General features: G+C 48.8%; 6 protein-coding genes and 1 pseudogene across 8 annotated transcripts in view; 4 read left to right on the top strand and 3 right to left on the bottom strand.

Moving 5' to 3' along the window:
- Positions 1–11553: 11553 nt before the first annotated feature.
- Positions 11554–65653, top strand: USP49 (ubiquitin specific peptidase 49). Of its 2 annotated transcripts, none has more exons than XM_054722352.1 (6): positions 11554–11628; positions 56441–57806; positions 59511–59715; positions 63588–63696; positions 64247–64452; positions 65431–65653. In XM_054722352.1, the coding sequence occupies exons 2-6, from the start codon at positions 56469–56471 to the stop codon at positions 65616–65618; spliced, it is 2046 nt and encodes a 681-aa protein (XP_054578327.1). In that variant the 5' UTR covers positions 11554–11628; positions 56441–56468; the 3' UTR covers positions 65619–65653. The 2 variants fall into 2 exon arrangements, with proteins under 2 accessions (XP_054578327.1, XP_054578328.1); XM_054722353.1 differs by lacking the exon at positions 11554–11628 and adding an exon at positions 31815–31899.
- On the bottom strand, positions 19753–21238 carry LOC103301936 (eIF5-mimic protein 2-like; annotated as a pseudogene).
- Positions 58392–73753, bottom strand: TOMM6 (translocase of outer mitochondrial membrane 6). Of its 2 annotated transcripts, XR_008557267.1 has the most exons (5): positions 73559–73753; positions 72974–73078; positions 67862–68011; positions 67678–67715; positions 58392–58731 (listed from the first exon to the last, which is right to left on the bottom strand). XR_008557267.1 is itself a non-coding variant. In XM_008158917.3 (3 exons), exons 1-2 carry the CDS (start codon positions 73684–73686, stop codon positions 72982–72984), a joined length of 225 nt encoding a protein of 74 aa, XP_008157139.1. In that variant the 5' UTR covers positions 73687–73753; the 3' UTR covers positions 72444–72760; positions 72974–72981. The 2 variants fall into 2 exon arrangements, 1 of the variants encoding a protein (XP_008157139.1); XM_008158917.3 differs by lacking the exons at positions 58392–58731; positions 67678–67715; positions 67862–68011 and adding an exon at positions 72444–72760.
- A 596-nt stretch (positions 73754–74349) lies between these two features.
- Positions 74350–78962, bottom strand: PRICKLE4 (prickle planar cell polarity protein 4). The gene is given in 10 exon segments (XM_054722316.1): positions 74350–74430; positions 74433–74618; positions 75075–75161; positions 75164–75279; positions 75822–75882; positions 75885–76020; positions 76262–76399; positions 77091–77198; positions 78282–78399; positions 78937–78962. Coding segments are annotated over 10 exon segments (1056 nt in total). The 3' UTR covers position 74350.
- A 3895-nt stretch (positions 78963–82857) lies between these two features.
- FRS3 (fibroblast growth factor receptor substrate 3) lies at positions 82858–88597 on the top strand. The gene is made up of 5 exons (XM_054722176.1): positions 82858–82948; positions 83891–84077; positions 85957–86118; positions 86929–87086; positions 87371–88597. The coding sequence occupies exons 1-5, from the start codon at positions 82883–82885 to the stop codon at positions 88283–88285; spliced, it is 1488 nt and encodes a 495-aa protein (XP_054578151.1). The 5' UTR covers positions 82858–82882; the 3' UTR covers positions 88286–88597.
- A 19533-nt stretch (positions 88598–108130) lies between these two features.
- On the top strand, positions 108131–115873 carry PGC (progastricsin). Its single transcript, XM_008158919.3, has 9 exons — positions 108131–108189; positions 109752–109902; positions 110305–110422; positions 111165–111283; positions 111712–111911; positions 113036–113155; positions 113736–113883; positions 114894–114992; positions 115678–115873. Exons 1-9 carry the CDS (start codon positions 108131–108133, stop codon positions 115828–115830), a joined length of 1167 nt encoding a protein of 388 aa, XP_008157141.2. The 3' UTR covers positions 115831–115873.
- Positions 115874–117420: 1547 nt separating this feature from the next.
- The window catches only part of TFEB (transcription factor EB), a 47115-nt gene continuing 42639 nt past the window's right edge, over positions 117421–121896 (top strand). The window contains exon 1 of the mRNA XM_054722290.1: positions 117421–117684. The gene's annotated coding sequence lies outside the window, so the exon portion shown is untranslated. The remainder of the gene's footprint in view (positions 117685–121896) is intronic.

The raw sequence follows: 121896 nt of genomic DNA, 5'->3' as shown, positions 1-121896 counted from the left end.
TTTGTTTTCTTATCCAGTCTGTTACCCTGTGTCTTTTGATTGGGGCATTCAATCCATTTACATTTAAAGTTATTATTGATAGGTACTTATTTGACGCCATTTTTATTCTATACCCCTGTGTACCTTCTTTGCTTCCTATTTCTTTCTTTCTTTTTTTTTTTTACAGCAGACCCTTTAGCATTTCTTTCATTGCTGGTTTGGTGGTGATAAACTCCCTTAGTCCTTTTTTGTCTCTGAAGCTCCTGATTTCACCTTCAATTTTGATTGATAGCCTTGCTGGGTACAGTATTCTTGGATTTAGACCCTTCCTTTGCATGACTTGGTATATTTCATTCCATTCCCTTCTGGCCTGATGAGTTTCTGTTGAGAAATCAGTTGCTAGTCTTATGGGGGTTCCTTTGTATGTAACTGTCTGTCTCTCTCTGGCCGCTTGTAAGATTCTTACTTTGTCGTTGGTGTTTGCCAACTTAACTATAATGTGCCTTGGCGTCGGTCTTTTGGGGTTCATTTTGCTTGGAACTCTGTGAGCTTCTTGGATTTGTGTGGGTTTTTTCTTCCCTATATCAGGGAAGTTTTCTGTTATTATTTCTTCAAACAGGTTTTCTATTCCTTGCTCAGTTTCCTTTCCTTCTGGCACCCCTATTATCCTGATGTTGTTTTGTTTTGTATTGTCCCGAAGTTCCCTTACGCTCTCCTCCATCTTTCTAATTTTTGTTTCTAGAAGCTGTTGTAATTGGGTATTTTTTTCCATCTTGTCTTCTAGCTCACTTATGCGGTCCTCTGCTTCATCTAGTCTACTCTTGATGCTTTCTATTGAGTTCTTTACAGCAGCGATGTCATTTTTCATTTCTTCTTGGTTCTTCTTCATTTCTTCTTGGTTCTTACTCATATTGTCGAATTTGTCTTCCATCCTTTTCAGCCACTTTATGACCATTTCTCTGAATTCTTTCTCTGATAGGTTGTTTGCCTCTAAATCGTTTACTTCCTTTTCTGGTGATGCCTGCTTCTCTTTCCTGTTTGGGCTGTTTCTTTGTCTCCCCATGGTCTCTCTTCTCCGGATGTCTGGTTATATAGATTTCTCTCTCTGGCGTTGATTTAAAGGTATAAAATACAACACAACCAGGCACAACAGACAAGGCACTGAACAGAATTGTATTCACAATATTAATAACCTCCAATAAAGGTAACCACCAGAGAAAGACAAATTAGGGAATAGGAGTGGAAGAGGGAGAGTAAAAAGAAAGAACAACAACGAAGAAAAAAAAAAACAACAACAAAGAGTGTGAATCTGAACTTGGGAAAAGAGCAGAAAGAAAGAAAAGAAAAAACAGAAAAGAAAAAAAAAGTAAGAGAGACAAGAATGATACTAAGAGAGAAAAGGGGAACAAACTATATATATGGGGAGTAAACTCCACTAGAACAACCACTATTCCCAGCAAATTCCAGCAACACGAGCCTGGAGATTAATACAAACTGCAACAGCAGCTAATATCAAGTGAGGCAAGGGAAAACAAAAGTAAAAAACAAACAAAAACAAAGCAAACAAAAGAACCAACCAAACCAACAAAAAGAATAATCAAAACAATCTCATAAAAAAGCATAAAAATTCAATCTAATCAACATTCAAGCAAACAACAACAAAAGGCCCGAGAGAAAAATAATTTTTTAAAGGTAGCGTAGAGAGAGGTTTGTATGGATTTGGAGCAGGGGGTTGGGAATTAGATATATAAGTAGGGTGAAGTTTTAGCAGGGAGTAAACTGAAAAAGTAGGGAAAATCTAAAGCCAGAAAGGGTTAAGATAAACTGGGGACCAAAAGGGGAAAGGTTAGGAGGAGAGTGATGGCATAATTTTAGCTTTGAGATAGGGTAAAGCGATTGTAAGGGAAAGATGCAAATCGAATGTAGGACACTAATCCAAAAATAAAAGAGATGGAAAATCAAATGACATTAAAAAAAAAAAAAGTAAAATAATAGTAATAATAGTGCTGATTGAAAATAAAAATGTAATAATTAAAAAGGTGAAAATCAAGTGAGGAAAAAGAAAAAATATTAGTTTCTTAAGTAAAAGATGCAAAAAATGAAAATAAAAAAATATGAGAATAAAAAAATTAAAAAATTGAAAAAAGAATTGAAAATTAAAAAATAGGAAGACTAAAATGTGCAGTAGCGGCTGTCATTCACTTCCTCTATTATTCTGTTTGGTACGCCTTTTTCCCAGTCTGGGCGGTATTTCAGTTCAGCTTCATTCCAGGGCTCCTCAGTGTTGGAAGCCAGTCCTGCTTTTTAAGCCAGCCCTGTCTTAATTTCTCGTATTTATTTTTGATTACACCAGAGACAATTAGCGTTTCAGCCCCTGGGTGGCGGTGTTTCTGAATTGACTTCCGGGCCTCTCTAGCTCTTTTTTCTTTTTTTTTTTTCCCCCTTCTATGGCACTCACTACCAGTTTGTGGAGGCGTGCGCCTCAGAGCTGCCTCTCTGATGGTCACACGCAGCTCTGGCCCCAGGTTCCGAAAAAACACCTTCCCCCTGCAGTCTTTCAGGGTTTCCACCTGGGTTTACCTCTGTATTGGGCTTAGCAATCAGAGTCGGAAAGAGCCCAGGTGTGCGGACCGTGGGTCTGTGCGCCAGACTAAGGAGCCTGCACTCCTTTGAAAATTCTTAGTCTGACCCTCCTCGTCAGATTAAAATGAGTTGCTTTCAAGAGGTCACTTCTGTTAGCAGCTCAGAAGACCCCCCTCCTCATTCACGGATCACGGCAGTTCCAACTGCCGCCGATTTTTCTAGGCACAGACCTCCCGGCTCCTGCCGGTCCTGCGGCTGCCACGCTTCCCTCACCCAGCGCTTCCCTCACCCACCTCGGGGATTAGAAACCGCAGCTTATTTCAGACAAAATCTGACCTTTCCGTGGTGCAGTGAAGAGTTTCTTTGAATCCGAATGTTTGCGCTGATAGGGGACCGGTGGTCTGGTGCTCCCAGCAGTTCAGTGTTTGCAGTTGCCGCGGAAAGTCAGGTTTCCACTAAAATCCTCCTTTCCTTGCAAGATGGCGAGGCGCCCGGCGAGCCCGCAGCTCCGGGAGGGGACACAGCCCCTGTGGCTGCTGCGCGGTCAGAGGAACACTGCCCAGCACTCCCCCGCCTTCTCCTGGAGTTTAGCTGTCCCTTGGCTTGCCCACATACACTCCCTCTGCGAGCCTCTGCTGCTCCGACTCTCCGCCCCAGGAACAGACTCCAAACCCGACTCTATTCCGTCGCCATTTTTCCCCGAGATCATGCCATTTGGTATTTTAATGGGGATTGCATTGAATCTATAACTTGCTTTGGGTAGTGTGGACATTTTAATGATGTTGATTCTACCAATCCATGAATATGGTATATTCTTCCATTTATTTTAACATCTTCTCTATCTCTTTTTTTCAATATCTTGGAGTTTTCTGAGTATAGGTCTTTTACCTCCTTAGTTAAGTTTATTCCTAGGTATCTTAATTTTTTTGGTGCAATGGTAAACAGGATTGTATTTTTAGTTTCTCTTTCTATGAGTTAATTATTGTTGTATAAAAAAGCCATAGATTTCTGGGTGTTAATTTTGTATACTGCTGCATTGCCGAATTTACTTATTAAGCCTAGTAGTTTTTTGATGGAGTCTTTGGGATTTTTCTCTGTGCAGTATCATGTCATCTGCGAATAATGACAGTTTTACTTCTTCTTTTCCAATTTGGATGCCTTTTATTTCTTCTTCTTGTCTGATCCCTATGCCTAGCACGTCCAGTGTATGTGGAATAGAAGCGGTGAAAGTGGGCATCCTTGTCTTGCTCCTGTTCTTAGGGGAAATGAATTTAGTTTTTGCCCATTGAGTATGATGTTGGCTGTAGGTTTGTCATATAAGGCTTTTATTATGTTGAAGTATGATCCCTCTTTTCCCACTTTGCTGAGAGTTTTTATCAAGAAAGGGTGTTGGATTTTGTCAAATGCTTTTTCTGCATCGATTGATATGATTATGTTATTTTTGTCTCTCCATTTATGTGATGTATCACATTTATTGATTTGCAGATATTGTACCATCCTTGCATCCTCGGAATAAATCCTACTTGGTCATGGTGTATGATCTTTCTAATGTAATGTTGGATCCGATTTGCCAGAATTTTGTTGAGGATTTTAGCATCTATGTTCATCAAGGACAATTGCCTGTAGTTCTCTTTCTTTGTGATATCTTTATCTGGTTTTGGAATTAAGGTAATGCTGGCTTCATAATAAGAGCATGGAAGTGTGCCTTCCTCTTGGATTTTTTGGAATAGTCTGAGGAGGATAGGTTTTAGTTCTTCTTTGAATGCTTGGTAGAACTCCCCTGTAAAGCTGTCTGGACCAGAGCTTTTGTTTGCTGGAAGATTTTTGATTACTGCTTCAATTTCTTTGGTAGTTATAGTCTATTCAGGTTTTTTTTTTATTCTTCCTGATTGAGTTTTTGGATCGTGTATTTTCTAATAATATGTCCATTTCACCTAGGTTGTCCAGTTTGTTGGAATAGAGTTGTTCATAGTATTTTTTCATAATCCTTTGTATTTTGGTGGGGTCTGTTGTTATTTCACCTCTTTCATTTCTGATTTTGTTTATTTGGGTCCTCTCTCTCTGCTTCTTGATGAGCCTGGCTAGAGGTTCATCAATCTTGTTTATCCTTTCAAAGAACCAGCTCTTGGTTTTATTGATATTTATTTATTTGGTCTCTATGTCATTTATTTCATCTCTATGTCATTTATTTCCACTCTGATCTTTATTATTTCCTTCCTTCTGATAACTCTGGGCTTTTCATGTTTCTCTCTTTCTAATTCTTTGAGTTGTAGGGTTAGATAATTTATTACCATTTTTTCTTGTTTTTTGAGGTAGGCCTGTATAGCTATTATGAACTTTCCTCACAAGACTGCTTTCACTGTGTCCCATAGACTTTGGATTGTTGTGTTTTTTTTTTGTTATTTGTTACCAGGATGCTTTTTATTTCTTCTTCAATCTCTTTGGTTACCCAATCATTGTTTAATACTGTGGTTGCCAACTTTTTGGACCTCATGGGCCACAAGTGGTCTGCGGACCAGCAGTTGGCAACTACTACTCCAAAGGTTTCCTTAAACCAGCGGTCACCAACCTTTTGGACCTCACAGACCACCAATGGTCTGCAGCCACTGGTTTAATAGCATGCTATTTAGCCTCCAAGTATATGATTTTTTTCATTGTTTTTATTGTAGTTGATTTCTAATTTTATGCCATTGTGGTCCGAGAAGATGCTTGATATGATTTCTATCTTCTTGAATTTGAAGAGACCTTTCCTATGTTCCAGTATGTGATCTATCTTTGAAAATGACCTGTGTGCACTTGAGAAGAATGTATATTCTGTAGCTTTGGGGTGAAATGTTCTGAAGATGTCAATTAAGTCCATCTGATCTAGTCATTTAGGATTTATGTTTCTTTGCTGATTTTTTGTATAGAGGATTTATCCAGTGTCAGTAGGGTATTAAGGTCCCTTACTAAGACTGTGTTGCTGTAGATCTCTTCCTTGACATCTTCTAGAAGTTTTTTTTATGTATTTGGGTGCTCCTATATTGGGTGCTTATATGTTTACCAGAGTTATACCCTCTTGTTGAATTGCTCTCTTTAGTGTTATGAAGTGGCCTCCCTTAGCTCTTGTTATGGCTTCACTTTGAGGTCTAATTTATCAGATAGAAGTACTGCTACCCCAGCTTTTTTTTTTTTCATTTCCATTTGCCTGAAAAATTTTTTCCATCCCTTCACTATCAGTCTGTGTGAGTCCTTTGTTCTGAGGTGGGTCTCTTGTAGACAACAGATATATGGGTCATGTTTTCTTATCCATTTAGCTACCCTATGTCTTTTGATTGGAGCAGTTAATACATTTACATTTAAGGTTATTATTGATAGGTACTTGTTTGTCGCCATTTTTGTTCTTTAGGCCTGTGTTCCTCCTTCCCTTTCTATTTCTTCTTTTTACAGCAGTCCCTTTAGCATTTCTTGCATTGCTGGTTTGGTGGTAATAAACTCCCTTAGCCCTTTTTTGTCTGTGAAGCTCCTGATTTCACCTTTAATTTTGAATGATAGCCTTGCTGGGTATAGTATTCTTGGATTCAGTCCCTTGCTTTGCATCACTTTTGTATACACCATTCCATTCCCTTCTGGCCTGATGTGTTTCTGTTGAGAAATCAGTTGATAGTCTAATGGGAGATCCCTGTAGGTAACTTTCTATCTCTCTCTGGCAGCCTTTAAGATTCTTTGTCATTGGTGTTTGCCAATTTAATTATGATGTGTCTTGGTGTCAGTCTTTTTGGGTTCATCTTGATTGGGACTCTGTGAGCTTCTTGGACTTGTGTGTGGTTTTTTTCCCCAATATCAGGGAAGTTTTCTTTCATTATTTCTTCAAATAGATTTTCTATTCCTTGCTCAGTTTCCTCTCCTTCTGGCAGATGTTGTTTCATTTCGTGTTGTCCCAAAGCTCCCTTAAGCTCTCCTCCTGTTTTTTAAGTTTTTTTTTCCAGTTGCTGCTCTGTTTGGGTGTTTTTTCCTACCTTGTCTTCTAGCTCACTGATGCAGTTCTCAGCTTCTTCTAGCCTACTGTTGATGCTTCCTATTGTGTTCTTTATTGCAGCTATGTCGTTCTTCATTTCTCTTGGTTTTTATTCATTTTCTTTTGATTCTTACACATGTTGTTGAATTTGTCTTCCATCCTTTTCAGCTTCCTTATGACCATTGCTCTGAATTCTTTCTCTGACAAATTGCTTGCCCCCATTTCGTTAACTTCCTTTGCCGGTGATTCCTCCTTTTCTTTTGTATGAGGGCTGTTTCTTTGTCTTCCCATGTTCACTCCTCTCAGGGTGTCTGGTTATGTGGCTCACTCTCTACCACATTGAATAAAAGGCACAAAATACAACCTGACAAGACACGACACAGAGGGAACAAAACACAAGTGTATTCATGACGCTGATAACCCCAAATAAAGGTGACCACCAGAGAAAAAAGACTTAGGGGAGAGAACAGAGCACAAAAATGATATTGAGAATGGGAAAAAAGGTAAGAGAGAAAAGAAAAAAGAAGGGGAAGAAATATATCTATATGGGCGGGGGCGGGGGGACACTTAAAAAAACCAACAACTAAACCAAAAATTCCAAACAACAAACACCCGGAAAAAAAGGAGGGGAGCTGAATCTGAAGAGGCAGAGCTTATTTCCAGAGGTAAGGTAAAGGAATTGAATGAATGGGGAAATGGCCACGATTCAGTATAGAGGAGGTAGAAAGAGAATGCGTGTGTAAGAAGAAAAGTAAAAAACAAAATAGTCAATAAAAACATAATTTCCCTTTTCTTTAATCTATCTATGTATTCATCTATTTTTAGAAAAGGAGAATAGGGTAGGGCACAGATAGGCCTGAGTTTGGTGAGTGAAACTAAGCTATTAGTAGAAGAGAACAAGCGAGGAGAGGAAAACAAAAGCATAAAATAAAAAACAAAAACAAAAAAAACAACAACAAGAAAAAAAATTGGCTAGCAGAGAAAGAGAAAAGAGAAGGGTGCATGGACTTGGAGCAGGGGAAAGGAAATTAGATATATGAGTAAGCCAACAGAGACTACTAAAATAGTAATGCATTAATAGAGCAGATAAAGAAGATCAATTTTTATCAAGGAGTAAAAAGAAAGAAGAAACAAAAACTAAAGCAGGAACAGGAGAAGAGAAACAGGATGGAAAAGGGGGAAGTGAGGAAGAAAGTGTTGGCATAAAGGAAAAAATGAGATAGAGTAAAATGTTAAAAATAATAATAAAATAAATAAAAATCGAATGTAGAACACTAATAAAAAAATAAAAATCTATAATAATAAAAGTAATATGCTAATTAGACCAAACGTCCTTCCCGATGAGCCGGGGCTGCGAGGGCTGAGGCAGCCGGCAGTGGCTGCGAGGGCCAATCCCCTTTCACGAATTTCATGCATCAGGTCTCTAGTAATCTATATAAAAGCCTAAGCGACCAGCCAACTGGCCAGTAGCTATGATGCTCATCGACCACCAGGGGGCAGATGGTCAATCGAGGAGCTGCTGAGCAACAGCAACTTTGCAGAGTACCCTCTCGCACTCTGGGACTCCTTGAGGGATGTCAGGCTGCCAGTCTCTGCCCGATACCTGCAGGCCAGGCTGAGGGATCCCACTGGTGCACAAGTCCATGCACCCGGCCTCTAGTAATAATAATAATCCTATCTAATAAAGCGGGAATATGCAAATTGACCATCACACTGTCACAAAGATGGTGGTGCCCACAGTGGAGGCGGAGTTTCCGTAACACAAGATGGCTGTGCCCACAGCAGAGGCAGGGTTTCTGTAACACAAGATGGCTGCACCCACAGCGGAGGCCGAGTTCCTGTAACGAGCCTTAAGGAGCAATCAGCAAGGACCTGAGGCTGCGTGATGCTGGGCCGGGGCAGGGGACTGAGCCTGCGTCCCCCGCCTGGTGGGGCTTGACAGGAGACCTCAGGCCGCACCCCCCACCCCGACATCAGGCTGGGGGACCTCAGGCCGCGCCCCTCACAAACCTGGCAGGGCTTGACAGGGGACCTCAGGTGTACACCCCTGCCCGGCGGGGCTTGATGGGGGACCTCAGGCCATACCCCCCGCCCGGCGGGGCTTGATGGGGGACCTCAAGGTGCCCCTGCTGCCCGGTGCTGGGCTGGGGGACCTGAGGCTGCACCCCCTGCCCAGCAGGGCTTGACCACAGGGGACCTTAGGCTGTGCCCCCCACCCGATAAGGCTTGATGGGGGACCTGAGGCTGCACCCCCCGCCCAGCGGGGCTTGACAGGGGACCTCAGGCCACGCCCCCTGCCCAGCAGGGCTTGACGGGGAACCTCAAGATGCACCCCCCCCCCACCCCGGTGCTGGGCCAGGGGACCTAGGCTGCGCCCCCCACCCAGTGGGGCTTGATGGCTGATCTCAGGCCATGCCCCCCACCTGGCGGGGCTTGATGGGGGACCTGAGGCTGCACCCCCCGCCCAGCGGGGCTTGACAGGGGACCTCAGGCCATGCCCCCTGCCCAGCAGGGCTTGACGGGGAACCTCAAGATGCACCCCCTCCACCCCGGTGCTGGGCCAGGGGACCTAGGCTGCGCCCCCCACCCAGTGGGGCTTGATGGCTGATCTCAGGCCATGCCCCCCACCTGGCGGGGCTTGACGGGGGACCTCAGGCTGTGACCCCCACCCTGTGGGACTTGATGGGCCGGGGGACCTGAGGCTGTGCCCCCTGCCGGCGCCGGGTCAGGGGACCTGAGGCTGTGCCTCCTGCCCAGTGGGGCTTGATGGGGGTGGGGCTGGTTGGGTCTGGATCTTGTCCAATGGGGGTGGGGCTGGCTGGGTCTGGGTCTCACTTGATTTTGAGGCACTGCGGGTCGGTGGGGACTTGACTCTGGGTCCCATGGCATGCCCAGACTCTTGACAGGAGAAAGATTTTACTAATTTACTTTCATCTCTTACACTTCTATTTATAGAGAAAGGACAAATAGCAATATTAAAACATTTCCTCCTGCCGAAACCGGACTCAAGGGTCCCAGGTTCGATTCTGGTCGGGGGCATGTACCTTGGTTGCGGGCACATCCCCGGTGGGGGGTGTGCAGGAGGCAGCTGGTCAATGTTTCTCTCTCATCAATGTTTCTAGCTCTCTATCCCTCTCCCTTCCTCTCTGTAAAAAAATCAATAAAAATATATTTTAAAAGTATATATATATATATTTCCTCTAATTAATCCCCTTTTAATGTGCATGAATTTCGTGCACCGGGCCACTAGTAATAATAATAATAAATTAAAATAATTTAAAAATATATAAAATGAAAAATATTTTAGTTTTTTAAGTAAAAGATTTTCTTAAAAAAAGCAAAGTGAAGTTCGTTCACTTCAGCTGAGTATTTAATGTTCTGTGCGGGCTGGTCTAAGACACCTCTCCACTGTTCTGTCTGCCATGTCTCAGCTTCCTGCTAGTCAGTGCCATGTTAAAGCTCCCAGCAATCCACCTCTCCTCTGTGTCAGATGCCACAGCCTTGGTTTCAGGCCAGAGGGATCAATTTGCCAGCTTTGTTTTTCTGCCTGTTTTCAGTCGTATTTATACAAGCATCTATTTCTGACACGGCCTCTAGGTGGTGGTGTTTCTGTATTAGTTTCAGGGACCAAATGACCCCTCATCCCAGTCCCTGAGGGCTCCCTTAGGGTATTTTGAATCTTTATTTCCCTGCTGGGCTTAAGGCTGGTGCAGCTGCACTGCTAGGAGGGGCCTGGTCTCCAGGAGAAAAATGTCCAGGTTTGGAGGGAATGGACTATCCCAGAGCTGGCTTCCTGGTTGCCTCTCCCTATTTTGTTCCCCAGCTTCCACAAAACCACCTTCCCCTGCACCGAAGCCATGGTGTTTGTGATTGAAAGATCCTGGGTTTAGCAGGTAAAAGCAAGAAAAGTATAAAGACAGAGCAACCGCACCACCGCACGTCTCTCTCTCCCCCCAGCACTGCACAGCCAGTGCAGAACTTCAGGCTGCTTTTCTGGGCACAGCCTCCCATGGCTGTGGGTTTAGATTTAGAGTCCCCCGCTGCCAGCAGCCCTGTGGACACCCTTCCATAGTTGAGCGCTACATGTGTCCCCAATGTATGGGGACGTGGTGTAGCGCAGTCTCCCTCTGACACTCTGTTCCCAGCTGCGCACATTTCTCCCTCCATCCCAGATCCCCAATCCCACCAGTCTCCCAGCTACTTCTGAACTCTCTATCTGTTCCGTGAGAAGGCGCCATTTTGTCTCACCTTGACAAACTTTTGAGGAGCCCACGGCCAGGGAGGCTGGAGTCTAGGTGTTCATGGGTTCACAGCCGAGGCAGCTGTTTCCTGGCGGATGTGGCTGTAGCATCCTGGGTGGTGTTGGAGGTCTCCCCAGGTGGAGGTGAAGCTGGACTCTTGGTCACAGCTGCTGTCCCCTTCAAGATTGTGCATTCTCTGCAGCAGAGCCAGCCACCCCGGGAGAGATTTCAGCGGTAGGAGAGGCTGCCTTGCTAGGGGAACCTAATCCGCCAGTCCCCAACAGTCCTGCGGAATATAACTGTCTCTCTCTCTCTCTCTCTCTCTCTCTCTCACTCACACACACACACACACACACACACACACACACACACGCCCACATGTCCATGCACTCCCCTTTCACGCTCTCACTCTATTTCTCACTGCCGTCCTGTCTGCCGCCATCTTGGATCTCTGACCATGTATAATCTTTAAAATCTAAAGCAAATGCAGAAGTGTTCTTTTTAAGACATAAACCTTTCATACTTTCATTTATGGATCAGTTTGTTCATAAGTAACTGAATCTTTGATTGTTCTTAGCTGAAAAACGACTACAGCTTTTTTTACTCTTTTGCTTTAATGTTGAGTACTTAAAAGTTCATTAAGCTGCATTGTAATATACTGATCCTTTTTTTAAAATTTATAAATAAAATTCATGAAATTGCTTTTCTCTTGCCATGTATTAGCCCAACCTTACCGATTGTTTTCCTCCGTAGGTAATAGAGAAGAGGAAACCTAATCAATGACTGGGGAATAATATGGAAGAAGATGGAAAAGAACTTGTTTGATGGGTAAGAAATAAAATAATAATAATAAGTTATTAATAGCATATGTATGGCCAATCTGTAATAGGTTGCCAAGGTTGGCATACCATTAGTGTGAGTAATCAGTTTCTATCTTTGTCTTATCTTCATTCTGAACTTTCACCACTTCCTTCTCACGGTTGAGAAATTTTCAGTACTATGGATTAACTTAAGCTAAGAAAGGACACAACCATATTTGAAGATAAAGATGGGATCTGGGAACCAGCGACCATACAAAAACAAGTCTAGGGTAGGTCTTGAAGTTTACTGGTGGTTGTATAGAGAATATGTCTGTCATGACCTGTCACCTTTTTTTGCTCTCCAAATACTGCCAGCTGCTGTGATGTCAGACTCACCATGGGGAGGGATCCCATTCATTAGGCAAGTGCAGATTTTATGTCAGGTGGCAAATAGAATTCCATAGAAAGCCCAGTAAAAGATGTGACTAAATTGATGAGATTATAACATTTTTCAATTACCTACATCCGTACATTCTTATTGTGAATCATTTAAACAGAGGTGCCCAAAGCTTGCATCTTAGCCCCCTCCCAGAGAGTATACAGAGTATGATACATATTTGTGCAACCTTCTCCTTTGCCTAGTATTTAAAAACTTGGGCTTAGGAGCCAAACTGGTTTTGACTAGCCACTGTTAACTTTACATTTGGGTAAGTTAATTTCTCTGTGCCTCAATTCCTTGGGTATAAAGAGGGAACAATAAAATGTCTATCTCATACCATGTTGAAGATTAATTAGTTAATCCATATAAAAAACTTGGAATAATGCCTGGAAGATAGTAAGTGCTCAGTAAATGTTAGCTATAATTCCCATATGCCTTCCAGTTAACATGTTTATGTACCAACCCTCCACAGATTAATCTTTGTCTGATATACCCCAAGAGTTACACCTTCTTGGGTAAGGTTAAACCCTGGCAAGGATTTTTAAGTTTTTTCATGAAAGTTTTCTTTTTGGTTTCAAGCTTCATTTCTCTCAGATTATGCTGCTAGACTAAGTGAAGATAGAGTTGTACACCTTCAACTCTTACTTTATCTCTTATGATGTGTATGATGCTTATAGGTATGTATGAATAAACACCTATTTTGGGGCTATGATAGTTTTACCCTGTTCATAAAAGTATCTGTGTCAAAGCTGGACTCAGGATTCTCTTGTTTCTGAAAAGGTATGTCAAATTTTCTAAGATTCCCTCCGTCTATTTTGAAGGACAGGTCATTTGAGTTTCTTTTTTTGTTTCACAGAATTCTAATAGTTTTGAAAGTGTCTTTGATATATTTTTCATGGCTTGTCAGCAAGAAGCAAGGACACTGAAAGTCACCTCTTTTTAATATTTTTTCCTCCTGTATTATTTTAGGGTTCTCTTAGATTATTATGTACTACTCTTTCTGCTCTATTTTAGAAGATTTATATGTGAAAACAAATTGACATTTACTGAGTATTTATTATGTGTCAGACCGTTTTTTGGTACTTATTTTCTCATTTAATCCTGTCATCCACTTATGAAGCAGATACTATTATTATCTTCATTTTAAAAGCTGAGGAAAGTGAGACACAAACTGAGTAATTTGTCCAAAGTCACAGAACCTGTCCTGTTGAGTAGAGGGGTGCTGGTCTAGTTAATGAACTCTTTTAAGGTTTCCTAAGATGAATATGGATTTAAATAAAACAGAAAAGCCAAATGTCTCCTAAAAAAGTCACCATAACAAATCTGGTTTTGCTTGCTTGTGAGAAGGAAAATTTGAAATTATGTAGCTTCTGAAGTATGGGGGAAATGATGTAGATGATTATTTTTCTTGACCATACTTAAATGAATATAGTTGTTTTGCTTCATTAGGAATTGAGTGGATAGAAATCACTACCTAGCTAAGAACCAAGTACATGTTTAATATGGATTAGAGTGAGCTGATTTGTAGATTACCATTTAGCTGCTATTCATAGAAACATGCAGACAGAAAGATTTAACTGTGCAGCAGTTTGGAACTGATTGGTAATTGGAAATTGTTCTTTTGTTCTATTAAATAATATTTTGAATGACAGCAGAAAGTTGTGCAAGAGATGAAAAGGCAGGAGAAAGGTGACTTATGGGTCTTATAATTAGAATGTCACTGATAAGTGATGGTTTACAATGTAAATTTTCATTAACAATCAACATTTATATAGGGACTGGAAGGACTTATAGTATGTGGTGGTTTTTGTTCTGGGGTCTGTCTTGTCAGAGAAAAACATTGGCTTTTCTTCAAATAGCAATTCATTTTCTGTTGAAATACGGTAAAGTACGAAGAGTCAGTGACATTTAAAATAACAAGTATGCTGATAAAAGTTCTGGCTTTCCTGTGAAGTGTGCCTACAAATAGTAATGTTTTCCTCTTCCATCTTTTTTATTTTTTAATTTAAAAAAATTTTTAAATTGATTTTAGAGAGAGAGAAGAAGGTAGAGAGAGGAAAAAATCATCAATTTGTCGTTCCACTTATTTATTCATTCACTGGTTACTTCTTGTATGTGCCCTAACTGGAGATCAAACCCACAACCTTGGCTATCGGGAGGACGCTCTAACCACCTGAGCTACCCAGCCAGGGCTTTTTCTCCTTTTTTTAGATTTATGTAATTTTATGTTTTGTGTGTTTTGTTTTTTTATCTTTTTTTAAAAAAAATATATTTTATTGATTTTTTACAGAGAGGAAGAGAGAGGGATAGAGAGTTCGAAACATCGATGAGGGAGAAACATCGATCAGCTGCCTCTTGCACACCCCCCACTGGGGATGTGCCCGCAACCAAGGTACATGCCCTTGACCGGAATCGAACCTGGGACCCTTGAGTCCGCAGGCGGACGCTCTATCCACTGAGCCAAACCGGTTTCGGCTGTTTTTTTTATCTTTATTGTTGAGAGTATTATATATCCTCCCCCCATTTTTTAAACTCTCTTCATCTTTTTTAACTCCATTCTCTTATTTGAAAATTGCTTCTAAATGTTCATCAAAGTTATGATTCTTGGTGTACGGATCTTTTACAGCAGTGTCTTGAAGGGTGGTCCAGAGGCCCCCCGAGACTCTTTTAGGATTCAAAACTACTTCCATAACAATACTAATACATTACTTGCTTACAGGTATACAGAGGAGTTTTCCAAAGGCCACATGATGTTCAACCAACTGAATGCAGAAATAAGATAGGAGAATCCAGCTGTCTTCCTTAATCTAGACATTAAAAAGATTTGCAAAAGATATAAAATAAGGCCACTCTTCTCACTAGATTTGCAGTGAGAAGCACTGGGGTTTATTTCTACATTAGAATATTACAGTGACCCCAGTGTTGGTCAGAATGTCCCTGCCCTCTCTAGTGATTGGGTAAACTGAGTGGTCACAGGCAGTGCCCACCACACAACACCTCCATGTAGCTTCTAGTAACATTCTGATAGATTGGGGCTGTCTCTCCCAGTCTAGAGAAGTGAAAATTCTGTTCCTTTTTCACAAATTGTGCTAACGGGCAAGTTCTAAATTATAAGGAGCCGTTGGAAATCTGGCCTTAAAGGAGAAAGCAGGGTTTGTTGTTAAGTGGAACACCACCAACCTTGCCAATTGTTCTTTGTATTGATTGTTCTCAACTTTGGGAGGACCATAAGGACCTTTTAGGACAGCCTTTTATTTTTCAGTGTTTATTAAGCACTGAGTCTGTTCTAGGGGCTGGAAATAAGTCAGTGAACAAAATAAAAGCAAAAAACCTCTACTGTCATGGCACTTCCATTCCAGCCTTTGAGTCCTTTGCCCTTGGCTGTGCTTCCCTTGCAGAGAAATTGATGGTAGTGGAGCTTGAACACTGACTGGTGTTCCTTATTGTCTGAATATTGAAGATAGAGTGAAACTGCTTGAATATATATATTTTTTAAAGGCACCAAATTATTTGGGATTTTTCATATCTTACATGGAACCCCATTATAGCAATAAAGGTGGTTCTATCCAATCACCCTTGTTGTGGTTGTTCTAATCTTTTGTTTTCAAAGTTAGTGCTACATTTGTTAAGAAATTTAACTTAAAAAATTAAATACCAGTTGATGTTAAATTTATTCTAATTGTTTTCTATTATTTGAAGAAAAATGTACATACATGTGTGAGATGTTCCTTGCCTGGTGAGTTGCTCCCAAGACCCTGTAATTTGTTTAATACACTTTTATACAGAAAGAGATTACTTGGCTCATTAGATTCTGTCACTGAATAATGGCTTGAAGGTTAACTAATTCGGCCATCAAACTCCTGCTCACCGACTAGATGTCTGTCATATCACTCACTAACTTCAGCCATTTCCAAATGCAGAGGATGGGGAATACCATTAGAATATTAATGGAAAAAGAAACTGACATTCAAAATGTGAATGACCAAAAATTGTCTCTAAAGATTATTTTAATTTAAAATACACTTTAATAAAAGTTCCTTTTTAAGAAAAAAAGGGAGGGTGGCATTTGTTCTTCCCTTCATTGAAGGTGTGAAAGGAGCTTTTTAATCCGAACTCACTAAATGGCTGTTGTCTTCCCGCATTGCTACCGGCCAGGCGCCCTAGTCTCAGCTGTGCCTGGAATACCAAAGACCAGACATCCGAGGTTCAAATAAAACCCATCTTCTGCCAAAGTGGGAACTACATCGTCATTGGGCTGCTTGGGGTGAGGAGGGGGAAACAGTGAGGGATCCTTTTAAAGGTGTGCAACCAAATTTTTTTTTTTAATTCCACACCTTACATCCACCCTTATATGTTTTCGGGAGCCTCTAATTCCTGAGCCTTTCCAAGGTTCTGAAGTTCTAACCAGCTTGCTTGTTTATTTCACCCACATCAGCATTTAAGTGTTAGCATGCCTTATCTGTTACATTTTCCATTCTTCCATTTACTTTCTAGATTCTAAAATTTTGATTATACTTCTCATCTGCTGTTGTGTCATTTTCTCCCATTCTTTCTATTCTTATGAATTTATGCCCTTTTTTACTCCTTTTTAAAAAATTGATTTCAAGAGAGGAAGGAAGAGGGAGAGAGAGATAGAAACATCAATGATGAGAGAGAATCGTTGATCAGCTTCTTCCTGCACACCCCCTACTGGGGATCAAACCCTGACGGGAATCAAACCCTGACTTCCTGGTTCATAGTTTCTGTTGAGAAATCAGCTGACAGTTGTATGGGTGTTCCCTTGTAGGTAATTAACTGTTTTTCTCTTGCTGCTTTTAAGATTCTCTCTTTGTCTTTTGCCCTTGGCATTTTAATTATGACGTGCCTTGGTGTGGTCCTCTTTGAATTCCTCTTGGTTGGTGTTCTCTGCGCTTCCTGGACTTGTAAGTGTATTTCTTTCACCAGGTAGGGGAAGTTTTCTGTCATTATTTCTTCAAATAGGTTTTCAATATCTTTCTCTCTCTCTTCTTCTGGCACCCCCATAATTCAGATGTTGGTACGCTTGAAGTTGTCCCAGAGGCTCCTTACACTATCTTCATATTTTTGGGTTCTTTTTCTTTTTGCTTTTCCGGTTGGGTGTTTTTTGCTTCTTTGTATTTCAAATCTTTGACTTTATTCTTGGGATCCTCTAGTCTGCTGTTGGATCTCTGTATATTATTCTTTATTTCAGTCAGTGTATGCGTAATTTCTGATTGGTCCTTTTTCATATCCTTGAGGGTCTCACTAAATTTCTTGGAGGTTTCTAGAAGATTCTTGAGTAACCTTATAACCGTGGTTCTGAACTCTATATCCAGTATTTTGCTTTCATCCTTTTCTTTCATTTGTGACTTGTTTCTTTGTCTCCACATTTTGGCTGTTTCCCTGTGTTTGTTTCTATGTACTGGGTAGCTGCTAAGTCTCCTTAGTTGATAGAGTGGCCTTGTGTGGTAGGTGTCCTATAGGGCCCAGTGGCTCAGCCTCCCCAGTCACCTGAGGTGGATGCTCTTGGTGCACCCCTTTTGTGGGCTGTGTGCACAGTCTTGTTGTAGTTAACCCTTGATTGCTGTTGGTATCACTGGGAGGAATTGACCTCCAGGCCAATTGTCTGTGATGACCAGCTGTGTTTACACTGGAAGATCTGTTGTGCAGGAGACACCCTTATGGGGCAGGACTTGCTTCAGTGGGGCTTTGGTGCTCGCTGAGTCTGCCCCTTGAGTGTGTCTCTTATGGATGTGAAGAGTTGTAATCCAGTATGGTCTCACTCTGACCACTGGATACACTGGCTCTTGGATCTCCAGGAGGTGCAAGGTCAGCCACTGTCTGGGGCTGCCCAGCAGGAGCTACAGAGACATCTGCAGATTCCTCCTCTTTGTATGGGGTTTGGAAGTGCCCAGAGGAGGCCCAGCTGTGAAGCAAGGCAGACTGCTGCTGCCGGGCCTTGGGCCTTCTTTTGGAAGCTCTGCGGCTCTCTGACCCAGCTGCAGTTTGACAGGTTTTAGGTGGAGAAAGGACAGGCCATTCATATGCAAAATCCGATGCACACAGCTTGGGTGGGGTTATAAATTGGGTGGGGCAGGGTCTCTGGGAATCACCAGGGCAGAGCAAACAGCAATGGCTGCCAGTCAGCCCTGCACCTGAGAGGTCCCCGGGTCTCCACGTCCAGCACCCTGGTGCAGGAACAATGATTGCTGCGAGCACCTGTGAGAGAAAGCCACCCTCGCATTCCTGTCCTGATGCCAGACAGTCCAGTTTCTCCCCGTATGTGTCTGGGTCCCCCAGAGTCTCACCCAGAACTGGAGTTCAGAGCAAGCAGGAGCTTGTATCTCCCTTCCGATTAAGAGCAGCACATCCAGGTGCCAGCACTTTACGCGCCTCCACACCTCTTACCATTCTCATTGTGCTTTCTTTACCTCTCTAGTGGTGAAACTTCCACTCAGCCAGCTTTCCCACGGTTCTGGGAGGTAGTTGTTCTGACTTTCAGTTGTAATTTTGATATGGTTGTGAGAGGCAGCAAGTATAGGTGTTTACCTATGCTGCCATCTTGGTTCTCCCTAAATATTATATTTCTAAATGCATAAAATATTCCTGGATATGTCCTTCAGAAGTACACTCAGTTAACTCTATAAGAGGCAACTGGAGATGGAAAGCAGAGGGAAAGTTTTACTCTTGAAAGTTTTATATTCTGTGAAAGATTTGTTTTATTATTTTAAGTATATAAAATGAATATGAAAAAAACAGGACTCCAGTTGTCCTTTGCTAAACTTATAATGAACATTGCTTTCCATATTTGTTTATTTTATTTTTTCCATCACCATACATAATTTTTAAATGCATTTTATTATGGAAAATTTTAAACTTTATACCCCTTTCCTCTTTCTTACCCTACTCCTGAATTATTTGAAACAAATCCTAGACATTATATTATTTCCATCCATAAATATTAAATTATGTGCCTCCCAAATATAAGAATTCTTTTTAAAAACATAACCACAGTAATTTTCACACATAAAATTTGACAGTAATTCCTTAATAGCTCCAAAAGCTAGTAGTCAATGTTCAAATTTTCCCAATTACCTAATTTTTAAAAAAGTTTCATTGTTTGGCTCTGGACAGTGTGGCTTAATTGGTTGGAGCATCATCCCATACACCAGAGGTGGCTGGTTTGATTTCCAATCATGGCACATACCCAGGTTGTAGGTTTGATCTCCAGTCTAGGCACATCCAGGAGTCGACTGACCTGTGTTTCTCTCTCACATGGGTGTTCTTTTTATTTTTGCGACTTTGGATACTTTTACTGTTTAATTTGCAAACAATTTTTATAACAAATTATTTTTAACCAAATCATATCTTAAGAACTGTTTATATAGAAAACCCAGGGAAAAAGTGAACTGTTCATTGTGGAAGGCCTTAAATTACATTATTACAGTAGAAAATACAGGAGGTAGAACGTAACTGAAAAGACTAATGCACCATTAGATTCAATTCTATAGCTCCTGTAGCTACTTCAAATATGGTTTTAGAAACTAAACCCAACATTTCCAGTAACCATAGAAACAGTTAAAATAAAATTTGCCATGAAAGCCCTTATATCATGCTTGATATAGGGAGGTAGGAAGATGTAAGAATCAGGACACATGAGACATGACATTTTATCTACAACCCCTGTTTACTTTACTGAGGGGGTAGTTTCAAAATTTAATCACCTTCTTCAGCTTCAGACTCAAGATTCTTCTTCAGCATTTTTAAGCCACTCCACAAACTTTCCTTTGCTCAAGGAAGACACTTTTCCCCTTTGCAACATGTGCATCTTTGTACCATTTCAGAATGGGCTCCTCACTCAGGACTTCAGCTTTATAAAAAAGCACCACTATTTTCTGGAAGGCTTTCATGAAATGAATGTTATCGTAACAATACTCCTGAATCTTCAGTAACAGTCAGCTCAGACTGACCTTGAGTAGTAAAGGCAGTGAGGAGAGGGCTGTATTGCTTCATGTGTTGATGGTTTGCTCTGCTATAAGCTCCTCTTTTTTGTTCCATTCCACGGTGCTCATTACACTGTACCAGATTAATCCAATGACAATGGGTTCTGGAATGTTCGGACTTTTTTTTTTCATCTCCTCCTTGACATACAAAATTATATCCTTAAATGGATCACCACGGGACATCTGTTCTTGATGCTCTTTCTGGAGTTCTTTACGAACTCCTATGGTTTGCTGATTCTGAACATATTCTGAAAGCTCTTTTAAGCCTGCCTCAGTGAAATACTTTGTGAAATGTTCAACGCTTTGTTTATTGGCAGGAAAAAATTCCATCAGTCTGTTATCCATGCTGACTTTCCGAAGACTTGAAGCTACTGCATTGATGTCTTTTTGATTTATCCATGATTTAAAGAGCTTTACAGCCAAAACCGGTTTGGCTCAGTGGATAGAGCGTCGGTCTGCGGACTGAAGGGTCCCAGGTTCGATTCCGGTCAAGGGCATGTACATTGGTTTCGGGCACATCCCCAGTGGCGGGTGTGCAGTAGGCAGCTGGTCGATGTTTCTCTCTCATCGATGTTTCTAGCTCTCTATCCCTTTCCCTTCCTCTCTGTAAAAAATCAATAAAATATATTTTTAAAAAATAAAGAGCTTTACAGCAAAAGCTGCTGAAACCCCTTCTTTAACCAGATTCTCATTATAAAGACTGTTAAGAATGGGTGCATTAATTATTCCATTAGCTAGGAAAACACCAGTCAACATAGCCAGCTTGTTCCTCTCCGACTCCGAAAAACCCTTTAAGAACAGCAGCAGCTCTTTCACTTCATCTTCAAAACCTTTCTCCAGGTATTTGTAGCGCCTGATTAACTTGTTAAAAACCTGTGCAAATGCTTACATGGTCTTCTTGTGCTGCAAACACACAGACACCTGTACGCATCATGTCATCTGCCAGTGTGCCACCTGGGGCCAGCGTTCCCCCGGCCACCGGAATGTCAGAGTGTTTCTGCATATTGGCGGTAATCAAGTTTTGCTCCAGAAGCATCAAGAAACTTTGCTACTATTTCCAAATCAGCACTAGTTTCACTTAAGCCTTGAATAATACAGTCTTGAAACTGAGTAGGGTCAAACCTCTCTTTTTCATATCTTTTTCTGGTTTTAAAACCCTAGCCTGATAGCGTTGACTTTTGCTGCTTTAGATTATTCATAAAAGACACCCAAATTTAAGGCGAAGAGAAAAGGGCCAGAAATTCCAGATGTCTCTCTTTCTTTTCAATTTTTTATTGATTTCAGAGAGGATGTGAGAGGGAGAGAGAGAGAGAGAGATACATCAATGATGAGAGAGAATCATTGATTGCCTGTCTCCTGTATGTCTCCCACTAGGGATAGAGCCTGCACCTGGGCAGGTGCTCTGATCAGGAATTGAACTGTGACCTCCTCATAGGTTGATGCTCAACTGCTGAGCCACACCAGCCAGGCTCTCTCATCAGTTTTTTAAAAAAAGTTTCCTTGTTTGAATTAGGATCCAAATAAAGTTTAATCATTGCAATTGTTATTATCTTTCTCTTGCCTCCCCTACTCTTTTTTCTTTCTTTTTAATCTATTTATTAAAGAAACTATCATTTGTCCTAGAGTTTCCTTTAGTCTGAATATTGGTGACTGTATCCCAGTGGTGTTCAGTTAACATTTATTATGTCCTTTACTATGTTATCTGTAAATCTGTAGTTAAGTCTAGAGGCTAATTAGATTTAGTTTTTTAATTTGTTTGTTGAAGAAATAGTAAGTGTTGGTGTATATTTCCATTTGGGGCTACCACCCTGTCTGGTTATCTTTTTGTGTGTGTGATGTTAGTATCCATTGGTGATCATTGCCCAGGTCCATCTATAATAATCTATAATAATAAAAGCGTAATATGCTAATTAGACCGGACAACCTTCCGGACGAAGCTGGGGCTGCAAGGGAAGCCCGAGTCCCTGGTGTCTGCCGGCAGCTGGAGGGAAGCCCAGGTCCTGGGTGCCAGAGGGAAGCAGATGCTGGCAGCCGGGGGAAGGAAGGCCTCCTCTTGCACGAATTTTGTGCATTGGGCCTCTAATTAATTCATAAGAGTCTTCCATAAATGGAACTCTTAGCTAGTGGCTTTGGCTAATGTATTAAGGTATACGACATTTAGGTACAGATTATTGTAAACATTTCTAACTTTTTATATTTTCTGCAACTATTCCCATTGGTGTGCTAGTTTATCGTTGGACCCTTTCATCATGGTTTAAAGTCCTCTATTTGATTAGAAAGACCATTTTGTTTTTCAAACCCCAATTAAAAAATTACTTTTGGCCCTGACTGGTTTGGCTCAGTGGATAGAGTGTCAGCCTGCGGACTGAAGGGTCCCGGGTTCGATTCCAGTCAAGGGCATGTACCTTGGTTGCAGGCACATCCCTAGTAGGGGGTGTGCAGGAGGCAGCTGATCAATGTTTCTCTCTCATCGATGTTTCTAACTCTCCCTCTCCCTTCCTCTCTGTAAAAAATCAATAAAATATATTTAAAAAAAACACACATTACTTTTGCTTCTTTAGCTTTCATCAGGATATTTATCCTTCTGAAGGTATGTAAAAGGAATCTTAGATGTAACTGTTAATTTGTCAAAGAAGACACTAAAGTAAAAAGTTATTTGTTTATTCATGTAATCTTTCATTCAACAAAGTTAATTGGTACCTACTATGTTCTTGGCACCATGCCTACCTCAGGTTGGTGATAGTTGTGACATCATCAGACAAGCAATTAGAGTGCAACATGGCAGATGCTGAGTAAGGGAAAGTACATGTATGTACTCTGAGAGTACATAGAAGGTACACTTAACCCAGTCCTGGGGAGCAGGTTTCCTGGGTGAAGGAGCGCTGTACTGATGTGAAGGATAAGCAGAGTGAGGCTAAGGAAGAAGTGGGTGGCCAAGGTAATGATGAAAACGTCCTGGCGGGGGGCGGTGAGAGAGCAGCTTGTGGAAAGGTCTAGAAGTGAGAGAGCTGTTCCTTAGGGGAACTAAAAATAATTTAGAACAGCTGGAAGGTAACTGTGGTTTGAGGAAAGTGGGGTCAGGGGGTGTGCAGAATCAGACCACACAAAAGACTTGACAAACAATGAGTGTGGGCTTTATTCCCAAGGCAGTGAGAAGGACATATTTGGGAATTAGGATGAATTCAGAAAAACCTTTAAAAGATGGTTACAGTAATGTGGACTAGAACTGATGGTGATCTAACTGCCCTCCGATGCTGGCCTGATGCAGTGAAGATGGAAGTAGGTTTTTTTGTTTGTTTGTTGTGTGTGTGTGGGTGGGTGTGTGTGTGTGTGTTTGTTTTAATCCTCACCCGAGGATATTTTTCCATTGACTTTTAGAGTGGAAGGGAGGATATTTTTCCATTGACTTTTAGAGTGGGAGAGACAGAGAGAGACACACACATCAATTGGTTGCCTCCCACACGTGCCCCAACCAGGGCCCGGGATTGAGCCTGAAACTGAGGTACGTGCCCTTGACTGAAATTGAATCCAAGACCCTAAGTCTGCCGGTTGATGCTCTCCACTGAGCCAAACTGGCTAGAGCTGGAAGTATAGTAGTTTTGTTCATTCCTGCAGAAAATAATTACTGAGCACCTCTTATTTTGAAATACTAGAGGCCCAGTGCACAAAATTCGTGCATATGGGTGTGTCCCTCAGCCCGGCCTGCACCCTCTCCAGTCTGGGACCCCTCGGGGGGTGTCCAACTGCCCTCAGGGATCGGGCCTAAAAGGGCAGTCGGACATCCCTCTCACAATCTGGGACTGCTGGCTCCTAACTGCCTCTGCCTGCCTGCCTGATCGCCCCTAACCAGCTCTGCCTGCCGGACTTATCGCCCCCTAACCTCTCCCCTGCCGGCCTGACCACCCCCAACTGCCCTCCCCTGCTGGCCTGACCACCCCCAGCTTCCCTCCCCTGCCAGCCCAACTGCCTTCCCCTGCCGGCCTGATCGCCCCCAACTGCTCTCCCCTGTTGGCCAGGCGATCGCCCCTAACTGCCCTCCCCTGCTGGCCTGATCGCCCCCTAACTGCTTGTTCCCCCGCGCCGGCCTGATCGTGCCCCTAACTAACTACCTCTGCCTTGGCCCACACCACTGTGGCTTTGTCCAGAAGGAAGTCGGACGTCCGGAAGATGTCTGGTTCACCCGGTCTAATTAACATACTACCCTTTTATTAGTATACACTGAGTGGCCAGATTATTATGATCTCTGAACGCATAATAATCTGGCCACTCAGTGTATATCCTATATAATAAAAGGCTAATATGCAAATTGTCCCCTCTACCAGGAGTTTGACCAGCAGGCAGGCCAGCCAACCGCCCATGTCCCCTCCCCCTGACCAGGCTGGCCGGACTCCACCCATGCATGAATTCATGCACCGGGCCTCTAAAATACACACACACACACACACACACACACACACACACACACACACACACACACTGAGTGGCCAGATTATTATGCGTTCAGAGATCATAATAATCTGGCCACTCAGTGTACATGTTTTCATTGATTTCAGAGAGAGGGAGAGATAGAAACATAAATGCTAAGAGAGAATCATTGATAGGCTGCCTCCTACACACCCCACACTGGGGACTGAGCCTGAAATCCAGGCATGTGCCCTGATTGGGAATGGGACCATGACCTCCTAATTCATGGTTGATGTTCAACCATTGGGCCACACCAGCCAGGCCTGAGCACCTGTTTTTTGGTATGTGCTGTTCTAGGCATTTGGGATTCAGCAGTGACAAAAATAAATAGAACTTCTTTCCCTCATGGAGCTTCTAGTCTAGTGGGGAGGAAGACAACAAATAAGTAAATACATAACTATATTTAGGTAGTAATTGCCAGGAAGGAAATAAATCAGGAAGGGGGATGAGTAGAAGGGAACATTAAGCGGGGAACAATTTTATGTAGCATGACCAGCAAAGGCTTCATTCAGAAGTGTGAGAAGCTTCATTTGAGCACACATTGAAATAAATTGAGGAAGCAAGCCATATGTATATCTGAAGGAAGAGCATTCGAGGCAGAAAGATTGCATAGCACTGAGATCAGAGAGTACCTGTGTGTGGAATGAAAAGTAAGGATGCCACTGCTGAAGAGGAGTATTTTAGGGGGAGAATAATGGGAGATGAGGTCAGATTATATATGCTTTATTGGTCATTGTAAAATGTGATGGAGAGAAATAGAGTCTTGATTCATAAGGAAGAATCAATAGGATTTAGCGAACATCTGGATATGGGAGGTGGTGAAGAGGAAGGAGTCTTGGTCACTGAGATAGGGAACACAGTGAACTCATAACATGAACATTGTAGTTTTAAGAGAATAAAGCAGCTGGAGCAGACAAGCTAAGATATCTAATACCATGCAACTCTTTTTTTATTACAACACTAGAGACCCAATGCACGAAATCGTGCATGGGTGGGGTCCCTCTGTGGGTCCCCACAGGCTTCCTGTACATGGGGTTGTATCTGTAGCCCTTGCCATAGCCCAGGTCCTTCATGAGCAGCGGGACAGGGGCAGAGGCCGCTGGTGTTTCTGCAGGCAGGCTTTGATGTGCCGTACACCTCAATAGACTTTGGGGCTCTGGCAAAATAGACTACACACTGGGCAGAAGCACCTCACATACGGGCATGCCTATGAAGTGACAGCCTTGGTAGGCGGCCACTGCTTGTGGTAATGTGGATGGGTCTGCCAGACCTATGTCTTCACTGGCAAACCTCACCAGCCTCCTTGCCACAGCAGGTCCTCTCCTCCTTCGAGTATGCGTGCCAGCCAGTAGAGGGAGGTGCTTGGGTCTGAGCCGGCATGGACTTAAGAAGAGCAGAGATGCAGCTGTAGTGCTCTTCTGCTCGGTCCTCTAACATGTGAGACTTCTGGAGGCCTCCCTTCCATCATTCTCAGTGATCAGAACTCTACTGGGAGAATAGGCTTGCCCACTCTTCTTACAAAACATCTTCCTGGAGCTTAACCTGGCCAGCACCGCCAGCTGCGGTCCATTCAGTCCAATTCGGACTCCCCAGCAAAGTTAACCTGCATCGCTACACTGGCTCAGCGTGAACCTCTCCACCCCCACAGGGCCTGGGGCTGTGACCCACACCCAGCCGAGCCACTCCGCCCCGGGCTCCGTGTGGGGTGGGGGTGGGGGCAGGGCAGCCAGTGCCGGGAGGCACCTTGGAGCGCCAGCAGGTCTTTATTTTTAAAAGACTGAGCTGCACGCGCAGGGCCCCCAGCGCCTCCCCGGCCTGGCCTGGCCTAGCCTAGGGACTGCCTGCAGTTTGAAGGTCAGCCACACCCTCGATTGCGGTGGGGGTCCCCTCTGGGGCACTGGGCCAGCCTGGGCTAGGGGCCGCCAGTGGTTTGATGGCCGGCCACACCCTCGATCCAGGCAGGGGTCCCCTCATGGCGACCCGTCTTTTGGTCATTTTGGTCGTGAATGCCTCTTGGCCTTTTTTATTATTATGCTTTTAAGGGACTTTTCTATAATAAGGTTCAAAGAAGGTTGAAAGGAAATAACCTATTATATGGCTCAATACAAATTTTATTTAAATAATTTTTTACTTTTTAATTGCAGTTGACGTACACTATTGTTAGTTTCAGGTATACAAACCCATGATTAGACATTTATATAACTTATGATCACCCCAGTAAATCCAGTACCCATCTGACACCCTGTATAATTATTACAGTATGATTGACTATATTCCCTATGCTGTATTTCACATCCCTGTGACTATTGTGTAACTACAAGTTTGCACTTCCTAATTCTTCACTTGTTTCACCCCTCCCCCTATCCCTTCCCCATCTGGTAATCATCAAAATGTTTCTGTACTTTTGAGACTGCTTCTGTTCTGCTTGTTTGTTTGCTTTGCTTTCTAGATTCCACCTATAAGTAAAATCACATGGCATTTATCTTTCTTTGTCTGACTTATTTCACTCAGCATAATACCCTCTAGGTCCACTCATGTTGTTGCAGATGGTAAGATTTCATTCTTTTTTATGGCTCAGTCATAGTCCATTAATGCAAATTTTATTGAGCCCTTTGTGTGTTTTGCTTTTGTGTATGATTCTTCTATTTTTATTTTTTGGGCAGATGGGTAAATATGCTTGGAGGCCAACTTTAATGGCTAAATGTCACTTTAGCGCTGAGATAAATAACCAGTTGAAAAAATGCAGATATAGAGCCACACCTCAGCCTTTGTAGCTGAAGATGATAACCATTAACCAGTGATTGCTATCTAGCCAGCAGGTCCCCACCAGCTGCCCACGCTAGTCCATGATTTGTAGCTGCAGACTCCATGTGCTAAGTTTGGCACAGTCTGCACCTGCCATCCTCTTCAGAAAGAAATATTCTAGGTGCTCATTGATACTCCCTAGATTATCCGCCACTGTGATTTCTCTGAGTCTCCAGTGGTGCCGTATCATTTGAAGTTTTGCTTTAGTGTATCTTCAAAGTGTTTCTTTTTCCTGTTCTGCTTGAGTTATCTCTATTCAGCCCATCACACAGCAGCTACTTGGGAATGCAAAGCAGAGAATTTTAGAAAGCAAGCTTGAGAGAGAGGCTACTGAAAGTAATGGAGTTTGTTAATATAAATTCTTAATGCTTTAAGTGTGTCAAGTTTCAAGTTGTGCAAGCAATACAGGGGTCTAAAAGAAGGTAGTTTTATTTTTTATTGAGGGTATGTGTATTAAAGCTGGGGACAGTGAAACAAAGGAAGGGCTTAAGATAGAAGAGGCAACAGGAGTGAGCCTAGGCAGAGCTGCCTTGCCCTTTGGAAATGTGAGGAAGAGGAGACTGGGCATGGCTGCTTTGGCCCTTTAGAAAGCAAGTCACAGTGGGCCTGCTGGGCTGTGTAGACTTAGGAAACAAGCTACTGAGGCAAAAGAAGTGCCTTTGGAGGAAGAAAGCAAAGATAAGGTGCCTTAGGAAAGAAGGGAGGTGGCGGGTGTGGGCATGATTAAGGAGAGAGAGTGTGCCTAGAACAGTGGTCGGCAAACTGCGGCTCATGAGCCGCGGTTTGCCGCTCTGTTGACTAATGAGTTTGCTGACCACTGACCTAGACTCTCGATTCCAATAATTACAGGCTGTTGTTGTTCCTTGTGATTAAGCCCCTATCCCAGTGGTTGGCAAACTCATTAGTCAACAGAGCGGCAAACCACGGCTCTCGAGCCGCATGTGGCTCATGAGCCGCAGTTTGCTGACCACTGACCTAGAAGAAGGTAGTTTTAAATTGTAAACAAACTTACAGCATTAAAGTGGCAGGGTCAGATTGTGAGGGACTAAACAGTTGAAGAGGTGACTAAGAACCAAGAGTAATAACTTGCCCCCAAATATCTGTACATAACCTATATAATATTTTACCAATGGGAAGCAGAGTTTTGTGGGTCAAGTGGAAGGATCTTAGCAGAGAGCAAGCTAGTCATAGTCCCAGCAGTGTCAGCTTGTGACCTGGAGCAAGTCACAGGATCACTCTATATAATGACTATCATTTCTTGAGCTCTAGCTACAGTATAATGTGCTAGGCATTGCTGTAATCATTTTATATATGACTAGAGACCCGGTGCATGAAATTCGTGCACTGGAGTGGGGGGGGGGGTGTCCCTCAGCCCGGCCTGCACCCTCTTGCAGTCCAAGAGCCCTCAGGGAATGTCCGACTGACAGCTTAGCGCTGCTGTGGAGGCGGAGGCAGGAGAAGCTCTCGCCACCACCACTGCGCTCACCAGCCGTGAGCCCAGCTCCTGCGTTGAGCATCTGCCCCCTGGTAGTCAGTGTGCATCATAGTTCCGCCATTTGGTCGATTTGCCTATTAGCCTTTTGTTATATAGGATAACTCATTTAATTATCACAACACACCGTGAGGTAGAAACTATTATTGTTCCCATATTACAGATGAGGAAACTGAGGCCTAAAAGATTATTTGTCCAAGGTCATATACAACTAATAAGGGCAAACTAGAATTCCAACCCAGGTAGCTTGGCTTGACCTTTTTACCACTATGCTATATTGCCTCTCAGTTTATTTATAAATGGCATGTTAAAAATATCTATGATAACTATTTTACAGAGTTGTAGAAAGCAGAAAATGAAATGATAAAAGTACTTTTAATAAGGCAATAATACTATGCAAAAGAAAGCTATCGCATAGGAGTCCAACACCATTGCTGGCAGTTACCATGAGAGCCCTTCTTAAAGAATTAATACTTTTGTATGTGTATGTATGTATTTATTTACATGTATGTATGTATGTTGGATGGGTCTCTAGCCCAAAACATCCTAGCTTTTGTAGGAAGGTGGCATGTGTAACATTAAATGTAGTACATATGTTAACTTATGAAACATCCTACCTAATAAAATGGTAATATGTAAATTACCATCACTCCGCTACGCCCACGATTGGGCCAGAGGGAGGTGCAGGGGGCGGGACTTGGGGTGGCCGTGGTAGCTGATTGGGCTGACAGGACACTGAGCTCGCATCACCAGTGGTGGCGTGAGCTCAGCGTCTGCGCCATGGCTGTGCTGCGGAACAGAAGGGGCCTCTGGGGCAGCGAGCTCACGTCCAGCTGCGGACCATCAAAAGCGGGGGAGCTGGATGCCTGTCTGCTCCAGACGAGCCGGAGGCTTCTGAAAGGCCTGGTGCACCAGCGGACAGGCACCCAGCTCCCCCGCGATCAAAAGCGAAAGCGTGTAGGGGACCCTACACGTGCATGATTCAATCATGCACTGGGCCTCTAGTAAAAATATAATAACCACCTGTGAATTTGCCACCAGAACATTATCAATGCCTGCATTCTGTTCTTTTATCCCATACCCCATCTTGCTGTCCAAAGCTAACTACTATCTCATTTTATGTTTAAACAGTTTTACAAGAGCCTATGGAGGCCATGTAGTCCCACATGCCTCAGGGTCTAAAAAACTAGCTCATAGCAGCTCAGTGACTGGTGAGATTTATTTATTCACCTACTCCCATCCCCTTTGGCAATCACCAGGTTGTTCTTTGTACCTATGGGTCTGTTTCTGTTTTGTTAGATACAATATGTAAGTGAAATTATGTGGTATTTATTTGTCTTTCTCTGACTTATTTCATTTCACATTATACCCTCTAGATCCATTTATGTTGTCGCAATGACAATATTTCATTCTTTTTTATGGCTGAGTAATATTCCATCATGTGTGTTAGTGTATGCCACATTTCTTTTATACATTCATTTATTGATGGACACCTAAGTTGCTTCTATATCTTGACTATTGTAATAATGCTACAATGAACATAAGGGAGCATATCTCTTTTTGAGTTAGTGCTTTTGTTTTATTTTAATAAATACCTGGAAGTGGTATTGCAGAATCATGTAGCAGCTCAATTTTTAATTTTTTTAGGGATCTCCATAGTTTTTGCCATAATGGTTGCACCAATTTACAATGCTACCATTGTGTCCAGGGCTTCCCTTTTTTCCATCCTTGCCAACACTTAATTGTTGATTTTTTTTATGATACCCCTTACAGGGTGAGATGGTGTCTCATTGTGGATTTGATTTGCATTTAGTTATGTTGAGCATCTTTCCATGTCTGCTGGCCATCTGTATGTCCTCTTTGGAGAAATATCTATTCTGTTCCTCTGTACATTTTTTTAAAAAATATTTTTTATTGATTTCAGAGAGGATGGGAGAGGGAGAGAAAGATAGAAACATCAATGATGAGAGAGAATCATTGATTGGCTGCCTTCTGTACACCCCCTACTGGGGATCAAGTCCCCAAGCCGGGCATGTGCCCTTGACCAGAATTGAACCTGGGACCCTTCAGTTCCCAGGCTGAACCAGCTAGAGCCTCTGTACATTTTTTAATTAGATTGATTTTTTTATGTTAAGTTACATGAGTTCCTTATATACTTTGGATGTTAACCCCTTATTGCATATATCATTTGCAAATATATTCTTCCATTCTGTGGATTGTCTTTTCATTGATGGTTTTCTTCACTGTGAAAAAACATTTTAGTTTGATGGTGTCCCATTTGTTTATTTTTTCTTTTGTTGATCTTGCCCAAGGGGACATATCCAAGAAGATATTGCTAATACTGATGTCAAAGAGTTTACTGGCTATGTTAGTGATGGGCAACCTTTTGAGCTTGGTGTGTCAAACTTCGCCAAAAAACTGAGCATAACTCGGGTAGTGTGTCACTTTGAGGAGAAAACATTATTTCACTATATTTATAGTTTAAATAACATAAATGTATAATTGTTATATATAATTGTATTTAATAAACCAAAAACTAAATATTTAACTTACCTGCTTAGTGGCTTCTTTGTTCATCCGTCAGTCAGTTTCTTTTGTTGGTCTTGATATTATTTAGCTTGTGTGGGGTGCTGTGAACTAAGATAAGTGAGGGGGAGGGGGAATTCTTTAACTAACCTGCCTATTAGTGACCTTTTTGTTGCTGAATTTCATTGGCTAAATCTTCAATTGAAGGTTGGTATTTTGTACAGTTCATCTGTCAATCTGTTTCTTTTGTTGGTTTTGATATTATTTAATACTGAGAATAAGGGAAAAATTGTGAGTAAAGCCATTGCTATATCTTTCAGGGTGCTAAAAGTGTCTGGTAGTCGGTTCCAGGCACTCCAAATTTCCTGTTCGTAGTGGCACTCCTCTCGATTCTCCAAGCGGCACCTTTCCAGATTCTCAAGCTTTGACCTCAAGTCAACAAACACCTGAGCCCAGATACTGTCTTGAAATTCTGCAAGTTGCATCTCCAAATCATCAATTTGCATCCATTGGAAACCATTTAATTCCAAACTACTGTAGACTACTACATCAGGATACTTAATTATTTTCATGGTCTGTTCTAGACTTCTAAATTGACTAAATCTATCACTAAACTGGTCAAGTAACGAGTCTAAAACATGCTGATACTTCATATGCAAGAGTTCCATTTCATTTGGTACAGCTGCACTGGCCTTCTCAAAATACTTTGTTACTCGAGGAAAATACTTATAAGTTTTAGTTTCTACACCTCGCTTGAAAATTTTAACTTTACTTTCAAAAGCTTTTATGTATCCAAACATAACGTCAGTACTTTTGCCAAAACCTTATAACTTTAAGTTCAGTTCATTAATATGAACAGAGAGATCTGTAAAAAACATCAGGGTATTGACCCACTTATCATCAGTAAGCTGAGGAAAGTTTCCCAGATCCTTATTGTCAAGAAATACCTTAATTTCTTCAAAGCACTCCACAAAGCGCTCAAGAACTTTGCCTCAGCTCAGCCATCTTACATTATTGTACATCAGCAGTCCACTGTAGGTGGAATCAACCTCCAGTAAAAGTGCCAAAAATTCTCGCTTGTGAAGGGGGCAAGCAGCTATTAAATTAACTATTTTTGTAACAACTGACATTAAGTCGTTTAAGTCAGTGAATCCTGCCTTGGCACATAAAGCCTCCTGATGGATAATACAATGAAAAGGCACAATCAGATGTCCAATAGCTTCTGTAAACAATTTGACAAATCCGACTTTTTTCCCCACCATATTTGGTGCCCCATCTGTCGTCACTGACACAACTTTAGAGATATCAATGCTTAGGTCACGAAATGTTTGTATAACAACCTTACATATTTCGCTTCCTGATTTACTTGTTGACACTGATACTAACTTTATCAACTCTTCTCTCATTGTGAGACCATCAGAATATCAACCAATAATGGCCAACTGAGCATGTGATGTGACATCACTAGTTTCATCAAGTGAGATCGAAAAATATTTACACTTCCTTATGTCTCTCTTTAATTGATGTATGTTTGTGTTCAGTCTCATTATTCGGTCTTTTATGATATTTCTACTGAGTGGTAACTCAGATATTCTCTTAATAATTGCATCTTTATTCTGCATATCGTGAAATAGAACTGGTGCACATCTTAGGAGAGTTTCTTTAATAAATTCTCCCTCACTGAGCGCTTTTCCATGCTGAGCTATAGAGTGAGCAATGCTCAAACTTGCAGATGTTAAATTTGTAGAGCCTTTCATAAATTTAAGGATGGAATTAGATTGGCTCTTATAAGAGTGTAGCTGCCTGGAAATGTATTCCTTCCTTTCATCCTCACTTTTTTCCAAGAGCTGGGAATGATTAGTTTCAAAATGTCTATTCATATTTCATGTTCTGCCTACTACCGTTTCAGTACATAGAATGCAAAATGATCTGCCATTTTTTTCTATAAAGCTATACATCTCGGTCCATGTCTCTTGAAAGGGTCAGCCACTGCTACTACCACTTCCTTTACTTAACCTTAGTTTTTTATTTTTTGGGTTCTCCATCAGGGGGGCAGTGACAGAAGATAGAATTATAGATAGCTTGTTAGGCCTGCAGGCAATTAGGGGTTAACTAGCCTAACTAACCACAAAATGGTGCATATAACTGTCTTTTAGGAAAGGGCAGGGTTAATAAGCAGAAATAGGGGTTAATAAGGATGCACAACAGTAATAGTGGTGAAATGGAGTGTGCACTACGGAGCAAGATGGTGTTCCTTATGTGAATTAAAAAGGCTGCCTCTATTTCTAATGGCGGGAAACGGCACCCATAGCATGCCACGAACCCTCGCCTCTCCCAGCCTCCCCCTCACTTATCTCAGTAATGATGGATTAGAAATCCATGACACCCCAGAACAGTAGATAAAGGTTGCTGTGGCTAACTGTTATTTGGTTACTGGTAATGGCAGGGCCCCCAGAGATGCGTCCCCCCTGCTGCGTTCCGCTGCTCCCTGCTCTGCAGGCGGAAGTGAGGGCAAAGATCCCGGCTTAACCGGAAGTCCCAGAACTAGACGCTCTATGCCGGACTTCTGTTGTTTTGGCCTACACACCTCCGGCACAGAGTGTCTAACTCCAAGAATCTAGTCGCAAATGTTTCATCCTCAGGAGCAGCAAATGTTTCATCCTCGGCATGCGGCCGCCTTAGCGGCCGCGTGTCATCAGAAATGGCTACGCGTGTCAGTGCTGACATGCGTGTCATAGGTTCGCCATCACTGGGCTATGTTTTCTTCTAGGAGTTTTATGGCTTCAGATTTGCATTTAAGTCCTTAATCCATTTTGAGTTTATTTTTGTATAAGGTATAAGAAAGTGGTCCCATTTCATTGTTTTTGCATGTATCTGTCCAGTTTTCCCAGCATCACTTATTGGAGAGACTGTCTTTAACCTGTTGTATATTCTTGCCTTTTTTGTTGTAGATTAATTGACCACATAAGTAAGAATTTATTTCTGGGTTCTTATTCTATTTCATTGATCTATGTGTCTGTTTTTGTTGAGAACTGTGACATTTAGAATCATAGAATCATGAGGTTAAAAGTCTCTCCAAGGCTTTGTTCTAAGAGGACTCTATCTAAAACAATGATTTCCAATTTTTTTTTTTTACTTCATGGATCTATAAAATAGATACTTGTGCACACATTCTCTCCCCTCCCCCCTCTCTCTTTCTCACTCACTGGAGAGATATCACTTAATAAAGCACATTGTTTTCCAAGAATAAAACAGATAAGAATGCTACCTTGGCCAGTGAAATTACTGGTTTGAAGTGTGGTTGGGGAATTCATTAATCTGGAGTGGTGGGTTAGATTCTGATTTGGGTTGAAGTTACTTTGGGATAGAATGAACTCCCAAATGATAGCATTATCAGATCAGTTGGAAGCACATTCAGGGAAATACTGGTTGAAATACAGTTTACCTTGCTTCTTAGTAAAGATTTTAATGTTTGCTGTGTCAACCTGAGATGCCTTTACTTATCTAGATTTTCTGTGCTTCCCATCTTTATATGAGATTGTAAACTCTGAGGTCACAGATCTTGTTTGTGTTGAACAAATGTTATAATGCTTTTTCTTTTTTAAATGTGGTTTAAAAATGACAAAACTTCCATTTTAATCATTTTTAGTGTACAATTCAGTAGTAAGTATATGCACATTGTTGTGAAACACATTTCCCGTATTTTTTTATCTTGCAAACTTAAAACTCTATACCCATGCAACAACAGCTTTCCTTTTCCTCCTCTAACCAGCCCCTAGTAACCACCATTGTACTTTTTGTTTCTATGAATTTTGACTACTTTAGATACTTCATATAAGTGGAATACAGTATTTGTCTTTTTTTGTGACTGGCTTGTTTCACTTAGCATAATGTCCTCAAGGTTCATCCATGTTATAGAATGTGTAAGAATTACTTTTTTTTTAGGCTGAATAATCCATTGTATATATATACCACAATTTATTAATCCATCCATGGACATTTCTCTAATGATTAGTGATTTTGAGCATCTTTTTATATACTTGCTGGCTATTCATATATCATCTTTGCTGAAATGTCTATGTTATGTGCATATATGCATAAGCCATGGACGACAAGACAGTAGCTGAGTGGAGGGGGTCTATGGTGGGAGGAGAAGGGGACATCTGTAATACTTTCAACAATAAAGATACTTTTTTTTTTGCCCTAACTGGTTTGGCTCAGTGGATAGAGTGTTGGCCAGTGGACTGAAAGGTCCCAGGTTCGATTCCGGTCAAGGGCATGTATCTGGGTTGCGGGCATATCCTCAGTAGGAGGTGTGCAGGAGGCAGCTGATCAATGTTTCTCTCTCATCAATGTTTCTAACTCTCTATCCCTCTCCCTTCCTCTCTGTAAAAAATCAATAAAGTATATTTTTAAAAAAATAAAAAATAAAGATACATTTTTTTAAAAAAAGCTTTGCCCATTTTAAATTGGATTATTTACTTTTTGTTATTGCGTTGTAATAGTTCTTTATATGTTCTGGGTATTAACCCTTTATCAGAGATGATTTGCAAATATCTTTTCACATTCTGTAGATTGTCTTTTTACTGTTGATTATGTCCTTTGATGTACAAAAACTTTTAAGTTTAATGTAGTCTTATTTGTCTGTTTTTACTTTTGTTACCTGTGCTTTTAGTGTCATGTCCAATGTCATGAAGCTTTTTCCCTATGTTTTCTTCTAGGAGTTGCATAGCTTTATATCTTTTGTTGAGGTCTTTAATCCAGTTAACTTTTCTATGTGGTTTAAGATACGGGTCCAACTGCATTTCTTTGCATGTGGATATCCAGTTTGATATCCACATATAATTCGTTGAAGAGACTGTCCTTTTTCCATTGGGTGGTCTTGACACTCTTGTCAAAACAAAGTTTTATTTCTAGGTTCTCTGTTCTATTCCACTGGTTGATTTGTCTGTCTTTATGCTAGTACCACACTGTTTTGATTACCTTAGCTTTCTAATAGATTTTGAAATCAGAAAGTATGAGTCTTCCAAATGTGTTTTTCTTTTTCAAGAGAGTGGAAGGGAGGGGAAGTGACACAGAGAAAGAAACATTGATGTGAGAGAAACACATTGATTGGTTGTCTCTCACATGAGCCCCAACCAGGGGCTGGGGATCAAGCCTACAACTGAGGTACATGCCCTTGACTGGAATCAAATCCAGGACCATTCAGTCCGCGGGCTGCACTCTAAACTGAGCCAAACCAGCTAGGGCATACTCTCTCTCCTCTTAATTCCCTCCTACCTATTTAATCTATATCATTGCATAAACTTTTTCTTTGCTCACCCTTTATTAGCTTCTCTGGTTCTTAAAACAATAGTTGTCTATACATTTCAATGCCTTCCATTTTCCACACTTGAGTAACCTATCAAAACCAAATTGCAATCAAGTTGGCTGTTATTATTGCATTTCAGAATCTTGTAATGGAGGTGCTAATGGCATGACATTTCTTAGAGCTGGCTAAAACCTCCCCTGCATGCTAAATGTGTATTTGTCATCCTTCCATCTACTCATCTACCCATTTTAAAGACATTATTAAGCCTTTGCTACTTGGGGAAGTACCAAATAAGTATAAGACATAGCAACCCATAAAGCTGTGCTCTCTAACCTAAGGAGTGTCCTTTTGATGGTGGGTGAAGACTCGGATTGAAGACTGTACTGGTGGTTTCATTTCAGAATGGTGCCATCTTCCCAAGAATCACCACCACTTCTTTTTCCCTTGCCAACATTTCCCCATCACTACTGTTACATTACTTTTCTCCTTCCTATCTCTTGGATATAGTCAAGTATTACAGAAGTTGAAGATAGGGTTAGGCAGTACTACATTTGAATCTTGGCTCAGCTATTTTCTAGCTGTGTGTTCTTGAGAAAGTTATTTAACACTGCTGAACCTCAGGATCCTCATATATTCAGTGAGAATAATAGTACCTGGCTGTTTTAGGACTAGAGAAGTTGTGAAAAATACTTGCTATTTTGTGTACCTTACTAAATACTACTGCTGTAATTATGTACGAGAAGCCCGGTGCACAAAATTCGTGCATGGGTAGGGTCTCTAGGCCTGGCCGGTAATCAGGGCTGATCTGTGGGGCGACTGGCAGGACAATCGGGGACCCCCGCTGGCACCTGCCTTGGCTGGCCTGGGGCCTGTGGGCTGGGGGCAGCTCCTGCATTGAGCATCTGCCCCCTGGTGGTCAGTGTGTGCCATAGCAACTGGTCATTCCACCGGTCATTCTGCCGTTCGGTCGATTTGCATATTAGGCTTTTATTATATAGGATAGCCATTGTTTACATTTCTCAATAGCATGGGAGCTTTCTTAGACAGTATTCGCTGTTATAGAGTGAAGTAAAGTATGAAAATCATATGAATGAAGTGGATAGTTCTAAACTTGAGAATCATGGGGTCAGACATCTCAAGAACATGGAAAACCTAAGAATGTGCCATACTACAGAGGAGCTCATGAAAACTTATGATGGAACAAATTCTGTTAGTTGCCCACTTTGATTTCTTCCTAGTGATGGGCATGCATGTTTTAACATATTTAAAAATATATATTTTTATTGATTTCAGAGAGGAAGGGAGAGAGGAAGAGAGATAGAAACAATGATGAGAAAGAATCATTGATCGGCTGCCTCTTGCATGCCCCCTACTGGGATCGAGCCCGAAACCCAGGCATGTGCGCTTGACCTGAATCAAACCCTTGACCCTTCAGTCCACAGGCCAACACTCTATCCACTGAGCCAAACCAGCTAGGGTCGTTTTAATGTCTTTAGCTATTGAAATATGTGAGCATTTGACTTTAAAGCCCTGTTTGTCAATATGCCTGAGCACCTGCTAACATAATCAACACATTTTTCTAATTCTGTGATCATTTTAGCATTATTGGCAGTGTTTTATCAAAGGGGCAGAATTCTACAACAGTTATTTACTTATTTATTTATTTAATCCTCATCCGAGGATATGTTTTTTATTGATTTTAGGGAGGGAGAGAGAGAGAGAGAGAGAGAGAGAGAGAGAGAGAGAAACATCGATGTGAGAAAAACATCAGTTGCCTCTACTGGGGATTAAACCACAACCTGGGTAGTGCCATGACCGGGAATTGAATCCACGACCCTTCAGTGCATGAGATGACACTCCAACTAACTGAGCTACAACAGCCAGGGCTACAACAGCTTTTTAGGAGACAGCTAAGTTAGTTTTGAAATCAGACACTAATTGCCCCGGGTAGGTTATTAATAAACTAGAGGCCCGATGCACGAAATTTGTACAAGAGGCCTTCACAGCCGCGGTGGCTGCCTAGGTTCCTCCCTCGCTGCCGTGGTGACTGCAGCCCCCGGCTTCGTCAGGAAGGATGTCTGGTCTAATTAGCATATTATGCTTTTATTGTTGTAGACTACAGGCTCAGCACATGAAATTCGTGCGCGGGTACGGTCTCTAGGTCTGGCCTGTGATCAGGGCCATCTTCCCCAGCTGCCTGCAGCCGGCCCTACCCCCCACTGCCACCCACCCTGTTCGCCACCGGGTGATCAGTGCTTGACAGCTGGGGAAAGGGACAAAGAGGTGGCCAGTGCGCCTCATAGTGACTGGTCCAGTGGTCATTCTGCCGTTAGGGTCAATTTGTATATTATTCTCTTATTATATATGATTATATAGGATAGAGGCCTGGTGCACAGGTGGGGGCCAGCTGACCTGCCCTGAAGGGGACCCCCTCTTGGGGGTGGGGTCCCCCCTGGGGGGCAGAGCCAGCCTGGGTGAGGGGCTGCAGGGGGTTTGTAGTCTGGCCACACCCCCATCAAGGTGGGGGTCCCCGCTGGAGGGCGGGGCCGGCCTGGGCGAGGGGCTGCAGGCAGTTTGCAGGCTGACCACACCCCTGATCAGGGTGGGGAGTCCCCATTGGGGGTGGGGCTGGCCTGGGTGAGGGGGCCGTGGGCCGTTTGCAGGCCGGCCACGCCCCCAATCAGGGTGGGGGTCCCTGCTGGAGGGCAGGGCTGGCCTTGGTGAGGGGCAGGGAGCGGTTTGCAGGCCGGCCACGCCCCCAGCTTTGTCAGGAAGGATGTCCAGAATGACATCTGGTCTATCCAGTCTAATTAGCATATTACCCTTTTATTAGTATAGATGGGTTTTTTCCAAACGAACTGTCAGCCTACTCTTTGTCACTTGGCTCCTTTTGGGATATAGAAGTCTTGCTATTGTTTCTTACATTTCCCCCATACCCATCATCATACCTAATAAAATGGTAATATGCAAATTACCATCACTCCGCTACGCCCACGATTGGGCCGACTGGAGGTGCGGGGGGCGGGACTCAGGGTGGCCGATTGGCTGGCGGTAGGAGCAGGAGGCGGGGACTCGTGAGTCCCCGACCCCCGCTCCTCCCTCCGGCTTAAATGGCCGGCGCTGCTTAGGCCAGCGCTGCGGAAGACGCTGGTGGCGGAACTCGGGGTGGCCGATTGCGTGGCTGCTGGCACCAGTTTTCCGCCAGCAGCAGTTTTCCTCTGGCCACCCGCCCGATCGGAGCGCCTCCCGATCGGAGTTCCTCTCGGGGTGGCCGATCATGCTGGCGGGTGGCCAGAGGAAAACTGCTGCTGGCGGATAACTGGTGCCGGCAGCCAGGTGAAGGAAAAGTCTATTGCACGAAACTTCGTGCAACGGGCTCCTAGTAGTATGATAATCTTGTTCACTTCTGTCTTATTTGAGCCCAGATTCTCACCCATGATGAATGGCAGGTATGAGGAAAATATCTCTCATACCAATGAGAACTAGTAAGAGAGAAGTCTCAGTAGGTTCCGCATGTGGAATTTTTGCAATTGTTTTTGAATTTCAAACAAGTCACTTTCCAAAATCTTATATTGTTAGAGTATGGGAGAACCTCTGAAACAGTGTTGCATGTCAGTGCTTAAACATTTTATCACCTGTTATAATTCTTAAATTATTATTACCATTTGTTGTTGTTGTTGTTGTTGTTGTTAATCCTCACCCAAGGATATTTTTTCCATTGATATTTATGTTTTTTAGAGAGAGTGGAAGGTAGGAAGGGGAGAGAGAGAGAGAGAGAGATTGATGTGAGAGATTCACACATTGGTTGCCTCGTGCACGTGCCCGGACCAGGGCCGGGGATTGAACCTGCAACCCAAGTATGTGCCCTTGACCAGGAATCAAACCCGCAACTCTCAGTGCAGTCTGATGCTCTAACCATTGAGAACACCAGCCAGTGCTCTTAAATTATTCATCATTTATTTCAACTATGAGAATCAATGAGGAAGCATTTTATATTCAATAACAAACAACAAAAATTTACTTCCCGAAACATAAGTCTAAATTTTTCATAAACTAGAATTCAAGTAAAAGGCAATTTCCCTCCCTCCACCTCTCTCCCTCCCCCCCCCGCAAAAAAAGGGGGCAGAAAAGGTAGCTGCAAGTAACATAGGATCTTTAGTCACAAAAGGATAAAATACATATTTAATTATATTTATTCTAGTATTTTAGGACATCAAAGTAGTTGATACTTTTCTTCAAAAGTTTTTAATTCAATGCAATACCAATCAAAATTTCAAAAGGATTTATTTTTACAATTTTACAAGTTCATCCTCAATTTCATACAATAAAGAGACAAAAATGACCAAGACTAATTTGAAGTGTAGGTTGGCCAGATTTGTAGAATTTGTCTCTATAGTAATCAGAACAGTATAATCCAGGCTATTTAAATAGACCAACTAAACAGAATAGGGGGGAAAATCCAGATATATTGATAACCTAATTGTAAAACTTTTAAACTTTTAGAAGAAACTATAAAAGACTATCTCTATTACCTTGAGGAAAGAAAGGATTTCATAAAATATAAAATAAATAAATTACATCATATGATTATATTAACTACATCTTATCCATGACAAAATATACCTTACACCAAAGACAAGCCATAGACTGAGAGAGGATATTTATGACACATCTAACCGGCAAAGTCATTGAATCAGAATATATAAAGAACTCTAATCATTTAATAAGGAAAAGACAACCCAGTACAAAATAGGCAAAGGTTCGTTGATCTCTTGGAATATGTAATGGCCTATTATTTTATTTCTGCCAATATTAGATATATTTCTATTGAGAGCATCTTTAAAGCACTTTAGTTCATATTGATTCTGGTAAATTCTCATTTGAGTGGTAGGTATAGAGAAAACAAAGATGACCAATAGATGTATGAAGAGATGTTCAGCCTTAGTCTAATAATCAAGAAGATGAAAACAAGATCTTACAGCTCAGCCATGTACCAGCAATGTGACCTTGGATAAGTTTCTTTACATCTCTGAGCTTCTTTTTCTGTTTTAAATGGGGTTAAAAAGTACTACTTCATCAAGTTGTCATGAAAGATAAGTGATAATATGTTTTAGAACAGCACCTGGATGTAGTAAGTGTTCAATAAATAATGGTTGACTTAATTATCTAGAATGCAAGTTCATTATAAAAATACTGAAAAATCTAGCCTCAGCCAAATTTTGTCCATCTGTATTCTACTTGGAGAGATCCTAAGTAGAGCGCTACCCCTGAAATTGCCAGCTAGTTCGCTTTTTACTTCAAGCCCTCTCAGGTGGCATTAGCTTGAAGTCATAACCAGGGTACTACGCCTTATCTCTAAAGGTTCAGAATGTCAATTTTGTGAGAACAAAATATGGTGACCAATTTTTTAGGGACTGACTTATATCGTCAAAATATTCAGAATGAAGCTTCATTTCCAGTGAAAAATATAACCTTTAAGCGTATTCATACTTGAGTCTTTTGGTGGTTATTGCATTCTCTCCCTGAAGGCAAGCAACATGGAAAATGAATTTTGGTTTTCTGAGTAACGGATCAGTGCAAAGGGAGGCTGCTGACTGGTTTTAGTGACTAATGGTAGCATCAGACCCCTATATGATATCACCAGGCTCAAGTGGTTATATCTACGAATTGGGGGACCTGCTCCCTTCAGCGGTGTAGGAAGGGGACTACCTAATTATTGCTCTGAGGATGCCCCCCCTTACTGCTGGCTTTCAGTCGGTAGTCAGGCATACGCTGACAGTCCTCAGTGGTCATGCTCTCCTGGCTCTCTGAGGTTACACCTTGGCTACATTGATTGAGTTTAGGGGTCCTAGAATTCTGCAGTCACTCAGACTTCAGATTTTTGTTATTTTTAACAGATGGATCATTGCGTCCACTATATTTTTTTCTTTCAAACTGCAATCTCAGAAGATAAGCCTTATCTCCTATTTTAGAGACTTTTTATATCATTGGCATATACGAACATGAGGTGATGATTCCTTATTTCTTGAACCTGCTCAATGACAACAACGCCTTGATGGTTTTACCCCCTTTCCAAAGCAAATTAAGGTCCAGATTGTATCTGGAAAAATTCTGTAAGATATTTTCTTTACTGTCAGACTCATAAGCTGGCCTCTTAGAATTAGTAATGAATTCAGTGGTCCCTTAGAGGTCTGTTGGTTAGTCTCTTTGAATATGTAATGTATATTATTTTGCTTCTGCCAATATTGATATGATGTTTTTAATTGATAGTTTCTTCAAAGTGGTTTAGTTCTTATTTTGTGTGAGTGGTAGTTACAGTAATAGTGTATATACTTTGTTCAATTGGCTGTAGCTCAGTTAGGTGGTTTGATGGGGAATTTATTTGCCCTTGGCCATAAGCTGTTAGTGACATTAACTTACAAATAATAAACTGAAATTTACTGAGATGTCAGGGTCAGAGAGTACATGTTTATAAATGAAAGGTTTAACTTTAGAATAATTACTGTTCTAGTTATTCATATGTATTACTTAGTGAATTACATGTATAACTTGTTTCATTATGCCTCACTGATATTATAATTTGCTGAGTATGTGCAACATTCAGCACAGTTACTACAGGCAACGTGGGAGGGATGCTGGAAAAAATTAGGAAGTCACTGAGGCTTTTTTATATGTGTGCTCCTATTTTTTAATGGACCTCTCTTTTTTGTGTCCATTACCCCTTGACACTCAAGTCTTGCTTCTATGGTGTCTCAGGCAGATATTCATACTTTTCTCTGCCTCTAGTTTCTTCCTCGCCGCATGTACCTGTGCAGTATCCTGTCCTTCAGAGCTCTGCTTTCCACTTCCTGCTGCGGTAAATTCATCTGCACTGAGTTACTAGTGGTTTGGTTGATGGGCTTTGTGTGTTTACCATATAAGATTCTATATTAGTCCTGGCCAGTGTTCTCAGTGGTTAGAGCATCAGCTCACACACTGGAGGGTCTCAGATTTTATTCCTGGTAAAGGGCACATATCTGGGTTATAGGTTCAATCCCTGGCCCTGGTCGGGGCACATGTGGGAGGCAACCAATCTATGTGTCTCTCTCACGTTGATGTTTTTCTCTCTCCACCCTCCTCCCTTCCACTCTCTCTAAAACTCAAAAGAAAAAAATATCCTCGGGTGAGGATTAGCCAAGAAAACAATTCTGTATTTGCCTTTAGTGGGGAATTCAGTGCCTTAATCCAAATGGTGGGACTGACTGGCAAGCCAGGAGGGTTGATATCATTAAAATAGCAGAGGTGTCTGGGATTTATGGGATTTGAACTACATGAAGTTCATTGCCTGGATGTGCACTGGCCCTTTTGTGCCTGCTCACTATAGTTGAGTTCCCAGAAGTACTTCTGCTTTATTCTTATAGGAGAGATGAGGGTTCATGCACAGTTCACGTCTTTGCAATGCTTTCTATGCCTTATTGAAAGAAGGCCTCTTTTATGTTTTTGCCATGCAGCACATTCTGTTGGACCTGTAAGTATTCAATGGGCATCCCCCCACTGGAGGGTGAGCTGACTCTGCTTCCTTAATTCAGCTGATTTTATGGTTTGCTTTTAACATCTTAATTGGACTTTTACTATCCTTGCACTGTGTTTATAGAAAAAAATACTAGAAAAACCCTTTAATTTGCTTTGGAAAGATAATGATTTTTCTCATTTTTAATATAAAAGAATCCTCTAATTTCTTGTTTACTATTATTTTATCATGAATGTTTTATTAAGTGAAACTATATAGATAAAATCAAGACCATATAGTCACTGTAAGCTGCTCAATTAGCCAGCCTGACATTAGGCCCTTTGGAAGAAAAATAACTGTTTTCAGGGATGGATGACAAGGTGGCCAAGTTAGCCAATACTTTGGTAAAGTTGGTCATTTCAGAGTGCAGTTACACAGCCATCTCATTTGGGCCTCCCTCAGAACAACTCTTTGAAGTAGGTATTATTGCTCCCCAATTTTATAGACTGAGAAACTGAGGCATATAATGTATCTTTTATACTTGGAATGATATCAAGGAGGGGTCCTTCACATTCAGCTGATTGCCTTCCCCATCCTCCAAGATATACACTGTCACACTCATCCTCCATCAGAGAGATTGGTTGGGTGTTGAGAGAGAGATTTTGCTGAAATTGGAATAATGTTAGGAATTGTTCCATGAAGGAAGCTAAGATCCCTTGAGAGTTGGGAAAAGAAAGAGTCGGCCCACAGAATTCACTTCTATGGACAGTTTTCAGTAGTGGCCCTTGGGGAAGTAGAATAGAAACTATTATCTTGGTACTTTGGCTGATAATAAATTTCAGATGATTGACACTTGACTGACTGAGGCTCTGCTATATTGCCCCTCTGCAATAAGCCAAAGAGGTCTGCACTTTGTCGGTCATAAGCTTATGAAAAAGGTGTTAGGGGGGGTTCCTTTTCCAATGATTAGTGCTTGTAGAATATAATTCCTTAGGTTCTCCCTAAATGGTAAATATCATCAGATTGCCTCTCTATATCTTATTTTCTACTGAAAACATAAAAAAACCATATATGCTGTGTTTATCTGCAGTCATCTTGCTGATGCCTGAATTTTCAGATTGTTGAAACAGTCTCCTTAGTGTTGTGATTTTTTAAAAATAGGTAACAGCCCTAGCCAGTTTGGCTCAGTGGATAGAGCGTCGACCTGCGGACTAAAGGGTCCCAGATTTGATTCTGGTCAAGGGCACATGCCCAGGTTGCGGGCTCGATCCCCAGTGGGGAGCGTGCAGGAGGCAGCCAATTAATGATTCTCTCTCATCATGGATGTTTTTTTTTTTTAATATATATATTTTATTGACTTTTTACAGAGAGGAAGGGAGAGGGATAGAGAGTTAGAAACATCGATGAGAGAGAAACATCGATCAGCTGCCTCCTGCACACTCCCCACTGGGTATGTACCCGCAACCAAGGTACATGCCCTTGACCGGAATCGAACCTGGGACCCTTGAGTCTATAGGCCGACGCTCTATCCACTGAGCCAAACCGGTTAGGGCTCATCATTGATGTTTCTATCTCTCTCTCCCTCTTCCTTCCTCTCTGAAATTAATAAAAATATATTTAAAAAATAAAAAATAGATAACATGATTTCTTCCTCCCGCCCCCAAAGGTACAAAGGTTGAATCTCCCTTTTGTCCATCTCCACCCTGTTTGCTACCACAGGACATGTGGTGTTACCAGTTTCTTGTTTATCCTCTTAGTTGCATGAGAAAGAGAGAGAGAGAGATTGTGTATGTGTAGTATTGTTAGTCATATGGCATAGTTTATACCCCATTCGGCCCCTTTGCTTTTTTCACATACTGTATTTTGAATTGTTTAACACATAGCCCTGCCTCTCTAAAAAACAAAACAGAAAACTACTGGTAGTTTCCGTTGCATGGCCAATTTATAATTTACTTAACCTGTTCTCTATTGAAGTGCCTCAGTGTCTCTTTGTAGCTTCCAGTTTTCTCCTTTTTTATGTATCTAACAAATACCCCTTTGTATTTGGTCCCTTTTTTTTTGGACATTTGTCTTCTTTGCTCTTGAAATAAAGTGCTCAAAAGTTGTGTCTCCATTCATGCAAAATACGATGGAAATCCATCCTCTCAGATGCACTTTGGTTTATTATTGGGGAGGACACAGGACTAAATATACTGCTATCATTTTAAGAAACAGGCCATCAGGAAAATGAGTTCCCATTCTTTAGCCACTGAAATAACCAACACTGCATCTAATCCTGACGATCCATTAGTGAATTCTAGTCAGATTTATTTTCTGTTCACAGAAATTGTTCCTTTTTCCTCACTGCAGGCAGTTCCTAACATATATATGTGTCTTCCATACAAATGGCCATGTGTGGAAAGCCCTCTGCTGCCATATGGGGAAAGTGGGAGGAGGGAGATTCCCAATTTCACTGCAGCTGGGAAAACAATTCTTGGCATTTCAAGTTGAAACTTTGAATTAATCTTCTCAGAGTAATACAGTTGGTAGTTGGCTTCCATAGTAGTAGCACTGGTGTTCTAGTACTGCACTATAGATACATGGGCTCAAAAGGCTTTTCAACTGGGCCAGGTGCTACTCATAATATTTCTGTAGGAAACATGTTCCAGAGTCTCAACTGGAAAGCAGCCTGTTGGTCGATGTTTGTGAGTATTATATTGGACATATTTGGCCAAATTTTCTTCACTAAACATCATGTGGACTGAGAGTAACCTTCATCTGACTGGGGTGAGAGAAACAAAAATATTTGGATTGTTTGAAGTATAATTTTTGTGCTACCATTTGTTGTGATCAGTTAGACTTAGAAAAGTATAGGATAAGCCCTGGCTGGGTGGCACAGTTGGTTGGAACATCGTCCCGTACACTAAAAGATTGTGGGTTCGATTTCCAATCTGGGCACATACCTAAACTGTAAGTATGAACCCCAGTCGGTTCACTTACGGAGGCAGCTGGTTGATGTTTCTCTCTCTCTCTCCCTCTCTCTCTCTCTCTCTCTTTTTCTCCCTCTCTCTTCCCTCCCTCCTCCCTCCCTTCCTCATTCCCTCTCCCCATTCCTCTTTCTCTAAAAATAAATAAACATACCCTTGAGTGAGGATTTTTAAAAATTAAATACAAAAAGTATAGGATGAGCTCTTTATCACCTGGATGATCAGAGTTAGTGAGGAAGAAGCAGAATGGTGAAAAAATTAGAGATTTTTCTTTCCCAATACAGGACAAAGTTTCAGAGAGAGAAATCATTATACTAAGCAAGAACCTTTCAACAGATTGACTAAATTGGCTTTGTGTCCCCAAAAGACAAAGACACTCAGAAGATTTTTGTGGGCAAAAATCTGGTGAAGTTATTGAAAGAAATTTTGGGAGGCTGCAAAGAAGTTGCCATCTGAGTCCAAAGGATATATTTGAGGCTCAGACCAAAAAGACTACTTTAGCAATCTCTGCGACTAACACTGTTGAGAAAAACTGCATTGCTTTGAATTTTTGGGTGTCTATGGGGAGTGGGGAAAGTGCATTTCAAAGTAAAGCTAGAAGTGATGGTGAATGATAGAGATGAAAGATGTCTTATAACTTGTCTGATTTGTGAATGGTTGGTTTCTTTTGCTATCAGAGAGTATATTGTTTGTTTGTTTTTTCATCTTAAAAAATTGTTTGGAACTTTATAAGCAAACTAGAGGCCTGGTGCACAAAATTTGTGTGTGTCAGGGGTCCTCAGACTGGCCTGCACCCTCTCCAATATGGGACCCCTTGGGGGATGTCCAACTGCCGGTTTAGGCCCGATCCCAATCAAGGGCACATGCCTGGGTTGCAGGCTCCATCCCCAGTAGGGGGCATGCAGGAGGCAGCCAATCAATGATTCTCTCTCATCATTGATGTTTCTAGCTCTCTCTCCTTCCTTCCTTCCTTTCTGAAATCAATAAAAAATATTTTTAAAAATAATAATAAAGTAAAATTATTTCAAAAAATCGATCAGTGGAATCAGGTATTGTCAGCCTTATCCATCCATTATAAAATTTCCTGTCAGCTTTTACCTTGTAGTCTAAGGAACTGCTGCCTAGATTTATTATTTCATTAAGGGTAGATTATTCACATGTGTATGTCTGTGTGCATATCTATCTATACTAATAAAAGGGTAATATGCTAATTAGAACAGGAGACCGGACATCTTCCTACCATCCAACTTCCTTCTGGACAAAGCCACGGTGGTAGGGGCCAAGGCAGAGGCGGTTAGGGGTGATCAGGCCAGCAGGGGAGGGCAGTTGGGGGCCATGAGGCCATCCAGGGAGGGCAGTTGGGGGCCATGAGGCCAGCAGGGGAGGGCAGTTGGGGGCCATGAGGCCGGCAGGGGAGGGCAGTTGGGGGCCATGAGGCCAGCAGGGGAGGGCAGTTGGGGCCATGAAGCTGGCAGGGGAGGGCATTTGGGGGCCATCAGGACGGCAGGGGAGCGGTTAGGCAGCAATCAAGCCGGTAGGCAGGCAAGTGGTTAGGAGCCAGTGGTCCTGGATTGTGAGAGGGATGTTCAACTGCCAGTTCGACAGGGATGGGGCCTAAACTGGCAGTTGGACATCCCCCGAAGGGTCCCGGATTGGAGAGGGTGCAGGCCAGGCTGAGGGACCCCGCCCCCTTGTGCACGAATTTCGTGCAGCCTAAGCCACTGTTATGACTGAACAAACAGGAACAGCCAGTTGACCAATAGCTATGACGCGCACTGACCACCAGGGGGCGGATGCTCAATGCAGAAGCTGCCCCCTGGTGGTCAGTGTGCTCCCACAGCCAACCTCCTATGACCCCTTCCCTCTACCCCCCTTCCCCCAGCCAGCCAACCTCCCATGGTCCCTCCCCCTGGCCAGCGGCCACTGATGGGCCTCGATCACCAGCCAGGCTGAGGGACCCCCCACCCATGCACAAATTCATGCACCAGGCCTCTAGTGTGTATATAATTTTTAACAGCTGTGTTTGGGTGTAATTTACATATAAATTACATATTTAAAGGGTGCAATTCAAGAATTTTTGACATATACACATACATATGCATACATACTTTGATGTATGTATACATACATGTCTACATTTTATATGACTGTCTCGCTGTTATAGAAAACAAAATGCGGGTGAGGCCACGTGCCCCTGGGTCTGGGAGAGGCCAAGCGTCCCTGGGTCCAGGTGAGACCATGCGTCCCTGGATCCGGATGAGGCCTCGTGCACCTAGGCCCGGGTGAACCCAAGTGGCCCTGGGTCTGGGAGAGGCCAAGCGTCCCTGGGTCCGGGTGAAGCCAGATCCTGGGTCCGGGTGAGGCCGTGCGCCCCTGGATCCATCTGGGTGAGGCTGGGTCCCAGGCCCGGGTGAGACCACGCGCCCCTTGGGTATGGGTGAGGCCACGTGCCCCTTAGTCCGGGTGACGCCGTGCCCCTGGGTTCGGCCGAGACCAAACCAGAGGGAGTCGGACCTCCATTACCACCATTTGTCCACCATCCAGAGCTGAGGGGTCAGTGCTGACATGTACACATAAGGAACTACTGGACATTGAAATTGGGTCTCAAAAGAACTGTTGGTCCAGGGGGAAGCTCACTACAGATTGATTCATTTGCCTGTCAGCATAACTATTATTGCTCGTCTCACATTCAGTTCTTATTAGTATATATCTAGTGACATATGATCTCGCTCATCTAGGGGAAATGATGAACAACATAGATTGAGGAACAAGAACAGAACCAGAAGCAAGGAGGCATCGATCGGACTATCGGGCCTCAGAGGGAGGATAGGGGAGGGGAGGGGGAGGGTGTGGGGAGGGGGAGAGTTCAACCAAAGGACCTGTATGCATGCATATAAGCCTATCCAACGGTTAAGTTCAACAGTGGATTGGGGGCATGCGTGGGGAGAGGGGTGGGATGGGAATGGGGGGATGAGGACAAATATGTGACACCTTAATCAATAAAGAAATTTAAAAAAAAAAAAGAAAAGAAAACAAAATGTTTTGGAGGCATACTACAGGGACAAACCATGTTCAGTAGTAGTGATAGAATTTTTCCATGTGGCAATGGAGTAGAAGAGGGAGCCTTTAGTTTGGACCTTTCTTTAACACGGGCTTGTCAGGGAGGTCCTGCTAAAACAACAGGTTGCAGCTAGTAGGCTCCTTTGGCCTGGAAGCAACATAAACTAATAAGCTCTGAAGCAGACTGTTTAATCCTTATACAGCCAACCCGTTGTCCTTCACTGTTGGCTGCCACTTCTCTGCATAGACTGAGCCACAGGTAACATTTTTAAGGGGAGGCACGGAGACAGGGAGAGCGAGAGAGTTCTTCCAGTTTTTTCAGAATTTCTCTGAATTTAATATGAGCACTCTTCTTTGGCCACCTTGCTCTAGTCTACTATCCTCGAGAAGGGGTTAAGTTTCAGGCATAGACTTCTCTGGCAAGAATATTAGGTTAGTGAATTAAAAAGTCTGATCCCTTGCCCTGGTCAGAGTGGCTCTGTTGGTTGAGCGTTGTCCCATGCACTGAAGGGTCGTAGGTTCGATTCTCAGTCAGGGCACATAATCAGGTTGTGGGTTTGGTCCCCTGTTGCAGCACATACAGGAGGCAACCAATTGATGTTTTCTCTCTCTCTCTCTCTCTCTCTCTCTCTCTCTCTCTCTCCCTCTCTCTCTCTAAAAAAAAGTCTGATTCCTTGAAGGCCAACTAGCTTAGCTTTGTTCTGAAGATGGTATCTTCTTAGCTCCTTATCAGTCATCTTTCATATCTTGATCACCAGGAGACCTGGATGAGACAGTGTATATAGCTCAGTGCATGAACATCACTGCTACCAAACAAAAAAGCACAAAACATGTTCAATAGCTTCATCTTGCAAATATCATTAATAGTAGGACACCATAATGCAGATATCAGAATCAAAAGATTCAACTGAGACTGAGTCTTTGCAATGAATGGAAATATATATTTTTTATTCAGAGGTATTTATATGACTCGGTGAATATACTAAAAATTATTTTGCTTTAAATGAGTAAATTTTATGGTATGTAAGCAATATCACAATAAAGTGGTTTTAAAGAAAAGTATTTGTGAGATTTAAAGTACATTATCTAATAAAAACGATACTTGACATTCTAGGAATAGATGAAATCACTGAGAAGAGAGCCGAGGACAGTACCTTAAGGAAAGCCTAAGTTTCAAGGAAGAGAGGCACGTATGGAAACAGAAGGTGTGATTACAGACATAGGAAGAAAACCAGAAGAGAACAGTAGCCTGAAATGCAGGGGTGAATGTGTTCAGTGTCTAGTGCCAAGTAGATGCGGACGGGGACTGAGAAAAGGCTAATCATGAACTTAGCTGTAAGGAAATTGCTAATGACCTTTTGAGAAAACAGTTTCCATGAATTGAAGGTGTTAAGGAGTGAGTTGTGAGGAACATGAAGCTGCACATTCTACTTGCCAGAAATAAGTAGGCAGACGGAGAGCTAGAGCGTCAAGGATAGTCTGCAGGCGTCCTCAAACTACGGCCCGCGGGCCACATGCGGGTGTTTTTGCCGTTTTGTTTTTTTACTTCAAAATAAGATATGTGCAGTGTGCATAGGAATTTGTTCATAGTTTTTTTTTTAAACTATAGTCCGGCCCTCCAACGGTCTGAGGGACAGTGAACTGGCCCCCCGTTTAAAAAGTTTGAGGACCCCTGGAGAGGCAGGGGGGGTCTGTCTGTGTCTCCGGACAGAAGAGGCTTGAGTGTACCCATACCTGGAGGGGAAGGAGGCAAACAAAAGAACAGAGACCGAAGGTATAGAGAGGCCCAGCTCTGGCTCTTGCATGGTTACCGAAGTTGGTTTCCATACAGAGCAAAGCATTTGTTAGAGAAGTTGGTATTGGGTACAGAGCAAAAGCATTGCTGGTTGTTCTGTTTGTCATTTCCCTGCTCTGCAGCAGGCATCCCCCCCGCTTCCCCAGGGTGTTGTGTGCAGCCCTGCTCCCTAGATGAGCTCTACTCTTTTTTCATTTAAGAAAGTGCCTTAATGCAAGTGAGAGACATTATCACAGGGCATAACCTTAAATTTGTTGCTTAGACAAACTCATTCTTGAACATCAGCACTTGATTATTGACGCCAAAGGAGTGACAGCACGGCTCTCCAGGCTCTGGCACACCCAGCACATCAGCATACCATCACCTGTGGCCAACAGCCGATGTTCAAGTGGCCATTCCAGTTCTCAGGTCAGAAAACTCAGCCTCTCCAGGGGTCTGTGAGCTGCCCTCTGACCTATAGATTATCTCTTATCCACACACCCACACCCACACCCAGGGAGAATGGTAATGAGGGAAGGGAAGTGCAGCAGCCTGGGAGGACACTGCACCCCATTCGCCATCCCCAACCCCACACTGCCCCTACTTTTTATTTTTTATTTTTTTAAAATATATTTTATTGATTTTTTACAGAGAGGAAGAGAGAGGGATAGACAGCCAGAAACATCGATGAGAGAGAAACATCGATCAGCTGTCTCCTGCACACCCCCCACTGGGGATGTGCCTGCAGCCAAGGTACATGCCCTTGACCGGAATCGAACCTGGGACCCTTGAGTCCGAAGACCGACGCTCTATCCACTGAGCCAAACCGGTTTCGGCCCTACTTTTTATTTTTTACTGGTAGCCCGTTTGCACGAAGATTCGTGCAATAGACCTTCATTCACCTGGCTGCCTGCACCAGTTTTCTGCCGGCACCGGGGACCCAGGCCTTGGCTATGGCCACCGCCTTCTGCCTTCTTTCAGGGTCGGGGCTTGGCCCCGGGCAGTGGCCTTGGGCTCGGCCGCACCCAACATCCCTGCTAAGGATCGCAGGGGCCGACCCCCAGTGGTTTCCTGCGATCCGTGCAGGCTCCCTGCCTTTCCCGGCCTTGGGCTCCGCCACACCCCAACATCCCTGCAACGGTTTCCTGGTGGGCGTGGCTTGGTTGGTGGGCATGGCTTGGGCGTAGCGAAGGTGCGGTCAATTTGCATATTTGTCTATTATAAAGTAAGATAAGTTTGTGTTTTTTTAATTTTAGCCATAATATAAAAATTCAAAAGGCTAGTTTCATTGTCCTTATAAGACAGCCTTTTAAAGCCCTACAGAGTATTCTAAAATGTAGCATTCTTCCCTTTAGGGTTATTAATTGCATCTTAATATGATTTCTATGTCATTTAAAAAAACTTTTTCTTAATTGTTTATTAATGTTACGTTATATTTTCTCATATCTCTTGGAAATAAATGTTGTCCAAAATAAAATTCATTTTTTAGCACTTGTTATTTGTAAAAATATATTCACTGTGTCTCCTCGAGTAGTCTTTGCAGTTTTTGTGGTATGCGTAATTTAGGGTACATTTAGTAAGTTGAAGGGTTAAAATATCCTGCGCTGTCGCATATGGCAGTGAGCAGAATCGCAGATGTTGATGATACCACATAATTAGTATTCTTTTATGTAAATGAAGGCTGTCAGCATGTTACCATAGTGTCTGCTCTCTCTGAAGCTGGAATTTATGCCACTTGGTCTCACCAAGACCAGGCAGGATTATTCCACTGTCCTTAGTTAAGAACTGAAAAGAAATTAATACAATGAGAGAGAAGATATGGACATCTCCTTAAAGTAGATAGATTCTCTTTATTTTTTTTCCTACTTTGGTTTTATTTCTCCCTCCAAAAATTTTATTTCTGGTGATGCAGAAATGCATTTAGGATGAGCTAAGAAATTTCCTATTTGAGAATAATTGGAATAGTTGAATTAAAAGATGTATCATATTTTCAAGCTATAGATTTTTGAATGATTATAGTGTTCAGTCATCTCATACAGAATTTTATTAATAATGTAAATCTAGAAGTTTCTCATCAGAACAGAAAGGAAGAATTGAAAAGATTTCATTATCTTCTTTTAATTTATTATCTTAGAGATAACCATAGTATGATACTTTTATTTTTTAAAATACATTTTATTGATTTTTTACAGAGAGGAAGGGAGAGGGATAGAGAGAAACATCGATGAGAGAGAAACATCAATCAGCTCTCTCCTGCACACCCCGCACTGGGGATGTGCCCACAACCACGGTACATGCCCTTGACCGGAATCAAACCTGGGACCTTTCAGTCCTCAGGCCGATGCTCTATCCACTGAGCCAAACCGGTTAGGGCTGATACTTTAAATGATCATAGTTCTTAGCTCCAGTTGATTCCAGTTTTTAAAATAAAACTGTGGTAATTAAGGGAGCAAAAATTCATATTTTATCAGGTTTACTTTCTCTATATGCAGACAGATCCAAGGTGTGCAAGACATTTATTTAAAGTTTCTGATCTACCTAATGACTGAGAACAGTTAAAAGCACATCATGTTCTTTCCCAGTTACACTGCAAGTTTATCTCCTTTGGGTTTTGGGTGCCTGTCACACTGGAAAAGGTGTACATTTCAGAAAAATGTGAAATAGAATTCCTTTATGCCTGTGGGTGTTAGGCCTTGTTCTTAAATAAAGTGGAACATATTGTCTTTCTTGGACTGAGTATACCTGAGATATTGTGTTCTGTTTATTCTTTATTTTGTGTGTTAAGGTGGCTTCTTTTTTGTGTGTCACTTTTGGGTGATTTCCATTTCATGATCAGATGTTTTCCTCTAGAGAAGCTAGTCTGCCCTACTGAAATCAGTGTGGTGAGGTGCAAAGTACCCTTGTGTTCTCCTGAACGGATTTACTCTGCCATATGGCAGGTTAGTAAGTCCCCACGACAGATTTGTAATGGGAAAAGGGCTGTGCAGGAAAGGATGTGCGTGATCAGCAGATTTATAGATCAGAAAATGAAATCAGAAGAAAGAGCTTCCAGAGTGCCCTTTTCATTTGATGGCTCTCCATGGAGAGAGTATGGAATGGTCTTTTTAGTGTTTTTCTACTTTGCCTTTTAGTTATTCCAGCATATTTTTTCTAACACAGGAGTTGATTTCATAAGGCCTCTGTGTTCTGGTGTTGTGTTGCTGTATTCCCATTCACAGAAGTATTCTCTATAGGATTTGAAGTTGTGCTGTGTTTCATGTGATTTCAGTGGCAATTAAATTCCTAAAGACACGTCAACCGTCCTATTGGCTAAAATGGGGACTTGCCAAGTTTTGAGTTACAAGAAGCTATTCAGCTATGATTCAGTGCGTAATGAATCTTTCACAGGAAAGAAAACAGAAAGGGAAGCTGAATGAGCTAAACATAGTATGTCCTGGTATATTTAAGTCTGTGCTATCTAATATTGCACTTATTAGCTACATGTGGCTTTTTAAATTTAAATTAATTAAAAGTAAATAAAGTTAAAAGTTCAATCCCTCAGTCTCACTAGCCACATTTCAAGTGCTCAGTTGGCTGATTAGTATAGTATTGAACAGTGCAAATAAAGAACATTTCCACCTTGCAACAAATTCTTTTGGGCAGTGCTGGTCTAACTGGAAGATTTTGAGAAAAACAATTCTTTGACTTCTATGAGGAGTTCTTCATTCCTATATAATTTACTAGATTTAGTGCAGCTGTTGTAAGGTTTTAATGTACAAATGAATAATCTGTAGACCCTGTTTAAAATGCAGATTTTAGACCCCTCCCCAGACTCTTGATTCATCAGATTTGGAGTCATGACCAGAAATCTGTACATATGAGTACCCTAGGGAATTCTGATGCTCATAGGTGGTTTAGGAACTTACATCGATTGGTTGCCTCCTGCACGCCCAGACCAGGGCCCCAGCAGGGGAGGAGCCTGCAACCAAAGTTGGGAATCCAACCGGGGACCCTTTGGTCCGCAGGCCGATGCTCCATCCATCCACTGAGACAAAACTACTAGAGCTGTCCCTTTCTTCATACAACCAGGATCTTGATTAGTATTCCCTCCAGGACATCATCATTTTAGAAATGGTTTAGAATACAAGTTTCTTTCCCTTGTTGACCAGTTGGGTGCAATGTGAAGTAAGGTAATGACTTTCCTAAGGAACACAAAATCAGCCTCACATAAAAATTAGTTGATACCCAAGAATTAAAACAGGCTTAGAAAATTTAAAGTTTCAAATGGGTGCTAGGCCCTTCCCCCCATATTTTATAATTCTTCGTTTTCAGGGGACTTAACTGTCTTTCTGTAATTCTCATTCCATACTAAATTTGCTTTACTTTTTTAAAAACTTACTTCCAAAGGAACCAATTTTGAATCGAAAACTAATAAGCATTGAGTTGAAAATGTCAGTTGCAAGCCTTTTTCTAGGAAAATATTTTGCTGAAAGCTTTTGTTTCTCTCTCTCTTTTGGGGGGCCCTGTTGTGCCAGGTTGAAAGAGTGGAGCCTTCTGTAAGACATGGATAGATGCAAACATGTAGGGCGGTTGCGGCTGGCCCAGGACCACTCCATCCTGAACCCTCAGAAGTGGTGCTGTAGGGAGTGCACCACCACTGAGTCCGTGTGGGCTTGTCTCAAGTGCTCGCACGTGGCCTGCGGTCGCTACATTGAGGACCACGCCCTTAAACACTTTGAAGAGACTGGACACCCACTAGCCATGGAGGTCCGGGATCTCTATGTGTTCTGTTACCTGTGCAAGGACTACGTGCTCAATGATAACCCAGAGGGGGACCTGAAGCTGCTGAGAAGCGCTCTCCTGGCGGTCAGGGGCCAGAAGCAGGACCTGCTGGGGAGGCGAGGTCGGACTCTGCGGTCCATGGCCTCGGGCGAGGACATGTCCCCGCCGCCGCGCACTCCTCAGGGACAGCCGCAGATGCTCACGGCTCTTTGGTACCGGCGCCAGCGCCTGCTGGCTAAGACGCTGCGGCTCTGGTTTGAGAAGAGTTCCCGCGGCCAGGCAAGATTGGAGGAGCAGCGGCGGGAGGAGGCCCTGGAGCGCAAGAAGGAGGCAGCGAGGCAGCGGAGGCTGGAGGTCAAGCGGCGGCTGCTGGAGGAGCTGGCCAGCGCCCCTCCGCGCAAGAGCGCACGCCTGCTGCTGCACGCACCCCGCGCCTCTGCCCAGCGCCCAGCCGCCCGGAGGCGCACACCCACCGGGGGCCGCCTCCCACGCCGGACACCAGCGGTGGCTCCGGGCGTCACTGGCCTGCGCAACCTGGGCAACACGTGCTACATGAACTCCATCCTGCAGGTGCTCAGCCACCTCCAAAAGTTCCGAGAGTGTTTCCTGAACCTCGACCCTTCCAAAACGGAACAACTCTTTAACAGAGCCACCAACAGGAAGGACCCACTCTTGGGCAGACTGGCCAGCAGCTCAGCCACTGAGCTGTCGCCCAGGAGCCACAGGGCTGAGTCTTGCGAGCAGGATGATCTCTTCTGGAATGGCAGCGCCTCCATCACCAAGAGCCTAGAACTCATCCAGAACAAGGAGCCCGGCTCAAAGCACATCTCCCTCTGCCATGAACTGCACACTCTTTTCCGAGTCATGTGGTCCGGGAAGTGGGCCCTGGTGTCACCCTTCGCTATGCTTCACTCCGTATGGAGTCTGATCCCTGCCTTCCGAGGCTACGACCAGCAGGACGCTCAGGAGTTTCTCTGTGAGCTGTTGCACAAAGTGCAGCAGGAACTCGAGTCGGAGGGCACAACGCGCCGGATCCTCATCCCCTTCTCCCAGAGGAAGCTCACCAAACAGGTCTTAAAGGTGGTGAACACCATATTCCACGGGCAGCTACTCAGTCAGGTAGGTGTGTGTCCATCCTAACCCCAACTCTACCCACCCATCACATTGGAGGGGAGCTTGTATGTTAGCACTTGGGCTTCCCATTAGTGCCTCCTGCAGGTTGTTGGGTTAATGGGGTAACTAACAATGGCTATAATTATTCCTAATGGAGGGTGGCCATCTTACCTTTCATTGTACTATACACTGTGATGGCCTTGTTGGTGAACTTCCCTCCAGTCTCTTTCTGGGCAGATTTTCAGTGTAACTTGCTATATCGCTTCATTTTCAATGAATGTCTTTACCCTTTAATGATGATATGGATAACGTAATATTCTCTTTATAATTAAGTACCCATGGTTGGCATGACATCTTTAATCAGTTTTAGGAAACTGAACCGTTTGCCTGTAACCCTGGTTCTATGATATTTTGAAAGAGTATGTATTCTTACTAACTTGACATTCTTTACACACATGGAAGGGGAGTAGCTAGGAGGATGCCAAAGGCCTAAACCAGCCTCCTTCCTGTTCCTCATTACCTTTCAATTACTGGGTCTTTAGCCATGTACAGACAGAAGCAGTGACTCATAGATAAGGCTTTGTGAGGATATGCAGAAAGAGAATTTTTATTGTGAGAATATGCAGAAAGAATTTTTAAAGTTAAAAAGGTGGGCAACTGAAGAGATTCAAGTAAAACCTCTATACTATGCTACTGAGGTATGTGTCTTGGCATTTAGGGTTTTAAAAGAATGATGTGTACGATGGGAAGAGAAAGTTTATTTAAGCTTTTAACATTTGAAAGGGGAGTACTTACGGGCATTTACTTTATCCCTTGAGGGTCAAAGAATCAGGACAAAGGTACATCTGGGGAGGTTATAAAGATGCATCTGAGGAGGTCTAATCACAAAGTACTTTGAGGCTCTGTAGTCACAGGGATCAGTGTAGGGGTGCTACAAGAGCCAGGGGCAAAGAGAGAGGCAAGTTAGGATTGCATGGAAGGAGCAAAGTCTGGAAGAGGAAGGAGTGTGAGGATAAGAAAAGCAGACAGGAATCCGCAAATTCTCCATCTCAGACCGATTCCCCGATAACTTGCAGTTTGTACCACAGCATTGAGTCTGGTAGAGCCTGCTTTGGGTGAGAAGAAAGGTGTAGGTAATAACCTCTGTGCCGGATGGCTTTCCAGTTCCAGCTAGCATCACACAGTTAGAAATATATACAGAAGTAACATGCTCTAACTCTCTTAAAGTTATATTTATTATTTAATATTACAAATAAAATATTTTTAAAGACTGTATACAGGCATCCTTGGGTTACGTAGGACTCGACGTACGTCGTTTCGTGGTTACATCGCCATCTCCTATTTATTTATTTAAAAAAAAAGTTCCATCATTTCGACGTATGTACATATGTGCTTTATGTTTATTATTATTTATTTACCACAAGTTAAGGCCAGGAATTGTTATCTTTCTTTTAAGTTTTTTTTTTTACTGTCTCACTTCATTACTGCTGTGTTATGTGCTCCACGTGAGTGACGTAGGTGCTTATGTAGGTGGGTTCTGACTTACAGCGAAAATTGCATTACATCGCGCTGTAGGAACGGGTCTCTGACATAACCCGAGGGCCTACTGTACTTAGTTTTGATCAAGTTATGTGTCTTGTATAAAGCAAGCAAAAATGTATGTGGGAAGAATGGAGTTATATAACCTGTAAGTCATTTTTTTCATTCTAGGTCACATGTATATCATGCAGTTACAAATCCAACACCATTGAGCCCTTTTGGGATCTGTCCCTGGAATTCCCTGAACGCTATCACTGCATAGAAAAGGGCTTTGTCCCTTTGAATCAGACAGAGTGCCTGCTCACTGAGATGCTGGCCAAGTTCACAGAGACAGAGGCCCTGGAAGGGAGAGTCTACGCTTGTGACCAGTGTAACAGTGAGTGCCGGGGTTGGAGGGGAGAGTGGGGGTGTGCGACTGCAATATCAGTTTAAGGTGCTTTTTTTGCCCCTTTTAGTCAAAAGTAACACTGATAATATTGAGTGGTTCTAAAGCATGTTTTAAAGATTTTTTTTCTTCCCATTTTACTGAAAATAGGCATATGGACATTATATATTTTTAAAAAAATCGTTCTGGCTGATATGGCTCAATTGGTTGGGCATGATCCTGTGCACCAAAAGGTTGCCAGTTCGATTTCCAGTCAGGGCACATGCCTGGGTTGCAGGCTTGATCCCCGGTAGGGTATGTGCAGAAGGCAGCTGATTGATGTATCACTCTCATATCGATGTTTCTCTCTCTCTCCCCCCCCTCCCTTCTCTCTCTAAAAATCAATAAAAATAATTTTAAACAAATCTAGGAGTGGTACCTCCTTTGACTTCTGCTGTTATTTTGGGAGGCATTTGAACATATGGATCCTGAAATGGGGACTCTAAGAATGTGAATACTTCATAGTACTGCAGAGGTCCTCATGAAATCCATGATTACTGAATCTGACAGGTCTTATTTAAGTTCAGGTGGCATAGCCTGTTGGAGGGCTGTGGCATCAGAAAAGTGTACCTTTGTATTGAATTTGTAGATTTAAAGTGTTAGGAGTGATGCTGCAGGTCTGCACAGTAAGATCAAGAAAGCAAATCGTAAGGTGCATTGCTCTCTGGAAGTACATTCTACACTTGTTTCTTTACATGCTTGAAAGGTTGGCATTTTGGAGGCCATCATAAAGGAAGTATTTATCATGGCATTAATTTAAAATGTTCAATGTTTTTTTTAATCCTCGCCCGAGGATATGTTTTATTTATTGATAGATAGATAGATAGATAGATAGATAGAGGGGAGGGAGGAAGGGAGGGAGAGAGAACCATCAATGTGAGAAACATTGATTGCCTCCTGTACGCTCCCGACCAAGGATCAAGCCTGCAACTATTTTGATGTATGGGACCATGCTCCAACCAGCGGAGCCACCCAGTCAGGGCTTGTGGCTTTAATTTAAAAGTGGAACTCACCTCGCCGGTTTGGCTTGGTGGATAGAGCGTTGGCCTGCGGACCAAAGGGTCCCAGGTTTGATTCCAGTCAAGGGCATGTACCTTGATTGCAGGCTCCTCTCCAGCCCGGGCCCTGTTCAGGGCTTGTGCACAAGGCAACCAATTGATGGGTTTCTCTCACATCGATGTTTCTCTCTGTCTTTCCCTCTCTCTTCGACTCTCCCTAAAAATCAATGGAAAAATATCCTCGGGTGAGGATTAACAACAACAACAAAAAAAGTGGAACCTTTTCCATGTGGTTACGTGGGCATCTTATGCAGGGCCCCTTCTGTCTTAACACACTAAAGCTCAATACTCTGTTAACTCAGCATGTACAGAGGAAATGCAGAGCAGATGTTTAGAAGATCAAGTTTGGGTTTTTTGGCATATAAGGATTTGGAAACTAAAATTAATGGATTGTGCAGAGATGTAGAAATCAACTTGCAGCCATATAATACAAGTTTTGTGAACAAAAACCTTAATATATTATTTGCATATTTTAAAATAGTAAATTGTGGGAAACCTGTTCTCTATGAAGAATTAGGACAAAAATCAAAAGTAATACTTGATGTTATTTTGCTATTTTAAAATAAAAATTGAAATGCTGTACTTGGTTAACTGTAGACTCACCTGACCTGTTCCCCGTTATATATAAAGGCAGTGACTTAAATTATCTTATTAGAGCAGTATCCGTTTTGTTTTTTAATAGTGATTCATAAGCCTTTTACTTGTAAGGAACAGCAAAAGGATGTTAACAGCTTTAATTTCATCATTTCGGACATGATAGCTAAGGCAAGAAATACTTTTATTTATTTTTGCAAGGAAGGGTTTTTTTCCCAGATGTTTCAGTTTACCAGGATTTCTCTAGGCAAGTTCAAATAATAGCAGGAAAGGAAAGCTATGGTAAAGGGATGAAATGAATTGATCTTTTGCTTGTGAATTTTCAAAACTATCAGCTTTCTACCTCTCTGTGTGGCCAGCTTAATCAAATGGAGACAGAACTGATCAATCTCAATTGAATTAGTAATTTCTTTTTCTTTGTGAATTTCATTTTAGGGAAACAAAGCCAGATTCTATATGGTCTTCATCTTACTTAGCTCACACACTCCCTCTGCTGACAGTGGCAGTCACTGCCAGCGTTCCCAGGCAGAGCTGCAATAATTTTTAAAATCTGCTGGTGAATGGGAATGTAAAATAAGGCCAGGCCCTGCTCTGAATTCTCTTTCTGTTCATGCCCCCACATATCATGACCGCCAACCCTACTAAATGCGATGGCACACTCATTCTGCAGCAGCCTATTAGAGAAGCAACAGAAAGCTCCATGATATACTGTCACAGAAAGCTCCATGATACGTCACCTGCTTGTGATTTGCTTCCTTTCACGAGTGGTCTAGAGAGGACTTGGAATCAGATCCCAAGTTCTTCAGACACTGAGACCATGATATCAACAGCTCAGAGACAATCAGCAAGCAGCACACGTGGACCACTTATTTTACATTCCCATCCATTCACCGATTAATTAATAGCAGAGCAGTCATCGGTAAATGGTTATAGAGAAGGCTTCCAAAGGACATTAAGAGAACTTTATTCCCATTGTTTATTTGCTAAAAAATGCATATCCTAAAATTAACTAAAAAATGCATATCCTAAAATTCAGTGGCTTTAGAAACAGAATTGAAATCTGAACACTGATTCTGCTTTGGACTGGGTGAATTTGTCCAGCATGTCCATCAGTGTGCTTTTATCCAAGAAACATGTTTCAGAAACTAAATACAGCATAGAAATTAAAACCAGAAAAGGTTATTTTCTAAATAATTTGCATACACCTCAAGCATAATCATGCTGGAGGAGGAAAATCTGTTTAAATACTTTGTCCTTTAGTAATACTGTATCCTTTTACCTTTTTTCTAAGCCTGAAATACATGCAGCATTCCCCGTTTTACAGGAGAGCAAACTGAGATTCAGAATTTGAATAACTTGCCCAACAGCATACAACTAGCTGTGAACAGGAAACAGAATTAGGCCTTTGTGATGAAAACAAAAAGCCTTTAAGTTTATATTATGGTACATCATAATTTAAGTTATAAGCACATATTTACTAGCAAAGGCATAGAACCCTAACATGTGCCTCTGTGCATATTATTGCAGTCATCTTGTATTATATTCCATTAATAAACCCATGACATCAGGAGTGTACCATCCTAAACCCATACCAATTTTGGAAATTGCTGATGGCAAACATTTGAAAGTAGAAGTAATCAGGATTAGGTTTAGTTGCTGGTAAGTCAGCTCAAATAACAATAACTTAAAACAGTAAGTAATTTTTTTTTCTTCTGTTATATAATAAAATCCAAAGAATCTTCAGGGGTTTGCATGGTTATTGGGGACCCAAGCTCCTCCCATCTTTCAGCTTTACTACCTTAGTTCAGAGCTTCATCCTCAAAATTACCTCATAGTCCAAGGGCAATTACAACAGTTGTAAACAGTGGGAAGGACAAAGGATGCACCTTACAACTCAGTCAGCCTTCTTTAAGCTGCCATCCCAAGAGTGCCACACAGTCATTCCTTTTATCTGGGCTAGAACTCCCATGGGCACAGCATGCAGACATGTGGGGCTGAGAAATTTAAATGTCCTACAGAATCCTACAGAGGGCCATAGAGCTGCCCCAAATAAAATTGAGGTTCAAATACTAAGAAATAAGAATGCATATTGAGTGGCAAGAAATTGTCTGCCACAGCTAGGAGAGAATGAAATTCCTCACAGTCTGTCTTATACCTTCCCAAACCATTTAGGCAAACGACGAAAATCCAATCCAAAACCCCTTGTTCTGAGTGAAGCTAGAAAGCAGTTAATGATCTACAGACTACCTCAGGTCCTCCGGCTACACCTTAAAAGATTCAGGTGAGCTTGCTCTCGGGCATCCCACGTGGCTGTGAACTGTAGGAACAGCTGCTTCAAAGGCAAATGGTGAGGGCAAATGTCTTTGCTGTTGGGAGGGGACGGAGGTTCCTTGGGGACCTTGTGCTTTCCGTGGAGATTAAATGAGTCATGCCAGTGAGACAAGATGTTGGGGCCCAGCAGGACTGGGTTGCTGCTCTCATGGCCCTTTTTAATTGGCTAGCCTGCACCAGGTGTCTGTGCTTGAAGGTTTTCTAGCCTCGCTTTGGCTTATATAGAGTCATCTTCAGAATAGAGTATGAGAGAATCTGTGAAAAGGGCAGGCAGTAAACTACAAAAGATTATTGCCTGAATTGCTAATTAGGGAACTGTAGTTTCAGAGTACCTCGTGGAACAGTCACCAGAAGTATATGTGGACATTAATTACTACCGTTCTATTAATGTGAAAACCAAAGCTGAAGGTTCAGTTTTCTCAGTTCCCAGTTCTACCTTCCTCTATCTATGATCACTTATGCCACCTTTTACTGATAAGAAGTTTATATCTATGTTCTAGGTGGTCTGGCCGTAATCATCGAGAGAAGATTGGGGTCCATGTCGTCTTTGACCAGGTATTAACCATGGAACCTTACTGCTGCAGGGACATGCTCTCCTCTCTTGACAAAGAGACCTTTGCCTATGATCTCTCCGCAGTGGTCATGCATCACGGGAAAGGGTTTGGCTCAGGACACTACACAGCCTATTGCTACAACACAGAGGGAGGTGCGTGCGCTTTACTCTGTAGGGTGGGGGACACGGAAAAGGGTGGTTTGTCCACATTTCATTGCTTTCCTTTTCATCTCTAGTGGGATATTACTTACATTTAAATCCAGTTGGAAGAATTATGGAAGTTTAATTAAAATTTTTGATAAATCACTAAATAACATCATGAGGTTATTCTGAAAATTAACAAGAACTGACACATGTAAAAGTGCTTATTAGCACGGTGCCTAGCACATTATGCTCAATGTTAGAGGTTATCAGTATTATTAATACTTCCGCTGCAGACCTGTTTCCTTTTTGGTTATGCAGAAATTATATGACCCATCTAGCCTCATGGAGGTATTGCATGAATCTCACTAGCCTCGGCTTATAATAAAGTTGAGGACATTTTCTGAGTATTCACTATATCTTTACTACATCCCTTACCATGGAAGGTGTGGGGGATCAAGGGCCCCTCTCAAGAAGTCCCGAGAGCAGAGCCTCCCATCTACTGCGCTGGGCAGGTGCGCTGCGAGGTCTTTTCAGCAGTGTACTGAACTTGAATCCCTCAGCCCTTGGGGCAGCCAGAGTGAGCCTATGAACAAAAAACTTTTTATTCCTTCTAAATGTTCCTTTATCACTCCTCTCTATTTACATGCCCCCTTTCATCCTCCTCCTTTTCCCGTCTTCGCCCTCAGTCTCCTGGCTGTCTTTGTGGAAGGCCCTAATGGGGAATGAAAAAGTCTGAATGAAATAAGGATAAAAATTCCAGTCGGGTGATATTGTAAGCAGTATTGTGGTGGGGTTTGGTGGGGTTAAAGCTAGTGGTTACAGGGAAGTCTCTTGGTTTCATTTACTTGTCTCCCCTGCACTCCACACCACCACCACCAGTAGTCAGGGGTTAGCTCTATTCACACTTTCTTCATCTCCTGGTTTTGCCTGCTGATTAGAAATATAAGTTGGGTAGTCATTTACGCTTTCTTTCCTTTGGTTTCCTAGGTTTTTGGGTCCACTGCAATGACTCAAAGCTGAATGTATGCAATGTCGAGGAAGTGTGCAAAACTCAAGCCTACATCCTTTTTTACACTCAAAGAACAGTTCAGGGCAATGCAAAACTCTCTGAAACCCATCTCCAAGCTCAGGTGCCGCCCAGCAACAATGAGGGCAGACCACGGACCTTCCCCTGAATGGGAGGCACATCACAGACTGGCTTGCTTTTAAACTCTTGGTGTCTGTACATCTTTCCTGATAGGAAATGAGGTTTACTGCAGGAACAGGTTACTGGGTTTGCCTTACTGGGTCTAGAGCAGAGGTACCAGGTGACTCATATGCTGTCATAAAATATGTAGTCACTTTGTTTTGAATTGATTTGGAAAGTCCCTCCTTTGATAAAACAAATCAAAAGTAGAAACTTGTATGAAGCTTCATCAGTTACTTCTGAATATAGAGTGATCTGGGTAGAGCAAAGAGGGAGTAAGCTGATCATATCCAGCCAGGAGAGCAGCCATGTTTTTCCATTATGTGATTCCCCTGCTAATCAGGGCCTCCTTGCAGCACCAGAAGAATCCTCCTGATGTAAGCAGCCGAGGACAAAGCACATGGTGGGGGGGCGGGGGCACTGGGCTAGCAGCTTTCCTGATGGGATTGGTTCTGAGGCAGCAGGTGAAGTCTAAGGAATTGTCCTACAAAGGAAGTAATCTTCAGGGGTTGAAAACTTGCAGACTTACTTAGGGGGGAGGAGAGGATAGTTAAAGAGTGGAATGAGATGCATGGAGCAAATTTCCCCATGCAAAATGGGAGGTTTTTCACTTGTCATACCTTCCCTGGGGCTTCTGAGACTGGCATGAACATTCCTTCATTCTAAAGGAGAGGTTCATATAGGGAAGCAGTAAACTGGCTCGTGACATGTTCTTTGTAGCCTAAGGACACTTCTGGCTACTCAGTTCGGTAGTGAATCCCTGGTTCAGGTCAAGGTCTAGGGTTTAGTTTAAATTGGTCTTTATTTAGGTCAGTGGTCTGAGGCTTTCTCAGAACTCAGTTGAGGGTGGGTGGGAATAGCCAGTGGCCCAGGGCTTATCTGAATGCCTGTCACCTGATCTCACTTGGTGCAGCATGTAGCTTTTCTTAGCTCACAGCTTCTTTCTTGCTCCTGGAGGGTTAGAACATTATTGTTCACCACAAGTTTTGGGAGCTTTTGCTTTCCAAGGGCTTAGGGAAGCTGTCCCCCATATGTCTGAACAGTTTACCGCTGGCGGCTCTGGCGTGTTTCCTCCCCAATCTGATCATCCCTACTGTTTCTTTACCCAGCCACAGAGTCCACCAGAGAAAGCAAGAGTGCCCTGTCCTCTACTCCAGTGCTAGCAAAATAGACCTTTCCACACGGGGTCAGTTTCTAAGTGGAATGAAGTGGCCCAGATGGAGACCTTCCTCCTCATCAGGCACCACTGAACTTCCCTTCTTAATCCTTCACTTAAGACTCGCCAGTACAAGTGAATGCAAACCGAAACTCTTGTTCTGGGGTTGCTGTAGGCTGCCTCAGCTTGTCATATGAATGCTCATCTTTTGACTGAGTATGTCATATAAACTTTTCAATTCAGGTAGAAGTAGAGTTGTCACTTGAAGGGAGTAGTTATGGAAGGGAGTTTGGGAAGGGATGGGGAGTTGAGAAAAGAGAGGGTAACAAATAAGGGTCGTAGCTTTAGTGCTATTGATGAGCCACATTCTGGAGCAGATCTGGAGCACTTGTTTTTTACCTCTTTTGAGATTAACTCTCCCCTAGGACCTGCCAGACAACACTGAAACATGGAGGAAAATCAGAAAGAAAATGGCTCACCCTGCTAAGAAAGGGAGAGTTCCTATATTTTAAATTACACTTGCTTTTTCCAACACTGTGAGGTTTCTGTAATATTTAGCTTTTATTTGGAAGCGATAGCGTATGGCATTTTTTATGCTATTTGGTTTATATTGTCTGCTACAGGCTTCTTTGTATAAGCTTGGCCTGGGCTCACCTTCTCCTGGACACTGTTTTAAAGTGTCACAGCTGCATACGCTGCCAGAGGCTCTGATGTGAAGCTATACTCTCCAGATCCACATTTTAAGTCGAAATGATTGGTGATGACTTTTTATGGCAACAGAAAAGCCCATTAACTAAAAACAATCGGGAGAGTAAAAAGAAAAGGAAAATATAAATTGTGCCTCATCTTTCCTTGAATGCTATATTTATTATTCTAGAAAAAGATAACTTACAAATGGAGAAGAATAGAGCATCTACTTCATCCCTCAGGCTGTCCAGGGGGAAATATTTGAGAAGAAAAAAAAAGAACATTTAATGGAAAATTAAAATATCTTCAAATTTAATTTTTAGAAATAGTTTTATACCAAATATTATAAGGCATATTAAGCAGATTAAAACTGTAAAATAAGGGCTTACCTTAGCTGAACACCCCTGTATCAAATTAACAAAATGTTCAAAATGAGTTGAATAGACACCCATATCAGAATCCTCACTGAGCTGCACATTCATGGAGGTGCCCCTGCAGTCACAGACTCCTCAGGTACCCAGAGGCAGCAACACTAGACGCTGTTGAGAAGTCAGTATTTATGAAGATTTTTATTAAAGAAAAGTTCCCTGCTACAGAAATCAACGGCTGTTGTGAGGGAATTGTCCCTTTGCCTTTAATTTATTTACATATTGGAAGTAGATGAATTTCTTAGTTGCATCTTACTTTACATTGAAACAATAAGAACCAGGTAGAAGTTGACTAAATGCTGCCAAATCAAACCCAACATTTCTTAACTGAACCGTCCGGACCTGCTTCTCTCCCAGATAAGTAGTTAGCATCCTGCTCCAAGAGCCCTGAGCAGTTGGCTGGTGTGTTTACTTCCTGTTGTAGCCAGCCAAGATGAATGCACCCTGGCCCTCAGAAAGGGTTTTTACCTCAGTCTAGCTTGACCTTCATACTTGTGGTTGCCTCGGAGATGAGCATTCGTACTAGCGTGAAAAAGATTAGGAATGCCCTCAACAGCTAGAAACTGAAGCTCTTATTAAATGGTGGGCAGAGCTCTTGCCAGCTTTGATCCAGCCCCTCTCAGACTGAGGGGGGCAGTGCCACACCATAAAGAATTTCCAGATGTCTCTTTAAATGTTATGAATAAAATTGGAAACTGTAGAAGTGTTAATGTGTCCTATGGACTCAATAGCAGAGTTTATTTTTGTTTTTAATGACAAGGCTTCTAGTAAGTGAGCGTCTTGAGTTCCCTTCTCTGGCTTACAGTTCTGTCCTATTGCAAGAACTAATGGGGTGGGGTGGCTGGCAGTGGGTCATGGCCCTAGCGGCCCCAGCATAAGCCTGAGAGAGGTCGACAGTAGTGCAGAAGGAAAACTTGGTCGGGTGTGGAGGGTGGGATGTGGGTGGGCAGGCAGGGAAGGTGAAATGGAGTTTGTTTTCTTACTGATAAAGCTTTGTGAACTAATTTTATATAATTCATAAAATTTGGTGCCTTGTACCCAATTATGGTTTGCATGGGATTGAAAAGATTAAGGGAAAGGAATCCTTCTTGTCAAGTGGCATATTGGTCTGTAGAGTGTAAAGGACATTTGGTATCAGACTTTTTAAAAGTGTTTCATGTCTCATGTGTGAAAGCAAATTGTTCTTACCAGCAAGATCTGAAATTTTACTGTAATGTCCAAAATAATTGTGATTATTCATGAAATGTCTGCTTTTCAAGGCAGACTGTGTATCCCATTCTTTTTCACCACCCCTTTTATGTTCAAAACATTAACTCAAGCCTGTTCAATCAGGCAGGAGGGCCGCCCTTCTAACCATACACTGTTCCCCATCCCGGTTATATCTTAGGAGCGGAAGGCCACTTTCCCCGCTGGTTGGGAGAGCACAAATGTTCAGAAAAGGCTTTTGTTTTCCTAATGCTGGGAACTTATGGTAGGAGTCAAACAAAAATGGGTCCCTTGAAATACTACCTTCATTAATTCTAAATTTCTTTTGCAGAAAATTTCAGAAAGCAGTGTAGAACACAGTCCCCTGTATGTGAACCTTTGGTTTAGATTGTAAGGCAAGCCAGTGCACTGTGTCATTTGCTAGAGAAGGCTCCAAGAACCTGCCACAGTCCCCTTTCCCAGCAGGTGCCGACTGGGATGGTGCTGAGTGGCTGTGGAAGGTGAGACCCCGTCTGCTCACCTTCGAGCTGTTTGCACAAGTCCTTTCCTCTGCCCTTAAGGTTTCCACTGAGCTCATGAGACTTCAAAGGATGTTTGAAAAGCTCACCACTCAAAGCACATTTAATAATTGGGTCTCTCCGCTTAACTACTGGCTTAATTAGGTGAGGAGGTTCTATCTTTGGAGTAAAACCTCCCACGGCCACTTAATTTTTTACCAGGTAACTATGTATCTCCCTGGTGGCTCACATTCTTTCAAGTCAGCACTACTGCTGACAGCGCCTTCCAAATACGACAGTTTAGTTTATATCTTTCACATTTAAGTTAACCATTCTCCTGGTCTAAGGCTTTGACTTTAACCACTGTACTCATTCAATCCACACATTGCCCTAACTACACCATAGCTACTATAGCATTGAGGTGAATAGTCATTTTTGTAGACTCTTTCCATACTTATTCTACTGGCAAGTTTCCATTTAAAATCTAAGTAGGTAGTGTAAGGAGATTTTCATAGTACTGTGTTATTAGCCAGGGCTGAAAACTGACAGGATGTAAAACTGATTTCCTTTGGGGAGAATGCTGTGTTAGAATGGTGAAATCAGCACTTTCATTCATAGAATGAATACTCACCACCATTTCTGAAATTGTAAATTTGGTAGCTTTGCTAGTCTCATCACTTTGAGGAATTAAGCCAGTTTAAATAAAACTTAACCTTACCAGCATATGGCTTTACAAACCAACCGACAGTGAACACTATTACTTGAAGCTAAAACATTAATTTTTAAAAATAAGTTTAATTACAATTGACATACAATATAAAACATTAAATTGAGTGAAATTTCAATACTTTTGAAAGCTACCATATCTTAATTTTACTGGGTTTTGATTTTTTAAAATATATTTTATTGATTTTTTTACAGAGAGGGAGAGGGAGAGAGAGTTAGAAACATCGATGAGAGAAACATCAATCAGCTGCCTCCTGCACACCCCCTACTGGGGACGTGTCCCCAACCAAGGTACATGCCCTTGACTGGAATCGAACCTGGGACCCTTGAGTTCATAGGCCAACGCTCTATCCACTGAGCCAAACCGGTTAGGGCGGGTTTTGATTTTTTTAAAAATTGATTTCAGAGAAAGGAAGGGAGAGGGAGAGATAGAAACATCAATGATGAGAGAGAATCATTGATCTGCTGCCTCCTGCATGCCCCCTACAATGGGGATTGAGCCCGAAAACTGGGCATGTGCCCTGACCGGGAATCAAACTGTGACCTCCTGCCTGACTCAACCACTGAGCCACACCAGCCTGGCTGGGTTTGGATTTTTAATTTTGAAAGCATTTATGAAATAAAACTGTTCACAATTATGAGATCTGTAGCAGACTTCAAGGATGTAAGTTTCACTGTTATAAAGAACAGGAGGTGTTCATACTGGTCTTAGCAGTGGCCTGACACAGGTGGAAAGGGGCTTAGACCTATGCTGTGGCATAAAAGTTTCCTTCCTGGTCACCATTTTGGGATTGACGGCTTCAAACTTAAGCCTTGCTCTCATATATGTGACCGTTCCTCATCTTAACACCTGGTAAGATACAAATCTATCAAATCCTTTGTGGTCCCACTGTGGCATAAAGGTTCATGGTTTCATGTTAAGCCAGCCACAGCCCTGAATTCACTGGCTCAAACTCCCTCCTTTTAACAAATGGGACCTATTAATACAAGGGAATAGTGCTTTTTAAAAGAAGATGTATTAAAAATCTAATTCTCAAACAGCTTTTTTTTAAAAAAAATATATTTTATAGATTTTTTTACAGAGAGGAAGGGAGAGGGATAGAGAGTTAGAAACATCAATGAGAGAGAAACACCGATCAGCTGCCTCCTGCACACCCCACACTGGGGATGTACCCGCAACGAAGGCACGTGCCCTTGGCCGGAATCGAACCTGGGACCCTTCAGTCCGCAGGCCGATGCTCTATCCACTGAGCCAAACTGGTTTCGGCTCAAACAGCTTTCTTAATGAGATTTATGCCAGCAGGGTCAAGAGGAATTATTTTGTCTTATTTACCTTTGGTGAACAGGTTGCTAGAGACAACATCTGTCAACCATAACTATTAGACTACTGTGGTACATTTACACTGACCCTCCTTTCCCATTCATGTCCCTTATCCCATACCGGTTCCATTAAGAGACTTGGCACAGAAAGCAGTATTTTTTTAAATGCCTAGTAGAGTAAATCAAGTAGGAAAAAAGTTGTCAAGGGGAACGTGTCACTATCTCCACATCTCTCCTGCAGGAGTCTTTCCAGGCCAGTTCATTACATATCCCATTTCCAAAGAACTCCAAACTCCTGGACAGCGACACTACCGAGTTCCAGTGTCATAAAACATCTATTTCCTTGTGAAGGAAGCAGTTTTCTCAAGTAGACATGCTCACTTCAGTGCCCATAGCTCAGGCTTACTTAACACCTAGCCTCCACCTGCCGATCACTGCCCTTTCTACCAATAAATCCCATTCTCTTACAGCAACAATGCCTCCCTGGTGCCTGGAAAACCCACCTGGAGCATTAACATGCTATGCAACACCGAAAAGATTCTTCCCCTAGTAACGCTCACAAATGGAAATTCCTCAGTAAGCTTCATGCTATGTTAACATCAATGAATAGTGGCTACAGTTTCCATTTCTTTTTTTCTTTTAATATGAAGCAATCCACCTCTGCCACAACCATGTTTGGGCTTGTTCCTATCTCATGTGTGAAATATAAATTATGTTTTTATGATTTTTGTAAATCAACTTTTTACACCTTGTTTTTGTAAGCTGAAGTTTCGTATTAAAAGAACAAAAATGGCTGTCTTTGTGTGCAGTCTTTATTTCAGATAATTGTTAAAATACCATCAGGTTATTCCTCAAGAAAGAGCAAAGATCACTCTCTACTGAAACTTAGGAATTATGTACAGAACTTTACAAAACAGAGGACAACACTTTAGCTGAAGCCTGACTGCTGACCAGAGAATGAATTCTGAGTACTCTTCGAAGGAAAGCAGGCAGGAAAGGGAAGGAAGCCATCTGTATCAAACCTCAGCTGCTATCAGGGAAAGTCTTGTGACCGTCACAGATCGGAGGCTCTGTGTTTGGAAGGTTCAAGTACATCTCGGATTCCATGTGTCTGCAATCAGACAACAGAACAGTAGGTGGCATGTAAAAGCACTGCAGGGAAATGGGTGACTCAAATTCCTTCTAACAGGGAAACATATGTAACTAGGAAGCTGCCGGAGGTTTTACATCAAGTCTCCTACATTTTGTGAACAGCTGATAAAATTATTGCTTCTCCCGGCCTCTAGGACTCTTATGACACACAAGACACTGGTTACCTGCTTACCTATTTGGCTACACCCCTGGCTGAGGTGCCATTAAGTCAATGTCACTCAAATTCCTGGCCAGCCAAACTCCTGCAGCGAAAAGTCCCAAATTGAGGATCAAGTTCCTGGAAAAAGAATGATTCTATTAACCTTGTGGTCATAGGCTTCCCACCGCCGCCACCCTGGAAAAACCTCCCAGAGGCAAAACACTTCTAGATTGCAGGGGCGGTGATCATTACACGGTAGCCTGTCCAAGACCCACACAGTTATTGAGACTTCGTGTCTGTCTAATAAGAGAAAGGTCAAATGCCAAGACCAGTAAAACGCTCATCTAGGGCCGAAAAGCCCGTTTGTGTGTGTGCGCCTCCTCCTCCCGGGTCCACCCACCCCCACCGCACCTCGGTCAGGGTAACTGAAAACATCGCTTTTGCTGCACCGAACTCTCCGAGTCGAGGCCCTCCGCAACCTCGGCCAGTCACGGAAAGGCCTAGAGGCTAGCAGTCTGACCACCCGGAGGCGCCAGCCCGGGCGGAGGGAAAGGCCGCAGGGTGTGTACTCGGGCGCGGAGGGGAGGGGCAGAGGGACCGGGCTTCGGGCTCGGTTACCTCCGGAAATCATTCCTATCGGTGGCGAAGCGGTAGACGCCCCGAAGCCAATCTCCCACATTGTCTGGAATTTCTGGAGCTTCATTTGCCGAGCCGCCCGCGTTCACACCGATCCCGCTGGAAGCCATAGCAGCACCTCCACGCTCCGCAAGGCCTGACCACGAACGCTGCCCGCGCACGGGGATGACGCCATTTCCGGCGCCGTACTTCCGCCGGCTACCGGCCAACGGAGGGCGCCGCGGCGGGAGCGAGTCCGACACCCTAGAGGTGGAACCCGGGGCTGAGCGCCCACGTGCTCTGCGAGGGGAGGAGCAGGCTCGGCCCTGCGCTTCCAGGGTCCTGCCCCCTCCCGCCCCCTCCCGGCCTCCGGCTCGCCCAGCCGTCACGTCACCCGCGGCCTCTGAGTGATCACTTCATTGGCTCAGGGGGATGCTGGGGATCCAGGTGCCCCAGCCTGTGGGGTCGCAGTAGGGGCTAGCTCAGCAGGGGCTGCGTAGCTTTGGGACATGGAGCTCCCCAAGACAGTCTCCATCAAAAGTCACAGAATGCGCGGGCTGAAGAGGAAGTACTCAGTTTGTCACCCCGCCGCCTCTCCCAGGCGTGTCCCTGATTGCGTTCAGTCTAGGATTTTTACGGGGAGAGGAGTCTCGGCCTCCGCCTTACAGATCACCCCTCCCCTCGACTCCCCCGCCCCGGGCCGCGCCACTAGCACGTGGTGCAATGCTTCCCGGAGGTGTCACTTCACCGCTTGGGGGCGTCTCGGGGTCTGGCAGGGCCGGGGAAGGCGCCGACCTAAAGTTCTGAGTCAGAGGACGAGGAGCAGGTGGGGCAGGGGACATCCTCCTGGGGATCAACGGACGTCTCCGGGGGCCCTGCTCTCGTCCTTTGGGTGCCTCAGCCTTGTCCCCAGCTCGGCACTCCTGCTCCCGCCTGGATCCCAGCCGCCGCCTCTGGGTTTCCGGACTGGAGCTGGCAGCCGCGGCGAAGACTGCTCCGGAGATGGTGGCAGAGGGTAGTGGAGCGCGGTCCCCTCCTTCAGCCCTGCCGAGCCCTGCCTCCCCTGCTCCGGCCGGGCCAGACAGGCCTTTCTCAGAGGCCGGCGTCTCACACCCCCAGACCCGGGCGGGGCGGCCCCCGCGTAGCTAGGCCCAGCCTCCCGCCCCGCCCCCGGGGGTGCGCCGGCCTCCGCGCGAGTCCTCTCCGGCTCCTCGCCCCTCCCCGCCTCCGCCCACCAGGGGGCGGCAGCATCCCCAGTCCCGGAGTGAGTCCCGCGCCGCAACCTCACCCGCGGCGCGGGATGGGCTCAGGAGGCCCTCGGAGTGCTCCGGCCAGGGATGCGTGGTGAGAGCTGCGGGCCCCGAAGCTCGGGTTTGGGGGTGCGGTTGGAGGACGGGGGCGCTGCTGGAGGGACGGGACGGCGTGGGACCGGGGCGAGGGCCCCAGCCCGGGAGAGCTCCCTCTGCCCAGCCCGAGCCGCTGCCCACTTCCCCTTTGATCTGCACCTTTCCTCCCTTGCCAAGGGACGGCCTTCCTTCCCGTGTCGCGGCCAGGCTCCAGCCGGCATCCGAATAGCGACTCTCAGAGCAGCTGGGGCAGCAAGGGCGCCCCCCGGCAGGGCATAGCGTCCTCCGCCCCAGGGCCCGGCGCAGTCCTGGCAGCAGAAGTGGTTCTCGTGCCAGCGCCATCCCTCCGCCTCGGTGCAGCGCCGGGAGAAGATCAGCGGGGAGAGGGAGTGGGGACCGGCTCATTCATTCATTCATTCATTCACTCATTCACTCATTCATTCATCCAGTAACCACGCCTTATAGCCAGTTAACGCTACAGCACGTCCGCAGACATTCTCATTTGATCTACTCAACCACTCTCCGACGCAGGGAGGGCTGATGGCTTAGCCAGGATCCCCAGCTAGCAGGTGGCACAGCCCGAAGTGGGGAAGTGGGACCCAGGGTTCCGTGCTCACATTATGCTAACTCAAGGGAGTTTCTTGCATGATAAGGCACAGCACCGGGCACCTAGAACACTGATGGGAACGTCTGTCCAAGAGTCCCTGCTCCAGAGAAGCTGTCAATCCCAGAAAATATGGGGGACACCGCAGTGAGGGAGGATGCAAAGGGTCCCACATGCCCAGAGCTCAGGTCGGAGCAAGGGAAACACAAAGATCCAGGCTGTGCCTCTCCGCCCCACGCCATTCCCTGATACGGGGAGAGATTCCCTACATCCTGCCACGTTGGGCCCTGAACAGACCTCCACTCAGAGCTGTCCCTGGCCACAGGCAGGGCAGCGTGGCCTCGGCGGCTCAGCACGATGACGGCCGCAGTAGAGGTGCCGTCGCGGTCGCAGTAGATGCGGTTCATCAGGGCCTGGCCACAGGCCTGGCAAGCACAGCCAGCCTGGTACCAGCAGCGGCTCCTGCCCTGGCTGCGGAACACTCCGTGTTCCCCTGGCCTCGGGCGCTCCCTGCACTGCCAGGCGGGGTGCTGGCTGGTCAGAGGCTGCACCACCCTCCGGCTCTTCCATCCCAACCCCACCTCCACTGCAGGCTCACCAAGCACCCCCAAACTTGGTTTCTCTTGAAGTTTGCCATACTGTCAATCCCCAAACCCTTTTCTCACCAGAGTCTCAGAAGCTAGCTCCTTCTGCAGAATTGAGAGGGCAAAGAGTGGAGGAAGGGGAATATTGGGGGAGGGGGGGTATACTACATACCTTTTCACAGGTGCATTCTTCGAGCTTGGGAGGCATCAGGCACGCCACCCCCTGTCCCAGGGCCTCCCGCCTCCGCTGGACACAGAAGAGCCGGAGCTCAGCCAGCTCCTCCTCCCCAAGGGCCAGGCAGTATCGCTCCTGCAGAAACAGGTTCCACTGTGACCAGGAGAGCCCCAGCAGGCAAGGTTGAAGCTTGAGTGGAGAAGGCTTAGCTGCTGGTGGGTCAAAGGAAGGTTGTAGAACCTCAGGGAGGTGCCAGTGGTAACAGCCTAGAAGGGCATTGAGATGGAAAGAGGACAGGGACAAAAGAGTGCCAGTAAACCCACCTCAGTCTTGCTCTCCCCTCCCCCAGGGACGGTCATCACTCAGCTCTGGCACAGCACTTAGCCCTGTCCCCACATATTTAGGTGCTTGCTCCCAATGAACCATAGATATAGCTCAGTATTACTTCCCATGGTGTTTGCCCTACTTAGTCCATATTCTCCTGTCTTGCCTACCCAGCTGATTATAAGCCTTTAGACCGGGCGCACATAGGGCCTCAATAAATACTTAACCATACTCCCTACATTTGTACATTCCATTATTTGTTTCAAAAGTCGTTCATGCCCATTTTCTCATTTGCCCTTCAACTAAGCATTGCGGCAGGCAGTTCGGCCATCATATAGATCATTGTACCATTATGTAGATGTGAAAACTCAGGCTGAGATTGGGGGGATGACTTCTCCCAATTAGTGGCATAGCTAGGCCTTAAATCCATGTTCCCTGACTTCTGGACCAAGGTTCTTCCACAGAATGTAAAAAGAGGGAAGCTGGGGAGAGGGAGACCCACATCGCTGTCCTGTGGAGGGAGCAGCTGCAGGAGCGTCCGGAGCCCAGGCCAGTTGGGGGCTCGGTTGGTGTCCAGGCCAAGGAGCCCCAGGCTCAGAACTTCAGGATCCTGAGGAGACACAGCAGCGGATGAGGAGTGGAGCTAGGTTTTCCCTCTTCCCTCCCCTTCTCATTGCCACCTCCTCTCCAATCTGGAGCAACAGTCAAGCACACACATACACACACCCCTTTTGGACAATCAACTTTAAGATCACCAGGACAGCTGATTGATGGAGGTTGGGGAGGCCTCACACCTCAAAACAGCTTCCCTTCATATGCTTAAAATCACCCCCTTCAGGTCTGCTTTAACAACACAGACCCCTTGGAGAGGTAATGTGTATTCATGTGAACACATTTAAAGTCAAACCCTCATGTCCTGGGTGGGGGAGGGAGGGCGGGGCGGTAGAAACGGATTCCTGCAAAGAGGAGAGGGTATTTCGCCTTTCTGGTGAGCCTTGGGCAGACTGGACCCTCCTTCCCCACCTCCATAGCCTTAACTCCCACCATTCCTTGTTGCGTACTTACCGGGCCCGTGGGCTTGCCTCCTCCCCACTCCCAGCACAGGCCCTACCTACTCCAACTGTGGGCTTCAGCTGGGTGACAGGACCAGGAAGCCCCTCTCAGCCTCTGCAGCCCATGGCTGTTCTCCTTCCCCAAGCTCCAGAAGTACAACCAGTGCCCCAAGATTTAGCACTTGTTTCTCTTTGCCCCGGTGTCTCTCGCAGCTTCTCGTCTGGTCTATGAGCTCCTCCAGGACACAGGGAAATCTCGTGTTTCTAGCCTCCTATCTATAGCAGCCATTTCTTTGGACAATTCTAAGCGCATCTCTTCAGCCCTCCTCTGGGCAAGCCCTGGAATGACCACAGCATCTCGGGGGTGGGAGGCGACTGCTGAAGTGGAAAAGGGATGGGCCCTGCCCGCAAGGACCCCTGGTCTAGTGGGTAAGGCAGAGACGAAGCCCAGCAGAAGGGGCTAGAGCTCTAGGCAGGTAGACACAGCACCACAGGGAAAAAAACAGCCAGCGCTAACTCTTCTGTTTACTCTGTGCCAGGGGCTATTCTAGCATTTTACATCCTTTACTCCACCCTCACAACAGTTGGATGAAGTAGTTTCTATTATCCCATTTTTAGGCTGAAACAAACAGGTTCATTACCTTGCCCACGTCACGTTGGAAGACTAAGGGGAGCTTTAGGAGGAGGTTTCCTTTGCGAGCTGAGATGGGTTCTGACTGGCAGCGGGGCACAGGAGGGCTGTCACCAAATCCCTGGCCTCTAGAAGAGGAGGTGAGAACAGGGTTTGGACTCTAAGAGTTATACTGCTTCCCAGCCCACAGCCCCCCTCTGCACCCCCTTTCAGAGGTCCTGTGCCACCCCTCCCAGTTTCCTGGCTCCGCACCCACCCGCTTCGTTCCCCGTCTGTCCCTCAGGTCAGGTTTCCTGTGGAAGGCAGCCAGGGTGGGCCATTCACACTCTGGGCCAGGAGCAGCCACTTTCCCTAACAGCTGTGCCCCTGCTCCAGGCAGCAAGAGGTGCTTGGGGGAGGGGGGCCCACAGGAAAAGGGGGTACATCTGGGGTCCCAGGGAGACTCTACCCTCTCTTCCAGGTTAGTTCTAGTTTGTATGAATTGTCCCACACAGACAATGCTCACAAGTCAGCTCTCCTCCCTCACCCTTCAATCCCCTTCAAAGGCAGCCTAACTCCACCTCCGCTCAGCACTGGACCCCACCTTTCTAACATGCTGATTCGTTGCAAAATTCCCCTCCCCCTGCCCCCTTAGACAAGGGACAAGGCTGAACCCCCTCTCTCACCTGCGCGCAGGTGCAACCAGGCTCATGGAGTTCGCCCTTCCCAACCCACCCCGCCCTAAAGGGCAGAGCCTGAACGGCCCTATAGTCTGGGGAGGTGAAGGGATGGGATGGTTTCCCGGACAGTGAGGGGGAGAAGAGGAGAAGTGTCCAGTCCCAACAAATACCCTCTGGATAGATCCCCCAAGTTTTTCCTCAGACCTCGCGGGGCCCACATTGGAGGCAGACAGCGTGGTGTGGTGCGCAGTCAGCTGGGGTTCCCAGTGTGGCTGCTGGGAGGTTAGCGAAGAGGCGGGATCCGCTGGGGACTCGCCCTCGCGGCGCCGGTGTCTGGGCCGTTCAGGACGTACCCGCCGTCGCGATCCCCTCACGGAGTCCCCACCCCAAGGCGCAGCGCCCGCCGCCTCCCGCCCGGGAGCCCGGCCCCCCCTCTCCCACGCCCTCCCAGGCTGGCCGAGCTGGACGGCGCGGGAAGGGGTCGGGGCTCAGGAAGGCCTTTGTGAGATCCGGGGTGGAAAGTGTGCAGGCTCCACTCCCCCGCGCCCACTACCCTGGGCTCCGCGCCGGCCTCGTGCCCCTGTGGGCGCCGAGCAGACACCGGGGAACCTCGTTTATGCCGGGTCCTCGGCCACTCGCCGAACAGAACGCCTTACCGAGCACGCAGATGCCCCCAAAACCTCCCTCAGGTTTTCTAGCCCCGCCCCTCTCTGTGTCCCCCCCCCCGCAGGGCCTCCCCTTCTCCCCAGTGGTCCCTCCGCCCCTTCCCCTTTCTCAGTCTCTTGCCAGAGTCCCTGGTACTGCCCTTCTCTCTGCCACCCCTTCAGACCCCTCCCCGATCTTTCGTGTTTCTCCTTCCACCCTGAGTCCCTTTCTGCTCGGGGTAGTGGAACCTCTGGTCCCACCTCCGTCCCCTCAGCCCCGCCCCCGCGCCAGGCTCCGCCCCATCTCTCCCGGGCCCCGCCCCCAGGAGCGCTCAGCCGCTGGCCTGGAGCGCCCTCTGGCGTGTGCGCATGCTCCCTGCTCCCGACTGCAAAGTCCTCCAAAGGGACCTTCTAGGCTGCGCGCCGGCCGCCCCGAGCGGGTCCGCCCGCCCGCAGCGTCTCGTTGGTGCCGCCGGTGACCTCCGACCCCGTGACCGCGGGGTGGGGCTGGGCAGGGAGATCTTAGCTCCGGGCGGGCGGCGGCTGCTGCAGCGGCACCCGGGAGCGGGGCCCGGCGCCGCCGGGGCCGCGGGGCGATGTGAGTCGGGGCGGGCGGGGCGGGGACGTGGCGGCTCCAGCGAGGCCGCACCGCGCTGCAGTCTCCGCTCCCGTCCGCGGCGGACCGGCGTATGGCGGAGCCCAGGGCTGGGGGCGGGGGTGCAGGGACGGCGCGCGGCCCGACCGCCCCCATTCCTTCCTGGAATCAGCTGGGGTTCCCAGTCTAGAAATCCCCCTGACAACCCCGCAACCTAAATTCTTCTCACTCCTCAGAACCACCCCACCCCCACCCGACACACCTTCGCACGTCCTGGTGCCCTCGGAACCCCTCATCCTGCGAATTTCCCGCACGCCCACATTCTCTCCTGGATGCCCCCACATGCTTCCGCCGCCCTGAGATTCCTCTGATCCGTCATACCCCTCCCCATTCTCCTTGCACCATATTCAACTCCAGAAAACTGCCCACGTCTCCCCAGTCCTCAAATGTATTTAGAGCCCTCATAACCCCCTCTTAACTCCGTGCCCAATGCAAACCTATCCCGGACCAGAACTCCCTTCTCCTGTCCCATCCAATGTAATGCCCCTCATTGGGCTGTCATCGTATGTATCTTAAAGAGAAGGGGACAGGAAAGGTGCAACAGCCTCCCCCATCTTGCACCCTATAGTTAGTTCTTGGTTTCACCCCCAGACTCCTTGTGATGGCTCAAGCCCCAATATTTTCCCCAGCCCCTGCCCCGGCTCTAGGCTGTGCACACCTCCCTCAGCCTGCTACCACTTTCCAAAGAAAAAAGCCAGACCAGGAGGGTGGGGTCTTTTCACCTGCAAAGTTCTCCAAGCATACCGAGTACAAGAGGCCCTGGGAAATGATCGTGTTTTTCCAGGAAGGAAGGTGGGATTTCAAGAGTCTCCAGGGTCCTGTCCTGTCAGCTTGTCTACTTGGGGCTCAGATCCCTGAAATTTTGGTTTATTGTTAGCATTTGTATTAACATTTTAGGCCTTTCAGAGCTTGGAGAACAGAAAAAAAAATCTATCAAGCTTTCAAATATGAGATGGTCATGAAAGAGGAGAATTTCAGTGATATTTGTCCTACATACTTACTTCTAGAGGTCATTTACGCCGGAAGCGCCACAGTTTACAAATATTTCCCTTTAAAACTAAAGCCTTGGGGTGGGAGTTGGGGTGGGTGGTGGTGGGACGGACTTGGCAGTCTCCTAGTAGCAGCAAAACGTCTAGAATATTAGTTTCCTGAATCTTAAGCCAGTGCTCTTTCCTGTACGTCATAGTGTCTTTTTGAGAAAGCTCTTTGTCAAGTTCTCGGCAAAGGTAAGGTGGTGGTTTTGGTGTTGGTCGTAACAGGATTCACGTGGAGTCTGGCGGCCACTTAAAAGGTCTCGGGCTGCCTCGGGCTTCAAACCCATTGATACGAGGAGAGTATCCTTCCCAGAGCTTATGGCGCTCAGGATTTGTGGTCCCTTTGCCCTTGATCTTGCTTTATCCATTGGTGTTTTGGTCACTGGGACCTGGAACAGATACCCAGGTGGGATGGACTGACAGCGAGTCAATCTCTTTAACGATTGCTGAGGATGAGTGTTTCCACTAACCGGTGGTCTCTGTCTCTTACGCTAGGTGAGCCCCAGGTGTGTCCCGGAGGGATCCAGGTGACTTCTCTGCAGACTGCTTGCCATGATGCCCCACCAGGAACAGGGGGAATAACGTGTGGGCCCTCTCCCATGCCCCTCCCAGAGTCAGTTTCCCGATGGCCTCGGTGAGGTGAGAGCTATATATAGGAGCCACTTTCCTAGAGTTTCCCAAATTGGGAGGAATGGAGGGTGCAGGTCAGGCTTGTTCAAAGCTTTATACATTCAGTGGGATATCTAACCTTACAGATGGATTTCTGGTATCAAGTTGCAACCCCTTGACTTCTGGTTGGAATCGGTCCATGTGTAGGTCACTCAGACCGGGTGGTAGGTATCCCCTCCAACTTTGCGCAGTCCTACGATGGTGACCTACAATCCGAGCGCCTTGTCTTGGAGGGATACGCCAAGATTGTGTCTCCCCTTTGACCAAAAGCAAATCCAGCATGTGTTTTTTTAATCAAGTTTATAAAAAGTGTGCTGTTTTAAATGTTCAATCCTCCTGGTGTATCTTTTGACCATAATGTAGCACCTCAAATGAAAAGAACATCAAAACGGTAAAGTTGAGACGGATGTTGGGATGATGGTAAGGGAGGAAAGAGGATTGGAATGATACGGGAAGAACGAGATGGAAAAGGAGAAAAGCATAGGCCAAAGTGTCTGGGACTCCCAAATTAATTTCTTTGCTGAATTTGGATGAGGCTCAAGGCCAGTACCCAACTCCTGATGCAAATCACTTCTGGGTTTCTGCTTGTTTCATGTTTTTTCTTGGTGCCCAGGCCCTCCCTTCACTGTCATTACATCGGCCTAAATCCTATATACTTCTCAAGGTCTAGATCAAATGATATGTGTGAGAAGCACCTTCCATCCCCCCATTAGCATTAATCTTTAACATATCCTAACTTGAGTTAATGTTTATCCAGTGTGTGTCTGGGCCTGGGTTGAGAGTGGGAATTTCTTGAGGGAGGGACTATGTCCTACAGTCCCTTGGGCAGAGGAGGTGGTCACAGTGAGATGGCTCTGCCCGAGTTCCCTAGAGCAGGGCTGTTAGGAGCTGACCTTGATGACTTTCCTATCCCTATGCTTTCCGTAGGGTGGGCTGGCTGCTCTGACACCATGGGGAGCTGCTGCAGCTGCCTGAACAGAGACAGCATCCCAGACAACCACCCCACCAAGTTCAAGGTACCCGCAGCCCCTCCCCTCCTGAGTGCCCACCAGGGCCTACTGGTCTTCGGCCCCGAGCGGTGGCGTTGCCTCGGCCTCCCTAGAGAAGGGGGAGTGACAGGCTGAGGCTGTGGGCTCGTTAGGACTTCCTGAGAGCAGGGCCGCTGAGGAAAAGGAGCCCAGGCCACTGTTGTGTGTTTGGCTCTTGGTGCCACCAAGAATGAAGAAATGCCGTAACACAGTCGTAGCAGAGGTGGTGTTTTTAGATTATTCGGTCCTGTCAGTATATCTTCGTAACATTACACGTAACTTTTTTGGACAAAACAACAAAAGCCTGTACTGGTGAGTTAATATGTATGAAGTATTGAAGACAGTGCTTAACACATGGCAATCACTATGTTAGTGTTGCTGAGAAGGCCAGGCCCAATGGACCTGTGCACCCCTGGTCCCTCCCACCTTTCAGGTAGTGGAGCCCCTCCTGTTGAAGCTTGGTTTCTCCTGCTCACCACCAGAGGGCGCCCTCAGCAAGGTCCTAGCGTTGGGGAGGTGGTGGAGGCAGTATGTATTTGTTCTGCCTTGGGCTTGACTCTCCCAGGGTCTTGAAATTTTGAACTTACAATCGAACACCTTCGTCCATTAACATCTGGTCCTTGGATACTAAGCCATGGACCATCTGGGGTCATCTAATCTTGGTCATCCAACCGTCTGACTATGGAGGTTAACTGACCACCCCTCCACTCACTGTGCAGATGACAAAACGAGGCCTAGAGAACTGTTGTGGGTCAGTGGCACTGAGTAATCATGTGGCTGGCACTCTGGAGAGGTTGTGGTGAGTCAGGTGAGCCCCTCGGTTCCCAGCTGTAGCCCTGCATCTTCAGCCTGCCGGTCTCCCAATGGCTCAGGGACCCAGACACCCCCTTGTTGGACTCACTCACTGACCCTCTGCCTCCTGCTCCCCAGGTGACGAATGTGGATGATGAGGGGGTGGAGCTGGGCTCCGGGGTGATGGAGCTGACCCAGAGCGAGCTGGTGCTTCACCTGCATCGGCGGGAGGCTGTCCGCTGGCCGTACCTTTGCCTGCGGCGCTATGGCTATGATTCCAACCTCTTCTCCTTTGAGAGTGGCCGCCGGTGTCAGACGGGCCAGGGTGAGTACCAGCCCCTGCCCCATGCTCACGAGGGCTTGTGCACCTGGGCCCGGTGCTAGGGCTGGAAGTCGCAGCTCAGACTCGGCAGGTATTGCCCAGCGAGGGGAAGGCTCATGGCCAGGAGCACCGGCATGTTAATACAGAGCTACATGGACTCCCAGGCCAGTGCTCTTTCACTTAGCTCTGGCAGGGACCCTTTGTGGGGAGGAGCTGTGCTCCGAGACCAGAGGCTGCTTGGGAAAAGCAGCTGATTCCTCCTCCCTCTGCTACTCCAGTTTCAAGGGTCCCTGAGTAGGAAGGAACTTTCTCCTGAGCCCCCCGCTCAGGTACCCTTGAGCCCGTGAGTAATGAAAAGCCAGGCAGGAAGCTCTGCCCTCCTCAGGGCTCTGGGGCTCGGTAATGATGGATTTGGGTAGGTGGGTCTCTTGGGTCCCGGTGTACAAAGTGACCCTCAAGCGGTTATCCCTCGTCACCTGTGAGCAATGGAGTGTGATCTATTCTTCCTTCTTCCCCTTCCTCCCTGTAGCCAGAGGTCAGGGTGTGGTGGGTTGTCCATGAGGTCAAGGCTGCAGCTCTCCGTGGCTCTTTGAAGCAGTGGTGTGGTCTGGGCTTCTCTTTCAGGGTTCAGATAGAAGCTCTCCAGGAGTCCTGCTGGGACCACGGTAAATGCAGTTTGGGTTGTGACTATGCAGAGGTGAAACGATCGAGCTCCTCTTATGGCTGCCAACAGACAGTGAGTCTCCGAGGTTGTACTGGCTGGGGGAGCCGCCTTCCCTCCGGCACCTGACCTTGGAGCTCATGAGGCAGAGGCATTAGCACTGACTGAGCAGCCAGCAGGGAAGAAGGTGGTGTGTAGTCCACACTTGGGATGCTGGAAGGGCTGCCCTAGGCCCCAGCACAGGGTTTTCCCCAAACTTCCGGCTTTCCAGGCCTTTTTTAGCCCTCGACATGGCTTGCCAGTATAGTATTTTTTCTCTTCCTCCATCCTTCCTGTCCCATTCCTGCAAACCTCAGATGTCCCATATCCCAGCCTAGCTTTATCTATCTTTGTTTGGATACACACACACCCCAAGTAGCCCCCCGTGAGTCCTGGGCCCCACTGTTACGTGAGTGCAGAATCCCAGACTGGCACAACCCGAGGGCGACTTCGGATCCCCTGAGTCACAGGTGCTCAGCCCCTCCTGCTGACCCCGGGACTTTGGGTTCCTGCATTCGAGTCTGAGAGGCCATGAGGCGGCTGCTTGGAGGAGCCACACGATCGCTGTGCTGTTTGTCCTTCAGCGAGTCAGCCATCCTTTCTGCACCAGAATTTAAGCTCCGTGAGGCCAGGGGCCTATACACAGTAGACGTTCTCTCTGGCCAGGATCTGGGCTACGTACCCAGTGAAGAAGCAGTGACAGGACAGACTCTCTACCCTCAAAGAGCTTTGGGCTGTTGGTCATGGGGCTGAGGGCTGGTACCCTGGGTGGAGCTCATTTTCTGGGGAGCCAGGGGTATAGGCAGAGGGAGATGGGGCAGCATGTGAGGGTGGTCACTGATCTGATACTACCCTTCTCAGTTTGATTTTTACTTCTCTTCCCTCACCTCTGTGCACATACATCCTTATGAAATGACTTAACCTCAGAGGAGTAGAGCTCAGGTGTTAGGTCTCAGGATGGTAACAGCTAGTGGGAGGGCAAGGGAAGGCACGCGAGCCCAGCTCCGCCCGTCTTAGAATGTGCTGGGGAGAGCGTTCCTGAGGAGGGGCTCTTCGCATCCCCGCAGCCTGGACTGGCACTGAGAGACGTTTCCTGAGCTTTGTGCAGCGGGTTAGCCTCTGTGGCCCTTCCCCGTTGGGCACAGGATCAGAGGAGCCTCATTTCTTCCTCTCCTGCTTCAGGGATATTTGCTTTCAAGTGCTCCCGGGCCGAGGAGATCTTCAACCTCCTTCAGGATCTGATGCAGTGCAACAGCATCAACGTGATGGAAGAGCCGGTCATCATCACCCGCAACAGCCACCCGGCCGAGCTCGACCTCCCGCGGGCCCCGCAGCCTCCCAACGGTGAGGAGACCCCGTCCTCGGCCCCCCAGCACACATGCACACACACGTGTGCACCCACATGCATGCACACACACGTACACACAGAAGCACAGGCCCAGGAAGCACCAGTGTGGGAGGCCCGAGTCAGACAGGTAGGTGGGGGATGGCTGGGGAGCCAGCCTTCCAGGACCAGTAGCCGACCACCATCAGAACCACTCGGGGATGGGTGAGGCCTGGCCTGGGCCAGTCAGGTGACTCCAACTGAGCCTGGGGAGTCCTGGAACTTTTATCGACGGATGGTCAGGGTGCAGACGTTGGGTTTCCATGGAAACAGCAGTCTGGAGCTTTTTTGCTTCCTTCCTTCCATCTACTGGGTCACCCCCATATACCTTTCCTGATGGATGGTGCAGGCATCTCTACCCATGACCCGTTTCTGGAGAGGTTCTCACAGCGGCTGCTGGTTCATTCACTGAGTCTGCACTGAGCACCTGCTCTGTGTGCTGCCTCCATGGCTGGCGGGTGGGGGCAGGAAAATGGAAACAGTCCTGCTTTCCAGGAGCTGCCCTTGAGCTCTTTGGCAGAGCTAGAACGAGGCAAAGGGACAGTCCAGTGATGACCAGTGTTTTAGGGAAGGATGTGAGCGGGAAGTTATGGCATTCAAGCTGAGCTTTGAGGGAAAAGATGTGAAGAACAGGGAGGTAAAAGGTCATGGGGACTGCAGGTTCATGTGGCTGATTACTTTGGAGGTCTGGGGAGGAGTCCCAGGATGCCGCACACGCGGTTGCAGTGGTTTAAGGACCCTTCACCTGGGCTTGTCTTCTCTGTCCCCAGCTCTAGGCTACAGTGTCTCCAGCTTCTCCAATGGCTTCCCTGGATGCCCAGGAGAGGGCCCAAGATTCTCAGCACCCCGGCGCCCCTCCACAAGCAGCCTTCGACACCCCTCACTTGGAGAGGAGTCCACCCATGCCCTCATTGCCCCCGAGGAGCAGGTGAGCAAGCCGCTGACCCACCCCTCCCTCTTGGTCTGGGTGGGAACGGAGGTCGGGAAATATGGCGCCTTCTCCCAGTAAGAATCGTGGCGGGAAGAAAATCTATAGGGTCCCTGACGGGTCCCAGAAGGGAGGCAGCTGCCCTGGGAGGTTTGGAGGACAAGGAAGAGGAGAAAACTCTAGCTCTTTCCCCCCTGCATCTCGTCTCTCACCCTCCTGTCCCTTCTGCTCTCCCTCCTCCCTGCCCTTGGACCTCCCTGCCTCATTTGGACTCCTTCCCCCAGTCCCACACTTACGTCAACACGCCGGCCAGCGAGGATGACCACCGCCGGAGCCGGCACTGCCTGCAGCCGCTGCCCGAGGGGCGGGCCCCCTTCCCCCCACGGGCCCCGGGCCCTGACCAGCGGGACCCGCAGGTGTTCTGGCAGCCGGGCCAGGTGAAGTTCGTGTTGGGCCCCACTCCTGCTCGGCAGCGGCACACGACGAAGTGCCAGGGTGTCTGCCCCAGCCTTCGTGACCCCCCTCACCACAACAACAACGAGGGCCCTTCCGAGTGCCCGGCCCAGCCCAAGTGCACCTACGAGAATGTCAGCGGGGGGCTGAGGCCAGGGGCCAGCTGGAGACTGAGCCCCGAGGAGCCAGGCTGGAATGGCCTTGCCCACCGCCGGGCTGCCCTGCTGCACTATGAGAACCTGCCCTCCCTGCCCCCCGTGTGGGAGAGCCGTGCCCAGCAACTGGGGGAGGAGGCCGGGGATGACGGGGACTCCAGGGACGGGCTCACACCCTCCTCCAATGGCTTCCCTGACGGCGAGGAGGACGAGACCCCCCTGCAGAAGCCCACCAGCACCCGTGCCGCCCTCCGCAGCCACAGCAGCTTCCCTGTGCCACTGACGCGCTGCCGAGGCTCCCCAAGGGTCTTCAACTTCGATTTCCGCCGGCCGGGCCCCGAGCCCCCGCGGCAGCTCAACTACATCCAGGTGGAGCTGAAGGGCTGGGGTGGAGACCACCCCAAGGGGCCCCAGAACCCCACGGCCCCCCAGACCCCCGTGCCCACCACCCACCCTGCCCGCAGCTCAGACTCCTACGCCGTGATTGACCTCAAAAAGACCGTGGCCATGTCCAACCTGCAGAGGGCTCTGCCCCGGGACGATGGCACCGCCCGGAAGACCCGGCACAACAGCACTGACCTGCCTCTGTAGGGACTCCGCCGCCGCGGGCCAGCTCCGCCCACGCTCCTGTCCTCCGAACCCACACACCGGAGTTCAGGGGTGCTTTGCAGAAGGGCACAGAGGTGAGGCCAGATGCTTCCCTGCGCTGGCCGGAGTCCCCAGAGATACCAGCCACTGAGTGGCCTGGTCTCCCAGCGGGAGAGGAGGGTGACCAGGTGAGGAGGGAGCCACGCTGTAAACTGTGAAGGGTCCTGTGACTGCATTTAGCGCCCTCCCGTTACGTCCATTCGTCTTGTCTGTCATCTGTGTATTTTTTTGGTTGAAATTTTGAAACATTTTGTACCTGTTGATTTTATTTATCAGTTTATTTTTCTATTGTTTCAAATGTAATTTAACATATTTATTATTAATATAATTATTTTTAAATTCTGGCTTGGTGAACGATGTCAGATTCTGAGGGCGTCTTTTCTGGCGTGGTTCGGGGGCAGGAGAGGAGGCCTGAGAGGCGGGGCTTCACGCAGGCCCGTTCGGGTGGTGGCGGTTTCTGTGACAAGTCTCTGACCATTCCCTTTCTCTTCCAAGAAGCCTCTCCCAGAACTTAGGGTTGCCGACGATGGGTGCTCCGTCTAAGTGCCGGCACTGGGGTCCTTGAGGCAAGAAGGGGGCTTGTAGGGAACACTGCCTCCGGGAGATAAAGCCTGGCCCTCAGGTGCGCAGTGGCTGGTGGAGGAGGGGAGGGCTCTACCACATTCTCCTTCTGGAACCCTCACTGATCTGCCGTCTGCTCCCCGGTCGGGGCAGTAGGTACCGTTCTCCTTGAACACCTGGGCCCGAAGGTGGACCGTGGGTCCTCTTCCGGCGCCCCAGCATGGCTGGGCCAAGGCTGCAACCTGACTGAGCCCAGGAATAGCAAAAGGGGAAAGCACAGTGTGATGTGTAACTAAACAACCTGGCTCGCAAAGGGTCGCTCTCCCAGAGAACTGTCCCCCAGGAATGGACTCCCTGGGACGCCTCTGCCCTCCCACAGGGTGGGCCCTGGCAGAGCCGGCCTGTGAACACGTGCCTGGAAGCCCAGGGTCTGCGCAGGCTGCACACGCCACCCACCCGGTGCTGCTGCTGCGGGAGCTCCTTCCGGTCCGAGGCTGCCTCTCTCCTCCTCCTCCTCTCGCTGGCCTCCCTGTGTCCCAGACTCCATTTCTATCCCAAGCCCCTGATGGTTCATCTGAAGGAAACCCAGGGTCTAATAAGCCGCTAGGGTCCAGGTGAGGAGTGGGAGCGAGGTTTGTGCAAGACTTGGGGACCAGCCTTCTCATCTCTGGTCACTGTGGCCCCTCTGACCTACAGAGGCCTGTCCTCACCAAGGAGACAGGCGAGGCCCATGGATTCCCTCCCCTCCTCCTGCCCCAGACACCACAGCCCCGGCCTCAATTCTAAGAGCTCCTGTTCCTCTGGACGGGCATTGAGCTAATGAGCTTTGAGACCACCCCCCTGACTCTGGGTGTCCTGTGAAATGACTGAAGAGAACTGACCATGACAGGATGTGAAGAGGCCCTTCAGCTGGGGCCCAGTAGGGGCCCAGGGTGCAGCTGCTGCACCCCCAGAGCTGGCACCAAACCCTCCTCTACATCCTTTTGATCTCTGGACGAGAGGGTCGCCGCTGCAGGCTGCATTCGTTGCCCACTTCCCACAGTGCATAGGGGCATGCCGTCCTCTCTGCAGCTCAGCCAGGCGCTCAGCCCTGCTTTCTCCAGGTCCTCCCACACTACCCCTGCTCCTCAGCCTCCACAGCTGGGAGTGCTGGTCTCCCCAAACTGGAGAGCCAAGATGGGGGACAGTATGGCCGAGCCAGTGACTCGGTTTGCTCAGGCTCCCGACATGGACACTGGTGGGGGAGCCAGAGGCTGGGCTCTGGCTCTGACCTGGCTCTTATCTCTGCTCTCTTGAGCATTTGCTTACCTCATATGGGCCTTGGCTTTTGCACTTGGCAAGCATGGAGCTGGTGGTGAGACGTGGCCAGTGAGACGATGAACACGACACCACTTTGGAAAGCAGACGGATGGGGCGAGCTGTTAACCACCCAGCTGTTCCCGAGGGAAAACAGCTGGAAGTCCCAGCGCCTGGCTCCCCGGACCTCAGCCTTGTGGCTGCTCCTCTGCTGAGCAGAGCGAGAAAGGGACTCATTCTCTGGGGCGGCCAGATCCTGGCCAGACCCCTGAAGATCCCCCGGAGCAAATCAGAATTGCTTTATTGCACATATTTGTGGGGCAGGAAGGGGGTGTCCAGACACGTGTCCCAGGAATTGCTCCCCCTCCCCCCAGGGTGGCCGCCCACCTTCCCTGTCCCCTCCGCAGATCCCCGCCTCCGACCCACGAGGCCTGCTGCAGGAATTTTCCTCTGGTGGGTGGGTGCGTGGTTTCCTGGTAGGAAGGGGCGGTGGGAGCCAGGCCCAGGAGGGTGACCACTGTGTCTGAGCCTGCCCGGCTGACGTCAGGGCGTGGTGCGCAGATGGAATCCGTTTGTCCAAAGATCATCGCTCACATCGGTGGCTGTTTGCTGAGTGCTCAGTTCTCTTCTTTAGAAACAGGCCTCCCCACTCCCCGGGCTGCCCTCAGGAAAGGAGAGGAGCGGCGTCCTGTCCAGGAGTGACATTTCAGGTTAGACGGGAGGGCCCTTTCCAGCCCCCCCTGGGTAATGATAGCACTTTAAAAGGATATAAACACAGTCAGCTTTACCATTTATCTCGGGCTCACGGGGCTGGATTGTTATCAGCGCTGTGCAGAGGAGGAAGCAGGCCAGGAGGTGAAGTGACTCGCCTCGGGCCACGCAGTTAATTAGTGGCTGGGGCTGGGGCTGCGTGCCAGTCAGCCTCTTGCTGCCGCCGCTCCCAGCCGGGCCTGAGAGGCTGTTTCCCTCGGGTGGGCTGCGGGGATGGCGTGTTGGGTGCTGCCCACTGCAGGACTGAGCTGCAGGGCCACACTCCCACATTCCTGAGGGCGCCCACTGAGCAAACTCCCAGCCTGGGCCTTGCCTGGGCAGCACCAGGGGAAGCTGATGCCCCCTGGGGCCTAACCAACACCTAGCCCTCCCCCACCCCGCCCCCAGCTCTCCTGATGCCTTTCGTTCTGTAGATGGGTGCGCTCACCGGCCCCTGTGGCCTCTCCTGCCAGCGTCTCAGCCTCACAGGAGGCTCCCTCAGGCCGGGACCTCCCTGAGCTCGGGGCTGCTCTCTGACCAATACCTTAAAGGGGAGTCCTACTCACAGGTGGAGGGGGTTACGATGAAAGACCCCTGGTCCTCCGGAAAGGCTTGAGGAAGGCTGACAGGGAGGGAGCGCTGAGGCAGGGGTGAGGGGCCTGTGTGGGCCGCTCAGGGCTCTGTAACTACAGAATCAGAGTCCAGGATAGAATCTCGCAGGTCAGCCGAGCCAGGTCCCACCCAGGGATCCCTTCAACAGGATTCCTAGAGATGTTTGTTAGGTCTCTGCTCGCACACTTCCTAGGACGGGAGGCTCACTATTTCACAAGTCCTCTCTCCATCCGGGTCCCCTGATGTCCTGAACTGCCTCTCGTTGGGTCTTAAATCTGCCCTTGGATCTACACACAGCCCAGGGGGCTGCACCTTGCAACCTGGCATCCCACCCACTAGCAACTTGACCTCCCTGTGCTTCCGTTTCCTCATCTGTGACCTTGGGGTGTTAACAGCTCCTCCTCACGAAACTTAGTGCGGATCAGAAGGTCGGCCGCGGGACCCATGGCAGCGGGCCGGGCCCATAGTAGGTGCTCAGCAAAGGGCAGGTATTTTCACCGGCACACGGTTCTTTCCATCAGAACCGGAAAGCTGTCCGCCCCTCTGTGCTCTCGTCGGACTAAGTGTCGTGAGCCTCACCGTCCTTCGGCCCCACATCTTCCTGTTGCGGACATGCTTCTGCTCGTGCTGCCTGAGTCAGCATTCAACGCCTTGGCCCTTCTGGCTCCTGGGACTTTAGAGCTGGCCTGAAGCTACCAGGCCTCTCCATGTCAACACTTGCAGTCCTTGGCTCCTTAAATCAGAGCTGTCCATTCGTGCAGGTGACGTTTCTTGTTAGTCTGGGTCTGTCCTGCCATTTAGGCACCAGCTCTGGCGGGGAAGGTGGAGGAGAGCGGAGATGGGGGCTGGCAGCGGCAAGGAGAAGGGTCTGGAAGGAGGCTCCCGTGGGCGGTGTGGGGCATGAGGGTTTGCTGGGCCCTCGGCTTAGCTCTTCTGGGAGCTTCTCCCTGCCTCTTGCCTTGCTCACCAGGCGGACCCTTCTCTCGGGGTCCCACTTGCCCCGGGGTTTGGCCATTCCTGCCTGTGGCCCCAGGGAGGCCCGTGGAGAGGGGCTGGCGAGGTCAGCACGAGAGCATCGCCCGTGCTCCAGGTGCAGGCTGTCATTATGCTCATTCCGAAGGGACTATTAATATCACGGCCGAGTTCATGTGCAGTGCAGGGATGGGGGAACCTTCACCCCACCAGGTGCCTGCTGATGGACGGGGAGTCCGCAGCCGTCTCTTCTCCCTCTGGCCTGCCCCGTTAGCTGGAAGAGGGTCCCTCCCTGCCACCTCCCTCCACCTGTCCCCCTTTAGTCTCACCCCATTTCCCTTTGGGTGACAGGGTACCAGAAAGAGTGTGGCCAGGACAAGATGTGGGGGCGAGGAGATGGGACACTGGGGACCCTGGTTCTCTGGGGAAAGGGATGTAAGTGTAATGAGACCACTCCTCTTGATTGGGTGCTGCCTGGGCTGGGGAGAGCGAGGCAGCTGTGTCCGAGGAGGGCTTGAGCGGAGATGGGAGAGGGGGTGGAGGGCATGGGGCAGCAGGCTGAGCGGGGTGGGAAGAATTCCGGGTGTTATTTGAAGCTTCTTGCCTCACTGGCCCGGGGCTGGTTCTGGCCTCTTTCCTTATTGAGCTCCTTTCGTTCTGGAATGAAAGGACCTGAGGGATATATCAATGTACGCAGTGAGTACCTCTATGATGCACAGCCATACAAGTATAGGGGCCTTGATTTCCCAAGCAAACGCCAGACACAGCGGGTCCAGGATTCAAACCCTGGGTCGTGTGGGCTGAGTCCTGACGAAGCCCTGGCTCCCCAAAGCTCACAGCCTCGTTGGAGAAGGGAGGCTCCCACGGGACAGGATTGTGGAACACATGCCTCTCCCATCTGATAGCTGTGTGACCTCAGGCAGACCACTCAGCCTCTCTGAACCTGCTTCCTCGCCTGTTAAGGGAAATAAGAAAAGGCAATAAAGTGCTGAGTGGGTGGTTGGCCCGGAGCCCAAGCTTGACTCTGTTCTGGTTGTCACAGCAACAGCGGCTGATGTGGAGAAACTGCTGAAGGAGGCGGACCGTGAAGGTTGGGGAGGATTTGGGGAAGGAATGGGAGTGTGGGCCCTAGCAATCAGCTTGGAGAACGGGGTTGGAAGGGGAAGGACGGGGCTGTTGGGGGGAGAGGAGCCAGCTGGTGGGGTGGCCGGGGAAGGTGGAGGTGGCCGCTTTCTTGGCTATGGAACAGCCGAGCTGTGTGCTTGTCCGTGGACCAGAGGGGCAGGCCGTGGGGCTCAGACAAGGTGCAAACATGTGCTCCTCCGCTCACTCGAGAAATGTTTAGCGAGTTCTTGTTCTGCGCCAGGCACTGCGGTGGGTGCGGGGGCACAGAGGCAAGCAGGACAGATCAGGCCCCTTTCCTCTGAACTTTCACTCGACGGAGGGTGGGATGATTAACCAGCAAATCAATTAAGTGAACAATTAAGTTCAGGGAAGAGAGAATTTGGGAGAAAACGCAGAAGGGGTAATGTGATGAGTGGCAGGGATGGCCACACCAGGAAAGACCTCCCTGGGAGGTGACATTGGAGCCGAGGTTTGAGTGCCCCGAAGGAAGGAAGTCCCAGAGGAAGGGCAAGGCAAGCACAAAGGCCCTGCAGGGTTAGGGAAAAGTGAAAGGGCCAAAGGAGGTCCATTGGAAAGGGGGGATCGAGGGAAGAGGGCACAGGGGGAGGATCGGAGCTACTGGAGGGTTCAGTGCAGAGGGGATCTGACTTGAGTTTTAATAGGATGACTCTGGGCTCTGTGTGGAGATGGGGTGTGGGGCAGGGAGGGTGTGGAAAGGCACAAGTGGGGACATCGGTTGGGAGGCAACTGCTGTAATCTCGGAGAGAAAGGATGGTGGCTTGGAGCTGGTTGGCAGCAGCGGAAAAGGAGAGATGGTAGATGTGGGGTGTATTCTGGAGGCCGAGCCAACAGGGCGTTGGTGATGGAGATGTGGGGGCAGGGTGTGGGAAAAGGGAAAGGAGGGATTAAGGGGGATTAAGGAGGGCTCTGAGGTTTGGGGCCTGCTCCTTACCCAGGCCTGGCAGGGAGACATGCCTTTAAAGAGGGGGAGAAAGGAACGTGGGGGAAGGGGGGCAGAATTGAGCAGGAGGCCCTGGGACACTGGGCCAGGGGCTGGAGAGCAGGTCCTCGGGCGCCCAGAGCTGAGGGCTCCACCACCCTCACCTTCCCGGGAACCGGGCCGGGCCAGGCCTGCAGAGGCCCCACCTTGCTACCTGAGCCTGTGACCTGGTGTCCGTTCTCTGCCAGACCTCCGGCCAGGGGTGATCTGGATGCTGAGCCTCCATCACGTGCCTGGGCTTTAGGAGGCGAGGCCAAGGTGAGAGGGGTGCTGATGTCCAGAGCAGGCCTGGGGGAGGTCAGCGCAGAGAGGGCGGGCCATGTGGGCAGAGAGCCCCGGGGGGCGAGCGATTGGAGCCCTGGGCCAGCGTGAGCAGCGACGACACCTTCTCCTGCAAAGGGACAAAGGTGAGACCCTCGGAAGTCCTCCTGGAGCCTTGGGAACTCACTCTCAGCTCCGGGAACGTGGGCGGGGTGGAGGGAGGGTGCCCAGACTCGGAAGGTGGGCCACACTCAGCCAGACCCATCCCGATACCCTCAGAATCTGGAGGAGGAGATGTGCAGCCAGGAGAGAACAGGGGTGGTCTGGGGTGTCAAGGCCTCTGGATCCCGCCTCTCCTCCATCGCCGTGGTGCGTGAGGAGTCCCTGAGGAGTTGGGTCCCCTTCCTCCTGACTTGGCTGCCCTGTAGCCAGCAGGTGGAGCCACGCCGTCCAGACCACAGGATGTGGGGAGAGCTGGGTGGCTGCCCACCCGGCTCCCTGGTCTCTGCCCCTCCCCTCCTCCAGGTGCACAGGGGGAAGCCGCCTTTCCAGACTCAGGCTAGATTGGCTGGCATCTGGCCTGAGACCATAGCCACACCCATCTGGGGCCCAATTAGTGGGCATGGGGGTGGGGGGAGGAGGGTCGGACCGGGCGCTTCCTGGGTCCATTGCGGTGTTTGGTTTGGGACTTTGGGAACAGGCCTGGTTCCAGCTCCTTATCTCCGCCTGGTGATTAGATTCTCTGGCTTCCATGTGCCCGAGCCGGGACATAGGCCCCTTTCTGCCACCCAAGCCCAACCCCAGCACTCCCCCTCCCCGACCACGGAGACCTGGTGTGTGCCAAGTCCAGCTCAGTCCAAACGCCGCCCCATGGCCTGTCCTACCTGCTCAGCCCCCGCTGCCCCCGCTGCCCGCTGCCCTCTCCCAGCCCCGCAGGTCTCAGGAGGACACTAGGCACAGGAGTCCTGGCGAGGCCCCTCATGACAGGCCGGGGGCTTCAAGGGGAGACGGGTCAAGAACAGGAGGGAGTTTCTGGACGTTCCCAAGTGGGCCACTCTTGTTGGAGGAGAAATTGAGGGAGGCTGTGCAGATCCCCAGGGAGACCCCGTGGACAGGGAGCCAGGACTGGGGAGTCGAATGCCTTGTGCCAAAGTCAGACCACCTGTCCTCATTCCTGCCTCGGACCTATAGTCACACACAGGCCGCTGTTCTCACCGCAGGCCGGGACCGCTCTGTCCCAGGGGACCTATAGTCACACACAGGCCGCTGTTCTCACCGCAGGCCGGGACCGCTCTGTCCCAGGGTCCTGGCTTCCACACCCCGACACCAGGCGGTGGGGGCCAGCAGGGCAGGAGGGAGCTGGGAGGGGGACTAAGGTTGGAGAGCGAGGGGCAGTGTGATGGAGATGAAGCTGGGGCTGCCTTGTGCAAGTCCTGAAGGCCAGGCTATGGGGTTTCAGCCATTTCCCGTGGCAACGGGGAGCCACTGAAGGTTTCTGAGTAAAAGCAGCAAGTGACCTGTGATGGAAGGGGAGGATGGACTGTGGGGCAGAGGCAGAGTCACTGCAGGGCAGGACTGCAATCTCCCCAGGGTTCTGGCTTCCACACCCCGACACCAGGCGGTGGGGGCCAGCAGGGCAGGAGGGAGCTGGGAGTCTAGCTTCCCTCCTGCTGAGGGAGCCAGCTTGGTCCCAGCCAGCTGACTTCTACCCAAGGGCGTTCTCCTCTCGGGAGCAGATCCTGGGTACCACCTGCGAAAGCACCCACTGGATGGGCTAAAGGGCCTGTCCACCCCTCGCCTCTGCAGCGGGCCACCACAGCCATGGGTGGCCTCACTCAGAGGAGCCTGACCCCAGAGCCCCCGGCAGCTTCTGTCTCACCAGGTGAGAGGCCCCCGCCCCTGGGAGCTTCCTTGCCGCTCTTCAAGTGGTCAACCCATTGCCGGGTGGGCTTGTGGAAAACCGCTCTGTGGGGGTACCAGCGGAGCAGGGGGGTGGCAGAGCGGGCAGGCCTGCTGGGTTGACTCAGAGAGTGGGCTCCAGAAATGGGGTCCAGTCTCCCCGCAGCTGCTCGTCCCGAGGCTGACTGTGTCCGGTCCACAGCAGACGAGATGACACCACCGTGGAGAAGTCACCTCTGGGGTAGGAACAGTCAGCCGTGCCCAGCTGAGGAGCCCTGTGGTTGGCTGCCCAGAGTTATTGGCAGGTCACCTTCCAGGGGCAGGTGGATTCAAGTCCCACCCCCCACCAAGGGAGGGGGCCTGGGGGCTCCCTTTGGGACAATACAGAACCTTTTCCAGCCCAGGGCAGACCCAGGGGCCACTCTTCCTGGAGGAGAAATTGAGGGAGGCTGTGCAGATCCACAGCGAGACCCCGTGAACAGGGAGCCAGGACTGCGGAGTCGAACGCCTTGGGCTAAAGTCAGACCACTCTGAGGAGGCAGGTGTTCTGTCTCCTTTCTTCTCTTCCTTCTTTTCAAAATGTGTCTGCAACACATTGCCAGTTATAAAATAGCCCGGGATGTAAGGTACAGCATAGGGTATATAGTCATAATGTTGTAATAACTATGTATGGAGTCAGGTGGGTGCAAGACTTACCGGGGGGATCACTTTGTAAGTGATATAAATGTGGAGGGTGACTGCTAACAAGGCTGGGGAAGGCATGGCACGACCTCTGACCTCTGATGACTCCCCCCTCAGGCCACTGACCAGGGCTGCCTGGCTGTGGTGGACGCAGGAATCTCCCTCATCACTGTCCCCCAGCAGATGTGTGGTGAGCTGACAGCTCGCTGGGGTCCCAGGGAGCAGCCGAGGAAAGGCAGGCTCCCCGACCCACCGCCGCCGGGAAGTCAAAGGACACTGACCTGAGTGGCTCCTTCCCAGTCCTGGCCCCTAAGGGTTTGCATGTCATCCTTGCCAGCCGCTTCCCTGCCGACGCACGGGGCTCTCCCTGCCCCCGCCCTGCCCCGTCCCGCAAAGGCTCCCTAGCAACAGCCCTTTCTCACATTTCCGCCCTGTGCTTGGACTCATCGTGGCGCCTTCCCTGGGGCATTCGTCTCGGGTGGGGATATATCTGCAGTGGAGGGGGGAAGGAGAAGGGAAGTTGAGGGATCAAGTAGGAAGGACTGGGGTGCAGGATGGATTGCTGGGCCTGGGACCGGCCACCTCCATCCCAGGAGCCCTGGAGGGAGCGGATTCTGACCGCCTGTCTCCATGTCCCTTATTATTTCTCCTGTCTGTCACCAGCTGTAGCAGTGGTCACATCCCTCCCACCATCATCTTCACCATCAATGGCACCAACTCCCCTGCTAGGCTTCCCCCTTCCCTGTAATTCTCCCCATCTCCCTCCCCTCCCCTTACTACCTGGGCGTGGGGGACAGCAGGCCGGTGGGAGGGGAGCCCATTTGCAGCCCTTAGCGTTCTGGAACATCAGATTTGCAAAGACCTTAAGGATGATCGTTTTATCAACCTCTTCCACAAAAATAACACCAGGAGCCGCCTTTATGCAGCGCTTTCTGAGACGCAGTACCTAATGGTGGAGTCCGCCGGCCTTGGGATCTTCGTTCTACAACTTCCGAGCTGGTGACCTTGGACAAGTCAGCATCTCTGAGCCTCTCGTGCCTGAGCCGTAAACTAGGGCCAATGCATGTTTACCCCATGAGGTCCTGGTGAGATTGAAGGCGCTGGTAGACGTAAGTGGTTAGAGCAGTGCCAGGCACACGCTGCGCACGCCACAGCGCTGGCTGCTATTCCTGGAGTCAGGTGCCGGGCCAAGGGCTCTGTGTGCACTTGCTCTTTGAGTCCCTGTGAACGCCCCGGGGGCACCACCACTGCCCCTACAGATGGCCTCTCAGCCCCTCCTTAAACCCAAGTCTTGTCCCATCCCACTGCCTGGGGTGAAGGGGTGCAAGCGGACGGTGGTCAGTGGTCCTCCTCAGGCTACTCACACCTCCAGATGTGGTGGCCCCTTCTCTCCCAGGCTTCAGCTCTGCTTCTAAGGAACAACACGCCTGAGCGGCTGCTATGCCTGCACAGTGCGGGGCACGCGGGCAGGAAGAGATGCCACCTGGCTCTCCCAACACCGTGCCGGATTGATTATGTGCAAAATGACAGCCGAGACTGCAATATTGTGTGTGTGCACGCGTGGGGCATGCTCACACGTGCTCCATGCCATCTAGTTCAGTGTTTTCCCATTGCAGCTCACAACTCATTAGAAATCAATTTAGTTGACTGGAGCTGCCGCTTTAGAAACAATGAAATAAAATGGCAAAATGAGGGTGCATCACATGTACTATGGACTAGACTTTTTACGGCGGGTTGAGACTTTGGTTTTAGTTACGTGATCGGTGTGTGTGTGCTATAATGTCATGGCGTCAAACACACTTCTAATGTGGTTTGCGGTCAGAAAAGCCTCGAGGCCTCAGCTCTGGTGTGTGGGCTCTGCTCCCTCCGCTGCCCCTCTCACTGCCCCACTCCCACCTCACCAGCCCCAGCACTTTGTCTCTCTTACCTCAGGCCCTTTCGGGTGCTATTTCCCCGCCAGAGGTGTTCTTCTCTCACCGTTTCACCTGCCTAACTCCGTGGTCGGCAAACTGCGGCCCGCGAGCCACATGCGGCTCTTTGGCCCCTTGAGTGTGGCTCTTCCACAAAATACCACGGCCTGAGCAAGTCTATTTTGAAGAAGTGGCGTTAGAAGAAGTTTAAGTTTAAAAAAATGTGGCTCTCAAAAGAAATTTCAATCGTTGTACTGTTGATATTTGGCTCTGTGGACTCATGAGTTTGCCGACCACTGGCCTAACTTGTTTTCATCATGCAGAATGCAGCTATGGCCGTTCCCCGCCCTCGGATGGGGAAATAGCCACAGACAGGCTAAGCGGTTTGCCCAGTGGCACACGGCTAGCCCGAGTGGGCTGAGATTGGAACCCAGGCTTCTCTGATTTCAGAGCTCAGGTTCTTTCCTTAACCCAGCGAGCCTGGCCGGCTGACAGCCTCCCCTCTTCCCCCCGAGGCCAGTGCAGTGACTGCCTCGTGGGGTTCCAGCCCAGGCACCTGCCCTCGGAGAATGGTGTTCCCTGTGGGTCCACCATCTCCCTGAGGTTCTCCCACTCCATGTGACAGGGGCCTCAACAAGGTGGCCTGCCACTGCTGTGTGGGCCGGCTGTGCCTGTCTCCCTCATCACGGGCATCCCTCTGGGTCTCACAGAAGTTGGGGAACCCTGCCTCTCAGGGCTGTGATGTGGGAGACCCCAAATAAAGCTGCTCTGTAGGCTCTGGCTTCGAGGAAGAAGGCAGGTGACTGGCGGGTCGGAAAGGGGGGTCAGGTCAGTTCGACTTTCATGTCCACTCAATATAGGTCAGTGGGACCCAAAATTGTCACTCAGATACCATCCTCATGATCTCAGCACTGTCTGCCTGTGGCCCCGGTTAGAACCCACTGATGGGGTGCGGGAGGGGGGGGGGTGCGGGAGAGGCCAGGCCGGGTTTCACCCCCAGCTCTCGGGCTGGTGCCAGGCGCCATTTCTGGAGACGTGGGAGGTCATTTCGAGAAGAAGTTGAGCCAAGAGTGTGGGCAGAGCCATGACATGAAGGCCCAGCTTGGCATGACAACTGACCGTGTGCTCACAGCTGTCCCGCCTGTCACACGGAGATGGCCGCCCTGGCAGCGCTGTGGCCGGTGCGGCTGGGAGTGCCTGGCCCGCTCCGTGGGGCCCGGTGCTGGTCAGGAGGAGGGGACGTGAACACCTAGAGACTCCGGGGCTGGCCCAGGCCCGGGGGAAGCAGCAGGCTCTGCCCGTCCTGGGACGGCCAGCCCAGGCGACGGCAAGTCTGCTGCTTCCTGAGCTTCTGGCTCAGGAGCCTGTCTCACCCTCAGTGGCTATGAAGCCAGGGCTGTGGTCTTAGATCTGCTAAAATGCAATAAATCATGGCCATGCAAAGAAGACATGTTCACCCGTTTCACCTAAAGTCCTCTCTAAGGTGGAGAAACGGTCATCGTGGTGAATGTGCCGGGCCCTATCTGCCGGGAACTCCCCGAGTGGGACTGGCTCCCTCTACTCTGAGGTCCTCTGACGCAGGTGTTCTGTCTCCTTTCTTCTCTTCCTTCTTTTTAACACGTGTCTGCAACACATTGCCAGTTATAAAATAGTCCCGGGATGTAAGGTCCAGCCTAGGGTATATAGTCATAATGTTGTAATAACTATGTATGGTGTCAGGTGGGTACAAGACTCACCAAGGGATCACTTTGTAAGTGATATAAATGTCTAATCGCTATGAAAAAAATTTTTTAATTAAAAAAATTAAATGTGACTTGATAAGACTTTTTAAAAAATCCTCACCCAAGGACATTTTAAAAAATTAATTTTAGAGAGAGAGGAAGGGAGAGGGAAACATTGATCGGCTGCCTCCTGCATGCACTCTGACCAGGAAATGAACCCCCAACCTTTGGGTACACGGACGACACTCCAACTAACTGACCCACACAGGCCAGGGTGACTTTGTGAAAGTTAAAGTGTAAGACACGTGTTGAAAGGTGCATGTGTTCTGAGTGTACAGCTCCCTGACTTCTCCCAGACCCATGTCACTAGGACTTGGGTCAGGGAACAACACTCACCAAAGGCCTTGCTCCTTTTCAGCCCTCCCCGACCGCACCAAAAGGAATCTGATCCTGCTACCTGCCAGCACTCTCACAATCAGGGCCTCGTGGGACGATTATAGCAACCCCGCAGGGTAGGTTATTATCCCCATTTACAGCCCGGGAAACTCAGGCGCAGGGAGGGTAAGTGAACTGTCGAGGCCAGAGGGTCCATAAGTGGTGGAGGTTGGCCTTCTAAAATCAACTGCATGTCACCCCCCACCACATTCTTCAATATGTACAAAGAGGGATGGCTGAAGAGTTAGAGGTAGGGTCCGTATGTCGTCGGAAGTAAATACACAAGGACATCTCTGAGATTACTTGCTCAGAAACATCCGTACTTCCTCTGGGGACTTCTGTCCACACTCTACAAAATGCTTCCTCAGGAAGCCACCAAGTTCTTACAGGGCCACAGTTGATTGGTCCAGGTGTGGGCGCCTGACCAATCAGAGAACTTTCGTGGGAATGTTGGTTTCATTCTTTCCTGGAAATGTATAACTCAGCTTCTATAGGTCAGATACATGGAGAAAGCCAACCTATAATGAGAGAGAGAGAGAGAGAGAGAGAGAGAGAGAGAGAGAGAGAGAGAGGAAAACAGAAATGAGAAGCAGAGAGAAGGTTCTAGTGGTGATTAGATCTCAGATTCCACTTGACCCCAAAGCTCTGCCCCACCCTTTCCCTTCCTGCAGCTGGACTGCAATGTGGCATGCCCCCCACCTATTCAATGGATCCCCCTTTCCACTTAGGCCAGATAAGCAAGTTATTGTCTTTGAGCAAAGGTATGTTAATCAATAGACCAGAGGAAAAACACCTGTCTGTTTATTTATTCATTTATACACACAGATCAGTTTCCAGCTGTTTGAAATACAGACAGACAAAGTGGAGTGCTCTGTAGAATGGGGAGGAGGTAGCCTATCGTGTGGGGTTGTGTAAGGGTTGCCTGAGTAAACAGATATCAAGCACCCTCCTGGCACACCTCCGATGATGGGTGGGATGTTTTGGCAGGGGAGGAAGAGTCCCTTTTAAAACCTTGAACCCAGCTCTTCCCTTCTGTAGAATTCTAATCAATACATGTAGAAGGAGTGATGGAACTAGAAAAGCACCATTAGGCAAACACCACCAAAATGACTGTGGCAGGAAAGATCCAGTAACAGATGTTAAAGTTAGTGGGGAAAAGAATGATAAGAAATGGGATACTTACATCGTCTCAGAGTGTCTCTCCAGAGGACACATTCATGATCAAGGGAAAGATAGCAACTGTGCAGCAGAGAAACCTGGTGGACCTCACTTAACCGAGTTCTTCAGGTCAAATCCTCAGGAGTAACACATCCATATCATGTACCTCCTGACATCACGCACTGAGCAGGCACAGCAGCTCTGTGGTTTCTACCCCAAAATGCATGCCCTCAATCTCATCATGAAAAAACATCAGAGAAACCTAAATTGAGGCATGCTCTCCCTCCTGGGGGCACGCCCTTGCCTTTCCCTTCCCCCTCTTCTTCCTCTAGAGGTGCACATCTCCTAAACTCTAAGGGACCCAGGAGACCTGCAGCCAGGGGAGCAGTGGGCAGCGGCAGCTCCTCCCGGCCTCACCCGCTGAACCTGGCCCCAAGGCTCCCTTTTCTCTGACTCCCCAGTGAGCTGACAGCAGCCTGCCTGACTCACTTCTTCCTGATAACATCTCTATTGACCCAAAGCAGCCCCGCCTAGTCTCTCTCCCGTTGCTTCTTCTATGCGAAGTCCTTCCTTGTTTCACTGTCTCCAGCTTTAATAAATGTACTCTCAAAATAAAAATAAAAATTTAAAATAAAATAAAAACTTAAATTGATGGACATTCTACAAAATAACTGACCAGTACTCTTCAGAAGTAGCAGAGTCGTAAAAGACAAAGGAAAACGAAGAAACTGTCACAGATTGGAGGAGACTAAGAAGACACGAAAACTGAAAGCAACAGGGGAACCTAAAATGGATCCTGAATCAGAAAAGGGACACAAGTGGGAAAACTAGTGAAATTCAAATAAGGTCTCTAGATCGGTTACTGGTATTAGATCAGGGTTAACTTCCTGGGGTTGGCCAATCGTTGCACTACGGTTATGATGTAAGATATTGACACGAGGGGATTCTGGATGAAAGGTATATGGGAACTCTCTGTACTGTGTCTGCAACTTTTCTGTAAGTCAACAATTATATCAAAATAAAAAAGGGGGGGGGGAAGCATTAATCCTTGAACTTGAAAAAAAAAATCAGGTCTACTATGTCCCAAATAGGTTTGGGGTAAGTATAAAACATGTACAAAATTTAAGGAAAAAGATAATAGCTGAAGCTGTAACTAAAATTCATGTAGACAGCTGCCCAAGCATAAGGTTTATGGAGTACCTGTCCCCAGAGCTGGGGTCTTCAGTTCTGTGAGTTTATGTCAGGGGTTAGAAAATAGAGAAACTCAGATCCTTGGCTCAGTCTTACACCTGCTGCAAGAGATCCCTCTGCCAATGTTCCTCAGAAGCTGTTCCTTTAGCTTCTGATGCAATGACTCTGATAATGAGGAACTAACTGTTCTCTTCCTTTGGATGATTTTTAGTTTGTGAGCCCAAGTAACTGATAGTATTGATAGTAATGAGAAATTGGAATGCACCCAAATGAACAGGGTTAAGTAACCCTAGCTGCCAGGATGATAGAGCACTGTATAGCCACTGCAAGTGATAAGAATGCGGCTTATCTTAATGCATGGAAATGTGTGTGTAGTAATCTTAAGTGACAAGAGCATTTACACACTGATTATAGCTATGTTAAAACCAAAGAGCTAGAAGATAATTCAGAATGGTACAAATACTTCCAGTTTCAAGTTGTCTTGATTTTTTTTTTAAAGTAGTGTATGTACAGAATTCTAAATAAAATTTTGAATCCAGAATTTAAAAGATAAATCTCCATTAAAGGTCTTGTGAATTGTCATTTCAAGATTGATTGAGGCCAGCTGATGTTGCTCAGTGGTTGAGCATCAACCTATGAACCAGGAGGTCATGGTTCGATTCCCGGTCAGGGTACATGCCCTGGGTTGTGGGCTCGATCCCCAGTAGGGGGCGTACAGGAGGCAGGTGACCAGTGATTCTCTCTCATCATTGATGTTTCTATATCTCTCGCCCTCTCCCTTCCTCTCTGAAATCAATACAAATGTATCCTCTATAATAAAAGCCTAATATGCTAAGTGTCTGGTCATCCGGTCGTCTTTTCAACCAATCAAAGCATAATATGCTAATGATATGCTAAGGCTGCTCAACCGCTTGCTATGACGTGCACTACCAGGGGGAAGATGCTCCAACTGGTAGGTTAGCTTGCTGCTGGGGTCCAGCCGATTGGGACTGAGCGAGATGGGCTGGACACACCCTGGAGCCCTCCTGCAATCCCTCCCTGGCTGATCAACCTCCTGCATGCCTCTCTGGCCCCAATCATGCACAAGTGGGGTCCCTCGGCCTGGCCTGTGCCCTCTCACAATCCAGGACCCCTCAGGGGATATTGGAGAGCCGGTTTTGGCCCAATCCTGCAGGCCAGGCCGAGGGACCCCACTGGTGCATGAATTCATGCACTGGGCCTCTAGTGTGTATGTGTGTGTGTGTGTGTGTGTGTGTGTGTGTGTGTGTGTGTGTAAGATTGATTGAAAATGCATGGAGCACTAGATTGGGAGGGATCCTAAGGCCATATCTCAGCGCTATGAGAAAGAGTGATATATTTGATTAAGTATGTCAGCCATGGGTGAAGGATTAGCAGTGGCAGCGTGCATGCTATGTAGTTGCCATCTCTTGACACATCCCCAGGAACCAGTGTCACTTTTGTAGACACTCTGAAAGAGGAATGAGCTGTTTAAGGAGCCGTGTGCTGGAAGAGACCTATTCTTTCAGTTACAAGTTGTAGAATTTGGGGCAAGTCACCGGGATAGAAGATGGTATGGAATAAATACTGTAAGGGAGAAGAAGCAATGTCCTCCACGGTCGGGCCAGTCTGAGAGTAGGTGGGCACAGTGGAGAAGTCCGTGACACTTGTAGTAGGTCTTAGAGGAGAAGCTCGCAGGTGGAGATGCTTGGGAAGGGCGGCCCAGATGGAGAGCACAGCATGGCTACAGGCATGGAGGTTGGAGAGTAACAGGCCTCCTCAGCAGGAAACAGGAGGTCACCATGAGTATCTGAGGGTCAGCAGAGCCAGATGAGAATGGAAGCAGAGGAAGGGGGCAGACGGAGCGTGCCATGGAGGCCAGGAGGATGAGTTTGGACTCAGTTAGCCACGCGAAGGCCTTTGATGAGTTTTGAGGCAGGTGGTGCTTAGAGGGAGATGAAACCAGAGGGTGACAAGAAAATGCCTCTTTTCTGGGAGACCATCACTATGAGAGGGTCCCAGGGCCTGGGTTTTAACACGATCCCTTTGGAGCGTGGGGTGGAAATCAGGCCCTGGGATAATGGGGTGCGGGAGATGTAACCAAGGCCCACCGGGAACTCCTTCATGGGCTCCACCTGCTGTTCAGGATTTCCTGAGCTCGGGGCCAGGCACCGGGAGGGAAGCTGCAGCCTCTGCCCTCTGGGAGCTTGCCGTCTCTGGCGAGAGGAAACACCCAGGAAACCACTGGAGACTGGTCGTAGCCGGTGTGAGAGCCAGTCCAAGCGAGCGCACAGCCAGCGTGCAGTGTTCAGGGGCCGAAAATGAACGTGAACAGGAACCAGTGCATCAGGCTTCCTGGGGCTCCTGTGCTTGGTAGGGGGTGACCTGGATGACTGCTAAGGTGTCCCCAGACTCTGCACATCCTGGATCCAGGAGCTGAGGCCTTGAAGGATGGGCAGAGTTTGGACACATTCAAAGGGGAAGGGAAGAAGTGGACTTTCTAGGTACTGGGGGCTGGGTGGTGGGGGTGGGGGGAGCAGGCCAGGGGCTGACAGGGTTTGAGATGAATCGGATGCTGAGGACACTGAGCTGTTAGATCAGGTTGGGGAGGCAGGGGCTGCAGACCGCAAAGCCCGGCAGCCAGGCAGGGGCGCTGGCCTGACTGATGCGTTAGGGGTGCTCAGAAGGGACTATATGGAGGAGTGGGGGGCTGATCTGGCCTTGAGACAGTCAGGCCAGACCTGGGCAGACCTCTAGTGTCTGCCTCCCTCCCCTCCCCCATCACAGGCGAGGGAGGCGCCAGGGCCCTGGCTGGGCAGTGGTGGTGGTGGCCAGAGTGGAAAATCCCCACTGGCTGGGTTAAAGTGGTGTTTGGCGGGCCTGGTTTTGGCCTTCCGCCTGGGGCTCGAGGGCCTAACAAATCTGTTTGCAGCCCTGAGTGTGGGGTACCAGGTGGCAGAGAGGGCACTGGCGTGGGAACTTTTTTTCCACTCACCCCAAAAAGTGGAAGCTCTCCTGTGCCAGGTTAGTGGGCGCAGGGCCAGCTCCAGGTCACCGCAGGCAATGAGAAGTGTAGCTGGGGAGCAGGTGGGACCTGGAGACGCGGGATGGAGGACAGCGGAGAGCAGGCTCGGGGGCGGGAGAAAGGGCCGACAAGGGCTTGGGAGGAGGGTAAGGAAGACACAGCATTTCGGGAGAAGTGAAAACGGGGCCGGAGTCGCCGTGGGGCTGGAGAAGAGAGAGCATGAAAGAAGGAAGCAAGAGCAGGCATGTGCCCTCTCGTGGGCCTGCCCCGGCCCCCTGGGGTTCCAGATAGTTCAAGCGGCACAACCAGAAGCCAGTTCAGCTTCCACGACGAGTGTGTCATGAGAACTTGCTGCGTTACGATGAGCGTTTCTCCGAATGCCCCATTTGACCTTGAAGCCACCAAAGCTGCCCCGCAAGAGCTCTGACTTCAGCCATTGGCCTCCCAGCCCACCGCCTGCATCAGTGCTAACGATGCCGCCATCCTTGCCACAGGCCCACTCTCCCCGCACTATCACCATCACCATCACCCCCCAGACACCCCAAACTGCAGCCCAGGGCTTGGGGGTGATGGGAAGCAGGGCTTGAGTGAGGCCTCCAAGCCTATCCCCTACAAACCAACGTTCTCAACAATTTGGGCCCTAAGGAGACATTCGGCCATGCCTGGGCACATGTTTGGTTGCAACCACAGGGGACTACTGCTGGCATCTAGTGGGTGGAGGCCAGGGATGCTGCTAAGCATCCTATCCCGCACAGGGCAGTGCCCACAACAAGGAATCATTTGTTCTAAAGGTCAGTAGTGCCGGGGACGAAAGGCACCGGTGGGTCCCGTGGCCGCCACTCTGGCTCTACCTGTCTCTGGCACCTCATGCAAAACGCTCACATCCTGCCTCTGCTTCCTGGACAAGGAGTAATCTTTGCCACTCCAACTCTTATCGCTCCTACCTCCCGGCCTCATACTTGTGTTAAAAAGTCAATAAGATGAAAAGTGCTTTGCCGCCACCCTCGCGAGGGAACAATTGGTACGCGGAGCGTGGGGTACCCGGGGACTGAGGTCATGTTTGCTCAGGGCAGGGGGCAGGGGCAGCTCTGGATCCGGGGGTATAAAGGGCGAAGGAGGGCTCAGGCCTTCACTTGACTGCAAGTGCCCGACTCGGAGTGGCTTTTGCTCTGCGGCCAGTTGGGAACCGGCACCATGAAGCGGATGGTGGCGGCCTTGCTCTGCCTCCAGCTCCTGGAGGCCGCAGTGGTCAAGTGAGTTTGGGGTCTGGCTGCGGGTGTAGGAGCCCGGGCGGGAGATGGACCCCTGCGAGGCGTGGCCTGGTCAGGGGACACCCCGGCTGCTTCGGCTCCAGAATCTCTGCCGGGGCAGGACAGGAGTCACAGGTGGGAGAAGGCACAGCCTCCGCCTTCAGGGACCGTCCAGTCGAAGGGAGAAAAGACGGGCCTGGCACAGAGGACAGGGCGACCACTGCCCGCGCAGCCCTGGAACGGCGCCGTGGCTCCTCTCGGAAAGGAACAGTGATCCGGAGAGGGAGACATTTGCTAAGTTTTCCTGAAGGCCCAGACTTACTTGGCAGGTGGCACGATCGTCTAAGCCAGTGGTCGGCAAACTCATTAGTCAACAGAGTCCAATATCAACAGTACAACGATTGAAATCTCTTTTGAGAGCCACATTTTTTAAACTTAAACTTCTTCTAACGCCACTTCTTCCAAATAGACTCGCCCAGGCCGTGGTATTTTGTGGAAGAGCCACACTCAAGGGGCCAAAGCGCCGCATGTGGCTCGCGAGCCGCAGTTTGCCGACCACGGGTCTAAGCGGAAACATCCGCAATGTGACCTCTCTGTGCTGAGGTGTCAGGAGAAAGGGAGGGCGGGCGGGGCCTCTGGGCGCCAGGGGGCTGGGCCAGCCGATTCCTTGGGTGAAGAGAGGCTCCTCTCAGAAGCTCCTGTAATGGGCAGGCTCCGCGGAGGTGGTTAGAGAGGCTGTCAGCAGAGGATTTCTGGAGAACGCAGGGTCCTGAGGGAGTGGGGACTGAGGCAGGAAAGAAACAAAAGAAGCAGGAATGCAGGTGGCCGGGGCGTGGGGGGACCCACAGATGCTCCCCAGGCAGGTCTGGGAGGATAACCGGGGTGACACGGGAAGAAACCCATGATTCCTGAGTCCCGACTCCAGAGCTGATCTGGCTCCTGAGCACCAGGCCCATTTCCCCAGTGTCCCCAGGCCAGACACCGAGCAGCAGGGCAGCGCCAGGACCCTGTCTTCTCAGTCCCAGCCTCGCGCGGGGCCCTGCACCCACAGCCTGTCACACGCAGCTGGTGCCAGGTGCCTGAGGGCTACAGGAGAGGACTCTCTTTGGGTGAAGTTTGCCATCTCGAAACCTTTTTAAAACGCACATATCCTGCAAAGGGTGATGCCTGAAGCCCACCCCCCGCCGCACTTCCTGGGAAGGAATTTGTGGGATAGTTCACAGCAGAGGGCCAGGGTGCGATGAGGACCCTTGAGATGGGGAGGGAGCATCCTGGGTGAAGGTCATTGTTTCCTGAATCTTGGAGCAAGTCCTGAGAAGAGTTTTGAAAGAAAGGGAAGGAGAGGGGAAGAAAGAGAGAAGCAGAGGGAGAGAGAGACAGAGAGAAACAGAGAAAGGGAAAACCACAGGCACATACAAGCGACAGACATGGGTGTGGAGTGGCAGGGAGACTCCATACACTCGGGTCTTTAGTTAGAGATGGAGGGCAGGTGAGCGAGGCTGGGGCAATCGATGGGAGGCGCTGCAGGAAAGAGGGAGACCTGCTGACATATAGACCTTCTGCAGAGTCCCCCTGAAGAAGTTCAAGTCCATCCGTGAAACCATGAAGGAGAAGGGCCTGCTAGAGGAGTTCCTGAGGACCCACAAGTACGACCCTGCTCAGAAGTACAAATTTGGTGACTTCAGTGTGGACTACGAGCCCATGGCCTACATGGATGTGAGTCCTGAGCCTCCCAGGGGTAGCCCTCTCCCTGCTGCCCAAGGCCAAAGCGAAGGCCCGGGCAGTGAGCTGCACCCTCCTCTCTGCCGCCCCCACCCCTGCTCCCTTCTCTCAGCCCCACCACCTGGACCTCATCCCCCCGGCAGAGAAGGGAGGGCCCTGCTGAGCTGGCCGCTGGGTCACAGAGACCGGCAGCCGCCCTGGGGCCCTGGCCAGCCTCGGGCTGAGGGTCTGAGTGTCCGGGCAAGTGTGGAGGGAAGGCTCAGGCCCTGCTTCTGGAGCGGGCTGCTGGGCAGGGACTGGTCCCTCCCTGCTCTGCCCACGGAGGGCGGGGCTGCTGGCCTCGGGGTCCCTCCAGAGCTAACAGGCTGCTCCCCCGCTCCCCCCTCCTCGCCCTAGGCTGCCTACTTTGGTGAGATCAGCATCGGGACCCCACCACAGAACTTCCTGGTCCTTTTTGATACCGGCTCCTCCAACCTGTGGGTGCCCTCTGTGTACTGCCAGAGCCAGGCCTGCAGTGAGTGCCGGGCTGGGCAGGGGAGGCGCTGACACCTCTGGGGGAGGGCAGTCTTCATAGGGATCGTGGGGGATCGCGGGGGAGCTTCCGTCCTGGGAGGACAGGGACTTGCCCAGGGCCACGCGGCATGCCCAGGCCGGAGGGAGGAAGCTGCTCCTGGAGCCCGCTGGCGCCTCTGCCTTCCTGCTCACCAGCGCCTCTTCCTTCATCTGTGAGCGCGCTCCCCACATCCCCCCCGCCGCCCCTCACCGCTCCACTCTTCACTAAGTCCTCACTGAGGGCCCCCAAGGCACACGGAGAACAAGTCCTGTACGATGTTGATGTTCACTTTCTTATGGCTGCCCTGGTCTGTGCCAAAGCCTTGGGGTTCGGTTCCTCATGCCTATAGCCTGGAGGGTCCCCCATTGGCCCCCCCCTACATGATCCCAGGCCCTGGTGCTGACCTGGTGAGGGTCGGGGAGAGCAGGGACGCCCTGGGGAGTCAGTCACTCCTGCATCTGATAAGTGCCAGCGACCTGCTGCTGGGGCCGGGGAGACCGCAGGGAGGTCACAGTCCCAGGGCCCCAGAGTCTCTAAGTCGGAGGGGTGCGGGCCAGGGCTGGCCAGCTCGCATGGCCTCCCAATGCCGGCACCGGGCTGGGCCACCCCTGACGTCTGAGGCTCCAGGATGGGAGCACAGGCCTGAGAGTCAGGGCAGCCCCCGCGTGCCAGCCGACTCCCCGCATCCTCCCGCCCCCTGCAGCTGGCCACAACCGCTTCAACCCCAGCCAGTCCTCCACCTACTCCACCAACGGGCAGGCCTTCTCCCTGCAGTACGGCAGCGGCAGCCTCACCGGCTTCTTCGGCTACGACACCATGACTGTGAGTGACGCTGCTGCCACCCCACCCCAGGCCTCGCTCAGCCTCACAGGCCCCAGGGGCTACCCAGGAGATTAGATGGAGACCCTGAAAAACATGGAAAACCTCCGTGTGCCCTGCTGTGCAGGACAGGAAATCAGCACAATAAGGGCTCATTCGTTCACTCCCTGAACCCCTCTAAGGGCCGTCCTGCGCAGGACACTGAGCACACCGTGGTGAATGGGGTGACCCAGTGCCGGGGGGGGGGGGGGGGGGGGGAGGAGGTAGGGAAGGCCACTCAGAAGAGATAGCCGCTCTTGCAAGACCTGCCGGGAAGGAAAGCAGAACAGGTGAAGGAGGGGTGAAGAAGAGCCTTGGGGGGGGTCTCTGGGGGGGAGGGGGAGGTGGAGTGACACTTGTCACCTCCCATCCTCTGTGCCCTCCCCCCGCAGGTCCAGAACATCCAGGTCCCCAACCAGGAGTTCGGCCTGAGTGAGAACGAGCCGGGCACCAATTTCGTCTATGCGCAGTTTGACGGCATCATGGGCATGGCCTACCCTGCCCTGTCCGAGGGGGGCGCCACCACCGCCCTGCAGGGCATGCTGCAGGAGGGCGCCCTCACCAGCCCCGTCTTCAGCTTCTACCTCAGCAAGTGAGGAGCCCCTCCCCCCTCCTTCCGCCTGGACAACGGGGGCTCCCTCCTTTGGGATTTGGAGGCCACCCAGCAGGCCCTGGCCCCGGCACATCTGTCCCAAGGGCTTCCCTCCTGGGCTCTGACTCCTCCCCCACACCCCACTGCTCCCACCGGCCTCCCTCGCCTCGGTCCCCAGCCCGCTCCTCCGCTTGGCGTTCCTCAGCCGGGCGGCCTCTCTCGCTTCTGTGGGAGTTTTGCTTTGAGGGTTGCTGCTGATTCTCGATGGCTCGTGGGTTTACCTGCTGCCCGGAGCCCCAGGTAGCTCACTGCCTTCTGACCGAATGTTTACCCCCCGGGCGCCTCTCTTGTACAGTAACCTGTGCTTCACCTCCTTCGATCTGTTGCTCTAGCCAGGCCGTGGGGCGGCAGCCAGGTTCCGGTTCCGCTCCAGGTCCACCCCTAGCTCCTAACAAGCCGCCACCCTCACCACCAGCACCAGCAAACGCGACCATTGGTGTGGAGGGCCGGGCAGCCGGCGGGAGAGCGGGTTCGTGGCTTGGAACAGACTTTCCTGCTTTCCTCTCCGAAGGAGCCCCCCACCCTGTAGACAGGGTAGTTGGGGCGTAATCACTGGGATCTGGTACTAATGTTGCCCCTTTATTCTCTACTTCTGTTCACTATCACTCTGAGCTCAGCCTTCAGGAGCTTCCCCGAGTTCCCCTCCAGTTCAGCCACCAGGGCAGGCCTCTCCAGCAAACACAGCCGCCCTCCCCTCCCTCCCCTCCCTCCGCCCCTGCTCTCCCTCCCTCCAATCCCAGAGAAAATGGCAAGCCAAGCGGGGGCCTGGGTCAGGCCCCACCTGCATCAGGAAGTGGGAGGGAGAGGAAAACGGAGGGGTGGGGTGGGGGGTTGTGGGGGGCACACACCAGCCGCTTCCCTAGGGCAGGATCATCCAGGAGCCTGAGGCACTGGAAATTCTGAGGGGCCCAGCCTGGGAGCCCCCATTGGAGGGGAGATGCGCCCTGCCCCCAGGGAGCCCCAGCCTGGATGGAGGCAGGACGCTCTGGGGGTGACTGACGGCTAACAAGAAAGTCCTTTCCCACAGCCGCTCCCTGACTCACCTTCCCCTCTGCCTCCTGCAGCCAGCAGGGCTCCCAGGGCGGAGCAGTCATCTTCGGGGGTGTGGACAGCAGCCTGTACCAGGGGCAGATCTACTGGGCCCCCGTCACCCAGGAGCTCTACTGGCAGATTGGCATGGAGGAGTGAGTGTGTGGCGGCTCTGGGGGTGGGGGTGCTTCTTTGGAGCCGGCTTCCAGGCACTTCATCACACACACACACACAGGTGGGGGTGGGGGATGGGGACAGGGGACCCCCAACCCCCTTCAGGCCTGCCCCCACAAAGCCACAGCTGCCCTCCGCTGGAGTTTCGAGGCCCAGCTCGGCCTGGAGAAGAGGGTGGGATGGGGACAACATAGGATAGGCAGGGGCAGGATTTGGAACCCCAACTATTCCAGACCCTGTCGTCCAACCCTCTGGGCTTACAGATTAGAAACTGGGGTGTGTGGTGGTTGGAGGGGAGCTCATTTGCTTAAAGTACCTATAACAAACCTGCAGCCCTGGCTGTCAATGTTTCTAGAACCTTCCTTGGAACTTTTAAGAAGAGCCTCCATGGCCATTTAGGTGGCCCTTAAGTAGACTGGTGTGGTGGGAGGCTGGATGGACCTTCCTGGTCGCACCTGGCGTGGGTGGCTGTGGCTGTGAGTCCCTCAGAGGTGGGGAGAGCTCACCCCCTAGCTGCCCTGAGCTGGGGGTGCTACGGCCGCTCATCTCCTCGCCATTCAGGTTCCTCATTGACGGCCAGGCCTCCGGCTGGTGCTCCCAGGGCTGCCAGGCCATCGTGGACACGGGCACTTCTCTGCTCACCGTGCCCCAGCAGTACATGAGCGCCCTGCTGCAGGCCACGGGGGCCCAGGAGGACCAGTACGGACAGGTGTGTCTGGGGAGGCGTGCCTTCCGTGGGTGAGGCCCGTGGGAGACAGTTATGGTTGCTCCTGGGATCTAGGAATAGCCTGATTCTTGGCCTCCATACTTTGGGCTTCTCAAGGCACTGAGGTGGGGAGCCCCGGGGTGACCGGGGCAGGGCCTGGAGCTTGCTTCAGGGGGCAGGCGCTTTGCTGAGGGGCTGTGAGGAGGCTCCTACTAGGCAGCATTTCTTCGGAGCTTCAGCTCCTCAGAGGAAACAGGCTGAACACTTGCCAGACTTTGAAGTGAGAGGGAAGTCACTGGAGGAGGGTCCAAGCTGGTGAGAGACAAGGGGTAACTTTTAAAAAAGTATTGTTTATTGATTTCAGAGAGGAAGGGAGAGAGAGAGAGAGAGAGAGAGAGAGAGAGAGAGAGAGAGAGAAACATCAATGATGAGAGAGAATCATTGATCGGCTGCCTCCTGCACGCCCCATACTGGGAATCGAGCCCGCAACCTTGGCATGTGCCCTTGACTGGAATCGAACCTGGGACCCTTCAGTCCCCAGGCTAACGCTCTATCCAGTGAGCCAACCCAGCTGGGGTGAGGAATAACTTTTTAATCCACATGTCCCTCACCTCCCTAGGGCCAGGCCCCCTGCTCCCCCTTTCTCCAGAGCCCAGCAAAGCGTTTGTCTAAGTAATTCCTTCCCATTACCTTTGGGGGACGACTCTTTCCACAGGTCTGTGTGTTTCCAAAGACAGTTGCAGAGATGGGGCACAGATTCAATGTGTCATGAGGCGAAATTCAGGCAAAAGCCATGTTTTTGGGGTGGGAGAGATGCCCGGGTCTTCCCAAATCCCACCCCCTGTGCGGGAGTCCACATGAGTAATGCCAGCAGGACTCCCCCTTAGTGTCGCCACCTCCGGTCCAAAAGCAGGCTGGGGACTCAGGCCTGGGAGCCGAGGGGCTGCGGCGGCGGGTTGGTAGGCATCTCAGGCGGGAGATGAGCCAGCCGGGCCCTGCTCCTCTCTCTGCAGTTTGTTGTGAGCTGTAACAGCATCCAGAACCTGCCCACCTTTACCTTCATCATCAACGGGGTGCAGTTCCCTCTGCCGCCCTCCTCCTACATCCTCAACGTAAGTGCTGGTCCCCGCCAGCTGAGCCAGCAGGCCATGATGGGGTGGGAGGAAGGCGTGGGGAGCCAGGCACGCTGGGTCTCCTGACCCTGCGCCACTTCCCGTAGAATCAGTTTCCCCACTCACTGATCCCAAACCCCCTTCTCTGGAACAAGGCTGTGAATAGTAATAAGAGTATTAACTATTATTATTAATTAGTGGGGAGAGGCCCTGGGCCCTTCGTTGCGTATCTACCAGGGCCAGCCACTGTGGGAAGCACTTTGTCTACACTATTCTACTTAATTGACACGACGTTCAGTGAGGGAGAGACTAATTTTTATTTTACAAGTGAACACTTGAAGGTTCAGAGAGGTTAGGTAACTCACTCAAGGCTACACAGCTAGTCAGGGTGAAACTAAGGTTTGGGTCCAAGTTGGTCTGCCTCGAACGCTTGACCATCAGGACGACCTGGGAGCAGGAGGTGGGTGGGTGGGGGGGCACGAGGAGAGGAGTCCCTGTGGAGGATCCCTGCAGCCCGAATTCGCCCATTCCAGAAATTCCTCCCACCGGCCTCTGCTCTGGCAGCTCAGTTGGCCTGAGCCCTCAAGCTCATTTCTGCGTTTGCGCCCGGGCCCCGGGCTCAGGGCTGAGCGTGCCTGCCCACGTGTGAGTGAAAGGAGTGAGTGCTGTGCTTTGTCTTGTGCAGAACAACGGCTACTGCACCGTGGGGGTCGAGCCCACCTACCTGCCCTCCCAGAACGGCCAGCCTCTGTGGATCCTCGGCGACGTCTTCCTCAGGTCCTACTACTCCGTCTACGACATAGGCAACAACAGGGTGGGGTTCGCCACTGCCGCCTAGACTCGGTGCCCGGACGCCTGGGCTCCCCTCTTCCTCTCAGCCCCCCACCTTGCAGGGGCTCCTCTCTGTGCTTCTCTGGATTCAGCCTTCCCTTTCTGGACTCTGGACTTTTTCTCATAATAAATAGTTCTTCTTCATGTTGGTCGGCCTGTTGTTTTTTCAGAGGGTAGCTGTGACCTGTAAGGAGTGGGGAGCGAGAGTCAGGGGCGAATTTGCTTCTGCTGACCCATGTTGTCCCCCAGTTGCTTCCAGGTTTCTGGATGGGTCCCTGAGATGCTAAGAGAAATGAGGCACAAGGTAGGGCTCGGGGGTGGGCCCTGCACCCTTCAGAGCTTCTCTCTGGAGAGGAAAGACAATGGCAGTGGTATCAAGGCAGGGCATTCCTTGGTGAAGGGAAAAGGGGCCCTATTCTGACAACCCAAAATGCTCTGCTGACCTAACTAACCAAATAACCACCAGAATTACTAACCCTCTATGTCCACAGGCATGTCCACTAGCAGTGCGGCCAGGGGGTCCGACAAATCTAAATCCATTTCCTTATCTGGGATCAAGTGTGCGCTGGGAGCTTCCTGAGGCATGCCAGATGCCTAGGATGCCTACGTGCACTTGTAACAGTCATGGGTCCTCTAGGGAGGAGGCTAATGCCACCAGAACCTATTTCCAGAAGCGCTTCTGAAGGTCTGAGCTGAGTTAAGCTGAAAATATTTTCACCCAGGACCTGTATTTGGAGAAGGGCTGGCCCTCAACCATGCACAAGAGGGAGAGCTGCTTCAATCCCATGGACTCTAACCAACTTGTCCCTCTAGATTCATTCCTATCCTCCCTAGGAACCACCTAGCAAGACCCAGAGGCAGGAGGTGGAGGAGAGAAAGGGGGAGGGGTGGCGGAGGGGGAAGGAGAGGGGAAAGCAGAGAATGATGGCTCAGCACCTGTAACTTCCAACAGGGAAAGGTGACATGAAAGATCAGAACATTTCTGAGTTTGATAGTGGTAGGGGTACCAGAAAGCTGAACTGATGAGACCTAGGTTGGGAGGGGCAGGCTATAAATGCAAAACTGATAATGGGAGGGAAGGTGGGCTCCATTCCACCGTCACACTTCTTTCATCCTGTCCTTCACAAGGCTGACCCCAGCCTTGCCACTTATGTCCAGAAGCAGGTGTAAAAGCGCGAATCAGGTGGCAAACTCAGGCTGCCACCGAAGCGTTCCTATGGCAACAGCACGCCGCCTGGAACCCTACATCTTTCCTAGACTCTTGAGAAAGACAGCCTGCTCTGTGCCTTTCCGTGGGGTGAGACAGGCCACAGGGTGTACAGTAGTGCGCTCCGGTTCGGGACATCACTGACTGAGCAGAGAAAGAAAACTTGCAAAAGGGGCAGAAACTAAGTGGATAAAAGGTTCCAGGTTAAACGCCAAGTCCCTGTCTACAGCCTTGGGTCCAAAGAGCGGACTACAAACCCCGGCGTGCCTAGTTGAGCCGCAACGAAGACTACGTTTCCCAGCGGGCGCCGCGGTGGGCCAGCGGGGGGCGGAGCGGGGCGGGGCGGGGCCGCGGGGGCGGGTGCTGCCCTCTGCCGGGCGCCGAGGGAAGTGGGTGCGGAGTGACAGCGGGAGCTGGGGCACCGGGCGCGGGGCTCGGTGACAGCGGAGGCGGCGGCCGCGGGCTAGACGTAGGGAGCGGCGGCGGCGCCGACGAAAGCGGGAAGGGAGGACGGGGCGGGCTTCCCTGGTGGCCCCGAGCCGGAGGAACTCGGGAGGGGGCGGCAGGCGTAGCTTGCGGACCGGACACCTGAACTTGGGACAAGTTGCCGGAGCCCGGGAAGCGGGCGGCGGACGGATTGACCTTCAGAGCTAGGTGAGCGGGGCCGTGGGCCAGGGGTGCGCGGAGGGTCCGGAACCCCCGGCCCAGAACCCCCACCCCCATCGGTGGGTCCGGGGACAGGTGGGTGGGTGGGGGTGCGGGCTGGAACGGGGAGCGAGACCGTGTGCGCCGCGCCGCCGCCGGCCCCGCTGTCCGTCCAGCCCCGGACGCCCGGCACATGGCCCGAGCGGCACTGCCGCCGATCCCGAGAACCCGCGCGGCCCCTCCCTTCGGGCCCGGGCCGGGGGCGGCTTCTCGGCGACCTTATGTAACCAGGCGGGAGGGGCCGGGGCGGGCACGGGCCTTCGCAGCCCGGGATCTGGGAGCCTGAAGGGGCGGGAGGCGTGGGAGTGAACTTGCAAGAAGTTTGAGGGACGTGTAGGCCCTGCGCCCGCTTCTTCTTCCCCGGACGCGGTGGGGGCGGGTGGTGCGGGGGAGGGCGCCGGAGGTAGGGGAGGTGTGCGGGGGCCGAGTCCGGCCCGGCCAGGCCCGGCCGGGATGGTCTGGGGGAGTGGGAGGGCCAAGCGGCGCCCCGCCCCGGGGCTGGGTTGTCTAGGGTGTGGGGCGGGGGGGGGGGGGAGGAGGCGGGTGGAAGTACCATCCCTCCCTCCCTTTCTGTCCCTTCCTCCCGCTCCGTCTCTTGAAGAAGCCGCCCCGGCTCGAGTCCCCCGGCATCCCTGAGCGCAGTCTTTTTCTCCCCCTTGCATGATTCCACGACCTCAGGGAACCCCAACCCCAGAGCTTATCCTCAGCGCACCCTCCTTTCTGTTTTCCCGGGAGCTCCCAACCATCTGCCCGTGCCCGGAGTACCGCCCCCACCCCCCTCCGTCTCGGTCCCGAATCCCGGAAAACACTCCCCCTTCCCCGTATTCCCGGTGTCCGCGCCACCCCACCCCAGGCTGTCCCGCCCCCCAGGTCAGCGCTCACTGCCCGCCCCACCCCCCTGATTCCGGACCGCTCCTCGGCCTGGTGCGTGCGCTCGCCTCCAGGAAGGGAGCGGGCTGGGGCCAGCGCGGTCCCGCCCCTCGGCCCCCTCCCCGCCCGGTTCTGGCTTCACGCACGGCTGCCCCGAGCTGCTTCGGGTTGCGAGAGCAGGTTCGCGCCGCAGCCGCCCGGCGCACCCCAGCCTCGCGCCCAGGGGGAGGGCGGGCGCCCGCGCTGCCCAGGGCTCCCCTTCCGGCTCCCTGCCAGCCCCTCTTCCCCAACCACTCCGCCCTGGTCTTCTCCCCGGTCCGTTCTGCGGGCGGTTCTGTGCGGCAGTATCTGGACTAAACTCGGGCGCAGCGCTTTGGCTTCGCGTTCGTTCGCGCGGGAAGCGTGGTTAGTTACCGCCCAGCCTCCACGCCCCCCGTCCTCAGTGAGGGGGTGCTCAGTGGAGCCGGGAGGAGGTCCAGGTTGGTGCAGCCCCCCGTGGCATCTCTGGGATGTGGACTCAGGCCCTGGCACTTGCCCTGGTCAAGATTCCACCTGGTTTCCTAGCGCGGCCAGGCCTGTGCGCAGATCCAGATCCGGAGGCAGCTCCTGGCTCCTCGGCCTGTTCCCTCGAGGCCTTTTCTGTGGCCCTGGGAGCCGGCTCCTCGCCTGCCCTCAGGGAGATCACAGTCTGAGGAAGAGACTGCAGCGATCATTAAAGGCCTCTGCAGAGGCACTGGAAGGGGAAGGGCCTGGTAGTCTGCTGGTATGCTAGTATGTGCCTCAGTTTCCCCAGCTGTGGGAAAAACAGCACTGACTTGGCCGCTCTCTCTCTGCCTGCCTCCTGGCTGCTGGGACGGGGGCGGAGCCAGAGTGCAAATGAAGGCTGTTTGAAGTGACTGTTCTTGCGGAGGGAGCCGAAGTTGCTGACAGTGTGCGAGGCCTGTTGCAGCGGCAGCTCTCTCTTGTCCTAGCTCAGGGAGGTGCAGCCAAATGGGGACCCAGGTCTCCTGGTTCTGGGTCCCATAAAACGGGTGCAGGGTTTGGGGCAGGGGACATCTCCTCAGGTGAGCACTGAATCCGGAGAGAGCCAGCTGGCTTCTGAGGGCTGATGGCCGGTGACAGTCAGAGGTGGGCAGGGGCTGGGCCAGGGCAGGCAGGAGCCCCTGTGGCTCCTGGAATAGTGCAGATACCCAGTGCCCATCCCCATTGCCAGTCCGGACCCCCTTTCAGTCTCTGCTGGAAAGTAGGTAGGAGGGGCCTCCACCCCTCGGCTGGCTGCCCTTGGAGGGTCCGGCTTCTGGCCCTGACCCCTCCTGGAGCTCTGTTTATGGCTGTAATTGTATCATTAGCCAGAGTTTATAGAGTTACTTAGCACCTGCCCCCACAGGGCGTGGCCCAGCTGCCCCTGGCTTCTGTCTCTTCCTTTTCAAAGTCAACTTGGTTTCTGCTGGCAGCAGGGGTTTCCCCAACCACAGCGGCGGGAAAGCCAGGTTGGGCCTTTGTCCTGTGGATGGAGGGAGTCAGCACCTGGGGCCCGGCCTGGGGCTGCCCTGCAGATGACCGTGGAAATTGTGCTGAGAAGTGTCCCTATCCCAGGATGCAGTGTTAATGTGTGTAATGTGTGTGTCCTCACCTGAAAAGAGATAAAAATGCACGCACCTCATGGGCTGTTGTGAGCATTCAAGAGGAGCTGTGCCTGGTACATGGTGGGTCCGTGCTGTTGCTCTGGGTGCCGTATGCAGTGTAATTGATGGGAGTTTGTGTGTGATTATGAAGTGCAGCTAAGTATGTATGTTTAGATGAATTGTGCACATGCATGTCTGCGAGACTAATAGTAACACAATATTATATTAATAGAATCTTCATCCATTCTCTTTATGCTATAATAGGACAATATGATAATAAAACTTAGTTGTAAACATTAGTTGCCAACATTTATTGTGTATTTATTCTTTAGAATGAAGCAGGAATTATGATTTTCATTATACTGACTCAGAAAAGCTAGGTAAGTTGCCTGAAGTTACACAGCCTAGAAGTCGTAGGGATTCTAACCAAGGCCCAAATGACTCCAGAACCCGGGTTACCAATCCCTGAAGACCACTTCCGGGTTTCCTGGAGTTCTCTCTTAAGAGGTGGGGGTGTGGTGGTCTGGAACCTTCTTTTTCCCATCCGGGTTTCCTGCTCTGAGCGTGAGCGGGAACTTGATGAGGGCCCTGCCCCAGGACCACACCTGTCCCTTGGCCGCTTCTCCAGGCTGCTGTCACAGGTGATCAAAGGACCCCTGCCGAGAACTTTCTTGACTCGGCTGAGTTCACTCAAGGCTTCCTGGGTCTCCTTGGAAACCACAGACGTAGGAGACGGCACTGGACAGTGAAGCCTGAGCTCAGGGGGCACTTGCTTAATCAGATAGGAGACAAGGCTGTGGGGACTGTTGGGTGAGAATGAGACAGCAGCGAAAGTCGTGAGAGCACGGGAGACCGACCTGCCTCCGACACGCTGTGTGGCTGGGGCAGGCCCCTGCTCCGCCCAGTCTCGGTTTCCATATCTGTGAACCTAAACCATCTGTGGGATCCCCTGTAATGCGAACCTCCTACAGGTCCCTGGCAGAGGCACCAGAACAGGAGAGGCACTGCTGAAAGAGGGATGAGGGGGACTGCGGCGTCCGCTAGCCAGGGGCCGGCCTGGTGGAGTGAGCAGCCAGCTTTCCTTGGGACATAGCCATAGCGCCCAGGTAATGAGCACGGGGCGAAGGGTAACCTAGGCGGGGGGTCGGTGAGAGCACCGGCTCGGGCCAGGCTTCCTGGCTTGGAATCCCAGTTCTGCCACTTCCTAGCTGTGTGGCGCTGGGCAAGCTGCTTAACCCCACTGTGCTTCCATTTCCTCACCTAAAAGTGAGGGTTACAGTAGCTCCTACCCAATAGTGCTGTAGTGAGGGCTATGTTCATGCTCGCTGCATGCACAGCAGTCAGAAGAGTGCCATGCTCAAAACATGTTAGCTATGATCGCCCTGGCCGGTATGCTAAGTGGTTAGAGCGTTGGCCCTTGGACTGAAGGGTCGCAGGTTTGGTTCCTGGTCAAGGGCACGTACTTGGGTTGCAGGATTGATCCCCAGCCCAGGTTGGGGCATGTGTGGGAGACAACTGATGGATGTGTTTCTCTCACGTCGATGTTTCTCTCCTCCCTTCCCTTCCTCTCTTCCACTCTCTCTAAAAATTAATGGGGAAAAATATCCTCAGTTGGGGATTAACAGCAACAACAACAAAATGTTAGTTATTATCATTATCTCTTATA

The sequence above is a fragment of the Eptesicus fuscus genome, chromosome 10 (assembly GCF_027574615.1).
Source record: "Eptesicus fuscus isolate TK198812 chromosome 10, DD_ASM_mEF_20220401, whole genome shotgun sequence".
Lineage (NCBI taxonomy): Eukaryota > Metazoa > Chordata > Mammalia > Chiroptera > Vespertilionidae > Eptesicus > Eptesicus fuscus.
The sequence above is the reverse complement of the archived record's forward strand: the minus strand, read 5'-3'. Positions and strand labels throughout refer to the sequence as shown.

Bases quoted from the DNA above. Each gene is read 5' to 3' on its own strand.
- USP49 (XM_054722352.1), top strand. From the start codon at position 56,469: ATGGATAGATGCAAACATGTAGGGCGGTTGCGGCTGGCCCAGGACCAC. The intron at 59,716-63,587 runs GTGAGTGCCGGG...CAAACCATTTAG, and splicing joins CGCTTGTGACCAGTGTAACA to GCAAACGACGAAAATCCAAT. The intron at 63,697-64,246 runs GTGAGCTTGCTC...TCTATGTTCTAG, and splicing joins CTACACCTTAAAAGATTCAG to GTGGTCTGGCCGTAATCATC.
- TOMM6 (XM_008158917.3), bottom strand. From the start codon at position 73,686: ATGGCTTCCAGCGGGATCGGTGTGAACGCGGGCGGCTCGGCAAATGAA. The intron at 73,079-73,558 runs GTAACCGAGCCC...TTCTTTTTCCAG, and splicing joins GATAGGAATGATTTCCGGAG to GAACTTGATCCTCAATTTGG.
- FRS3 (XM_054722176.1), top strand. From the start codon at position 82,883: ATGGGGAGCTGCTGCAGCTGCCTGAACAGAGACAGCATCCCAGACAAC. The intron at 82,949-83,890 runs GTACCCGCAGCC...CCTGCTCCCCAG, and splicing joins ACCACCCCACCAAGTTCAAG to GTGACGAATGTGGATGATGA. The intron at 86,119-86,928 runs GTGAGGAGACCC...CTCTGTCCCCAG, and splicing joins GGCCCCGCAGCCTCCCAACG to CTCTAGGCTACAGTGTCTCC.
- PGC (XM_008158919.3), top strand. From the start codon at position 108,131: ATGAAGCGGATGGTGGCGGCCTTGCTCTGCCTCCAGCTCCTGGAGGCC. The intron at 110,423-111,164 runs GTGAGTGCCGGG...CGCCCCCTGCAG, and splicing joins CTGCCAGAGCCAGGCCTGCA to CTGGCCACAACCGCTTCAAC. The intron at 111,284-111,711 runs GTGAGTGACGCT...CTCCCCCCGCAG, and splicing joins TCGGCTACGACACCATGACT to GTCCAGAACATCCAGGTCCC.